The following is a 127,859-nucleotide window of genomic DNA, read 5'->3' as shown; positions in this document are numbered from 1 at the left end:
ACCCAAGTCCGTTTTTTCCCTGTGGATGAAAAAAATCCTACGTACAAGTCTTTTCTGTCCGTTAGAAAAAAACAGACAGCAAATGTCCGTTATTTTTTTAACATTGAAGTCTATGGGCAACGGTCTTATATCTGACAGTAACTGATAGACAAACTGTCCGTTTGTGTCCGTTATGATAGGTGTCCGTTTTTATCTTAAACGGACACCTTCATAACGAAATCCAACAGTAGTGTGAACCCTGCCTTAGCTGTAGGCTGGATTAACACAGTCATAATACATCTGGATTACACAGACCATATTACAGCTGCCGGACTACTGGATGCAACATCATAGGGATCTATGATGCTACATGTTCTGATGGGATTTGTGGCTATAATAAGGTCTTTATAATACAGACGTTTTACAGCCATGTGAATTTAGCCTAGTTTGCCTTCCACACAGCTGAAAATGTGGAATTTGAGAAAGATACCTGAGATCCCTTTTCAGTTTGCATCCCCCGGCTCTCCATGACACAATGGGAGTGGGGAGTCTCTATCCATAGACTTTGTGACTGTATAAACTGTGAAGTCTACTGCAAGATTGAGCTGGATGTTTATTTTTTCCGCGTCCTTGAAAAACCAAAGGGGGCAGAATCATAGTGGAATTTGTTGCTGATTTTGGAGCAGATTCTGCCTCAAAATCTGTAGCAGATTTTGCCGTGTGAACTGGCCCTAAGTCTCATGTTATGGGTTGACTATTTTTGGTCAGTTGCAAGATCACTGTGGAACTTCGCTTGCATGCTGCAGTTCTGTGTTCTTCAAGTTACCAAACCTTTTCTATAAGACTGGGGCTACGTGGCAACTTTATCCGTGACACATGACACGCATGCGAAAATCACTGTGTCGCCCTGCAATGTCACTAGTAATGCAACACTCAATTGCAAAAAAAATAATCTGTGCTTGACTTCTTTTCCCACTAAAAGCCACGTTGCAGCAACCTCAGAGTCACCATATGATCCATTTCACTTCCATTACTTGCAGTGTTGCAAGGCCCACTTCAATCCCTGATCTTGCAGTGACAGTGGCTCAAGCCTTAGGCCGGTTGCAGACTGTCGGCCCAGGCCCGCACACTGGTCCGTGAAAATCACAGTCGTGTGCAGCGGCCCATAGAAAAGAATGGGGCTGTGTTCTCTGCATGAAATAAACATATAGCACACTGATCCACAACATGGTCATCTGCAGCTGGCCTTAAGCAGAAATGTTTCATATGGTATATGTATTGCAGTCAATTTAAATTGTTGTAAATTTAATTGACAGATTATCAGTCATTTTATGTGACTTAATACCTATCGAATGTGAAATGACTTTGGCTAGCGCTTGTAAACCCCTGATTTATGCCCTGTTCCAGTACTTAAGAGACAGTGATTGATATTTACACCTGTAAATGACACTTGAATTGAAACTATCAGCTTCCATCTATATCAACTAACGCTGTATGACCTGTAGAATACATCGTATTACGTTTTTTCACTATTTGACCAAGGTATTGATGACAGACAAGCCTATTTATCTGTAAGTCAGTATTTTAGTTGTATGCCTGTTCCTTGACATAAGGATGAATGTGGATGAGTCAGCTTAGTGGGATTTGTTTACTGGAATTGGTGCTTTATTATTCTGGTTTTATGCTGCAACCCTCTTTCACTGCCAGAGTGTGTCACCAGTGAGCCAAGCAATAGTATGTCTGACCTTACCCACTGTGAATGGCATTGTATAGTCACTCTCCTACCTCACCAGACTATCCTATCGTTCCATGTAAAGTTTCTGTCTGAGCACTATACAAGTAGCTGTATGCAGGGTCCAGTGTCTGTGCTATATGTTACACTCATCTGTATATGTTACAGTATTTCTTCTACCAAACCACTATGGAACTCAAACTGGAAAATAAATGCCTCTTTACCCCCTTATCTATGTGGCCTGATTTTTGGTTTAACTATGTGTTGTTTCCCTATAATTCTATTGCATTGTATTGCAGAAAGATACAGTATGCAACCAGCTGGTATTAACCCTAGTCCACTCATTTATGAGAAATAGAAATATCATTGGTATCCATCTGGTCAGGCCCTACTACTTTTATTGAATCCTGTTACAGGGTGACCCATGAAAATCAGAACCTTGTTTCCCTTGTACAGATAGTCCAGGATAGAGTAGTAAGACTGACTTACAGATGTAGCAGTGCTAACCTGAACTTGAACCTGAGCTAACCTGAACTTCTGCAATTGGAAAAAAACAAAACAATGGAAAGTCGTTGGAAAAACATTTTTGATGGCTTATCATTGTTTTTTGTTGTCTTATAAGATAAGATCTCACATTGCAGAATTTACGGTTAAATTTGTGACATCTGTACTACAGGGGTCGGCAATCTTCAGCATTCTAGCTATTGTGGAGCTACAACTTCCAGGATGCCTAATTGCTTTGCTCTTCTTAGAACTCACATAGAAGTGAATGGAGCATGCTGGCAGTTTCACAGCAGTGTAATGGCGAAAGTGCCTAACTTTCTTAAAAGGGTCTTTATTGGATGGTTTCTTTGCTCCCATGGTGGACAATGCTGCCGGTTCATTGGTCATCATTGGAAATCAGCACTAGTCCCTACATGATGACCAATGGTGCGCTTTAGCTTTTTCAACTGTAAAAGAATCCACTCACGGGGGTTCACATTTGTGTTCGGGTTTTCATTTGGGAGCTCCCCAAACAGAAACCTTATCCACATAAAAAAGCAGTTACCTTAGGAAACCTGCAGACCCCATAGACTATAATGGGGTCTGTGTGGTTTATGCATAAGAAATGCAGTGCGAAAAGTCCTGCTTTTTTCATGCAGAGAGGGGAACGGAATCCCCAAACGCAGATGTGAACCGAGCCTTAGACTGGGTTTAGACTGCATTTTTCCAGTTTTCTTCCAGGTGTCTGACGTGAGGAGCGCATGCACTGTGCATCTTGACTCACACTTCGATGCCACATAGCATAGGGAGCAGGTAGTGCAGAGTTGGGCAGACATAATAGTAGATCGGAGACACTGAATGATGTATAGTGATGCTCCATCACTATAAGATAAGGTAATCTTTTAATAGTCCCACAGTGGGGAAATTTCAGCATGTTACAGCAGCATAGTAATACAGATACAGGATAATACACAGTAATATATTACAGACATAGACACACATATGCTGAGAAGATTAGATATACCAGGAGTCCATAGCAGCTAAGGAACAGAAGAAGAAAGAAGGAAGACTTCATAGTCATAATCATTAGTTCTCTGTGCGGAGTGATCTTCGCTTGGACTGATGTAGATTATACAGCCTGGTTGCGGTTGGAAGGAAGGACTTGCGATAGTGCTCCTTCTCACACTTGGGGTGAAGCAGACGGTCACTTACAGTGCTGCTAAGTGCCATCAAGGTCTCATACATGGGGTGGGATTTGTTCTCCCGCATGGAGGTCACCACAGACAGTATCCTTCTGTCACCCACCACCTGTACGGGGTCCAAGGGGCTCCCCATGACAGAGCTGGCCCTTTTGATCAGCCTGTCAAGTCTATTTCTGTCCCTGGTTGATATACTGCTCCCCCAGCTGGCGACACCAAAAAAGATGGCTGAAGCAACCACAGAGTTGAAGAAGGCCCTAAGAAGTGGCCCCTGGACTCCAAAGGCCCTCAGCCTCCTGAGCAGGTAGAGCCTGCTGTGGCCCTTTCTGTGCAGCGCACCCAGGTGATCAGCAACATGTACCCAATGCACTTTTCACTAATTTCCATCTGGATAAAAGACAGAATTCCTCCTAAATGAATCAAAGATTCTGCATGCAAAGTAAACCCTTGTGATCTGTGCCTTAAGCCTTCCAAGATACTTTGCTTATTATTGTTTTTCCTGTTGATAGATTCCCTTTAACTTTTACAGGAATAGCTGGAAATGGTTCCATCAGTGGGTATGAAAAGCTGTACCTATATTATTATGATCAAGAACACCTTCTGCATCACCACTTGTTCAATATTACAGACATCAATTTCAATTTGCTTTGTTATTTTGGGTAATGTCTGAGGATTACTTTTATAAACCCTATCCTTCAGGTAATCTCCCTAAGAAAAGCTGTGTACCATTCAGTCTGGTAACTGTGGCCACAACCCTTTGCTCAGCATATATTGTTCTGTGTCTACCACATGGCCCTGAAACACATGAGACATACTGTATAGCCCTAAGGCTATGTCCACATCTACGTCAGGGTCTTTGTAGGAGACTCCACCACAGATTCCGCCAAACATCATCAGAGAGAAAAGTCCTGCAGGTCTGCGGGCGTCGGTGGGTAACCGTTGTTTTAGCTGATGGTCTCTCTGTTGTTCGGTTCGCCCAGCAGATGAAACGACAGAGAGCCCAGCACAAGTGTGAACCTAACTTACCCTACTGTAAGAACAATACTTATACAATACTTATACTGATCAGTTAAAGGCACAGAATTCCGTGAACATATCCATATACATGGCTGTGTCAACATTTTCATGAAGAAATATTGGATCCACAGTGCTCATACCCATAATCATATACCCACCATTGGTTTTTGGATCGTGATGTGCTACTACCTATTGTTCTGTGTATTTAACATAGTTAAATGGAATCATACCTCATTGTTCCATCCAGTCCATATGGCTGAATAAGATCATGTCCAGCTGGCAATACATTGCGGCTTTACCTGCAGCACTTTTCACAGAAAAGGGGAGGGGGGGGGAACGGGCTATCTGCCAGGTAAATTATTTTGATTAAAAGAGCAGATGCTAAAATACCATTACAAAGAAACAAGCAAGTATTTGAAGCTGTTGCTGCCTCAGAAGTCACACAAACCTCAAGGTGTAGGATACTCCAGATACTTGCAGTTGTGTATAAACCTGCTAATTGGCCGTCTGTAAACAGTGCTCACAAGCAGAGATGGTTGAAGTGGCCCAAACGTACAAGAAGACTAATTTTTAGAGATGAGCGAACACTGTTCGGATCAGCCAATCCGAACAGCACGCACCCATAGAAATGAATGGAAGCACCTGTGACGCTGACTTTGCCGGTGGCCGGCCGGCATCAGAGGTGCTTCCATTCATTTGTATGGGTGCGTGCTGTTTGGATCAGCTGATCCGAACAGTGTTCGCTCATCTCTACTAATTTTGAAACAGTGTTGAATGATGAATGCCGTGCAACCCTAGATAGTGTAAATGGATGGTTGGTGGAATGCACCATGTCACAACAAGGCTGTGACGTCAGCAAGGAGGTGGCAGAGTCATATTTTGGGCCCGAAACATAAGAAAGAGCTTTTAGGCCCCTTTAGAGTCCCTGAAGGTGTGAAAATGACCTCTGCAAAGTATATTGAATTTCTGACTTGACCATTTTCTTCCATGGTACAAAATGAAGAACCGTGCCTTCCATAGCAAAATCATCTTCCTACATGATAATGTACCATCTCATGCAGCAAAGAATACCTGTGAGACATTGACTGCTATGGGTACAAAAGAAGAGAAACTCATGGTGTGGACACCATCCTTCTCTTCCCTCAATGTTGAGAACCTTTGGAGTACCCTCAAACAAAAGATCTATGAGAGTGGGAGACAGTTCACATCAAAACAGCAGCAGGCATTCAATAGACCTGCCTTTTTCCTCATCCCCCTCCACCATTACACTCAGATTATTTTGGAGAGTGCCCACATTGTCAGTTTTTATTTTCTTATTATTTACATAATTGAAGAATAATTGTAGCTTATTTTAACTTTCCTTGGCAATTTTTCTCTCAGCCTCGATCTTCGCCTCCTTTCTTTGACTATTAAACAGTTGGGTTTTTTTAGAATTTTATATTGCCGTGTCACTGCTTTCTTGTTTTAGTACTTTAAATGCTTCCTTTTTATCTCTCATTACATTACTTAGTATTTTAACTAATATTGTTTTTCTATGAACTCTTGCCCACTTATTCCCATAAAATGTTTTTTTACTGATCTTATTTAGAATGCAGTTGAAAATGTCCCATTTTTTTGTTCCCTTGACTTTGAGGACATTGTCCCAGTGTTTCACTATTACCTAAATGTCTCCCAACCTCCACTTTTGACAATGCACCAGGTTCATTTATTAAAATTAGGTTCAAAAGTGCCTCAAAAGTTCTCTTATTGGGTCCTGCACTAGTTGTGATAGGTAATTGTCTTTTATTACTGACAATAACCTGTTCCCTTGCAGGCAGGACTTTTCTCTCTGCATTTTTCAGATTTCATTATAGTCTATGGGGTCATCAGGTTTCTGCAGGTAACCACTTTTTTAAGCTGATTTGGTCCCCAAAGAACGGAAATCCTAGTGCAGGTATGAACCTAGCGTAACTGTAAATGAGATAAGGAGTCTCCTAAGTCATTACATTTTCCAGTAACATAGCACGCTTTCAACCATATGTTAAAACGCAGATAATATAAAACTAAATGTCTTAATAACTTCACAACTAGATCTTGTATAGAGGATAATATATTGATTACAGTTACTACTCCTTTGTTATCTGAATGAAGTAAAATTCTCTTATTCCTAAAGTATGAGCCCCAAAAGAACTATTGTGTCCACAACTGAAAATAGCTCAAGTAAAACTATATTAATAACCATGCAATTTTCTATCCAAGAGTCAGGCCATTGCTTGGGCCGACCATTGTCACTGCCAATAGCTTTATAGCCAACACCGCCAGCTGGATCTGTAAAAAAATCATAGCTTCACAAATTCTAACTACGAACAGCTACATCCAATAAACTTTCCCAGAAACTCTATCCACATACCTAGATGCAGAGATTTTAACTCTCTAGTTGAATAATACAAAGAAATTGACAAATCCCTACCCATAGGTATAAGTCTGCTGGCAAAGTTTATTAAGCCCAGCAATGACTGTATTTCCTTTAGGATAACTTAGATTTTGTTAGTATACAAATTTAGAGGCCACACGTTGCAGAAACGCAGCTTTTTTTGTTGCAGATTTTGATTAGGCTAAGGCCCCATGGGGCGTCCCACAGCAAAAGAGCGCTGCAGGAAAAACCGCAGCAGCAATGCATTGCGGATCTTCCCGCAGTGCTTTAGACAGAAAGTTTGCAGAGGTTGCCTCTGCAGGCATTTTGTTTCAGTTATACCAATGGGGAAACTGCCAGCGTTTCCGTAGGTATAACTGACATCCTGTGATTTCCAAAACCGACATGGCGTGTCCACACCAGGGTTCTTACCACAAAGTGGGCGTGGGATTCCCTAGAAACCCATCCACTTTGCCCTTACTGTAAAACGCCGCAATTCTTCCCCTGGTTTTACGTCCCGTAGGCCCCAGCCTAAGCCTGGGTTCACACGGAGTATTCTGGCCCATGATTTGGTACATAGACGCCGTGGGATCTTTTGCAGGCCTTATACGCTCCCATTGTTTTCAATGGGAGCCGGTACCGTATACGCGGCGCTATTTTGCGGCCATGATTTTGCGGCGGCCGCAAAATAGCGCCGCATATACGGTACCAGCTCGTACCAAATCACGAGCCAGAATACTCCATGTGAACCCAGCCTAACATTGCACAAAACAGTCTTCTTATTAGTACTGTTACTAATACCAAACAAGTCACAAATTTCTAAAACTATTAGGGGCCACACGGTGGCTCAGTAGTTAGCACTGCAGCCTTGCAGCGCTGGAGCCCTGGGTTCAAATCCCGCCATGGGCAAAAAACCATCTGTAAGGAGTTTGTATGTTCTCCCAGTGTTTGCATGGATTTCCATTCCATACTCCAAAGACATCCTGATAGGGAAAAATGTACATTGTGAGCCTCTACATAAAAAAAAAAAAAAAAAATCTCTTAAACTTTTGTAACAATAAACCACAATCTACTGAATCCGGATGACCAGACTTGAACCATGTCCAACTTTTGATTCAACAACCCATTGTAAAAAACTGGAAAAAGTAATGGCATGACTTACTAAAACCCATGGGGAGACATTTATCGAAATAATATTCACCATTAAATTGAAAACTGAGAGGATTAAAGGCCTTAAGGTTTACATGCAATAATCTAAAAACAGATTTTATATCTGCTTTTGTGAGATATGCTCTGTAACCAAACGGTCTTAACCCCTTCCCGCCGATGGCATTTTTTGATTTTCGTTTTTCGTTTTTGACTCCCCTCCTTCTAAACCCCATAACTTTTTTATTTCTCCGCTCCCAGAGCCATATGAGGTCTTAATTTTTGCGGGACAAATTTTTCTTAATGATGCTACCATTAATTATTCTATATAATGTACTGGGAAGCAGGAAAAAAATTCAGAATGGGGTGGATTTGAAGAAAAAATGCATTTCTGCAACTTTCTTACGGGTTTTGGTTTTACGGCGTTCACTGTGCAGCCAAAATGACATGTCCCCTATATTCTGTGTTTCGGTATGGTTCCAGGGATACCAAATTTATGTGGTTTTATTTACCGTATTTTTCGGACTATAAGACGCACTTTTTTCCCCCCAAATTTCGGAGGAAAATGAGGGTGCGTCTTATAGTCCGAATGTGGGGGGAGGAGCGGATTTACAGCATGGCCGCGCTACTGCCACCGCTGGTTTTCTTCAGCGGCAGGAGCGTGACAATACTGCAGGCCCCGGCAGCTAAGACACTCCCCGGCATCCGCCGGTCTATTACAGCAGATGCCGGGGACTGTCTTAGCTGACGGGGCCTGCAGATTGCCACGCTCCTGCCGCTGAAGAAAACCAGCGGTGGCAGTAGCGCGGCCATGCTGCAAATCCACTCCTCCTCCGCAGGTCCCGGCAGTCAGTTAGCCCCGGTGCCGGTCCCCACCGGCCCCATACCTTTAGTGATGCAGGCCGGCTCCTGCACGGCGAGGCCGCAGGAGCCGACCTGTTCCGATGACAGCTGGGAGCCTAATGAAGGCTCCCCGGCCTGTCATATATATACATTACTATCGCGGCTGGTCTATGACACTCCGCGATAGTAATGTATAGAATCTCCCACAGACGGCAATACACTTGTATTGCCGTCTATGGGACTTGCAATCAAATGATTGCAGGTTCAAGCCCCCTAGGCGGGGGATAATAAAATAGTAAAAAAAAAAAAAAAAAACACTTAAAAAAAATATAATAAAAAATAAAATAAATAAAAGTTCACCTCCTTTCCCTAGAATACATATAAAAGTATAACATTACTGTGAAACATACACATTAGGTATCCCTGTGTCTGAAAATGCCCGGTCTACTAATATTTTTATGTACAGTGAACGTCAAAATCAAAAGTGCTAAACCGCCGGGTTTTTCTCACCGTTTTGCCTCTGAATTAAATAAAAGGTGATCTAAGCAATAAACATTTCCCAAAATGGTATATCTAAAAAGTACACCTGGCCCCACAAAAAAAAACGCCCTATACATCCCCGTACAGCTGCAGGGTCACCTGTCAATGTGGTCTTGCAGCTGTTCCAAAACTACCACTCCCATATATTAAATATTTTACCATTTTTTGCCTGAAAATTTTTTTTTCCCTATTTTTCTCCTCTAAAACCTGGGTGCGTCTTATAGTCCGAAAAAAACGGTACATTTTGACCCCTAAAAAAAATTCCAAAACTGTGTTAAAATTTTTTTTTTCTAAAAGTCGCCATATTCCGACGGCCGTAACTTTTTTATACATAGGTGCATGCATAGGGCGTCTTTTTTTGCGGGACCGGGTGTACTTTTTAGTTCTACCATTTTCGGGAAATGTTATTGCTTTGATCACTTTTTATTCAAATTTTTATCAGAATCAAAACAGTGAAAAAACGGCGGTTTGGCACTTTTGACTATTTTTTCCGCTACAGCGTTTACCGAACAGGAAAAATATTTTTATAGATTTGTAGAGTGGGCGATTTCGGAGGCGGGGATACCTAACATGTATATGTTTCACAGTTTTTAACTACTTTTATATTTGTTCTAGGGAAACGGGGGGTGATTTGAACTTTTAATACTTTTTATATTTTTTTATATTTTTTTTTTTTACATTTATTAGACCCCCTAGGGGTGTTGAACCCCAGGGGGTCTGATCACTAATGCAATGCATTACAATGCTAATGCATTGCAATGCATTGCAAAAAAATCATCATCTCTTTTGCAGGCTGCATAGACCAGCCTGCAAAAGAGAGAATTTGCAGACCGGCTGAGAGCCTTTAACAAGGCCTTTGACCGCAGCACCGGAGGGGTTAATGCCTCCGATCGGTCCGGAGACCGATCGGAGGCATTAGAGCCGGTTGTCTACTGCTTAAAGCAGTAGACACCCCGCGGCTATGGCGGCCGCCCAGCTCCCGGGCGGTCGCCATAGTTACAGACCCGACATGCGCCGTACTATTACGGCGCATGTCGGGAAGGGGTTAAAATAGTCACTCTTCCATCAAATGATGCATATTCTACAGTACATTCAGATTTATCCAATTTCTCATTAACGAATGACACTTTGGATAAGAAAGATGGTGTATGAGCCTGAATTCGCCTGGTTCCTTTTTATGAACAATCCCCAACAGTGATAACCTAAAATTACTGAAAGTTGGGGATTTAGATGGACCAGCAATTCTGTCAAGCAACAACTCTTTTGACAGCTTAATTGCAGCAATATTCTTATGCAGATCAATTGATTTCAGATTATCAACCCATAAGCAGCCAGTGCCAAGAAACTCACAGTACTTCGAAAACCAAATTGAAAACCAATAAAAATGAGCTAAGCTGTCACCTTGTTTGGGTAATGATCTAATCAGTGAAGCATGTTTAGCAATTTCACTGGCGTCAATGCTTTTTAATGATTGCTCTTTGTCATTGGGCTGCTGATGACTTGATTGTGTGTTCTTTTTAACACAATGTGACATTGGGTGTGTGCCCACACAAAATGACTACTTGTGTTTGTATGTACAGTTTTGAAACCACTTACATGTGGATTCGTAGTAAGCAAAACAAACCCTCTTTCTCAACGTACCTTGAGAGGGGTAGGAACTGCACACTGCAGCAAAATGAGGTCTAACGTCTTTTACTCTCCATTTAATTGTGGTATATACCGTTAATTTTAGACAGAATTTCTCATCATAACTATACCAAGCCATGTCGCCAAAGTTACAGTAAGCTTCTAAAATTACTAATGTATCTCAATAAATTACAATACTGTGCAAGCAGCCATTTTCTTGTGGCCTGTGGGCATGCACAGTCTGCTCTGCCCAAGGCCTAGAAGTTACAAGCCATCGCCGGAAGAAGAGGCTGAAGAGGACGCTCCTGACGAAGATGGAGGCAGTGCTGGAGAGTTCTCTTGCAGCATTGGGGACGCCCCCAGTGCTGTTTGAGCACTGGGGCCTGACCCCAGTTCTGAGAGAGAGCTAATTTGCATACCAACAAGAATCGGGATTGTATGCGAACGGTGGCACAGAGAAGACAACGAAAGGTAGAAGACGAATAGCCTTTCTTAAGGCTATTCCGACGTGGTACCTAGAAAAAATAGTGTGTGAATGATAGGATCCCTTTAAGTACAGAACTATCAACATTAACTGGCAAAAAAAGAACTACTAACAGAAGTACCAACATAACTACTAGGAGGCATTAACATAATTACTGGGAGGCTTAACCTATATCTTAGCTACTAAAGGAGGCACAGCAGACCTAGCATTCAAACTATGTTTGGGGTTTCCGTCCTTGAATCTGCTTGAAAAATGTGTAGAGAAAAGTCCTGCATTATTCAGGTGGAAACTGGGCAGAAACCCGGAGGACCCCATATTATAGGTTCCATGGATAACCACTTTTTATGCGGATTAAGTTTCCATTCTTCGGGTCTCCAAGCGTGAATGTATCGTAAATTATACATAAAAACATTTTCATTGACAGACTTGTGAGTCAACATCATGATAAGCATCCTGAGAAGGACACCAAGAAGAGCATGAGCTTAAGTGCTGATGGCGTTGGTCCCGCTGCCTCGGCTAACCCATTACTGTCTGATCCTCTGTCGCCACTCCCCGTTGTTCTGCCATTGCTCCACCTCTGCCAATGCTGCTGGTCCTTTGTTGGCCTTCCTATCCAGGGGCCATGCTCTCTTATTGGCCCAGAGGAGATATTGCTGCTTCTGCCATGACTACATCGGGTCTTGATAGGCCCTGCCTCCTAGAGATGTCAGGAGGCAGAATGACAAAGGGCCCCCCCAGAGCTATTAGCCTGGGGGACTCATGGTGTCATGGCACATAAGGATAGTTTAAAATTTTATTTTAGGGTTGTTATGTTAGGTGATGTGTTTTTTTCGGATACTTTCTGCTGTGCTTCTCCTCCTTCTTTTCCCTCAGGTATTATTGTGGTACTTACCAAGGGTTTCCCCTGTGGTCAACGTTGCAGTGGTATCAACTGCCTTCCAGAGGTTTCCAGAGGTTTCTATCGTCAGCTGATTGGTGGTCCTGATGTTTCTCCATCTCCGGGCAGATTAGAGGGAACCAGATGATTGGTCCTTGACAGCTGGATGGCAACATACTTGGACATAAAAGGAGGAAATTCACAGTGGGGAAGCTGTTACCTCAGAAGAAGTTATTGAACCTTTTGCAGCTCCCGCCCACCCACCCGTTTTTTTTATATGTACTCTATAGGGCTGTCGCGATAGTTTATTAGTGGGTAATGGTCACCCAGCTAATGCTGGGTGGACTAGTTTCTTTGGTCTTTATGGTTATGTTGAATTATTGGTTTATAGTTTATTTGATTTTGGTTATTTCATTATTTATATTGGTTATTACATTTATTTGTGTTTAATTGATTGATCCAATTAATTGATTGATTGAATCATTAAAAATTTAACCCTTAATAAAGATCGCGGCCTTTATTCATTCATATTTTGGTGTAATGTCTTTTATTTAGGGTTATTCAAGGTTAGGTATAGTTTAGTCATATAATTGGGCCTATGACACCATGTATGCTGAGCGGCTCTGCCTGCTTCGTACATTAGTTGTCAAGGAAATGACAGCCATTTTGTGAGTATCAGTTAGAGGAAGTCAGCAAACAACAAATAGACCCATATGTAGACAAAATGCTGATGACAATGTTAAGGTCCAGAATATGGAAAAATGAAGAGTTTATTCTAGTGATTATATAAAGCATACCTCTCAACCATCCTGGATATAGTGTGCTGTCTGGTTGTCCTGGGTGATGCGTGTTGTATCCTGGCTCAGCATTCAGTCTCTACTGAGACTGGTAAGGACCTCAGGGAATGAGAGGGGGTTGACATTATAATGTGGGGTCACAATTAGAGCGACATGGTACCATAGAAGCTACAAGGAGACATTATACTATGTGTGTAGCACAAGGAGGCATGTAAAGTGGTACTGCACTGCGTGGCAGCACACTAATAGGCAAAAGAAAACCACTAGTACTGTCTCAACAGTCCAGATTATTTTCTTATTATGCACATAGACTCAGCAATAGTAACCATAGGAACCCAAACTGTTCAGACTAATACAGTCTATTCCAGCCACTTACATTCCAGGTAGTGGCACTCACCGATGGTTCCAAAGATTCTTTATTCAGCTGGTGTAGGTATATAATGCATACTGGTGATGTCCCTTGATATGGAGCTCCACGCAAGATCTCACCCTGTGGGGTCAAAATAATTACAAGAACAATGAGCAAAATTCCTAGAACCACATGGGGGGACCTGGTGAATGACCTGCAGAGAGCTGAGACCAACGTAACAAAGCCTACCATCAGTAACACACTACGCCGCCAGGGACTCAGATCCTGCAGTGCCAGACGTGTCCCCTGCTTAAACCAGTACATGTCCAGGCCTGTCTGAAGTTTGCTAGAGAGCATTTGGATGATCCAGAAGAGTATTGGGAGAATTTTATATAGTCAGATGAAACCAAAGTACAACTGTTTGGTAGAAACACAACTCGTCGTGTTTGGAGGAGTAATGGGTCAACATAACAGCAACAGTGTGTGCCAACCTTGTTAAGACTTTCAGAAAATGTTTGACCTCTGTGTGAAGGATCTCGCCTTGCCAAAGCCACTTTGACCCAGCCTATGGCCTACCTGGCCTTGCCACGGGCAAAACTGCGATCACCTTCTTACCTTTACCATCCGCCCTCACCCTGAGAGAGGGACCAGATCTTATAGGATAATATGAGATGAGCTTTCTAAAGTTTTATATTTATTAACCCAAGAGGGTCGATACTAGACAACCAACATACATAGAGATATATGCTAGCGGATACAAGTTTATATGGTTACAGAAAGGTATGTTACAGTGCAGTAAGATAAAAAGAATAAAAGATTAGAAACAGAATTGTAATACCCAGTTGGGTCTCCGGAGATCACCTCATGAAATCCTGGGAACAGTCCTTTAGAGTCCATAAGTAGTTAGAGTCATAAGTAATCCTTAGGTGGTACGGGTTTGACTCCCCATTAGCAGAATAGTCCAGGGTGCATGGTATCTCCATAGGCAATAGAGACCTTAGTCCAAGGGATTAGCTTCCACAGCATCACAGCACTTTGTGACACATCCCAGCAGTCCAGGAAGAACAACAAGCCCGGGGTCTTGTCACGTGTGAAAATATATCTCCACTCAGCCCCCTCCCATGATGAGGTCAGCAAGGTGGGCAGCTCTCCCCCTCACCTTGTACCAGTATGACTATGTATGGTTATAACTCTTTGCAGATGTCCTGTGGAGTCAGGTTTTCTGCTAAAAGGTGATAGCAAGGCTCTCAGTCCACTGATCCCAGACACCCCCTGCTAAAATTAATGAAGTTGGCACAATCCTGATAATGCTGTGCCCAGGTTGAGACAAAGGGATGAGCCAAACTACCTCCAGGGAGGAATTAGGCTTGGACAATTGGACACTATCTCTGGCATCTTGCTAATCAGGTCAAGTAAATTAACAGGGCAAAAGGGAAATATATCTGAGAAGGCAGTGAAAAAACCCCATAACTCTGGGCCACTCATCATACTCTGACATTGCCAATAAAGAATATATAACAAAGCATTGAGATGAATTTTTGTTATTGACCAAATACTTATTTTCCACCCTAGTTTGCAAATAAATTCTTTCCAAATCAGACAATATAATTTTCTGGATTTGTTTTCTCATTTTGTCTCTCATAGTTTCATAGTTGAGGTCTACCTATAATGTCAATTACAGGCCGACCTCATCTTTTTAAGTGGGAGAACTTGCACAATTGGTGGTTGACTAAATACTTCTTTTTCCCCACTGTATGTATAGATAAGGGTTCAGTACTGAAGACATATCACAATGGGGTAGGGGGCAACCCTGTCTGGTACCATTTAATAAAGGAAAAGGTGAAGAGAAGATATGGAGGAGGCACCCAAATTTAGTGCTTTGGGTATAGAGAAGAGGCCCTTCAGTGACTGGAGAAAAGGGCCTTCAAAACTAAAATAATATAGAGTACGAAACCTAAACAGCCAGCCAAGGCAATCAAAGGTGGTTAACCAACTCCACCAAGTCGGCTGCCTGTCGGCAATGAACAAAACCCACTTGATTTGTATGGATGAGATAGGGTACCCAATAGCTAAGGTGATCAGCCAGTATCTTGGAAAATATTTTAAGATCAGAATTTGAGAGGGCAATGAGGCAGTAGTTAGAGCAGTCCTGGGGCGTCCAAGTATAGTGCATTGGATCTCCATGCCACACATAAAGCTCCCAGTTTAATCATGTGTGGAGACAGTATATCTGCATATATTCTGTAATAATCGTACCTCAGCTCATCTGGGCCAGGTACTTTACCTCCAGGAAGAGCCACAAGCACATCACCTAGCTTCTCCACCGTTACCTCCCAATTTGGGTGACCTGTGGCACGGTAGGGGGTGCATATAAGTTAAAATAAGCATCTGATTTTGAAGAGTCTCATTATGCGGTAAAGTGTGCGTGTGTGTGTGTGGGGGGGGGAGTAAAGGGTCTAATAATTGTGGAACAATTGAGCTATGATTTTTGGGTCACATTGGGGAGTCCCTGAGAAATCCTTAATTGCTTGTGGGATAAAGCCTAAGGTTTGATCATGCATTTGACGGACTAAAGAGGTATGTGGTTTGTTACCATATTAACAATAATGCTGAGGATTCAACCTTTGTCAGAGCGAGGGCTCAGATTCAAGAACAAAGGTCAATGAACTTTTTTTAGCAGATTTTTTTAGGACTGACAACAAGGTCAGCTTCCAACTAGCGAAGTTTTCTTTTGCAAAGTTGATCCTGCAGGCAGGAGTTTTTCTTTTTTTTTTTCCTAGAGTCATCCTAATACATTCCCCTTAGAAAACAGCTTTATGTGCTTCCCAAAGAAGAGAGAGGGAAAGGGCCGTTGGAGCATTTTCAGCAAAATGGTTTAATAAAACTGAATCTAATTTGTCCCTGAATGTAGGATTGGATAGTAAGGATTCTTTAATGTATCATTGGCAGGGGTGTGATATTGGGGCCTGAAGTGCAAGATTTGCTATTACCGCAACGTAGTCCGGTAATAGAACGTAGTGATAAGGCCTATCTCAGCTGAGATTAGAGTCTGCAGGGTAGGGATGTTGTCAAATATATAGACATATGTACCATCCATGTGCTTAACTCTGACTATCAAGTTCCTATGAAAGGTCTTGAGCTATCTTTATTGTTGAGAATTGCTTTGGCTCGTTGGGGGAGACTTCAATATGCCATTTTCAGACCTGAGAGACAGAGAGTCTCTCTCCTCCACCTCTTTTCCAAGCTTTGATCTCGTGCTGGTCCCAACATTTTTGCCAACTAATACATCTTCAAAGCCTCTACGACCACTGTCAGATAGATAACCCCATGCCCCATCATTACTCTTTTTACTCCCACCTCTATCAAATGCATAGACTACATACAGTCCTATGAAAAAGTTTGGGCACCCCTATTAATCTTAATCATTTTTAGTTCTAAATATTTTGGTGTTTGCAACAGCCATTTCAGTTTGATATATCTAATAACTGATGGACACAGTAATATTTCAGGATTGAAATGAGGTTTATTGTACTAACAGAAAATGCGCAATATGCATTAAACCAAAATTTGACCGGTGCAAAAGTATGGGCACCTCAACAGAAAAGTGACATTAATATTTAGTACATCCTCCTTTTGCAAAGATAACAGCCTCTAGTCGCTTCCTGTAGCTTTTAATCAGTTCCTGGATCCTGGATGAAGGTATTTTGGACCATTTCTTTCTACAAAACAATTCAAGTTCAGTTAAGTTAGATGGTTGCCGAACATGGACAGCCCACTCTCAAATGATCTGAAAACAAAGATTGTTCAACATAGTTGTTCAGGGGAAGGATACAAAACGTTGTCTCAGAGATTTAACCTGTCAGTTTCCACTGTGAGGAACATAGTAAGGAAATGGAAGACCACAGGGACAGTTCTTGTTAAGCCCAGAAGTGGCAAGCCAAGAAAAATATCAGAAAGGCAGAGAAGAAGAATGGTGAGAACAGTCAAGGACAATCCACAGACCACCTCCAAAGAGCTGCAGCATCATCTTGCTGCAGATGGTGTCACTGTGCATCAGTCAGCAATACAGCGCACTTTGCACAAGGAGAAGCTGTATGGGAGAGTGATGAGAAAGAAGCCGTTTCTGCACGTACACCACAAATACAGTTGCCTGAGGTATGCAAAAGCACATTTGGAGAGGCCAACTTCATTTTGGAAACAAAGATTGAGTTGTTTGGTTATAAAAAAAAAGGCGTTATGCATGGCGTCCAAAAAGAAACAGCATTCCAAGAAAAACACTTGCTACCCACTGTAAAATTTGGTGGAGGTTCCATCATGCTTTGGGGCTGTGTGGCCAATGCCGGCACCGGGAATCTTGTTAAAGTTGAGGGTCTCATGGATTCCACTCAGTATCAGCAGATTCTTGAGAATAATGTTCAAGAATCAGTGACGAAGTTGAAGTTACGCCGGGGATGGATATTTCAGCAAGACAATGATCCAAAACACTGCTCCAAATCAACTCAGGCATTCATGCAGAGGAACAATTACAATGTTCTGGAATGGCCATCCCAGTCCCCAGACCTGAATATCATTGAACATCTGTGGGATGATTTGAAGCGGGCTGTCCATGCTCGGCGACCATCTAACTTAACTGAACTTGAATTGTTTTTCCAAAATACCTTTATCCAGGATCCAGGAACTGATTAAAAGCTACAGGAAGCGACTAGAGGCTGTTATCTTTGCAAAAGGAGGATCTACTAAATATTAATGTCACTTTTCTGTTGAGGTGCCCATACTTTTGCACCGGTCAAATTTTGGTTTAATGCATATTGCACATTTTCTGTTAGTACAATAAACCTCATTTCAATCCTGAAATATTACTGTGTCCATCAGTTATTAGATATATCAAACTGAAATGGCTGCTGCAAACACCAAAATATTTAGAACTAAAAATGATTAAGATTAATAGGGGTGCCCAAACTTTTTCATAGGACTGTATATATGTGTGCAATCCACCATTCCAGAAAATTAGAAGGCTCAGTAATTCAGCACTCATCCTATCAAAACGTGAATATGCTGGTTGAGTCATAGTTGTCCTGGGTGTTCATATGGATATTCTCAGCACAGTAATGTCACATCAGGAATGGATATATTCACCAACTGCTGATAAGCCTATGTTCACACATATCCGACCCTTCATTCCAGGAACAGAAAAACAAAAAAAATGTCATGGTCAGATCCTTTTATGAGATGTATAACAACAGCAAATGATGGATTCTATTTGCTATAAGGGGTCCATTTGATTTCCATTGTAGTATCCATCATATGCACTAGAAGTTCCTCTGATGCAGATGTGACTGTAGCAAGCTCTGTTGTGATTTCCATTGAAGGTTCAGTTTCAGAGCCTTCATAATTGTGGGAGAAATAGCAGAGTACATGCGCTATTCTCATCATAATAATGGACACAGGATAGAAACCCAGTGGACACAGTGGAACAATAGGGTCATGTGCATTAACTGATGTTAGATGTTGAACCAGGCATTCTGTTTTTTTTTGTACATCTTATGGAATTGAGAAACAGAATATTTTTTTTACAGAAATATGAACAGAGCCTAAGGCCTTATTCACACAAATGGGCCTAATTCTTATCTACTTCTTATCCATATGTGTGTCTGTATAGTATCTGTATGCGTTTTGTGCATCCATTTATTTTTTACCTCTTATGTCATCGTGTTCTTTCAACTGTATTTCTTTGTTCCACCTTCTTTTGGTATCACTTGCAGACAGTACATGTATATCATCTGCTGTTCTCATAACTCGCCCGTGTGGGCAGATTTAGTATGGCTCTTATGCCAGATTTCTGGTGTAAAAAAGTTGTACACCTCAGGTTTAAATACCAGTTACAAAAATAAATGTCACAACTGGTGTTTCTGCACCTCCCATATCACCTTCATGATATGGACTGGTAGTGGAGGCCGTGGCTAGACATAAATATGGCAGCTCTTCCACCAGTGACCAATAGACTTAAATGGGCAGGTCTTGTCCTGAAAAATAAACCACAGTAGGATATGATAAGATGCACTGATCTGTTAACCCCCCAAAAATGATTGATTTGCCCCATTGACTTGCATATATATTAACTTGATCAGAGACATCATTAACTTGAAGAGATCAGACTCCTTCCCACTGCAGACACTTATGGCGTCCTTGTGCCTAACAAAGGTAAACCCCAGCATCAGTGCCCTCCTTCGCTGGCCCAGAGCAGTACCTCAGGGTGGCACTGTTCCCTGTGCTGCAATACTCTGCATAGCCACTGGTTGAGGGTAGTGCTGTGGCAGATAAACAGATGAAGTGACCTTCACCCCCTTTACTTTCGGCATTGGAGGGGCCCCACACTGTTCAGACACGGCCATATTAATTGGATGACACCATATGGCGACACAGAATAAAGCTGAAGTCATCTTCATGTGGTTTATACCAAAGTTTTCTTGTGTCCTGCTCCAGTCTGTGGGGATAGATAAGCCGTGCGCCCTTACACCCCAGCACTACACGTTTAGTCGCGTTACTGTACCCGACTACAGAGGTGTCGGACCTCCCCAGCGGAGGGGCAATGCCGTGTAGTGGCCGCCCAGTACAGTGTGGGGATGACATGTCGTCCCGACTTTACAAAGAGTCCTGAGTGGGTTTCCCTCCAAGTCCGTAGCCCCGGCTGCGCTGAGTAGTCGGTGAGGCAGTGTGCGCTGCCATAGTCCCTCCTCCTCCTCCTGTGACACACTCAGTGTGTATCTCCATTCTGTGTCATCCCCTCCTCCCTGCCTCTCACACACACACTCTCTGTGTTGTCACCGCTGCCACCCCCACTCTCCAGCGGCAGCAGCAGCTCCGTGCCCCGGGACCTCATTCCGTGCAAGGTAAGGGGGAGCCCTACCCGGTCATCGAGTGCGGCGCGGCGCCCTATTTCTGCTCCCTCGTACACGCCTGTGTGATGTAGACACGGGGGAAGCCAGCAGGCAGCGGACATGATGGCAGCTCCCGTCAGCGGTGAACTCCGGGTGCGAGGCTGAGGCTTCTGCCCCTGTGCGGGTCACCTCTCCACCCTGCTTACCCTGTGGGCTTTGTTGCCCTTTAGCCCCGCCGGTGCTCGTCTACTCCCGGCCTCACGTTAAGGGTTAACAGGCCGGGGTCTCTCTCCCTCCACTGCAGACCCTCGCTGCCTGCCATCCTGTGCACTGGGAGAGGAGTCCTGGCTGATGGGGGTGGGTAGCTTTGCTTGGTGTCATTGGGGCCTACATGTTTGTTGTGAAACCTAGTCCAGTGTGCATGGGAGGAGAGAGCCTGGGAGAGTTGCAGCAATCCCTCCCCGTGTAACGTGCTCCCCGGTGGTACGTTGCTTGGCACTCGGTGCCCCCGGTGTGGCTGGCAGGATGTGTGCTGCTGATAAGGCCGGACCCTGCACTGCACCTCACCTATCATGTGACAGCACGGACCCTGAAGTTTGCTGTCACTTCTGCTTCTCACTTGTTTTTAGCCCTGCATCTACTTTCGCTTTTTACATGCACGCCCTGACATGTCTTGTGGGTGCTGGATAGACAAGATAGACAAGGACCCACAGTAGTAGGAACGGTGCCAGGCAGATGGGGCAGTGCCAGGCTGCTGTTTACCTGCCCTTCTGCCCCATACCTTTACACATACTGACAGATTCCTTGTTACTGCAGGATGTCATAATATACCGTACAACATGGCCCATCAGAAGTGGGTCAAAAGAATGTGACCATTGCTGGTGGTCCGATGAATCGCAGAGGTTTCAGCTGATGTTTATTCCGTGTCAGTGACTCTCTTAAATATTTGTAAATGGAAATGCATTGTATAACCAAATACTTCCACCCAGTGGTGAATGCACAGAACCAGGCCCTCATTGACTTCATGAAGCTCATTGGTTTGCTGTCACATGAGGTGCTATTTGTACAACAGCACCAGTTTTGGTTTACATACAGTTTAGGCAAATCAAGTTGACTAATGGGGCAATGGTGCTGCTGTGACTACTGGATGCATTTTGGGGCTTTGATATAACTGGGGGGAGGGCTGATGTGACTAAAGGAGAAAAGCTGGACAGGCACTGCTCTGGTTACTAGAGAGGACAGGACAGATACATTTTGGGGACCATTTCCATTAAGGGATGCTAATATCAACACCTTAAAGAGCAAATCCATACACTTTTACCCTCCTTACCTCTAGTACGGCATTATGAGGAGCATTGTCATAAAGCATCCTTGCATAAAGGTTGCATAAACCTTAGATGGCTGGTTCTTGGCCCTCCTGCACATCAACATGTTTGCGTGTTTACTGCTGTACAACAGTTGGGGTTCTTAGTGGGTACTATGGCAATTATAGTGGTACCTAATCCGAAACCAAAGCTTAATTTTCAGTACATTCCTAGAGCTGTATTTAAAATAAGAGGGCATACATTAGTGTATAGGATACTATGTATCTCACACACACAGTTCACTCTTCTCTGTGATGAAGCACAGTGGGCACATTTAGATTTTTTTCTAAAACCTCGTTCAGATGTCGATTTGTTTTGGGTTTTCAGGATGGGTTCTGCCTGTACAGTCTGAAACAAAGTGCAATGAAAGGCTAGTAAATGGGTTTTACAAAATGCCATTTATACCCTGGGTTGGCAACCTCTATTGTGCCTATTAATAAAAATATTATTATTATTATTATTATTATGGTGCTATATAAAACATTTGGAGGTTTACATACGGTACACAAAATATACATACAAATATAATACTAAAAGTGACCAACTAGCACAGTGGGGTAGAGGGACCTGACTACAAGGGCTTACAGTCTGAGGGAAGAGGGATAGAGACAGAAGGTGAGGGGAGAGGCTGTACAGATGGTGATGTGGTGGCAGTAGTGTTAGTGGAGGTTGTAGGCCTTCCTGAATAGGTGAGTCTTCAGGGCCTTCTTGAAGCCTGTGATTGTGGGGGTCAGATTTATGTGTCTTGGTTCTGAATTTCAGAGTATGGGGGATGAGCAGGAGGAATCTTGGAGATGTACAATGGTGGCACATGAGGCATATTGCCTTGGCACAGCCAGAGCCAGTCTTAGGGGTGCGCCATTAAATTTTTATCAAATTTAATATGCAACAAACTATGCATCTAATTAGTTACATAGGACCATTACATGCAAAATATGATATAAATGAACCATTTTGTTTTGAAGCTGGAGTTGGTAGCTTTCTTTTATACTCTGACTCTACCCAGTATTGGCCCCAACCATAACTCTGATTCCACAGAACTGGCTGTTGGCCTCAGCATTTTGGTGATTTTTTAAAATAAAGATATGTGCCTCTGTTATTTATTTTTTTTTGTTGCAAAATTGGTCTGTAACTCAATGAGGTGGTAACATTGTGGTTTCCTTTTAGCAGCGTGCTATAATTCATAATTCATTGTGTGTTACCGCCCACTTGTCTAAGAGACCCAGCTTAATATATACAATAACTGTGCTTATTTCCAATAGCGGTGTCACCATATCTCCAGCCATATACATCTTCTTCTTTTTTTTCCTTGGCAATCTGAGCATCTGATGAAGGTCTGTTCCAGACTGAAATGTTACATTTTTGTTATGGATTACACTTCAATAAAGTATGAATTGTTTGCATTAGTACAACCTCAATTCTGGACCTTTGTCCATTCTAAAGAAATAAGGCATATTATTTTTAATGCAAATTGGGATCTGTTAGCCAAGTGTGGGCAGTAACAATGTGGTATCTCTGGGAGGGGGTCTTTGTGTGCTGTGCCATGCAGTGTTATCCTTCGTTTACATCTGTGTTCGGTAATCCGTTTGGGGAGTCCGTATGGGGACCCCCGAACGGAATACCAAATGCAACTGCAAGCGCTGTGCAGTAAAAGCACGCAGACCCCATAGACTATAATGAGGTCTGTGTGCTTGCTACATGCTGCCCACACAAATCATGCGGGCAGGAAAGTAGATTGTGACCTGCTTTCCTGTCCGCATGATCCCTGCAGAGATCTGGTGGCAAGCACATGGACCCCATTATAGTCTATGGAGTCCGTGTGCTTTTACTGGCACACCGCTTGCAGCTGCGTTCGGTGTTCCGTCCGGGGGGTTCTCATGCGGAATCCCCAGGATGGAATCCAAATGCAGATGTGAACGAGGGCTTACTGCCCACTTGACAAGTAGACCCTAATTTGTATCAACACTGAGAGAGCCTATATTGTTAGAATGTCTGAACGGACAACAGAACACCAAAATGCTCAGGGTGACAGTGCCTGTAAGAGGATGTATGCAATTGGATTTTTTCAGAGCTAGTGACAAGTCCACTTTAACTATATGGCAGTGGCTTTCTGGTGCCAAAACGTAGAATTTTTAATAAAGACAGATAGATAAGTTGATTCTTTCTTCACGTGTTGGATGCATGGACTCTTGCTCTGGTCTAGCTACCACAGTTGTATACTGTACTTTTATTGCTCCCCCCCCCCCTATTTCCACTTTCTTCACCATCTACCTTATCTGATATCTCCATAGCCTTGTAAAATGTTATGTGTAATTTTTCCATCAAGGTTTTTCATCTTCACCCTTGTGGATTGTTGAAACAGATAAAGGTGAAGAAACCCTATGTAAGGCAGCTTATTGGGGGATAAGGTCTGTCTGCTGAGGTTGCTGGAATTTCCGATTATCTCATGCCTTAAAGCTGCTCCATGAACATGTATTATTCACTGCAGAATAAAAATGGATTCTAATTTGTTTCAGGTAGTTGCATCATGTTTTAGCTTGTGATATTGGTCGTCTTAGCCCCTATGATTATAATGTTATTCATCTACATATGGAGAGTATTTTAGTGGTGGTAGGTTTTTTTTTTTTAATGTATGGCTCTATATTGGTCAACTTTGGTTTGGTTTTGTTGTTGTAGTTTTTTTAAGCCAAAACCAGAAGAGGATTGAAAGAGAGGAAGTCTCATCTGTCATTTATAGGTTCTCATCCTATCCTATTAATATTATAAATGTGAAAGTTTGTGGGTTTGTGAGTTTGGATGTTCGGATGTTTGTTCCTCAATCACGGAAAAACCGCTCCACCGATTTGGCTGAAATTTTCCACAAACATAGTTAATACACCCGATTGCGCAATAGGCTACTTTTCGTCACAATAGCGCACATACGTTTGTGCCAGGACCCCCACAAAACCCAAACTCACACCACCATCTCTGCAATCTCACACACTTTGGACCATAGCAAGCCACAAAATTCATATTGCCCTCTACAGCCTCGCCCCTAACCCCACACAATTACATATACATATACTTTACCACTTTGCCCCTCACCTTAACGATACTCCAGGAGGCTCTTTTTAACACTCTGGAGCAGCCATGTTTGCCGACCCCCACCGCTCTGACAATCTGCGACACCGCCCACCCATGTCAATACCCCTAGGCAGTCTAATAAATGCAAAAAAAAAGTTTAAAAAAGTAAAAAAATATATAAAAAAAAATAATACAAAGGATTAAAAATTCAAATCACCCCCCTTTCCCTAGAACACATATAAAAGTAGTTAAAAACTGAAACACATACATGTTAGGTATCCCCACGTCTGAAATCGCCCGCTCTACAAAGCTATACAAATATTTTTCCTGTTTGGTAAACGCTGTAGCGGGAAAAATGGTCAAAAGTGCCAAACCGCCATTTTTTCACTGTTTTGATTCTGATAAAAATTTGAATAAAAAGTGATCAAAGCAATAACATTTCCCGAAAATGGTAGAACTACAACGTACACCTGGTCCCGCAAAAAAAAAAGACGCCCTACACATCCCCGTACATGCACGTATAAAAAAGTTACGGCTGTTGGAATATGGCGACTTTTCAAAAAATAATTTTTTTTTTTTTTTAATGTAGATTGTGAGCCCCACATAGAGCTCACAATGTACATTTTTCCCTATCAGTATGTCTTTGGAATATGGGATGGAAATCCATGCAAACACGGGGAGAACATACAAACTCCTTGCAGATGGTTTTGTGCCCTTGGTGGGATTTGAACACCAGGGCTCCAGCGCTGCAAGGCTGCAGTGCTAACCACTGAGCCACCGTGTGGCCCCTCAAAAAATAATTTTTAAACACAGTTTTGGATTTTTTTTAAGGGGTCAAAATGTGAATAAAACCATATAAATTTGGTATCCCCGGAATTGTAACGAAACACAGAATACAGGGGACATGTCTTTTTGGTTGCACAGTGAACGCCGTAAAACCAAAGCCCATAAGAAAGTCGCAGAAATGCATTTTTTCTTCAAATCCACCCCATTCTGAATTTTTTCCCTGCTTCCCAGTACATTATATACAATAAATAATGGTAGCATCATGAAGAAAAATTTGTCCCAGGAAAAATTAAGACCTCATATGGCTCTGGGAGCGGAGAAATAAAAAAGTTATGGGGTTTAGAAGGAGGGGAGTCAAAAACGAAAATCAAAAAATGCCATCGGCCGGAAAGGGTTAACTTCAAATACTTCTGTCCCAAAGTCACTATGTAAAGTTTCTCACAACACCGTATAGCAGCTCAAATACAAATTAGCTTCAACACAAAAGTCTCACGTATTTTCTGAATTACAGCAAAAACAAGATACAAAGTTACATTTCATATCCCATACCTTATACACACTACAAAAACCTTACCCGCGCCTGTATATACCCACTTCTACAATCACCGCAGACCAAGTCGCAGGTACCAGCTAGTCCTTTATAAAGAGTACACACGATACAGCACTGGTTACATCCATGCTGTATCCAAAGTCCCACCCATCAGTGGTGCCCAAAACAATGTGTGGCCATTGGCCACTGTAGGTGGGCAGATCTATAGAAATGGCGTTATTTCTACACACTCTCAGGGCATATGGGGCATATATGAGTAAAGATAATTGATAACAATACAGACTGTAAAGATGAGAAGTAATGGACTGTCTCATGATATCAACCCCTTACATAATAGAAGTGGCCTCACAACCAGCTATTGTCATTGGTTTGGCTTTTCTAACCCCCAGCGGTGATAGTCGAATAAGTGGTCGACTATTCATGGCCAAGCTTGGCCTAAAAGAGTGATCGGCATTCTAAGGGTATGTTCGCACAATCTTCATGATTTGTACTATGAGATATTGCACGTAAACTGTATGAACTAAAAAATCTCTAGTTCTGAATACGCCCATATTAAAGGCCTATTTACTGGCAATTATTGTTATGAGTCCTTCATTTCTGAGGAGATACAATGATACAGTCTTCTGGTCAGTAAAAATGGCAGGGATTGATATTCGTGTGTCATCCATGGTTTTTAGTGACCCATACATTGAAAATGAATTGACAGCTCCACCAGTACGGACAGGTATAAGACCTGTTCCATAAATTGTGGCTCTTCAATTCGGCCTGGACATACAGCCACAAAAACTATGGCTGTGTGTTTGGGCCCATTGCAATGTATGGGTCTGTACATTTATTTGCAATTGCGGATAAAATTACGGTCGCATGCATGAAGGTCTTATTTAGTGAACATGTTTTGTTGATGTGAATATTGCAGAAAGCCTTAGGCCCAGTTCACACGGGGCACGGGATGGCGTATTTTGGTTCTGATTCTGACGCGGGAAGCCGCGTCAGAATAGGGCCAAAATGCACCTGCCACGACTGTTGCGGCTTCCGACATTCGCGGGTCTCCGCTCCGGAGAAGGCCCAAATGAATGGGCTTAGTCTGGAGGATGCTGCCGCAAGGCGGACGCTGGGGCTGAATCAACCGCGGAAACCGCCTGAAGAAAGGGCAGCTTGCTTCTTTTTTCCATGAGCAGCAGCTTGCCGCTCACGCAAAAAAGTAAGCTAGCGGTCTACATAGGCCTGTATTGTGAGGGGCAGATTATGACCTGGATTCAGCGCCAAAATCCGCCCCCTCTTGCCCCGTGTGAACGAGCCCGTATATTAAATAAAGATGTGCCTGCTGATTTTCTTCAGCAAGGAGAAAATAATTCAGCATACCCAGAATAAAAGTTTTTGTAAACCCAAGCAATCCATAAAACATGGAAGCCGAAGACAATACACCTTTCTTCACTGCATGTGTATTGTTGTGGTGTTGAAGCAATTGAAGATGATTAAAGATGATTCTGGGAGATTGCCATGTGATGCCTGCTCAGTGGTCATATGGCCTGTTTGCAGCTCATTCCCATTCAAATGAAATGCCATACAATGTACGGCACTGGGTATCGGGCCTCTGCCAAATCTTGGAAACCGCTTTAAAAGTGATTAAAACTTGCTAAGTGAACCATGGATGGAACTGAGATTACCAGGTGTGGTATAAGGACATACTACTAGTTTAATGACCCCTAACCTGTTGACAGGTTCCCTTTGAAGACACAAGCCCTTATAAACTGCAGACTTATTAAAGATACAAAGTATAAATGATAATACATAATTATTCTAAATTTGCTACAATTTACTAAACATATGTCATGTATTTACAAACAATACAAGGATAAATATTTCAGTTAGACTAAGGCCTGGTACACATCTGCATTCGGTATTCCGTTCGGGGGTATGCTTGCAGACCCCCCGAACGGAATACCGAACACATTGACAAGCGGTGAGCTTATGAAAGCACACAGACCCCCTAGACTATAATGGGGTCCATGTGTTTTCCATGTGATGTCCACATGAGTCATGCAGAGAAAAAAGTACTTCATGAACTACTTCCTCTTCGTGTGATTCGTGCGGTCACCACGCGGAAAACACATTACAGTCTATGAGGTCCGTGTGGTCAATGCGTTTGGTATTCCTTTCAGGGGGTCCCCAAGTGGACCCCCTGAACGGAATACCGAACGCAGATGTGACCCAGGCCTAAGTTCAAATCAGTGCCAGAGCTGCCCGGACCAGTGGGACTGTGCTGAAAATGCAGGACAGTCCTGCTCACTCCTGTTAAGCAGAGGGGGCCCTTGGCACCATAGGGCTCACTGCGTATGCACTTTTGCTCTATGGTTAAAGTGACTTTACCTTCAAGAGAAATATTTTACCCTGTATGAATGAGAATTCGTGTCACTTATTTGCTCAATAAACAAGGATACATTCAAGTAGCCCTGATGTATTCTTCTGTTAAAAGGGCTTTGATGACATGAGCTCAATGGCAGCAACCAAAAGTGTATTACAAGCCTTTGATTTCCTATACATGGTCTAAATATTACAACAATATAGTGAATAAATGATACCACCATACCATAATTGAATAATACAGCTCTGCCTTCCACAAACTAAATATTACCATCATACAGTGAATAAATGATACCACCATAGCATACTTGAATAATACAGCTGTCCCTTCTGCGTCATGACTTCACTCTTTTGGTTTTGAGATATTGCGGATATAATTTTTCAATATTTGAGGCCATCTCATTTATGCTAATTTTTCAGACGTGGAAGGGATGCTAGTACCATCATACTATGACCGGATATCCAAACCATACCATTGCTGGTCAACACCATCTTACTATAATTTGATGATACTACCTTACTTTAACTGAACGCCCACCACAAAAAATATAATGAGGGCCTATGTGTGACATATACCACTATATGTGATACTTCAGGCTATTACTATTGATGCATAAGTTGGGAAATTAACCTGGTTTATGCAGTGAACATGAAGAGAAAATGTGAGGGGAACAGAGCATTACATTTGTGTCTCATAGAGGGGATCCAGGGGGTAGGACTCTCTTCTTTGACGTCAATTTGTTGCATTAGATAAAAGACAATCCCTTGAATTATTACTATTCTGTATGGCCACTTCCATTGGTCAGAACAGCTGTAAGCTTTAGCACTAACAGCATATAGCCATATAGCACTTTTGCAATTATCTTGCAATGTATGCGCTTTTTCACAAATCAGACTCCTGGCCTATCCTGGAACACTTTATGAGCTCAGCATGCATACCTAGCTTTAGCAAGAGGATTCTTGCATTGGGCATTTTCGTGTATCCTGATGATTTAGCGTTTTTATTATAGTACAGAAATCTATAAATGACAGGCTCTCGTCTTTTATTAGGTATCCTTTTATGGACTTTTTGGAACGTATCATTAGTGTCAGCCTGAAGACTCACCAAGAACACTCAAACACAGCCCTGGTAAGCTGAAAAGCAACAGTTTATTTTGTCTTTCATCCCTTGTCGATAACATCTGTGTATGAATCAAGGACTTCAATGTCAAGGAAACTCACAACTAAAATGAGTCAGTGCCAGCTTTTCAGTGTGTATTCTCCTGCCGACATTGATTGTCATCATGTATTCCATTCTGTGCATAGAATGCTAGAACTTGGGTTACTGAGTGGTTTTATGCCTTAGTGTTGTGGTGTTTTTCTGTTTTATCATTAAGTAATTTATTGAAGTTTTATATAAGAACAAAAATAAAACAAAGCAAACAGAGTTTCAACTAAGGTGGTACATGGGAAAGGAGGGGAGGAGTGGGGAGAACAAGGAACATCAGGGGGACAACAGGGAACGGCTTGGGGCGGAGTAATGAAGGCTCTGTCATAGCAGAATCAAACAATAAAAACAACAACAAAAATAAAGGTAAATGTAAATCGTACTAGTAAAATAGAAAGTAAGAAAGGGTAGGGGGGAGGTTAAGGAGACACAGAGGAGAAGGCAGACTTGTTTCAATTCTGCAAGCAAGTTTTTCATGCTGCAAATAAACAAGACCTCCTGAAGTCAAGACAACAGAGAGGGGGTATCTGGGATTTCCACAATCTAGGGATAATGGACCTCACCGTCACTAATAGGAGGCTTATGGGTATGTTTCCTAAATTTGTATGGAAAGGAGGAGAGGAGCAGCGTCATCGACCAGAGCGATGCCAGGGACCGTCCAAATAATGCGACGGACCTCTGACCAAAAGGGGCAGTAGAGTGTACATCCCCACCAGATGTGCGTCTTTGTGCCCTGGTCAATTTTACATCTCCAGCATTGATCTGAGGTGAAGGGGTAGATTCGTTTCCTGTGCCTTACAAGATATAGAGAACATGTGGCACACCTGGAAAGCTGCGGACCACACATCTGGTGAGAACGAGACCTCCAGTTTCCTCTCCCAGCCATGTTTTATGATTATTAGCACTCTTCTATGTTGCATTAAAAAAAAATTAAAGGTGAAAGAAAATGTGTCACCGGAAAATGACTGTTTTTCAAGTTTTATGTTAAACATAGTTTTAAAGAATTGTTGGCTGTTTTTTTTTTTAAATTTTTTTCATGTTATCTATCATTTGAAAAAATCCTGCAGTTTTGACAGTGCCCACTAGGTCATATAACATGCTAACACCTCCTGTTTGAATTTCTTTGTAGCAGTCACATAATAATAATACATTTTATTTATATAGCGCCAACATCTTCTGTAGCACTTTAACCTAACTTCTAAGCACACCAGTGATGACAGCTATCATGTATGGATAAGACCCAGAATCCATCAGTCACAATTGGTGATTTCCCGTCTTATCTACTCCCCTCTCTAGTCAATCACCTCTGCTCAGGTCACAGAGCATGCCTAGAAAACTCTCCCAATCAAGTCCATAGGGTTTACTCCAGACCATTGTGTCTATGGCCCACGGTCTACACTAGTAGTTATGCTGTGTAACATGGTGGAGCCCGGAGAGAACAAGAATCTATGGTAAGGATCAGATAGAAGAAAGAAGGATGGCAGTTTTGTACTACTGACAAAGTGAGGGCTTCAATGTAACTACTTGCAGCCAAGAACTACCTGAGCATCAGGCTAAAGCAATGTCTGCAACTGTTGTACAAAGCCAGTACAGCTGTTTTATGCCAAGAGGAAACTAAAACCACAATGCCCCCTCCTAAAAAAGCAGGAATATAAATGGATTGGCAATTGTTGCATATATCATGTGGAAATAATTTTCTGTTTAACTCTTTAATAGAAGGTGTAAAAAATAGATTGCAAAAACAATCTCACGGAATTGCATGTAAATAGTATAGACTCCTATTCTATTGGGCTTTCAGTCTGTGATGCCAGTCAGTACTTTCTACCAGCAGAGCTTGTATCTGTTGTGAATGATGCTTTGTGCTTTCTATTTACATTGTGTTTCATGCTTATGTAATGTGTTTAGTGGAGGGAGCCATTGCTTGGTTACTTTCTCAGATTAACATGGATTAGAGTACAATGAGCAGTAACATGTAAGCTGATGTGCAGGGGTATTTCTGTAATTCTAGAACAGCCGCCTATGGCTGCGGCCATTGCAGCTGTAGTTCTGGGAGCAGCGGAGAAGAGCTCTGTGCTTTGTTGAAGTTGCTGCCTTTCCTGTTGGCTTTGTGTCAGTTGCTGTTGTTCCAGATACATGTTGTTATATTTTCCAGATACACATTATAAAGGAGCTTTCTGCAGAACGCTGGATATATATATACATATATATATATATATATATATATATATATATACTGTTATTGCTGCTGATTTTAAGAGCTTCATTTTGTACACTGCTAATCTGGCGACTCTGGCATTTGTCACAAGGGCTTGTCTGTTTGAGAATAATGGTTTGGTGGTGTGAGTGCTCATGTATTTTATAAGAATGGATTTTAGAGTGCTAGTAATCCTCTTAAGAGAAATAGTATGAAATGTAATGATATAATGTTCTCGCTGGTAGTGACTGTGCTCAGATAAAACATGCAGCTGTACTTATACAGTGACTGTCCTTTCAATCTCATTTTGCAAATGGTTCAGGTGAATGTAAGAAACATTGTTATGTCTTATCAAATGAAAAAGTGTTCCTATTTGCTGTTTATAAACCCCTGGTAATTTCTCATTTTACTGAGAGATCTGTCCTCACTGTGATGAGGGGTATAACTCACTCACAGATCAGGTTATATAGGAGTCTATGGAGAGGGGAGGAGAAAGAAGAGCTCAGTGAGTAAGAAGCAAGAACAGAAAAACAAGCTGCTGGAGGGCATGGTGAAATTTGTTTCTTTTATAAAACTTTTTATAACTTTTTTTCAGTGGGTCTTATCAGGAGTGAACAATATAGACTTGAATAAAGCTCTGGTGAGAGATCTGAGTGTTATCCTGTTTCTCTCTGCTTCTCACTCCTTTTCCCACTTCCCTCTACATAGAGGTCTATGAACTGTAACTTCTAGTCAGTGTAGGCCGATCTCTCTGTGAATTGAGCTGTGCACTAGGCAGTAGCGAAGCTGGTAACAGCAGAAAGGAGCAGCCGATAAGATATGTTACAAAGTTTCTTTTATTCACCTGACTTATTCATTTACAAAAAATACATGAATCAACAGTTTCTTTTCAAAGGGAGTCCGTAACCATGAAACTAAGGTTATGTTCACACCTGCACATATATTCTGTTCGGGGTTTCTGTCACCAAATGTGCTTAAAAAATGTGGAGAGAAAAGTCCTGCCCAGGTGGACCCCATTATAATCAATGGGGTGCTCAGGTTTCCGTGGGTAACCACTTTTTAAGCGGATTCATTTTCTGTTCTTCACGTTTCTAAGGCTCCGTTCCCACGGAGTAACGCGCTGCTCAATTAGACACATATACACATGTCAGAGCGAGGCGCTTCAAAACAGATCCCATTGATTTCAATGGGTGCTGGCTAATGCACGTAACACATTGAAATCAATTGGTTACAAAGCCTCCCATTGATTTCAATGTGTAGTGCGCGTAAGCCGGCACCCATTGAAATCAATGGGATCTGTTTTGACGTGCGAACAGAGCCTTAGAAGCCTGAAGAATGGAAACTCGAACACAAGTGTGAGCCTAGCGTAAGCATCAAACCTGACACAGCGCATGTTAGAAGACATTATGTTGAGCACCATCATAACTTAGTCAAAAAGATTAACCATTTGCTTGAAATAGAAATATGCAAATGAGGCTCAAGTGCAGTGTGGGTGTGTCAGAGCTTCAGATTTGCTCACCATTGCACTTGAGCATCATTTGCATATTTCTTATAACAGCCATTTCAAGGAGATGTGCATCTATTGGACTATTATAGGTAAGATGGTGCTCAGTACAATGTCCCCTACGTTGTACAGTGACTGGTTTGATATAAAGTTTCCTGGTGACTGACTTCCTTTAATTCATTAATTTTGTGTAGCAAAGGCCCTTAAGATCATTGTACCCATGACCAGTGTTTTTTGTTGCTTATAATCTGTGCACCCATTGTTTTCAATAAGGCTTCTGGAAGGATATACTGTAGGTATATTAGCTTATAGAGCTACTTTACATATAACCTACTAGGCGCCATATCTTTTGAAGAGGTGGATGGATTAAAAAAAAATCCCACCACATTTATTAGGAGCATAGTGACAGTGAAATACAGAATGTCATTTAGCATTTGATGACATGTCCTCTTTAAAATCACTTTGTGCGGTACATTGGCGAACAACCATGAGAGATGCCGAGCGATTGCATGTATCTGTGTGTGCATCTATCTATATACAGTCTGTAATACAGAGGTAATGTAAACCTATAAATCGATTCACATGGGAGTATAAACACCAGTGCATTTTAATAATGCAGAATGGACTTTGTGGATCGAAAACACTCAATAAAATCTATGAAGACTGATTAAAGGGGTTGTCCGAAAAAGTTTAATTGTATAATAGGGCTCCTGAAAGGGATATAAGCATAAAAAATAAATAAATAAATAAAAAAAAACTTTACTCACCTCCCCTGGAGCCCACATTTGAAGCGGCGGCAGGTCTGGTCTTCAGTTTATACAGTCCTATGAAAAAGTTTGGGCACCCCTATTACTCTTAATCATTTTTAGTTCTAAATATTTTGGTGTTTGCAACAGCCATTTCAGTTTGATATATCTAATAACTGATGGACACAGTAATATTTCAGGATTGAAATGAGGTTTATTGTACTAACAGAAAATATGCAATATGCATTAAACCAAAATTTGACCGGTGCAAAAGTATGGGCACCTCAACAGAAAAGTGATATTAATATTTAGTAGATCCTCCTTTTGCAAAGATAACAGCCTCTAGTCGCTTCCTGTAGCTTTTAATCAGTTCCTGGATCCTGGATAAAGGTATTTTGGACAAACAATTCAAGTTCAGTTAAGTTAGATGGTCGCCGAGCATGGACAGCCCACTTCAAATCATCCCACAGATGTTCAATGATATTCAGGTCTGGGGACTGGGATGGCCATTCCAGAACATTGTAATTGTTCCTCTGCATGAATGCCTGAGGATTTGGAGCGGTGTTTTGGATCATTGTCTTGCTGAAATATCCATCCCCGGCGTAACTTCAACTTCGTCACTGATTCTTGAACATTATTCTCAAGAATCTGCTGATACTGAGTGGAATCCATGCGACTCTCAACTTTAACAAGATTCCCGATGCCGGCATTGGCCACACAGCCCCAAAGCATGATGGAACCTCCACCAAATTTTACAGTGGGTAGCATGTGTTTTTCTTGGAATGCTGTTTCTTTTTGGACGCCATGCATAACGCCTTTTTTTATAACCAAACAAACTCAATTTTTGTTTCCAAAATGAAGCTGCCTTGTCCAAATGTGCTTTTTTATACCTCAGGCAACTCTATTTGTGGCGTACGTGCAGAAACGGCTTCTTTCTCATCACTCTCCCATACAGCTTCTCCTTGTGCAAAGTGCGCTGTATTGCTGACTGATGCACAGTGACACCATCTGCAGCAAGATGATGCTGCAGCTCTTTGGAGGTGGTCTGTGGATTGTCCTTGACTGTTCTCACCATTCTTCTTCTCTGCCTTTCTGATATTTTTCTTGGCCTGCCACTTCTGGGCTTAACAAGAACTGTCCCTGTGGTCTTCCATTTCCTTACTATGTTCCTCACAGTGGAAACTGACAGGTTAAATCTCTGAGACAACGTTTTGTATCCTTCCCCTGAACAACTATGTTGAACAATCTTTGTTTTCAGATCATTTGAGAGCGGGCTGTCCATGTTCGGCGACCATCTAACTTAACTGAACTTGAATTGTTTTGTAGAAAGAAATGGTCCAAAATACCTTCATCCAGGATCCAGGAACTGATTAAAAGCTACAGGAAGCGACTAGAGGCTGTTATCTTTGCAAAAGGAGGATGTACTAAATATTAATGTCACTTTTCTGTTGAGGTGCCCATATTTTTGCACCGGTCAAATTTTGGTTTAATGCATATTGCGCATTTTCTGTTAGTACAATAAACCTCATTTCAATCCTGAAATATTACTGTGTCCATCAGTTATTAGATATATCAAACTGAAATGGCTGCTGCAAACACCAAAATATTTAGAACTAAAAATGATTAAGATTAATAGGGGTGCCCAAACTTTTTCATAGGACTGTAGGTTCCAGGGCCGTTTGTGTCAGATGATCGCTTCAGCCATATGTAATTGGTTGCTGACGTCATCCAGGGGACCTGTGTACAGAAGACTGGAGCTGCCATTTTTCTATGTTGATGGCCCTTTAACAGTCCTAGTAAACAATTAAAACAAACCCTTTAAAAAACAGATTTAGACATATTTGATTTTGTGTTAGTATGTCAAGTGTTTTGTCTGCATTTCATCTATTTTTCAATGTGCTTGTATCATGTAGTTCAGTTTTCTGCATTGATGAATTTTTGATTAGTAAGATTCTATTCATGTGAATAATGTTTACGACCAAGTCACAGCCATCACATGGCTGAATTAAAATCAATTCCTCTCAGTTGATCTATTCATGCAACCTATTTTTACTAGTTTTCACAGATTAAAATTATGTGGGATGTGTGGAAATGCGTGTCACATATTATATACTTATCCTCCATGCTTCTTCCGGCGAGTCGGCTCCTCTTCTACTGCTCCTGTTCTCTGCAGCGATGATCCACCTCTACTGCGCATGCGTGGAGTGCCAGTAGAGGGGAATTAGTGGCGACGGCACGCACTTTGGAGAAGAGTGCGCACCCTGTTGCATCATTACATAAAGAGGAGCTGTGTCGCCGGAAGAAGCCTGGATGGTAAGTATAATGGGGTGGATGGGGGTGGGGGGTGGAGTAGCAGTGATGATCAGTTTCCAGGAATGGGGATGTAGGGATTTCTAGTTATCCCAGACAACCCCTTAAATGACTTGGGCAAGCAGCATTATAGAAATCTGCTCTACTTTGGTTAGACCTTTAACCATAATTTTTTATGCATTTTTTTGCATAATGTTACGTATGCTGCAAAATTGCATAAATGCAGTCATGTGTGTAAAATTTAGTGATCATTATTTTTCCTACCAAAGTATGAATTCTGTGGTACCAGTGTATTACAACATGCACTTCCCGCTCAATAATATAGCTTCCAGTAGCCAGATTCTACTAGAACAGCGGATTTGTGTTGTCCTAAATCAATTTTTCATATCTATGGGGGTTTGACAACTTTTTATCCATCTATCTTTTAAAGGGGTGTTCCCATCTCAAGGATGCTATCTATACTGGTAGCTTATGTAAATTAAAGACTTTTCCTAAATATATTGCTTTAGAAATGCTGCTTTGTTTTCCTGCTAAGTGACCTTATTCCTTCCATTGTTTACACAGCGTTACCATAACCATGGACCTGTGAGATAGGACAAGTGACATTGTTCTGCCAGCAGGACAATCATTTCAGATAATTGCAGTTTTCTGATAAAGCCAAGTCTTTGAGGGGCCACACGGTGGATCAGTGGTTAGCAATGCAGCGCTGGAGTCCTGGTGTTCAAATCCCGCCAAGGGCATAAAACCATCTGCAAGGAGTTTGTATGTTCTCCCCGTGTTTGCATGGATTTCCATCCCATATTCCAAAAAAGACATAATGATAGGGAAAAATGTACATTGTGAGGTCTATGTGGGGCTCACAATCTACATAAAAAAAAAAAAAAAGAAAAAGCCAAGTCTGTCAATGTAAACACATACATAACACTGAGTCCATTCTGTACAAGTATGTGCATATTATCTGATCTGCATAAGTATATCCCGTTCAGCAAGTGTGGAGGGAGAGAAATACAGGAAGTGAGAAGAAGAAACATCAGGCAAAGCTGGGGAAAAACCCTTTAAGCTTTAATATAGCTCTGTCAATGGAACCATAAAAAAAGTTATCGTTCTCAGAATATGGTGATACAAACAGAATTATTTTTTTACAAGTATTTTTATTGTACAAATGTAGTAAAACATAAAAGAGCTGTATATTTGGTATCACCATAATTACGTTTCGTGTAATTTATATTGCACAGTGAATGCCGAAAAAAAATATAAAACAAAAATTTTAGGAAATGCTTAAAAGAAGGAAATAAAAGGGATTGTCCAGGAATTTCAGAAATCTCATAGAAGGCAGGGAAAAAAAGAAGAAAAAGAACAATCATACTTGTCTGTCCCCAGTGCGCTGTTGTCCGCTGAAAATCCTGCCGGAAGTCCTGCCTCACACATTACCCCTGAAGCCAATCAGTGGCCACAGGAAAGGAACAGGTGACGCATATAAGTGACCCCACTGGTTCCTCTCCTGTGGCCGCTGATTCGCCCCAGTGGTGTGCGGTTCAGGTCTTCTGGCCTCCTGGATTTATGAAATTTATCCAAGGTTTTTTTTTTGTTTTTTTTTTAACATTACATAGATCTGAACAGTGCCATTAAAAGTACCACTTGATGCACCAACAACAAGCCCTCATATGGCTGCAGAAACAGAAGAAAAGTAAAAAAAAAGGTTATGCAGGGATGAAAAACCTTTTACTTCATAAAGGTCAAACTGCATGTGGAGGCAAAGGGTTAAAGACACAGATACCATAGCTCCAACAATAGAGACATTTATTTGGGCACCATTTTGAATACTTTGTTGCAGACGACCTTCATATTATTGGCAGAACTTGTCCCTGCAGCGTTGGCGATAAGCTGGCATTGTGGCAGTATGTTGTGTGTCCAGCGTATTAGACGCCTTTATCCTGTGTATACTTGCTGCTGCAATGTGATGGCTGAATGTAGGAAGTGTGGAGCCAAACAGGAAGATTACGGGTTGCCTGGTAACAGCATAGGTAGGGTGTGGAGGCATATGTAGTTGTGATGCCGGAGCTCCCTCCATGCAGCCTTTCCATTACTCATCCCTCACTCCCAAGTTAACACATTCATTCTGCACATCTGTCCTCCCGAGGGCTGGATCTAGGCCAGCCTCTAACAATGGCTCATATTGTGGCTACAAAGAATCCAAGCAGTGTTTAAGAATGCAGATTTATTCTTTCTATTAAGGCGATATTAGAACAGAGTATAATAACTCCATAGTAAGAAGAGGTCAGGAATGACATACAGCTTTTATTTAGGGTTATATAGTAAAAAAAAAAATCCATAAACTTAAATGATTATGTGAAAGCAGGCCCCTTGCTATTTTTATGTCTAAGGTACGGAAACCAAGCTGTGAGAAATGAGTCCATGGGCACGGCACGGCACGGTATGGCTTAAAACAATAAACCGAGCTTTAAACCTTTTGAATTCCCCGCTGGTGTTGGTTGATGTCACTGCGGTGGTGATGTCATATAGCGTGTAACATTACTGCTGAGACTTCTGATTGGCTGCACTGATCACATACTGTGGATATGATGTCAACTTTGAAACCTTGTCAAACACTGTAGTGATGGGGGCAACATGGTGGCTCAGTGGTTAGCCTTGCAGCGCTGTAGTCCTGGGTTATAATCCGCCAGGAACAACATCTGCAAGGAGTTTGTATGTTCTCCCCGTGTTTGTGTGGATTTCCTCCCATTGTACAAAAACATACTGATAGGAAAATAAATGTACATTGTGAGTCCTATATGGGGCTCACAATCTACTTAAAAAACAAACAAACAAACAAAAAAAACACTGTAGTGATGTAGCAGGTACAGGGACACTGCTTGCTGTATAGCTGTAACCCAGCAACGATATTATGCAGCTTGGAACCAACACTTTCTGCAAGAGTCATAGAAAACTCTCGATTTTGCCAAATTAACCCCTTAGATGCCACAATTAATAGTGATTATAGTGGCTAAGGGAGAACCCTTACTCTCACCCCTTCACAAGGAGGGTTGTAGGGTTCTGAGGGGTTACCGTGGAAGCTGGAAGGCCTGTCAAAGACCACCTAGTGTTAGGCCCTTCCTTTAACCAATTTATGATTGCCTATGGGCAAATAAACGTGCTACAAGTATACAGTACATCATGCTACAAGTATGCATCAACGATAAAACTTAACATTTAATGGAATCAAAATTAGAAAAAGGAACCAGTTAAAAGGTATTGTCGCTGTCCCACTAGAAATAGTAGCTGTGCCATAACATAGTCATATATAGATACCTACAACACCACAAATATGTTGTTGTCATTCTATCAATATGTAGGGCTATTTGTAACTTTGCTTAATTGCAAACCGCCAGTGTTAATAATACTATATATCTAACCCTAGTCTTAAAAAATACAAATAGCACTCCACAATAGCAAAAAACAGCAGTTACTGTGGGTTTATTCCATGCAACGTTTTGGTCCTAACAGCAGAGGCCCTTTCTCAACCCTAGTCTTAGAGACCAGTGGACTAGCTAGAGCTATCGTCAGTCACCATGGCTAACCAAGAAAACCTCTGTATAATATGTATCTTCCTTCCGTAATGAAGCCCAAAAGAATGTATTATAAAGAAAGTCTGCATAATACTGATATACATATTGGGCATATACTTAGAGGGATTAGTGCTGAATAAAAATGAGGAACTCCCCCTCCCCCTCCTATATTTTTTATATTTGTAAAATGATCAAAAAGTTATGCATATCATTAAAAGTATTAATAAAAATGACAGCTCTCACTGCAGAAAGAGTCCTCACATAGCTCCATAAAAAAATAAAAGCAGTTATGGGTGTCATTGGTTTATCTGGTGCTGGCGAAATTGTTCATTTGACTAAAAAGACATTTAATTTAGTAAATGTGGAAAAACATAACAAACCGTGTATAAATATTCTATCCTATATTTTACCTGAAACCTATATAAACACACTACAATAGTAAAAAATATGAAATTTGGAATACAGGGATGGGAAAAAAAGTTTTCAGACCTTAAAACTCCAAAATAGGCATCAACCTTAAATAGTCAATAACTTAGTCTTATATAATAGAGCATGTAATTCTGGACAAAAATATAATGCACTTTAATTAAAAATGTTGGTGTTTTCTGCCTGAAAGTTCCTGCCACTTGATGTCTCTCTTCTAGCTAACTCTCTGTTACAATGGAAGGTCTGTCCATAGATACCATTATAAAATTACAGATTCAAAGTGAGCATCTTCACACATTGAGTAGAGATGAGAGTATTGCACACAGCTTTCCCAGCTTCTACACTGCACAGAAGTTTCTCACAGGTCAAAGTGAGTATATGATGTTTGTGTTTTACTGATGACACGTTAGTTATAGACAATAAGTAGCATTGCTTGCTGTGCTGAGATTTATTTTTTTCTGTGTCAGGAAGGTTTTTCACTGCATCATAACCTGGATTTGCAGTTCATTGTCCCTGGATCTCCTATGTTATGGTCACTTGGTCTTCTCTCAACTATTTGTTTGCTATTTTACATATACTTCTGGATTACATGTAAAGAAACCAGTTATTAATAGTAGTAGTTATAATGGATAGATGAGGGGTCCAGACTCTACAAGCCGCCTGCCTTTGACGTAAATGCAAAAAGTTCTGTAGTCATAATGGGGCTATTGTGGCTCTATAGATGAAGGCTTATACAGCCAGAGAACAAGACCCTGCACATATTTCAACTTCTGTAGAAAACTCAGTTACTCTTTAAATTATTCACATATGAAGCAGTGTTGTAGGAGGAACTTGGTAAGAAGGTTGTTGAGATACCAAGTAGCTGAACCTCCATCTATCTGATAATGATGGCTTATCCTAAAGTTAGACCATTACGTTTAACCTTTGACTAGCAGTTGGCAATTAAAGGGGTTGCCTTGGATATTTTATTATTGGTCAGTAGGCCAGGGTAGCTGAAAAATTTAAAAAACAAAACAAAACTTACTCATCTGTCCCTGGTGTCCCAGGCTGCTGTCTGGTTCCCAGGGCTTTTTTGGCAGAAGTCTCTGCCATATGTGATTGGCCTCAGCAGCCTAAGGAAAGAACACGTAATGTTACTCTCGAATGTCACAGGTGACGTCCTGGTTCCTTTACCTAGGCCAATGACTGGCCTCAGTGGTCAGGTGCGGCGGGGACAACCCATTTAACTCTGCAAAAACTACTGGTATGCCCTTCCCAAGATGGTAGCCACAAGATATTGTGAAGCTGCAGGAGGGGGAAAATAACTGTTAGTGACAGCCGGACTTCCCAAAGGGAAGACAGAGACTGGTTATTACCTTCCTTGCCTTCCAGATCACTGTATACAAAGCTCTTAATGGGAGAAGTTTATTATTTGTGTCTTTTTTGCTAACATATTAGCTTTGTACATCTGTTTTATGAGGTGTATTTCCATGCACCTAGTTTACTAAAAAGACACAAGGTACATAATAAGATTGCATAATAATTTTGTAACAAATCATAAGAGCACATCTGTATTGGGGATTTTGTGTTTTTATTTTCTTACGCTACCTGTGTACTGGATCTGCAAATTATCAGATTTTTAAAACTTTAGCTTTCATTCTGTGTCATGTGGGAGGGGCATAAAATTGAAAAGGAAGATTGAAACAGATTGAATTAGAATTAGCCACATGACGTTAGTTTACCCCTCTGGCAGATCGCAATATGCCTAGGCCAAGGTGTCAGCACTGTTCCACTTTGTATGTCCCTGTAGTTGAGAAAGCAACATCGAACTGGAATGACAGCAAGAGCTATGTGGAGGTGAACCTCTGTATGGAAGGATCTTCTGGTTCGAAGAATATCATAAGTGAAATCGGATGTCGCATCCTAAGCCTAGGGCGTAAAACATTGTTTACACAAACCATTGGATTGGGATCCAGAGTTCCAGCTACAGGTGTTTTATTCACCTCTGCTTTGAAAGGCTATCCTGCTGCACAGCAAGAGGGCGAAGGAGGCTGGAGTGGAGGAATATCCTCTTTCACAATTAATCTTTTTGTTTTGGACACAATGATAGCTGAAGGTTGGTGTGATACCAAATGAACAACACCATGGAGAGGCCTGTTGCTGAGATTTTGGTGTGGGGTGCCATAATGTACAGTAGCTGGACCTTTCTAGCCTTCCTTTGAGTTACACTAACAGCTTAGAACCAGGAGTATGAAAATTTCTCTGAAGTGTCCAAGGAGCCAACAATACCAGGTTGCACATTGCTTGTGTTCAGCCTGCGTGGCCCAAACATGTTACCATGGTCTGTAGTATCTCTGGACTTGTCTCCCATCGAGCACCTCTGGGACATCATTGGTTGCGAATTGTAAATAGAGCTGTCAGCAGTGACTCTTGATGATCTGTGTGCCCAAGTGCATTTATTATGACATAACATTCCTTAGACATCCATCATTAACCACATTGATAGCATGCTAAGGTGTGTAAGTGCATGTACGTCTGTGTGTGACACTCATGCTTGATACTAAATAAATTGAGATGTTTTAATTTTTTTTTATTACCATTTTTTATCTGTGTTGTAGTTTCAGTGTTGAAGAGTGTATAATGAAGCCATTGCATCTGGCAATTCTTATTTACCATATGGCTGTGTTAAGTTTGTTTGGCTTACGGTATGAATCAGAGCCTTCTGTGGTAGGATTTATTTATAGAGCCTTGTGATGTCTGTAGAAGTAGGCGCAAGGACACTTATGAGATATACTGTAGCTTTTATTTACTGTTGAGTTTTCTTCTCACAGAATGGTCTAGTTCACAGACACTTGACCATTAAGAACTGCAACAATATTGCAAGAAAGACACAAATATCTAAAATATCATCACTGTAAGTCACATCATAATAACCAGGCAATTGTGGTTTCAGTGTGACATCTGTTATTTCTTATGGGTCACCGACAGAAAATGAGAGGGAGATAACAAATGGGAAAAACGAAACGGGAGAGGGAAACATTCAGCAGTGTGTAGCGCTGCAAAATCACTGCTGCAAAAGAACTGGTCCGTGGGGTCAGTAGGCATAAATGGCTGACTGCCATTGTGTAAGCAGTAAAAGTGCTCTAATTCAGTAAAAAGGTAGTGATTGAATGCCAATGAAAGTAAATATGTAATGCTGGATTCACATCTGCATTGGAGTCTCCGTAAGAGGACTTTTCTCTCCACCAGTTTCAGTATAAAAATCAGTGGAAATTTGGTGGACCCCAATATAGTTTATAGTTTCCATGGGTAACCACTTTTTAACCTGATGGGGTCTCAGTCTTTCAGGTCTCCATACAGACTTGAACAACGATAGTCCTGAACGCTAGTGTAAACCTAATGTAACAAACTACCGTATCTAATTCATTATACACAGATTTAAATTGTATGATACAATTATACAATTTTCGACCTCCAATTCTGCGACTCTCACCTACAAAAAAAAACAACCAAAATTGGGTAGATTTTGCCCATGGCTCACAAGCAGATTTTTCTGCATATGTACAGATAGATGGCATATAATATCTTAACCAACCTTGCATCTCAATGTATGATAAACAGACTATCGCCAGCACTTCCATTTACTTCAATGGGAATGTCGCAGAAAGCTTATGTACAAAATTTGTCTATCTCTGGAGTTCCCAATGAGGTGAAAGGGAGCGCAGTCCACAACCAGTCACATCCACATTCAGCCTGGCTGCGGTCAACGGGAGAAAGGTCCTGCTGTTTTCACTTTTTGGGACAACCCTCCCTAAAGTATATGCTGTAAGGTGTAGAAAATACCTAAGTAGATCTAACTCCTTTCCCATTAAAGGTGTTGTGCAGGATTAAAAAAAAATGCCCACTGTCTTTTTCTTTGGAAACTTTTATGGATGCAGAATTTTCCTTTTCTATTATTTGTTGTTCTAGTATTTCCTACACTTCTGTACATATATATCAGGTGATATGGACTGCTTGCATAACTTGGCGTATAGGACAGACTGATTTTTTTCCATACCCCCTGACCTCCTCAGGCTGCCACTTTTTAATTTCAGCCATGGATAGGGGAGTACTCCTTTAAGTATATTACATTTATCTTTTAATTTTTCTACAGGTTTTGTTACAGGTTTCTGACATTTGTAGGAAAATTTATTTTAAAGATCTGAACAGGAATACCGTCTAAAGAGAGGACAGGCATAAATAAAAGTTTTTTTTGGGCCTCCCCTTTTGTGGGCCCACTGTGTTCAGGATGACTCACGATTACTTACTGAATTACTTGCTTGGATCACACAAAATGTATTAATGTTGAACAGAGTTCTGTACTTTGCTCTTATTTACTTGAGTGGTTAACAAATGTTATAATACCTGAGAATAGAGCATTGTAGGGTGACCACTGATTGCGACACTGTTGGATTTTTATATATAGGATCAGCATCCAATATACTAATTCATCTTTATTGTCAGATGGCCGCTCCTGGGCTGGAGCAGACAGCCAAGGGCCACCCACATGACAGTAGAAAACCTAATTAGCATATTGAGTGCTAAAGACAGCAGAAATTATTGCTTGAGATTCGTATTTCAGGATGGAAAGCGTACCGTAGTAATTGGTGGAGGTGGTAAAAGTTCCTAAAGGTTATCTGTTTATCTGTCTGTCTTCCTAAGCACACTATCTCTCTGTATTATAAAAATGAATTTCTGTCTGTCTGTTCTCTATTGCAAACCAAACGACTGTAGATACGCGCATCTGCACACAGTACCACACGCCAGAGGATTAGATACGCGCATCTGCACACAGTTCTACACGCCAGAGGATTAGATACATGCGTCTTCACACAATACCACACACCAGAGGATTAGATACACGCCACTGCATACAGTACCACACGGGGGAGGATTAGATATGTGCCTCTGCACACAGTACCACATGCCAGAGGATTAGATACGCGCCTCTCCACACAATACCACATGTTGGAGGATTAGATATGCGCCACTGCACACAATACCACATAGGTGAGGATTAGATACCTGCCTCTGCACACAGTACAACATGGGGGCAGGATTAGATACATGCCACTGCACACAATACCACACGCCAGAAAATTACATCTCAGCACACAGTACCACACACCAGAGGATTAGATACGCGTGTCTGCACACAGTACCACATGCTGTAAGATTAGATATGCACGCCTGCACACAGTTTCACTTGCCAGAGCATTAGATACGCGCCTCTTCACACAATACCACACTGGGGAGGATTAGATACGCGCATCTGCACACAGTACCACACGCCGAAGGATTAGATATGTGCATCTGCATACAGTACCACACCAACAAGGATTAGATATTTGCGTCTAAACACAGTACTACACGAGGAAGGATTAGATACAGCTTTACTCCAGGTATCAATAACAACTGATCACAGGTTTTTCACTGATATACAAAATGAGGTACACATAATCACATGATGCTTATGAACATACACACAAACAACATACAAAATACACCAGTGCAAAATTGGACAATTCTTATGGGGCCACTACACAAACATAAAATGTAATATACCCGTGTGAAGCCGGGTTCTCCCTCTAGTGCTGTATATATATTCTGTGTATTATGTTTGGCATAAGACTGATGTAGCATGACATGGAAATGGCAAACATTTAGCTGCTATACCGGTAATTATCTGTTATAATCGTATCTGACTAATGATCATTTCTTTGCTATTACATACCTGCTTCAAACTGTCAATACTGATAAAGCACCAGAAAAACTAAGTTAAAATTATTTTTAAAAACATAAAAGGATTCCCCATGAAAAGGGGATCCATCAGAAAGGGACTGCAGTCTAATGAGCCCAAAGAAAATTGGTGTACAAGCAGATCAGTTTTGTGCATAGTTATGATACACGCCAAAGAAGAACCACTACGCCCTTTTCACCACTTTTTGGTGGGGATCGAGGTGTGCTGGGGATGCCATGGCCCCTTTCAGATGGTGGATCAGTCCCTGACTGGTATAGATTTCAGTTCTGGTGCAGGGACCTCCCTAGATGTGTTAGAATTATTAAGAGGCCAGGGAATTAATTAAAACCAGCATAGAAAATGGTCATCTTAATATATTCCCTCCAATGTGTTTTTATTACATTTTAATGTGTTTTTTATGTTGGTTGAAAGCCAGCCAAACAAAGGTGTGTATCTCTTATATATCAGCCAGCAGAAAAACCACATAAAATATAAAAAAGCATACAGTATGATCTCAGACTATTAGTATTGCTGCATAAAGGTGGGTTGTAGATCATTTGAGGTCCTGTAGGGTAAGTTCACACGGGGAGCGGAAGGGCGCATTTTGGTTCCACGCGTCACTCTCGGGCCAAAATCCGTTCGCCACGACTGTCGTGGCTTCCCCCTCCGGAGTAGGCTCAAATGAATGGGCTGACTCTGGAGGTTGCTGCCATGAGGCAGATGCTGCGGCTCAACGAGCTGTGGAATCCGCCTAAAGAAAGGGCAGCTCGCTTCTTCCATAGACTACCATTGTGAGGGGGCAGATTATGACATGTATTCCGCGCCATAATCCACCCCCTCTGTGCCCATGTGAACTAGCCCTTACTCATGCATATGCTATCTAGTTCAACATATGTTTTTTTTTGTTTTTGTTTTTACAAAATCCAATTTAAAAATATCAATAACTGCTTCTCCTTTTGTTAGGATCAGTGTGAAAATCTGAGGAACGTGATTCTGGGGGCAACTGGTTAAACAATTCTTTTGCATCTGGAGTCAGGGGATGCAACATGACCTCTGCTGTGGTGGATGGTGGCGGTTCAGTGGGGAGCTATGTCAGCAATGGAGTGGAAAACCAAGAACAGGTGAGGAAAGAAATGAAAATATACTCTCATAGAAGTAAAGTAGTCACATGACTTTCTATATTTGCACTTCATATGAAATATCTGCAATCACTAATCTTCAAAGATAAACGTTGACACTGAAACAAAAAGTCAGATGAACAACATGGCTTTCATTAGTTCTTGAGTCATGACCATCGTAGTGGATCCAATATGTATCTACTCTAATAATAAAAGCAGCATGTTTGGCTCCTATAGCCAGAGATCTTTCTGCTTTCACAACAGAATGGACTTTGAATTGATAAAGGTATATAATTTTTTTCTGTGAAATTGTTTTGGTTTTGACAGGAAGAAGTTCAGGAAACTGAATACCCTGCTGTCATTGTGGAGCCAGTGCCCAGTGCCAGGCTAGAAGAAGGCTATGCTGCTCAGGTTCTGGTGTACGATGATGAGACCTTCATGATGCAAGATGTAGCAGAAGAACAGGAGGTAGAGACTGAAACAGTGGAAATAGGTTGGTGTCACCTACTTTACAAGTCTATTATAGTTATTCAAGCCACATAATAGTAACACACAAATAAAAAAAAACAAAAAAGGGAAATATTTCTATTTGCTTTCCAGATGTTGTGAAGGAGTTAATGTAGGCTTCCCTGGTGGACTAGGATAGTAGAGGGGAATAATTGTGGAATTCCTGGTGGTTTAATGCAGTAGAGGGGGTATTTTCTGGTGGTTTAGGATAAGGGTGGTTCTGGTGATCTAAATTAGTGGAAGGGTTAATGCAGGGTTTGCTAGGGCAGCGAAGCAGTATAAAGCCACTAACCTTGGTATTCCTGGGTAAAGGACAGGCTAATAATATCATCCTGGTAGTCTAGGGTAGTGAAAAGCTTGAAGGGGTTTTACAGCCCAAAGTAGATTTTTCATACTGATGATCTATGATGGACCTCACACAGATCAAATGTTCCAGCACTCTCCAGCCTAGAAGCTGTTGTAGTGGATGAGGATCATGTGAAAAATACTCCTGTTAAAGTAATATAAGTGCCACTGCAGCCCCATCCGCTGTATAGTGTTTACTCCGGAAAATGGTCATCAATATAAAAACTCCTTTTAGGGCCAGGAAAACCCCCTTAGGCTAAGGCCCCACATAGTAGGCTGCAGTGAAAACGTGCTGTGGGAAGAACCGCATCACAGTTTTTCCTGCATCGCTTTTCACAGAAAGTCCACAGAGTTTTCCTTTGCAGACAATCAGCTTAATTTGTACCTATAGGGAAACCGCCAGTGTTTCCGTAGGTATAATTGACATGCTGCAATTTCCAAAACTGCATCGTGCACATATTTCCAAAACTTCACGTATTTTTCTGCAATGTGTGCAAAAATCCACTTTGCAGTGATTTCTTCACTAGTAATGTAGGGTAATCTGAAGTTCATGCTCCCTGCCCTGGTTATCTAGGCTAGTGGAAAGGGTTAATAGCTGAGACTAGTGGTTTATTCTGCTCCCCAGACTCCAGGGATGTCTCCTCTGTTCTGTCTCTTACTGGAAGCTAATTGTGGTGCAGTCATCGTGTTTAGCTTTTCCCCTTTTGCGCTGAACAGATGACACTGATCACAGCAGAGACAAAAGACTCAGCTTTACTATATATATATATATATATATATATATATATATATATTTTTATTTTTATTTTTATTTATTTTTCAGCCCAAATGAAGGTAGAATATTTGTAGAGCTATTACTGGTTGAATAGTTTTAAAGGGATTCAATCATTAAAATGGAATTTCTCCTCCCTAACACATAGGATTAGCTGTAAGAAAGGCTATTCTTCTCCTACCTTTAGAAGTCTTCTCTGCGTCACCATTCTGTAGGTATCGCGGTTTTCTTCGGTATGCTAATGAGTTGTCGCAGCACTAGGGGTGTCCACAGTGCTGCGAGAAAACTCTTCAGCAATGGCCTCTGTCTTCTTCTGGCGTGCCCTCTCCGTAATGTCTTTTTCTGTTGGCTTCTTCTGGCTTTAAATGGCACACATGTGCAGTCGGCTCTGCCATCGGGCAGAGCAGACTGCATGTCTCCAGCCATTTTCTTGTGGCCGCTTACACAAGTGTACTGTGCAAGCGGCCACATGAAAATGGCTGCAGACATGCACAGTCGGCTCTGCCCAACTGACTCTCCATTTAAAGCCAGAAGAAGCCATCGGAAGAAGACATTACGGAGAAGGTGTGCCAGAAGAAGATAGAGGCCGGCGCTGAAGACTTTTGTCGCAGCACTGGGGCCGCCCCCAGTGCTGCGACAAAACTCATTAGCATACGAAAGAAAACCGGTATATTTATAGAACGGCAGTGCGGAGAAGACATCTAAAAGTAGGAGAGGAGTGTTAGGAAGAAAAAAAAATTCTATTTTTAATCATTGAATCCCTTTAAGCTATGTTAACACAGTTGTTGGCTTTCCATTGTTTTCAACTGTCATAGGAAAAAAGGTGTTTATTTAAAAAGTCAACTGATTTCATGAGTTTTTGGCCAGCAATTCTCCTCCGTTTGTGTCCACCGCTTTGGGTATCTCTTTTAATGGAAAAATAATGCATACTACAGTGCTTTTTTTTTCCCATCCAGAAAAAGGAAACATGCTGGAGACAACCATACTGGATTTTTTTTTTCACACGAAAGTTTATCTGTTTTGAGAGGAATTTTTCTTTCTGTTTTTCTGACCCTTTGACAAATTAGAACAACGGATGGACAATAGTAATGTAAACACACACTTGTAAGGTTATTGTTATTACAGTCCGTTGCTGTAATAATTTATTTTTTATTTATTTTTTTTGACCTTCAAGATAAATTGAATTTTTAGGTAGAGACTCTTTCAGAAAATTACAACTGTGTAATTTTAAAGGGGTTGTCTGGGACTAAACGATCTCCCTAATCTAAGCTACCCACCTCAGCCCTGCCTACTTTCGAAATTACACACTGTACCAAAAAGCTATATTTAGCTCGTCACCAATACTAACCCAACCCTCCATCCCATCATACTTACCTGTCTTTTTGTCCGGATCTTCTGGGCACAAGGTGTCACTTCTGGGCAGCCGGCACTACTACTTCTTAATGTCTGCCGGCCACCCACGCCTGTGCAATAGAGTTGGAGTGCCAGCTACTGCGTATGCCCAGAACAAGTGAAGTCTTGTGCCCAGAAGGTCCTGCCCTGAAGATAATTTAAGTATGATGGGGTTGGGGGTCTTAGTTAGTTAGGAAGGACAAGCATTGAGAGGGCTAGTTAGGGAGGGGGTGTGAGAGAGGGAGGGGTAGGGAGTCAGCTCTGAGTGAAGTGCCAGGCATCACGGTAGTTGTAGGAAAACCAAACAGGACGTTACACATGTAAACAAATGCAGAAGATGCTGTGAGCTCCCAAACAAACACAGAAATTACTCAAAACACTGCTAAATGTATTTGTTTGAACTTATTAACCTATTAATCTCCTTAACTGACTCTTTTTTTTTTTTTTTTTTTTTTTTTTTAATTTCATGTGTTCTATCCGATATAAGAGTATGCTTACATGGCTGAATTTGGCGCTGAATTTGAGGTGGATTCTGCCAATTGAATTAAATGGGAGGCAAAAAAATTCCACCTGACTAATACAGATATAGAAAATTCTTCAGTGAAATTTTGTCAAGCCGAAAAATTCAGCTTCAAATTCCTGAAGCTGAATTTTTCTAGCTAGGAAAAATTCTTAAAACTGTTTTTTTAAGCTAGGAAAAAATCCGGCTGTGTGAACATAACTTGGTTCTGTAACAGAGAACAGCATACACATCCATTCATTTCTATGGCACAGTACGCACACCGTAGTTTTTGTGGATCTGTGTGGGGACCATAGGACCAAGCTGCAAAAATGGAGCAAGTCCTATTCCTGTCTGTATTTGCAGACCCTACAGTTGGGAATGGGAGCAGCTGTAGCTGCATACAAGTATGCCAATGTCGACTGTATTTTTAACTGAAATTATTAAGGTAGAACTTCAGCCTATGTTTCTCAACTTTAATATGACACCAGATCCATTGTTCTAAGTTTTCTAATCCCCTAGATATTACTGACTCGCTGCAACCTCTGCTTCCCTGTATTATACAATCACTGGCTTATGTACTGTGGAAGCAGCTGTAGAAAATGCCATGGGGCCCCAAAATGCCAATGGGACCCCATTATAATCTATGGGTTCTGCGGGCTTCCTAGGTAACAGTTTTTTTTTAATGTGTATAGGTTTCAGTTTGGGGGGTCCACAAGCGGACTACCTGAATGGAAACCCAAACCCAGATGTGAACGGGGCCTTAATCTGCCCCATTAAATATTGCCACATCCATAATGACCACATCAATGCAACTATATTGTTGTTTTTCCTGCAAAAGTTAACGTTATAAAAAAAAAAAAAAATCTTAAGAACCATGCCAGAACTGCCATTTTGTTTGTTTACAACTGAAAAAAAGGTTCTAATAAGCAATCAAAAAGTGTTATGTTCCCTAAAATGGCAGGAATTAGCGCATCAAGTTTTCCTGCAAAAATGAAGTCCCTATAGCGTTCTGACAGAAGAATAATGTCGTTATTGGTTCTTGAAAGTGGTGATGTGATAACAAAATTTTTTGTAGAGAAAAGGATTTTTCTATTTAAAAAAGTAAAACAATAAAAAAAATATATCAAAAATTGTATCACTACCTCCTCCAGTCCAGTATTAGTAAATAGGCATTGCTACATTGATTCCAGCACATTTGGAATTTTCTCTCTAGCGTCCACCAGTTAGTTTTGGTTCCTGGTGTGCTATTTAAGCTCTGTAATGTCAGAAGGTCAGTGTTAGGCCGGGGGTGTGATTCAGAGCTCCAGAGACAGCCAGTGTTAGAGCTCCTCCCTGACACCGCCCTTCTGTCAGCACAGATCCAAAACTAACAGCATTGTTTGCTTGGGAACGGTGGGGGCTAGAGAAAAAACTCATACTGTGCCAGAATCACTGGAGCAGAGACTATTAAAGTGTAACTAAACTTTCAGACAATGTTTGATTTCCTGCCAGTATTTGTGTCGTTAACAGATTTTGTAATATACTTTATTAACAGATTTTGGCTCCTTTCTGTGAAATCCTTCATCTCTTTATTCTTTCCCTGGCTTCTGTACTTAGAGCTGTTCCTGCTTCTCACTGAATAATTGTATATAGAGTATCGGGCCATGTAAAATGTACAGTAAGGGAGGGTCACTTCAATTTGTTTTTGTTGTCATATGAAAGAGGAGATTCTCCAGAGGTTTCCAGAGATATCACTGGCTGAAAACACCGTTGGGATTAGGATATATAATTGCAGCTACATAATTATATATATATATATATATATATATATATATATATATATATATATAATATAAATATCCCAATCCCGACTGTGTTTACAATCAGAGATATCGCTAGAAATAATAATAATTATTTTCTCGGCATTTATACAGCCCCGTACTCCAAGCCTATACTCCATGCACAGTTACTCAGTGAGAGGCAGAAACAATTCTCAATACAGAAGCCAGGGAGAGAGTAAAGACATGTACGATTTCACAGTAAGAAGACAATTTATTAATAAAGTATATTACAAAATTTATTAATGACAAAAATACTGCGATGAAATCAAAATTGTCCATGAGTTTAGTTATGTTTTAAGAGATGATAAGAACTTGAATTGGTTGAGGTGGTGAAAGATCCTCTTCAAACAACTTGATAAAGTTATTTGCTGAGTTCATAACTTAATTCATGCTTTATTAACCCTTTCTGACATCCGCCGTAATAGTACAGCAGATGTCGAATATTTAAATATGGCGGCCGCTAAGTACCCGATTAATCGCGGGCATTAAGGCTCTGGTGCCTTGATCAAAGCTGACCGAGGAGCCTTTTTCTCAGCAGCGCATGAGCGCGCCATTTTGGGGAGGATCGCTGGCACCCAAAATGAGATCCAGGAGCGGCGATCCATTAGCATGACAGCCAGCAGCCTATTGAAGCCTCCCAGGCTTGTCTAACGTTTTTTTATTGCAGGCTGCTCTATGCAGCGTTTAATTGAAGTGCCGATATTTTGCAATGCATTAGCATTGTAATGCATTGCATTAGTGATCAGACCCCCTGGGGTTCAAGACCCCCTAGGAGGTCTAATACAGTATGAAAAAAAAGTATTAACTTCAAATGACCCCCCTTTCCATAAAAAAATGGATGGAAACTTTATTTCAATTTTTATACTACTGTATTTTTTTATACAATACATTTTTTTTGCCCAACTTGCATTCTTTTGATTACATTTATAATGTGTTGCACTACCTATGTAGTGTACTTTCTGGCAAGCAGATTATTTGGCTGTGTCTTTGGAAGTAGTGAGAAAACCCAACTGAGTATTCCAAAAGTTATGTAATGGCCTCCTCAGTGCTCCCAGATGTAGTACAATGTTCCATCCATTGCTCCCACATGTAGTAGCCCCAGTTCACCACTGACTCCCTTTGGTATCTGGAGTCACTCAATGCACTTCTGAAGTAAGGATGGCACCTGCGGCAGTGTATGGCATCCATCCTGGGTGAGGGGGTTGTAGTTCTCAGCCATGGTGCGTACGCACACCACAGGTTGAGAGCCACTGATGTAAAGGCATAAGACCCCTGCGATCTTGTTCACAGGGGTTTCGATGCCTTCAAGAGGGGCACCCCTCCCACCAAAACCACTTAGATGCTTCATTCAATCCAGGGTGTTAAGAGTAGATGCCCAAAGCAGTACACCCATGTCTGAGTGTGTGGGAGACCCTGTATTGTTCCACTTCAACTGACAGAAAGCAAATTGTAGCAGAATAAGGCCCATTAGTGACTGATGTAGAAAGTATACTTGACATTTACTAATTGTTTAATGTTACAAAATATAATAATATATAGGCTATAACAAGCCATACAGTACAGTGAACACGGTAATTATAGTGATCGCCCAAATGGTGTATATAAAAATGGCACTATTGCTATTTCAATATCAGGACTGGCTCCATACTAAAGTATTGTTTCAAATACCATAGATATTGGTATAAAACTCAAAAGGCTGGTATCAGTCTATGGGGGTGGGGGATAAACCGTCCATGTTACTCTGGATTTTAACTACAATATCAGAGGGTTTTGGAAGGGAAACCATTTCAGTATTTACAAACAACATTTGTATAGGAAGTCCATGAGGTATAAAAATTAACTCAACTCATCTTTTATAATAAGGTACAATGATCATCCCAGAACTAATTTTATAAATTGTACTGTATAACTTGAAGAAGCAATTTAGAGATCATCGGCTTTGTGTCATGTAACCTCCATACCTATGTCCATACTTCCCAGAATCTGAGTCCCCATTTTTGGTAGTTTTAAAGAGGACTTATCACTACTGTCGCCAACTCCATTTTTTTCATCCTTTTTTTCATCCTTTAGTAGGGAACTCTCCACTGATTCTGGCATTGTTGGAATTTTTTCTCTATCCTCCCCACCATTCCTGAGCTTAGTTCACACGTGAAAAAAGCCTAGCTGATTTTGTCACTGATTTTTCAGCGTCGCTTTTTTTGGACACTGTTTTTTGCATTGGACGCTGTTTTTGACGCTTTTTCGGTCACTGTTTTTTTGAAGCTTTTTTTTTTGCACTACAAAAAAGTACATGATAAAAAAAAGCTAGCAGTTTCAGTCGCTGTTTTTGCCAAAACAGCTGCAAAAATAAGCGACCAAAAACCGCTAGCGTTTTTTCCAGCGCCCCATAGACTCCAATTCATTTTTTCAGGCGTTAAACGCCTGAAGAAAGGTCATGTTGCTTCTTTTTCTGCTAGCAAGCTAGCAGAAAAAAAAAGCTAGCAATTCACATAGGGCTACATTTTATGGAGCTGATTTGGCCGCGAAATCAGCTGTCAAAATCAGCGTCCATGTCCCCGTAGCTTTTGTCTTTAATATACCGTACTGTCAGGTGGGTGGTCTTGTGCCAGGATAGACATTGGGGCATGATTTTGAGTTCTGACACCGTCTTTGGTTGATCAGTGTTAGGGTAAGTTCACACAGAGTTTTTTTTAAATCAATGGGAGCCGCTTGGGTCTTTTTTTCCGGGAGCCGTTTCTTCTGGCTCCCGGAAAAAAGAAGAGAGATGCTCATTCTTCAGGTCGTTTTGCCTCGTGATCATTTTGCCTAATCCGGAGCAGAGTGTGCGGCTGGATGCTGATGCAGTGCAACGGCTTTCAGTTGTGGCTACCTGGCTTTTGGTCCGGAGCCTGAGGCGGCCTCCGCCTCAGGTTCCGGACCAAAAAACTCCGTCTGAACTTACCCTTAGAGAGCTCATAATCCACCCCCTTGCCTGCTTCTACCTAAAACCACTGAATTGACAGTACAAAGCTTAATATCAGGCACCAAACCTGTTTGCACTGCTTGCTTGGAAACAATTGGGGCTATAGAAAAAACTGTGCCAGGATCATTGTAGCGGCACTTATTGTTTGAGTAATTTTTTTGGGCGGAATAATAACCATTATGGCATTCACTGCATGAGATAAATACTTTTATATTTTATTACTTCAGGCATTTCAGATATGCTTATAGAAAAGTTTTTTCTTTATTTTTTGTACATAAAATAGTTAATGGAGTTGTTTTGAATTTTTAGTCCTGCTTCTAGGAATGAACCTACGATCACCAAATATACTGCAGACAGTATTGCAGAAAATTGTCAGTTCACTGATCTATATTAAACAGTAGCTGAGAGGTTAAGTTGCCAAAAGCAGTGCAAACACTAATCAGGTCTGCTAGCCATATATGTCTACTGTGCAAGACAGCCACCCACCCACCAGCTATAACCGCAGTATATTTTGATGGCTTCTCTTAGCCAAACAACACAGTGGGGCAGATTTACCAATACAAATGCAGTAGTCTGTAGTGTAAGACCAGCATATATGCCTTTACACTTTTATTAATGGTTGTATGTGCCTTGTCTGACAAGCAGTGTGACCTAGCAGTAAAGGGGAGTGGCTTATGATGCAACAATGTGAGTCAATGTTTTTCCACAGTTCTGTTACTCTACTCCCTTACCATAGGGAGACTGCAACAATTTTAGCACTTTATTTTTATCCCCTACCTGCGCCGGAACATGTGTGTTCACAGGTGCGTCATGTGTATCCTGGTGCATGTGGCTAAGTATGGCATCCGCACTGAAGCAGAGCGGATGCACTAGCTGCCGGGTCTCTGCTGTACCATGTAGCAGAGACCTGATTAGCATTATCTGTGATCAGAAATTATTCTGATCACGGCCATTATTTAACCACTCACATGCCATGGTTCTCTCGGTCCCTGTGCGACTTGTTCTCTTTAATAAGACTGGTGCACCATTCTTGAAAAATAAAAGTTGTGCTGTGGTTGCTATGGGCATTGAAAACAGTTTTTCTTTGAGATCATTTCATAAATCTCCTTAATATCCTGAGGCTGAAGTGGACGATTTGGCCGACTATCAGACCATGAGATACTACAAACGGCTGTTTAATGTTAGAACTGTGTTGTATCTATACACCACTACTACAGCCCCCTGTGCATGTTGCTATAATTATACTGACATAGATCACACTGGTCTATTGAAAACACCACACCATAAGGGCTTGTTCACACGCGGCAAAAGGGGTCGGATTTTGGCACTGAATCCACGTCCGAATCTGCCCCTCACAATAGCGGTCTATGTAGACTGCTAGCTTCCTTTTTTCCCTTGAGCGGTATGTTCCTGCTCATGAAAAAAAATTAAGCGAGCTGCCCTTTCTTCAGGCAGATTCCACGGCTGATTCAGCCCCGGCGTCCACTTCGCGGCAGCACCCTCTGGACTAAGCCCATTCGTTTGGGCCTACTCCGGAGCGGGAAGTCGCGACTGTCGGAAGTCGCAGCAGGCGCATTTTTTTTTTTTTTTAAATGTAGATTGTGAGCCCCACATAGAGCTCACAACGTACATTTTTTCCTATCAGTATGTCTTTTTTGGAATATGGGATGGAAATCCATGCAAACACGGGGAGAACATACAAACTCCTTGCAGATGGTTTTATGCCCTTGGCGGGATTTGAACACCAGGACTCCAGCGCTGCAAGGCTGCAGTGCTAACCACTGAGCCACCGTGTGGCCCCCCAAGGAGAAAGCAGCAGGCGCATTTTAGTACTATTCTTCCCGTGTCAAAATCAGGACCAAAATACGCGGCGCTAATCCCCGTGTGAACTAGCCCTATAAGTGTTTTCAGTAGACCAGTGAGACCTGTGTTAGCATGATCATACCGGTAGATAGATACAACGCACCTCTACTATTAAGACTATATACTAACTGGAGAACTCCATAAAGTACAAGCAGGGTAGTGATATCCGCATGATCACTGATGGAACCTACAATTGAGGGAGTTGTGAGCAATTCATTTGAGAACTTGCATACCCCTTCTTACATATGATATGCTGGTGATATATCCTAGTCACTGATATAAACTGAAGTGATGTGGCGCTTATAATATAGTGTCCAGTGCACGCTTGTTCAGCCCTACATAGCAGGTGCCTAAAATAAATAATAGTCTGAAGGGAAAAGAAATATACACACCTCTATCCTTCTCATTAAGACAGATGGCACTGATAATTATTGAATAAACAGTGTTTTTATGAGGTCTAGTCGGGCTGTTTTTTCTTGCTTTTTTTTTTTACTTAGACAAATAGCTTTTTCTACCTTCACTCCCCAGGGGGGTCTTACTGTACTGATAGCAGAAGTGACAGCGGATCAGATTACAGCTGGCATTTTTCTAACACTGGCTAAAAATTAAAAGCCGTAAGTGACTGCTTGCTCTGGACAACTGTTTCACCTACTACTTGACTAAATATATCCTCTACCTAGACTGACTGTGCTGAAACACCTTTATTAGTGTATGTGTGACAATGAGAGCCTTGATTCGTGCACTTCTCTTAGATGAATGAGTAAGAGATTACAGTACATTTATTGTGTCTACTCCTGGCTTACTAAACATGCTTATCTCCCTGTTTCCCCATCACGCCTGTGACGTGTACGGCAGTATTTTGCACTAAGTATATGCAGATTTGTGGTGTTTTGGATAAAAAGCGATCAAAGCAATCTGATATCCCCAAAATCGTACTGACCTATAGAATACAGCTGACATGTCAATTTTGGTTACACAGTGAACACCATAAAAACAAAGCCTATAAAAAAAAAAGTTGCACAACTGCAGTTTATCTCCAATTCCAATTTTTTTTCTAGCTTCCCAGTACATCATACGGACTAAATGGTACTAAAATAAGGTACAATTTCTGCCGCAAACATTAAGTCCTCATATGAACGAAAAAACAAAAAATTGCCCCTGGCGGAATGGGGATAAATAAAAAGTGTGTTAGAATATAAGAAACTTTGTAATATACCTTATGACAGTGAACTGTTTTTTTCTGTACTTATTAAGCTGTTTCCTCTTCCTTATCTTCAATCTGACTCCTTATTTAGCCTGCCACACAGAACTATATGGAGAAGGGAGGGGGGAGTAGGAGGTTCCTGCCAGCTGGTTAATTGTTGTCTCATTCTGTGCACTGGTTGTAAAATACTCTATACTCAGGTGAATTCTTACTCACTTGTTGACCCATAAGGTAATATTATTGGAGAACTCAGCTTCTCATAAAAACATGGACATTTATTAAAGTCTTCATGCAAAAATAGATACAGTAAAAAATTTCCAGAATAACAGAAATATCCTACAATGTCTCATTAGCTTCCATCATGGGAGAAGCTCATTTGAATGGGCTTGAAAAGTCTTCAGCCGTGTGCGCAAGAGATCCACCTGACGCTGGGTTCACACCAGCGCCTGAACTCCGTTTTCAGGTTTCCGTCTTCTGCATGCAGAAGACGGAAACCTGTCATGCCGAGTCCGGCCATAAGCACCGGTTATGCTCTCCGCGGCAAAACCGTTTTGTTTTTTTTTTAAACCGAACACAGAGTCGAACATGCAGTACTCTGTGTCCAGTTTAAAAAAAACGGTTTCGCCGCGGAGCGCATAAAACGCTCACCGGCGCTCACAGCCGGACTCGGCATGACAGGTTTCCGTCTTCTGCATGCAGAAGACGGTAACCTGAAAACTGAGTTCAGGCGCTGGTGTGAACCCAGCGTCAGGTGGATCTCTTGCAGTTCCATCTTAGCTCATGTTTGATCATCTGTGTCTTGGCCTCTGTGGGATGGTCCTGATGTCTCTTAAGGTGTCATAGAAAGACAGGCAGACCCAGACGTGTGTCTGAATCATTTAAATTCATGAGAAGGGGCGTTACCCGTCATCCTTAAACTCAATACAACTGTATTTGGGAAATACTAAAATAAGTGTACCCTTACCACACCTATGTATAGAACTGTGCTGTCAGCAGAATAGACTTTACAATATTTATGGCCTATAAAGGTTATCTAATAATATTTGACACTGGTAGCCTGTTATCTACGAGCCTAGCAGTGCTAAAAGAGCACAGATTGTAGCAACAACAATTATTTGAGTATCTTTTCTAGCAGCATCTTCCTCCCCCTTCCCCTCTTCATAGATTTATATGTAGAAAGTAACTCAGCCTGAAAAGTGCAGAAGAAAACCTGTTTCTTTAATAAGATATATTACAAAGTTTCTTATACCTGTCACCTGCACTTACTTGCACCTGCAATTCTAATGTGTCACTTTATGTGGTAACAACTTTGGAATGCTTTAATGTGGCTAAAAGGTGCAAAATCTAATTTACAGAGCCCCTAATGTACCGGTATAATGGAATCCCCCCTCTCAAAAAAGTAACCCCATTTAGGAAACTAGGAATTTATCAAAGGTTACAGTGAGAATTTTGATCCAATAGCTGTTCCACAGATTTTATTAAAGGGATCCTATCATTCAATCACATTTTTTTCTCATTAACACGTCGGAATAGCCTTAAGAAAGGCTAGTCTTCTCCTACCCTTCGTTGTCTTCTCCGCACCACCGTTCGCTTGAAAATCCGTTTTCTGTCGGTATGTAAATGAGTTCTCTCGCAGCACTGGGGGCGGGCCCCAGCGCTCAAACAGTACTGGGGGCGTCCCCAATGCTGCCAAAGAACTCTCCAGCACCACCTCCATCTTCTTCTGGAACGAGGTCTTCACCGCGTCTTCTTCTGGCGGTGGCTTGTAACTTCTAGGCCTCGGGACTAGGGAAAGCTGACTGCGCATGCCCGCTGGCCACGAGAAAGTGGCCGCTAACAATACTGTGGAAGCGGCCATTTTTCTTGTGGCCGCGGGCATGCTCAGTGGGCTTTGCCCTAGGCACGAGGCGTAGAAGTTACAAGCCACCGCCGGAAGAAGAGACGGTGAAGACCTCGTTCCAGAAGAAGATGGAGGCGGTGCTGGAAAGTTCTCTGGTAGCATTGGGGACGCCCCATTGCTGTTTGAGCACTGGGGCCCGCCCCCAGAGCTGCGAGAGAACTCATTTACATACAAAAAAAAACGGATTTTCAAGAGAACGGCGGCGCGGAGAATACAAAGAAGGGTAGGAGAAGACTAGCCTTTCTTAAGGCTATTCTGACATGTTAATTAGAAGAAATTGTGATTGAATGATAGGATCCCTTTAACTATGGGGCACGGAATTGACCTTTTTTTTCCCCCCATGAACCTGTTGCTTTAGAACCAAATTTTTCATTTTCACAACGGGTTAAAGGAGAAAAAACACTCCAGTTTTTTTCATATATGGAAATAGATATTAAGGCACAGAAGACGAGGAGCGCAGTTAGGGTTTTGGAGGGTATAATCATTATGGGTTGTCATGATGATGTCAGTGCAGTGGAAAGTACCAAGAAGGGACCTTCTTTTGGAAATTGTACCCCTTAAAAAATTATCAAGGAGTACAGTTATTTCAACTCCATAAATGCTTATCAAGAAAAAATGCACAGTGGATGTAAATTGAAATTTTGCCAGACATTTGCTATTTTAGTGTCTGATATGTCATGCCTGCCCAGCTTGTGGCTCTATGAAAAATCAGCTCTCCAGTTCTTATACTGTTTCCTGAACATCCTATGCAGTTCTAATCTTTTACCTGCAGATACATCAAGGCTCAGAAGTGAAAGAGCACCAAGCGCACCTGAGGACTGATTTGTTTAGTTACAACGTAATTGGTAGAGGCTCTGAGGGGGGTAAAAAAAGACCCCCAAAGATACACCATTTCAGTGCCCAATATGTGGTTCCACACACTTCAAAGACTTTTAAGCAGGTTATCCTGGGCACAAAAGCTTTTAGAATATTCATCTCTGACACAAGACAGACACCCACATATTGCACACTGAGTTAACATACAGTGGCATGCAAAAGTATTCACACCCCTTGAACTTTTTCACATTTTGTCAAGTTACAACCACAAACTTAAATGTATTTTATTGAGATTTTAAGTGATAGCCCAACACAAAGTATCAGATAATTGTAGAGTGGAAGAAAAATGATACGTTTTTCAAAATTCTGATCAAACAAAAATCTTTAAAAAGTGACGTGCAAAAGTCTTCAGCACCCTGTACACTCATGCCTCTAAATAAAATCCAGGGCAATCTATTGCCTTAAGAAGTCACTTAAAGGGATTCTACCATTAAAAAACTTTTTTTTCTAGGTAACATGTCGGAATAGCCTTTAGAAAGGCTATTCGTCTCCTACCTTTGGAAGTGATCTCCGCCGCGCTGTTTGTTCGAAATACCGGTTTGTACCGGTATGCTAATTAGTTCCCTCGCAGCGATGGGGGCGTCCCCCAGTGCAGGAGATGCGATGGGGGTGTCCCCATTGCTGCTCGAAAACCGACTCCAGCGCCGCCTCTGTCTTCTTCTGCATCCTCCCTTCCTTCTTTGGCTTGACGTCGGACGCTTGCGTAGTACGCTCTGTTCAGCGAAGTTTGCCGAACAGAGCGTAAATAGTTAATATATTCCAGCTGTATGTAATTTAGTCTCAGTATAAATACACCTGTTCTGCGAAGGCCTCCGTGGTTTGTTAGAGGACACTAGTGAACAAACAGCATCATGAAGACCAAGGAACTCACCAGACAGGTCAGAGATAAAGTTGTGGAGAAGTTTGAGGCAAGGTTAGGTTATAAAAACCTATCCCAAGCTTTGAGCATCCCAAAAAGAACTGTTCATCCAAAGTCCAGACCGAAATCCCATTGAGCTTCTGTGGCAAGACATTAAAATTGCTGATCACAGACGCTGTCCATCCAATCTGGCTGAGCTTGAGCTATTTTGCAAAAATCTCAGTCTCTAGATGTGCAAAGCTAATAGAGACATACCCCAGCTAAAATTGCAGGGAAAGGTGGCTCTACACAGTATTGATATACGGGGACTGAATACTTGTGCACATCACACTTTCCAGATTTTTATTTGATTAAAATTTTTAAATCCATGTATCATTTTCCTTCCACTTCACAATTATCTGCTACTTTGTGTTGGTCTATTACTTAAAGGGGCTCTATCACTGGGAAAAGTCCTTTTTAACTAATCACATCCTTGCGTAGCCTTTAGAAAGTCTATTTCACACCTACCTTTAGTATGTAGATCGCCTCAGTGGTTTCTGAATAAGTCCGTTTTTATTCATATGCTAATTAGACTGTTGCAGGATACATTGTGCGCTCCTCTCCTGTTGTTTCCTATGGGAGGCTGCTGCTGCTGATGACAACTCAGCTTCCTGTTTGCCTCACACACATAGGAGATAATAGAAGAGAGGAGGCTGCTGGGAACTTCCTGTACTGGCTGGAGGCTCATTAGCATATTAATAAAAATGGACTTATTCAGAAACCACTGAGGCAATCTACATACTAAAGGTAAGTGTGAAGTACAATTTTTAAAGCCTATGCAAGCATGTATTTAAAATCTTAATGTGCCGTCACTCGGTCAAGGAGTTTGGTGCCAGGAAAAGGCTTCTCATAGCCATAGCAAAATAGAAATAAATTTCCTGCACTCAAATTAATGCTTCCAAAATATTGTGAACTTTTATTAACATCCGACAAAAACGTTTCGGTCTTATATAGACCTTCTTCAGTTTGTCGGTGGGGTATAGTGGAAACTATATTTCCACTATACCCCACCGACAAACTGAAGAAGGTCTATATAAGACCGAAACGTTTTTGTCGGATGTTAATAAAAGTTCACAATATTTTGGAAGCATTAATTTGAGTGCAGGAAATTTATTTCTATCAAGCATGTATTTAGATAAAAATGACTTTTCCCAGTGATAGAGCCCCTTTAAGATTTCAATAAAATACATTTAAATTTGTTGTTGTAAGGTGACAAAATGTGAAAAAGTTCAAGGGGTATGAATACTTTTAAAAGTCACTACATGTCTAGGAAACTTGCCATTTTCACCATCAGCTGTGCATTTATTTCTGGGGAAAAAAATTATCCAACACTTGGGGTAAAAATGATAACTATGTGTCTGGATACATTGCTCAAGGGGTGGAGTTTCCAAAATGGGGTCATGTATCAGAAGATTCCATCTTACTGGCATATCAAGGGCTCTACAAAAGTTGCATGGTGTCCAAAAGCCAAACCGTCAAAATCTGTGGTCCAAAACCAAACAGCACTGCTTACCTTCTGCTTGATGCCCCAATAGTAGTTTATAGCGATTGTTAAGTGGGGTATATCAGGAACAACAATGTCACATATGAGGGCATAAACTACTGTTTTGGTACACAGCAGGACGTAGAAGTAGCACAGATTTTAGATCTTTGGTTTTTGGACACCATGTCACATTTACTTAAAAGGTGTCAGTAAAATGGAAACATTTAGAAAACTGAACCCCTCAAATAATGTATCAAGGGCAAATGAGCATTTTATTTTCCATATGTGAATTGTGAAAGGGGAATATGTGAGCATCCAGTTTTGCCAAATATATTGCGATATTTTTTTTTTTGTTGTTGCATTGTACAAGCTGTAGTTTTTTTGTTTTTTTTTACATTTTTCTCAAGATGTTGTCATATAAGGACTTGTTTGTTTGTGGGATGATATTCATTTTCAACCCTTACACACTACAAGACGAATATATTCATCATGAGCAAGCGGGCGGTTGATTCTCCATGTCTGATATATTCGGTACTACCAGTATACCTGGCAATCACCGGCAGAAGCCCAGTTGATACATATAGCTGGGTCCCTGGCGCAACTGCCAGGGATGGAAAACTCTAAGTTCTGACTGTTTAACCCTTTACATGCCACGTTCCGTTCAATATAGCCACTGTGACATATTCAAAAGTTAGACAGAGTGAAGAGGTTCCTGCTGCCAGTCCATTGGCACTCCCACAGTGCAGTCTCTGGGTTCAGGAGGGTGCCATGATAGCCTGACCATGGCCTCCAGCTTTAATAAGTGGAGAAGTCTATTAGCCCCAAACAAAAGGCTGGATTTCGTTGGCTGAATATCAGTATTAGGCTGGGGTCCCACGTGGCTTAAATGCTGCAGTTTGGCTGTTGCAGAAACGCTGTGGATAAAAAACATGGCATTTTATAGTCTCTACAAAGGTAATTCTAGTGAAACCTACCCATACATTGTGGAAAAATACTGTTGCAGTTTTGGAAATCACATGTGAATTCCACCTATGGAAAAGCCAGCGGTTTTTCTATAGGTATAATGGAAGCAGAAAGTCTGCAGAATAAAGCTCTGTGGACTTTCTGTGAAAAGCGCTGCAGGAAAAAAAACATGATGCGTTGCAGCTGCAGTTTTTCCCACTGTGTGTTTTTGCCGTGCTCTTCAATGTGAGGCCCAAGCTAGATCGTTTTTTTTTTTTTGTTTGTTTTTAAATTACATCCGATAAAAAAAAAAAAACAGACCCAAACAGATGTCTATCAGTGTACATTGACATCAATGTTTAAAAATAAAAAAAATCTAAGTATCTGTTAAATGGATGTTAAAAAGGTGATCTGAATAGAGCCTATAAAAGTATTGCAGAGTATTATACAAGAGATCACAGATCTCCTAGAGGGACTAAAACTATGTTTAAAAAAAAAAAAAAAAAAGTTTGATAAAATGTTAAAAATATATTTCAAATAAAAAAAACCACAGAAAAATCACAATTTTTCCAAGCACATAGCTTTATTATATTAATTATTTATTTAACCCACACAGTAAATACTGTAAGAAAAATTTAAAAAACACAAAACTTTGTATATTTTTGTTAAAGCATATCAAAACTTTTTGACAACTTTTGATTTTCTGGCAGTATTTGCATCATTTAATAAATTTTGTAATATACTTTATTAACAAATTTTGTCTGCTTTCTGTGAAATCTGGCATCGCTTTATTCTTTCCCAGGCTATTGTATTGAGAGCTGATCCTTTGTCTTAGACCTCGTTCACATCTGCGTTGGTAATCCGTTAGGGGGAGTTTGCATTTGCTTATTGTATGCAGTGAAAGCACACGGACCCCATAGACTATAATGGGGTCCGTGTGCTTGCCATGAGATCTCCGCAGGGAACGTGCAGACAGGAAAGTACTTCACAATCTACTTTCCTGTCCGTATGACTTGTGCGGAGATCTCGTGACAAGCACACAGAACCCATTATAATCTATGAGGTCCATGTGCTTTCCCTGCACACTGCTTGCAAATGCATTTGGTAGTCCGTTTGGGGGTTCCCCATGCAGATTCCCCCTAACGGATTACCAAACGCAGATGTAAACCAACGGTCACTGAGTAACTTTGTATGGAGTACAGGCTTGAGTAAGATGTGGAGAGAATAAGGGTAGGGGAAGGTCACATAAAAGAGTTATATTGCTGGTTATCTCTTAGTGTATATAACACTAAGGCTGCAGTGCTATCTATATTATCTCCAGAGATATCACTGATTGAAAACACAATTTGGATATTTAAGAGAATCTCCTCTTTCTTTTAACACTAAAAAAAAGTGTTTATGGCTCTTAGAAGACGGATAAAAAAAAAGCAAAAAAAGCAAAAAAAAAGCATCCTCCTTATGGGTTAATGATACTATTTTTGGGGAGCCTAGAACCTTTTGACTAAATTTTAACTCTTTTGGGGGGATAAAAACAAAACATTTTATTTTTTTGTTGTTCACCATACGGCATGTTATTGTTCCTGTAGTATTATGTGGGACAATACGTTAGGATGAGCCAAGATGTTAAGTTTTATAGATTTTACTAGTTTTTCAAAATAAACACTCGTTTAAGTAAAAAATAAAAAATCTCTTTTTGCCCTGTCCTCTTCTGAGAGATGTAACATTTTTCTGTCTGCTTTTTACAGAGCGAGTTGTACTTTATATTGGTACAATTTGGGGGTACATATGACCTTTTGATCCATTTTAGCACGTTTTTTTGCAAGTTGAGATGGTGAAAAATCATTATTTCTGGTGGGTTTTTATGGTGTTCACCATGTGGGTAAATAATGCTATATTATTTTGTCCTAATAGAAACACTATGCCCCACTTTATCCGCAAGAGGGGCAATGATGATAGCAATATCCCTGAAAACCTCTAAGGGGTTAACCCTTGCAATCGGACACTGGCTTTGACCATGGTCACATCTGACTCCCACTATTCATGACACCTGTTCAGTTTCTGAGTAGGGGGCCATATCCATTCTGTACTTCTATGGCATGGAGCACCAAGGGGTTAAAAATGGATCTATGGTCAAAAATCAAAGATCAATAAAATGCATTTTTTTTTAAACTGCCCATTAAAAACAGATGCAAAATACAGGACACTTGGCTATGACAAATGGAGCACATAACCTGTCAGAAATGGATGTTAGATCCATGAAAAAGGCAGTGGTGTGAATACGGCCTTAATACGTCTTCCCCAGACACTCAGCCATTGGATTTAGGCTGAGTGCAGGGACAAGCTGTAGTCTGTAACCATGGAGACACATGGCTCTGCACAAGAGATGTAGACTTTAACTCTTCAGTAGGAGACCTAAATGAAAGAGTTGGATGTGTAAAGACTAATTCTTTAGCTGCAAGGATAAAGAAGCCGAGTGTATAGTAGGCGCTATCTTGTGCATGAGCTGTACTAGGCTGATACCACAGTATACGGGCTGTGGATGAGGAGGACTAGCGGCCCGGCAGCACTTCCTGTGTGGATGTGTGTGAGGCGGAAGGATCGGGCACAGAGCACACAGTCCGTGTAGTGAGCGGTCCAGCTCTTGTAGTCTTCCTGTAGGCTGCGGAAGGATCTGGCCGTGTCTCCTCCCCCCGCACACACGCACTGTGTGTCTGTATCCCCGCTTCCTCCTCTATGCTGCTGCTGTGACTCAATGTGAAGCACAAGCTCCGGGATAAACATGGCGACGTCGCTGCATGAAGGACCGACCAACCAGCTGGATCTGCTGATCAGAGCCGGTAAGGCCAATCTTTGGCATGCATGCGTTGCAGGGGAGGGATGCCCGGATCGCGGGCAGCGCTAGTGAGCATGCACCGCCTGCCCCGGCCCAGTGTGCTGGGCACTGGCTGGGATGGAAGGGGGTGGGATGCAGCTGCGCACGTTGCAGGGAGTGATGGAGGACGGGGTAGGAAGTGATCACCTTGGCTGGGCACACCGGAGGCGAGGGATTGTGCAGGCGATGCAGCGCCGGGAACCAGGAAGTGTGCGCTGGCTATATGTGCTGCCACGCTGTCTGCTTGTCACTGTACACATGAGCCGCTGTGAGCTCGGCACCTAGACACATGTCACACATAGTCCCGGCTGCACCTCATTACTAGCAGGTAGTCGTGTGCAGCAGCTCCTGTCTGCTGTGTGCTCTGTACCCTGCTCCCCTAGCCCTCAGAAAGTCCCACATTGTGGAGCGTACAAGTGTCCGCTACTACTGGCCTGCTGCGATATAGATGCGGCTGGCAGACGGAGCTCTGCGGCTGTTCACATTGATTACGGCATTATTTTTGCAATTTTATTTAATTTTTTTATGTAACCTTAAAAAAACCCCGTTCATAGCGGAAGCGCAGAGATCAAACGGGCAGGAGGGTCGGGTGATAGACAGCGGCGGCCAGCCAATCCGCGCCCGGGGATGGTTCGAAATCTGAGCGCTAACCAATGGGCGCGCGCTGGAGAGGACGGGCCGCCGGCCAATGGGCGCCCAGGACGGCTTTGATTGGCAGCGGAGTGTGAGCTCACAATGCGGATGGAATTGGAGGGAAGAGAAGAGATGTAAACACGGAAGTGAGGGGCGGGGCTTCAGCACCTGGGACACTGCAGCTTGTAGACACGTGAAGGCTGCACAGGAGCGCAGTGTGGACGCCTTGTTATTGTATGGCGGTTATTAGTGTCGGGTTCTATGAGCAGAGCTGTGAGGAGACAAGTGTTCTGCTCAGTGTGCAGCATGCTGGCTGATACTTCTCTCTGTGAAGCTGCTCAGTAGGCCGGTCCTGCTTATCAGGCACTTCACTTACCCCCATGAGGGATCTTCCTGTCATAAATGTCACCAGCAGACATATCAGGACTGGCAGGGAAGATACTACTATTGTAAAGCAGGTGTAGAAAGTCTACCCCAATCTATTTCCAGGAATATTCAGCTGTTTTTAGGAAATAAATGCACACCGCTTCCTACAACAGCGATGTATTCTGCAACTATAATAAAATGCACTGTCACAAATGTGGGGGCTTTTTTTTGTTCAGTTTTGTGATGAGACAGGCTGAGGACACAAGGACGTACTAGTAGTACTGGCACCGGGGACATGGTGCCAGTTAATTCATGATGATGTAAAGCATTTGCCCTGCAATTTACTAGCCACGGGATACCTGCAGAAAAAAAATGCCCCATAAAATCCACTGCTGATCAGTGATGGAAAGTCATGGGCACTGGCTGGGGTGGATGCAGCTGGGCCTGTCCTCATTGAAATGAAAAAAGTTGTAAGGCCAGCATGGTGGAGTCCCGGGGTCAAATCCAGTAATTATACATTAAAACTTAATTGTATAATTAATAATAATGAATTACTTTACTTTGAGACCATAGTGAGTATATTGTTTTCCAACTCTAAAGCCCTGGTCACAATCTGAAGAAGGGGAATTAAGCTTGTGAGCCCTACTTGGGACAACGGTCACCATATTTGTAAAGCCCTACAAAATATATTGGCGCTGTATAAATAAGCAAAATAAGTTATCCACCATTTGTATATTAAGTGATGATTGTATGGAGATAGGAAGTGAATAGGTTATTTCAGGGCAATGTATTCTATAAAGTTGCTTTTAGTAGTTATTTCTGAGTTATTAGTAGAACTACAGAATAGACCAGTGAGCTCTCCCTTGTTACTGTCCAGTTGTCACAGTACTACATCTCCCAGCTTCTGGCTGTCAGGTCAAGCTATGAGTTGACGTTTTGCAACAGCTGGAGAGCCACATGTTGGAAGATCTCTTGTGTAAAGAGTGGTCTAGTATGTTCTTCTCCAGGAGCAATGCAGTAACGTATGTGTGTGTGTGTGTATGTATATATATATATATATATATATATATATATATATATATATATATATATCTCAATTGCTTAAAGTTCTGCAATGTGAACAAAGTATAGTTTAAGCTCCAGAGTGCAGTGGCTATCATCTAAGCTGCTATTATTTTAGTGTATCAGAAACTCCGGTTGTTCAACCTTCTTGAATTCTTTCCAGCCTTTATCATGGCACATCCATCAAGATAAGTGGGATGTTAAACAGTCCATTTCATTGCTACAGCAAAGTTGTAGCTCAAGGCTATTATAAATGCAAGAGCTCAGACTGTCTACCATAGCCCTGAGTTTTACAGTGCCAGTGTTCACATACCATTTCCTATTGTTTGTGGTAGATGCAATTGTTAGGTGATTGATATTGATGTGAAGTTAATTGGTTCTTTGTGTTGTCAGTACATGAATATACCTGTTGTGTTTTTGTGGAAAAATGAAGCACTAGCCTCATAGTAAGTATATTTCATACGTGCAGCTTAGAAATATTGTACCTGCTGTTAATGTATAGTAAACAGTCCGAGGGGTCGCTTGAGTTTAACCTTCCTGAAGTTTTTTTTGGTCACTGGTAGGCAGTCCTATGGTTTAGAAATATAAATATATTGCTTTGAGAATCCTGCGATCATTGAATATATACAGTAGTGTGTGTGTTCTAAAATCTGCTCAATGATAAAAAAAAAAATTGCAAGTGCTCAGATATGTTTAGGATATGTTCATACATACACAAAATATATACAAACATCTATACGTGCAGTGAACGTCTGCAGTGTACTACAGTAGCAGCAAAGTCGGTGCGGTTTTACACATTGCAGATTTATGGTGCAGATTCCAAACCCCAGTTACATGCTATGGACTCAGTGTGACTGTTATTGTTTATGGATTACTGACTTATTTTTTATTATCCTAGTGGTTTTCCCAATAAGGCTGGATTCACACAAGCATTGCAGTCTCTGTAGCAGAATCCGCCTAAAATTGGCGGAGAGAAAAGTCCTGCGAATGCTAGTGAACCTAGCGTAAAGTGGGAATGTCTGATAGATGCAGGTCCTATCTTTGGGGTCTACACCTCTTTCTATTCCCTTGTAGCCTCCATAAGTATCTGCGATCCCTGTAAGCTGTCTTTTATGTTAGGGTCACTCATTCTAGGTAAGAATGTTTGAAGAAAATCCTTAAACTGGTAACAGTGTGCTTCGATCCTGAAAAAAATGTAAAAAGTACAATATCTGCTTAGGTCATTTTCACATGAATGTCAATATGGCTGTGTGACGCAGTGGTGACAATGTAACTATTCACATGTCATATTTCTGGCTGTTTTTCATGGATCTGTCTTAGACTCAATAGGTGCTTCAGGAATGAAAAATTCTCATTTTTAGGACTGCCATATGAATATAGACCAATTGAGACTGCAGTAATGCAGCTGGTGTATATGAGCAGTCTATGGGCGAGCCATGCTTTTCAGTCTGGAGCATTGCCTACTTCTGAAGTTCCTGGATTAGGTGACGGAGCATAAGACATTTTGTAGGGTCCTGATAATACAAGAAGCTACTGGATTTTTTTTCTTTGAGTTCTAATACTTTTCCTATAGGACCTAAGTAGGGGCACTGAGCATGTGACAGTCTAGCCACTCGCTCCATTGTCACTAATCGTGTTTGAGGATTATCACTTCATATTGCCTGTTTCCAGAAATAAACCTCCAGTTCCTGCGTCTGCCTTGAGCTGTGAACTTGTGGTTATCCTAAAGGCTTATAGTAGCTTTCAGCTTTTCAGTAGGCACAGTTGACATGTCCGTCAAACTCCCATTCCCCAGCAAACTGCAAATTTCTAGAAGTGTAGCCCATACAATGTGCACAGTGAGTCTTGTCCTGATTTTTGGCCTTCCAGGTTAGAGATGGAAACTCTTATCTTATCTTGTGTTTCCTTAGAGGTCTGTGGTAGTTTTGTGGAATCTGTCACTCTTATCACTAGTTGATAAATGGAAGCTGATCTATTAACAGGTGCTTGTGTGCAAGGCAGAACATGATTACTGGCTGCATTCAGAGGAAGAGGACAGCAGACCAGGTTTCTGCTGTCAGTGCAGGTAGCCATATTTTCTGCCTCTAGCCGCAGTTTAGACATACGGGTCACGTTTACTACATAAATGAGTGCTGTGTAAGGGCCTGGATTGGCACATCCCTGACTCCTCCTTCAGCCTGTTTTTGGCATTGTGATATCCATAGAAACACCCACTAGTGACTGACTACCAGGAGCAGACTTGACTATTCTTGGCTGCCTGCCAAATGTGGCTGTGAAGACTTTAACTGCTTATTATCCTATTGGTTGTCAGTGAGCTCAGCTTCACTAGAACTTGTTCAGTCTTTTTTGCTTTTATTATTTGGATCTAACAAGTTTGTTGGTTTAGTTTAAAAGATTTTGTTAGGCTCTGTTCACATACAACAGAGTGTCTTCTGTATTTTCGTTTCGTCCTGTATGTTATTTTTTTGTCAGAAAGACACTCCTATCCTTGTCCTTATAAACGAAGCTTGAGCATAGACCTAGATTAGGTTCTGTTCATGTCACATTATCTCATACATGTTTGGTGCATGTATGTGACAAGCTGTTAGGTGAAGCACCAGATGTAGACATAGGGACTTTATTTTCCTCAAAAGAGGGTCCAGTTGGCCTCCTTTATAAGTGTATAGGAAAGGGCAACATACTGGACTGTGAATGGCTAGTTCTGAATATATTAGTGTATTAAACTGTAAATAGAGAAGGGATTCCCGCTGCTCACCATTGGCAAGATCAATAAGGACTATGGGGTAGCACCAAACTAGAATTCAGTGCTATTTGGAAGGGTGCCGACATCCTCCATACACTACGCAAACCCAGAAAATAACTATCCAATTAAAATATCGTCAAGTATTTTATGTTGTCGGTTATGAGGTTTTTTTTTCTTTGTAGTTTAGTCATTAGCATTCGTGACTTTACAGCTGGTTTTCAGCAGTCACCTTAGTCTTTTTTTTTTTTTCTTGTTAATGACATTGTGAACTGGTCTGTATTTTTCTAGGATTGAATCTTGTTAAGTCCGAGCCCCATGTACCATGCGTTTCCACGTCCCTTGGTCAGCTTTTATGATCTGTAAAGTCGCCTGCCTTTAAATTGTTGTGCAGGAGGCAGAAGAAAGGGTCACCTAAAGATAGGCTCAGGCAGCGCTTGCTGCTAGCTGGGAAGGGATCAGCTGTGTGCACATAGCCATAAATGGCCAGAGGAATTGGAGATGGCACCTTGCATCGGATCTGAACGGGGGGCAGCAGGTGCTGGGCTGCTTGCTTGCTTTACACACTTTTTAGAGTCTTTGTCACAAAGTGAATGTTCTTCCTGACTCTACAGGCAGTTACATAGTCATTCTTTTGTTTCTAGTGTTTTAATATATCTCTCCCCCTGACATGCCACACTGCGTAGTTTGAGCAATGATTAATTTTCAGTTTATCCCTGTTTCCTGGAGTGTGTCTGTCTGATATGTTACCTGTTGATTCAGTGTTAGATTCTGCCTAGCCATTCACTTCTGGCACCTTGTTACCTTGTTTCAGTGACTGTTTTGTTTTTGTCCTTAGATGCTCCCATGGTTTGCTTTGTCTGTCTGGTCTTTTAAATGCCATGGGTGCCTAACCTCCTGCAGACTCTTATTACAGGTCTATATACTAAGAAGTACAAGTATACAATGTGTTATTTTTCTGCCAAATTTGTGCCCATGCACGTATGTAATCCACAATATATCCCTGTAAAACCTCCTAAATGTTTTGTACAGCAGTGACATACAGAGTACAGAAAGCGTTCTGGACTATTTCGTTTACACATACCTGTCAGCGCAAGACAAGAAAACCGTACATATAACTTGTACACTTTAAATGAAGAGTTTCAGGTTATCACTGGAAAAACCCTTAACCAGTGCCCATAGATGCTGCACGATGGATGACTGTTGTTGTATTTGACACTGTTATTATTTGTAAAATGAACACTCATACAATTTTCCAATATACTTTCTGTATTAGTTCCTCATAATTTTCTAGATCTGTGCTGGCAGTCATTGATTCTTCTTACTACTAGTGTATAGAAATGAATCCATGGTTATGGCTTAGACAGTCCATGGTCATGTGATGGACACACAGGTGCACAGTAATCAGACATCTCCCTGGTAACGAGCTGTGCACCTGTGTGCTCATCACATGACCGTGGACTGTACATCACATGACCATGGACTGATTTTTATCCTCATAGAGTAAACAGAATGAATGACAGCAAGCAGAGATCTAGAAAACCACGAGGAAGTGATACAGAAACCTATTGTAGAACTTTTCACTGTGCAGACAATAACATTTGTCTCTCGATATTTGTCTGAAAATGGGCAACACATTTAAGGGAATTATCCAGTTTCTAACATTGATGGCCTATCCTTAGGTCCCTTGCAGAACACCGGTACCCAGACAGCCATCAATGTTAGAAATCGGATAACCCCCTTTAAGAATTGGATGGGTGCATTGTGCTTGAAGGGGTTTTCTGGGTTTGTAAAATGAATGACCTTTCCTTGCTATTGACATATCCTGCCATCAGTTTATATAGTACTACCTTTTCAACAAACTTCGTATAAATAATTAAGAAACGGAAATTATATGAAGCTTTGATATGCCGTATCAGAGGAAAATGCTCCTATCAGGCGATTTACCTACTTCTTCTTCACTCTGAAAATCCCTGCTTTATGCCTCTTGAGATGGACTGCATTTTACTTGATATTACATGTCTATAGAGAGGAAAAGCTGGAAGTGCAGGAGATAAGAGAAGACAGGCATAGCCTGATGCTGGAGGAGGGGAGAGGCTGATTTCCACTGTAACTTGGGCTGCTGTCCTAGCTACTGGAGGATTGCAGCCTCCTGGCCATTCTATAGAGCTGATCTGGCTTCTGTAGGACATGGTGTTTTATTGGCATATTTTTTATGTTATTATTTTTTTTATTTTTTATTGTGTCTCCATGAGGTCATAATAGACCTTTGGGGACATCTGATCACTTTTCTTTTTGGTTAGGGAGGCTGATTTTCCTTTGTAACTGGGGCTGGTACATTTAGCCCCAGTTTTAGGAGGAATACAGCTTCCTGCCCACAAATATAGAGTTATCTGGATCCTGTAGGACCCAGCAGTTCTTTCAGCCTATGATCCGGACGGGTCACGTGAGTGCTGGGGTCAAGGGGAGCCGCATCATAGCTGTGTATACTGTGTATATTGAGAGCTGTGTACACAATTATCAGGCAAGGTAATAAACAGTCCCTGTCTTCTCTAGGGGAGCGCTGGCTGTAGTTATAGCCGGCTCCCTGTTTCAGCAGATGAGAGGAACTGCCCGGATGTATATAGTCTATGGGCGGCTCGGAGGAGGTTAAAGCGGACATGCTGTATGCAGCAAAGAAGAAACCTTGTTCCAGGAGATTATGTATCATTTATCTTTTCAGGTACTTGCACCACAAGGCTGGTGTAGAAATAAAGTGAGAGGTGGTTCCATTATGAAACCTTATTATTCTCGATTAGTAGTTTAGGTGTTGGCAGGGGTCACCGATAACATTGCCTGTGATGGTTTATTTGCATTTTGAAGACTGCTGGAAAACTTTGCACTATGAAGTTCTCCGCAGCAAATGCTCCATTTCCTAAACCTGTATTTTGTTGCTGAGATGCTAGATTTCAAGAACATACACTTCTGGCTGTATAAGAAAATGCAAATGATTTCTTTCAAACCACCTCCAGAATTAAATTAAAAACTCAAACCAAGCAAGATGTAAGATTCCTAATGACACAATTTGTTTAATTTCCAGTTGAAGCGTCGGTACACAGCAGCAATGTTCACTGCACAGACAAGACCATTGAGGCGGCTGAGGCTCTGCTACACATGGAGTCTCCCACCATCCTTCGAGATTCTAGGAGTCCGGGTATGTATACATTTATATTCTATTTTTCTTATATATATATATCACCTAATGCTGTACCATATATATATATATATATATATATATATATATATATATATATATATATATATCCTACTAATATTCCTTCCTACTAATATTATAAATGTGAAAGTTTGTGGGTTTGGATGTTTGTTCCTCAATTACGCAAAAACAGCTGAACGGATTTGCATGAAATTTGCCACATACATAGATAGGAATCCCGATTAAAACATAGGCTACTTTTTATCCCGGTAATTGACATCCCTACACGACCGCAGTGAAGGAATTGGCAAAGCTAGTTAGGCTCTCCATATGCAAACGTGCATACAGCTGGGTATCCTACACATATGCAGCAATGTAGCAGAGCCGAGACGCGGGAGCAGGCTGATCGAACTCTGGCATATTTCAGCAACGGAAAAAAGGAAAGGGAAAATACTCAGCCAATTCCAGGTGATACACCATGTCAGTAAGACTCTCCACACGTATATATACTCCTCGGCTCTGCCCAGATCTCTTCTCCCCCAGCTTTGGGACCTTTGGAAGATATCTAACTTGTGAATAAAACCGGATCCAGCACAACCAGGTATGAGAAAATGCAAAAGTCTTCGTTATTTAAAGCATAACTTTAAAAGCACTGAAGACGTACTGAAATCAAATTTCTGAGCGTTATATATATATATATATATATATATATATATATATATATATATATATATATATATATACACACACACTCACCGGCCACTTTATTAGGTACACCATGCTAGTAACGGGTTGGACCCCCTTTTGCCTTCAGAACTGCCTCAATTCTTTGTGGCATAGATTCAACAAGGTGCTGGAAGCATTCCTCAGAGATTTTGGTCCATATTGACATGATGGCATCACACAGTTGCCGCAGATTTGTCGGCTGCACATCCATGATGCGAATCTCCCGTTCCACCACATCCCAAAGATGCTCTATTGGATTGAGATCTGGTGACTGTGGAGGCCATTGGAGTACAGTGAACTCATTGTCATGTTCAAGAAACCAGTCTAAGATGATTCCAGCTTTATGACATGGTGCATTATCCTGCTGAAAGTAGCCATCAGATGTTGGGTACATTGTGGTCATAAAGGGATGGACATGGTCAGCAACAATACTCAGGTAGGCTTTAGCGTTGCAACGATGCTCAATTGGTACCAAGGGGCCCAAAGAGTGCCAAGAAAATATTCCCCACACCATGACACCACCACCACCAGCCTGAACCGTTGATACAAGGCAGGATGGATCCATGCTTTCATGTTGTTGACGCCAAATTCTGACCCTACCATCCGAATGTCGCAGCAGAAATCGAGACGCAGCAGAAATCGAGACTCATCAGACCAGGCAACGTTTTTCCAATCTTCAATTGTCCAATTTCGATGAGCTTGTGCAAATTGTAGCCTCAGTTTCCTGTTCTTAGCTGAAAGGAGTGGCACCCGGTGTGGTCTTCTGCTGCTGTAGCCCATCTGCCTCAAAGTTCGACGTACTGTGCGTTCAGAGATGCTCTTCTGGCTACCTTGGTTGTAACGGGTGGCTATTTGAGTCACTGTTGCCTTTCTATCAGCTCGAACCAGTCTGGCCATTCTCCTCTGACCTCTGGCATCAACAACGCATTTCCGCCCACAGAACTGCCGCTCACTGGATGTTTTTTCTTTTTCGGACCATTCTCTGTAAACCCTAGAGATGGTTGTGCGTGAAAATCCCAGTAGATCAGCAGTTTCTGAAATACTCAGACAAGCCCTTCTGGCACCAACAACCATGCCACGTTCAAAGGCACTCAAATCACCTTTCTTCCCCATACTGATGCTCGGTTTGAACTGCAGGAGATTGTCTTGACCATGTCTACATGCCTAAATGCACTGAGTTGCCGCCATGTGATTGGCTGATTAGAAGTTAGGTGTTAACGAGCAGTCGGACAGGTGTACCTAATAAAGTGGCCAGTGAGTGTGTGTGTGTATATATATATATATATATATATATATATATATATATATTTAAGATCCGCTTCTTGCACATATAATATGATAGATGAAGTGTGAATGGGCTGCCTATATAATACAAGAATGGCTTTGTTTTGCTAGAGCCACCCAAATATCACTATACTATACCTCTCCTTTTCATATTGATTTAATAAAAGGCCATTTTACTCACCGAGTGATGAATCTGATGTGCTCCAGGACCATGTACAGTTCTGTAAGGCTGGTAGCACACATCAGCTTCTCTGCGTATGTGCCAGACGTCTGGGGAATGCACAGGGAAGCCGAGGAAAGAAAATAAAACCCAGAAAGCAATGTGAAGTTGGGGGTTAGTACTTACGACTTTGAGGTTTGTCCCCCAAAGTAACTTGACAAAGGGACTGTGCTTGGTCATTGCAGAGCTAGTGAAGTAGTATGGCATTTTATTTAATATCTGAGTTTTCTGTATTCATAAGGGTAGCATTCCCCTCTCAGTTATTGACAGGCTTTTGTGTATTAATGTATATTCAGCAGCCTATCGGTCAATGATAAGAGGAGGTTTGGGGTTGTGATCCCCTCTTGAATTCCCCTCTTGAATACAATAGACTTGTAACTTAGCCAGACAGACTGCAAAATGTGCAGTTTCTGCTAATAAAAGAGCAGACCTGGGATTGTAATAGGCTGCCCTTACAAAAGGTAGCACATTCAGGTCACAAATCTACTTTAAATTCTCTCTGATAGTGTTACAAAAGTATATATCATCTTTAATACAACTAACATTTCTTATTGCTCCAGTCCATCTAAAAATGCAACTTTGCTAATGGATTTGAGTAAATGTGCCCTCCTATGTTTGTTTCTACAGCTCCTGTGCCTCTCCTTGGTTACTAACTGCAAACAAACCTTGTGGAGTCTGATCCTGCAGCTGCGTGTCATTCACATCCATCTGTTCCCGAAGTGGCAGATGGAAAGGAGTAGTGTATGACTGTATGTTCATAGGATTTCTTTGTGGTCTGTAACCATGGAGACACATAGATCTGCACACAAGCTTCAGACACAAAATTGTAGGTTTCTGGTAAAAACTAAAATTAATTTTTATTTTTTTTTTTTTTTTTTTTTTTAATTTTAGAGGCATTGGTGTAATAAAAATGATGCATAACACATAAAAGAGGCAAAAATGTAAACTTATGTGTGGGTATACAATCATGTCCAACAGTACAAAACTACCACACAATTGATTAATAAAACATAATACATTTTATTAATACCTACTAAAACAGTAGAATCACATGACATATATGAAAGACAATTACATAATACAATTCTGTTGCTATAAGCAAGTGGGGGTAGACGAAACTACATAGTACCAACTAGCCAGTAATAGGTAGAAAACAGATGACCAATAACAGTTACATGAAGTAGGAATGGTCCTGGATAAGAACAACAATATATAATAATGTATGGTGCAAGATGCACCTAACCATTAACAGCAGTGTGACAAAGCCAGGAACCCAGTATCTCTCCTAGGTGGTATAACAATACAATGTTGCCATCTTACCTACCAACAAGAAAGGAAACGCCCGACGTGCGTTTCACCTGCACACATGCAGGCTTCGTCAGGGGACAACTACCCAGCACAGACTATTGCCTTATATACCCTTAGCAATTATCTTAACTCACCATAAGTAAGTGACACCACCAAATGAGTGTTGTGTGCAGAAAGCAAACTGACATAAAAAAATGGCCGCTAAATGCATCACTGCACATGTGCAACCAAAAGGCTACGGAAGCCCTGAAAGTTCAAACTTAGCAGGCAACATCGGCATAATGAAAAACAAACAAGCCGCGGTCATTGCGCATGTGTAATGAACATGAGAACGATTACAAAGATGTGATGCAATATTATGTACTCTGCACAGGTAGTGTATTCAAGTTGGGATTATCACTAAATATAGTACAAGTGTGTACATGAACTATTATATATATATATATATATATATATATATATATATATATATATATATATATATATATATATATATATATATAGTAGTCCCGTCAAATTCAACTTATATTATTATGTGATGTATCATATCCCATTAATATACCTATAAAAATACAAACAAATACTAAATATAACAACAATGCTGTTACTAAAGGTATCAGAAACTCACATTCCATTAAAATCTATAGATATAAGCCGCAGAAAAACCTTAGTAAGCGTAATATACATCCTCAATGGAAAAAGCTGCACCTAAAAGCTCAGTGTCTGAACATGACCCAAGAAATGTGAAACTTATAAAAACGCTACACCTAAAAACTCCATGTATGAACATGGCCCAAAAGATGTAGAGCCTATAAAAAGACAATATTATATCTACAGTACCTACAGAAAATATAGTGTACATGAAAACATATTAATACAAATAATATCCCTATTTTATTATGAAAAGTGCATGAAAGAGCATATACATATCCACATATAGAAAAAGGACTTGCAGTGCACAATATCAATAAATTATTGCTAAATACAAAAAAAAAAATTTTAATTTTTTTTTTTGCAAAATACAAAATTTTTTCTTCCTTTTATACAAGAAAAGAAGGTGCAAAAAATAAAAAGTGCAAGGTGCGCAGTGCGAAAAAAGTGAACGTGCAAAAGGTAATAAGAGAGACACATTTTGTCTCATAATGTGAAAATCCTCATAGATGGTGTATTCTTTTAATTTTCTTGTCGAAAAGTGAATTTTTCCAAATCTTTAGGAAATGTCCTTTCATAACCCCGTAGCTAATTCCCAACACCTCAATATAGCGGTAATAAACCTAATGAGAGAAAAGGCAAAAATAAAGAGTCAAATAACCAATCACTATGCCAGGTAGTAACAAATAAAACAAAACATCCGACAGACACAATAACCATAAACACTAAACATCAATAAAAATAATAAAAAAATATAAACAAAAGATCATAATATCCAAATCGTGAAGAGACATACCATATATTTAACTGAAAAAAGAGCAAAAGCGTGGTTACAGGAAAGGGTCAAAGCTGATATTGTCATTAAGACCAAGTGGTTGGACTGTTTTCAACCTATAAATCCACTTACTTTCCATTTGCTCTAGGCGTTTTTTCCAATCGCCTGCTCTAGGGCCAGTGTTTACTTGATCTATGGCCCAAATACGGAACGATGTAGGATCAGAATTATGATGGAGAAAAAAGTGTTTCGGGATGGTCTTAAGTGTGTTTATGTCCGTTGTATCCTTTGCGTTTATTATTCCAAGGACATGCTCACGTACTCTTCTCCGAAATTCTCTTGTTGTGAGACCTACATAGATAAGCCCACATGAACAAGTTGCAAAGTATATTACCCCAATGGAATGGCAACTAAGATGTTTTCTAATATTTCTAATGTATATTCAGCAGCCTATCGGTCAATGCTAAGAGGAGGTTTGGGGTCGTGATCCCCTCTTGAATACAATAGACTTGTAACATAGCCAGACAGACTGCAAAATATTTTGTGTGCAGTTTCTGCTAATAAAAGAGCAGACCTGGGATTGTAATAGGCTGCCCTTACAAAAGGTAGCACATTCAGGTCACAAATCTACTTTAAAATCTCTCTGATAGTGTTACAAAAGTATATATCATCTTTAATACAACTAACATTTCTTATTGCTCCAGTTAATTTTTTTTTTAATTTTAGAGGCATTGGTGTAATAAAAATGATGGTAAAGCTGTACATGTTCTAAAATATCACACCAGTAAAATGCCTTTTAAAGGGATCCTATCATTCAATCACTTTTTTTTCTAACATGTAGGAATAGCCTTTCGCCTAAAATCCCGGTTTTTCTCAGTATGCAAATGAGTTATTTCGCAGCACTGGGGCGGGTCCCAGCAGCACTGGCCGCGAAATTACAATTATATGTAAGCGGCCGCGAGCATGCGCAGTCGGCTTGCCCGAGGCCTAGAAGTTACAAGCCGCCACCGGAAGAAGACTCGGTGAAGACCTCGCTGCAGAAGAAGAGGAGGCGGTTCTGGAGAGAGTTCTCTTGCAGCATTGGGGCTGCCCCAGTGCTGCGAAAAAAACTCATTTACATACAAAGAAAAAACGGTATTTTAGGCAAACCGCGGCACAGAGAAGACAACGTAAGGTAGGAGATGAATAGCCTGTCGAAAAAAAAAGTGATTGAATGATGGGATCCCTTTAAGTCACGCAACTTCTTTAACCTCTTCAGGACTAGCCATAGAATATTTATGTCCGGGCGGTCACTCTCTTGTTCTGCAAGGACATACTGGTACATCAATGTGTACCTGGTTTGTACCTGGTGCTCAATGAGCGCTGTATATGAAGCTATGGGCGCTGCCACAATGCGACTCACCTTTGATCTTCCAAGATCAGCGTGTGTTAGAGCTGCTAGGTCCTACAGGACCCAGATCAGCTCTATAGTAATGGGCAGAAGGCTATATTCCTCCTGCAACTGGGTGCTAAATCTGCCAGCCCCAGTTACAGGGGAAATCAGTCTCCCTACCAAAAAAAGAATCATGAGATGTCCCCAAAGGTCTATTATGACCCTATGGGGACAAAATGTAAAAATAAAATATATAAAAATTCAAGGAAAAGAAAATAAATAAATTAATAATAATAAAAAAGTCAAATAATATGCCAATAAAACGCCCTTATTACAGGTTCTAGCTCCCCCCCCTGACGACACCACATAAAATAAAAATTACCGTAATGGAGAGAAAAACTATTTTAGGCTAAGGCCCCACCTTGCGGAAACGCTGCTTTTTTGCAGATTTTGTTGTGGTTTTTAAAGCCAATGCCAAGAATGGCTACAAAAGGAATGGGAAATATATAGGATGTTCTTACACTTTTCCTTTCTGTTCAATCCTATCCTGGCTTTGGCTCAGAAATCCTGAACAAAGTCTGCAACAAAGAAAGCTATGATTCCACAAAGTGGGGCCTTAGCCTTAAAAAGTTTTTTTAGTAGCACTTTGTGCTATTGAATAAAACAAAAGTGAAGTCTGAAAAAACAGACACGTTTTCCCTCCTCTTTTGTTTATATTTTCCCGGATATTAAAAAAAAAAAATTAATACACATGCAAAATTAAAAACATCATAAAATTAGAGCCCCGCAAATGATAAAAAGGTTATAGCTCTCAAAACAGGACATAGAAAAAGCCTGAAAATGTGCCTGGTCCTGAGGATTGCTGCCTCCTGATCGTTCTATAGAGCTGTCCTGGCTTCTGTAGGACATGGTGTTTTATTGGCATATTATTTTATGTATTTTTATTTATTTATTTTTTAACTTTTCTATGATTTTTTTTTTTTTTTTTTTTTACATTCTGTCCCTATGAGGTCATAATAGACCTTTGGGGTCATCGGATCCCTTTTTTTTGTTGTGTGTAGCAGAGGCTGATTTCCCCTGTTACTGGGGCTGGTACATTTAGCCCCAGTTGCAGGAGGAATACAGCCTCCTGCACCTTAGTATAGGATTAATAGAGCTGATCTGGGTCATGGCCGCCGGGTCAGAGAGGAGCCACAACATGGCGGCGCCCATAGCGCTCATTGAGCACTGTATACACAGCCATCGGTAAGGCAGGGAGCTCTGGCTGAAATTACACCCAGCTCCCCGTTTCAGCAGCTGCATAATTTCATGCAGCTGCAGAGTTCTGCTTGGATGTACCAGTACGTCGTTGCAAAACTAGATAACCACATCCGGATGTGTATATAGTCTAGGTCTGGAAGTGGTTAAACAAAATAAATATATAAAAATAATAGCACTTCATCCAGGCAATGGGCAATTTATGCCGTACAGAAGAAAAGCCCCCTCTGGGTCAACTAAGATATCTGATAATTGTACAGGTTTCCTAAGAAACCTTTCAGTTGTATCCAAAAGAATACTTGGTACTGATAACAAACTCTAACATCTTGCCTCATGGCTGAAAGGCAGCTTTCACAGTTTTGTCATATGATTCCCTCCCCCATTTTGCAGATTTTGTTGCATTTTTTTGAGTCAAAGTGAAGAGGGTTTCAAAGGGAATGTAAAATATAAATGAAGCACTTCTTTTGGCTCAAAAAATTGCTGCAGAATGTGCAACAAAATCAGCTTTTCTGCAATGTTCTGCCTCCGAGTGCTAAAACTCCTGCTTGAGTTATTTGTTTTTCTTTAGTAAATACATTTATAGTGTTGTCAGTCAAGGAATGAATCGTAGTAGTTTGCAACTTATCTTTATTATGTGGCCCAGAGCACTGAATATTGCTTTAGTAGCTGTAGTGACATAATTTACTGTATTACATAAATCGTTGGATGCGTGCTTATCCAAAGATGAAAGAAAATCCTAGATTTATATATGTTTATATTAAAGAAAGTGTATGATATGCCAAATCATATCTTTCCTGTGTTTTGTATTGCAGTAGAAGTGTATGTACCACCATGTGTGTCCACCCCAGAGTTTATCCATGCTGCCATGAGGCCAGACGTCATCACAGAGACTGTGGTGGAAGTGTCCACTGAGGACTCAGAACCGATGGATTCCTCCCCCATCCCCATATCTCTTGAGCTTGGAGAGCCAATGAAAAAGAAAAAAGGTATTGTAATATACTTGTATAATCTAGAACTAAATTTAGTAAAAATTTTCCAGTAGCGAAAGTAATTTGTGTAAATGTAATATTCTTTTATGTGTACATGATGTTTAAGAGTTCTGATGGACTTTCCTATATTCCAATACACAGCTGGTCGTAAACCAAAGATGCAGCAGCCTACATTTGCCAATGGTTCTCCAGATTTGGGGATAAAGAAGAAACCGCGGGAAGGAAAAGGTAAAAAATTATATATAGCCACCTCAAACCGTACCTCCAGTTATAAACCACTTGTCATAGATGAATAGTGCTATTAACAGTCTCCCAGTATACACTGTAATAGTATGGCAGAAGGTACAGAGGAGACACAGTGGTAGTGTCCACATTGTATCAGTGATCAGGCTCCCTGGGGTTCTAAAATATAAAGTTAGAACAGGTACGGTATATAAACAAATTCATTCAAATCCTGCGTGCACAACTTTTTCTTAAAAAAAAAAAAAAAAAAAAAAAAAATAGCAACCAACATGATGGAAGACTGCATCTGTCATGATGTTTAAATTAGTTTCAAGTCTGTCCATTCTTTGCCACAGTTAATGTCCATTGCTGTCTTCCCATGACATAAGACAGCTATAGATATTAACAACAGCAGTGTGAACCGACCCTTGTTCTGGTTGCCAGATGTCAAGGTAAATGAGAGAGACTTTTTTTTTCCCCTTACATAGTTTGAGTTAAAATACCTGCTAAAAAATGTCTGTATACAGGTGAGTATGTGACTGCTGCTTATGTTTCAAGACTTATTTCTGTTTGTTTCTCTCTAGGAAACACAACTTACCTTTGGGAGTTCCTCTTAGACTTGCTTCAGGATAAGAATACATGCCCCAGATACATCAAATGGACGCAAAGGGAGAAAGGCATCTTTAAGCTGGTAGATTCTAAAGCGGTTTCAAAACTGTGGGGCAAGCACAAGAACAAGCCAGACATGAACTACGAGACCATGGGAAGAGCTTTAAGGTAACCAGGAAACCATGCAGAGATATTACAGACCTCTAGTTTCAAGGGAACTTGTGAGTTAGCTAGCACACAAGATGCAATGGAAAATCTTGCGGTATTTTAGTTAGCGAGCGGAAACAAGGTATCTATTCTGTCCTATCTTGAGTATTGCTGCATGATTGTTGTACAAAGCTTAGGAAATCCTGTCTAGATGTGGAGTGATCCTGTTTCTCAGACTGCCACAACCCACATGATGATAATGACAGGTTTCTTTGTATAAGTGTATATGCAGGAAGAGCTTTCAATGGCTCTATTAAGCTATAGCTTAGTGTCTTTATAATATGTCCGAAAATAAGTGGATAATCCCTTTAACATACACAGGCACTATTTGCTTTCTGCAGTGTATGCTGTTCATAAATGTTGGCAGCCATGCTATTTATTTATTTTTTTACACTTAATCATTTGTTTTTATACATCAGATATTACTACCAGAGAGGAATTCTAGCAAAAGTGGAGGGTCAGCGGCTTGTGTACCAGTTCAAAGAGATGCCCAAGAACATTGTGGTCATAGAGGATGACAAAGCCGAGCCCTGCACAGAAGAGATGGGATCTCCAATTGATGACAAGTCTCTGGAGCGTGTATCTATCCCTGCAGAGGGTATACTTAAAATGTCCATGCCAGCTCGAATAGATAAAAGCCCTACGCAACAAACCTCACCCAGAAAGCCTAGACTAGTAAGTTTGGCTTCTCCTGTCAGTGAGGCACCTCCTCAGTCGCCCACCAGCACCACACCAAACCCAGCACAGAGGTCAGTATCTCATGATAGCGTTACTGTTAAAGGGGTCATATTAAAACTTGTGCTTAAGCAAACCAAAGTGTTTTACCCAATACATTGCTTTAGTTCTCTCTCTTCATTTGCCTGCATTTTCTTCTTTTTATGTCTGATTGATAAGTGCTTGTACAGTGCTTCTGTTATCTCTATGTACTTCTAGAGTTAACCGTGCAGTTTACAACACACTATTTGCCTTACACTGCTGGCCTGGGCTGTCCATCACTGAGACTGGGATGGGAGAGAGGAGAGCAGGTGAAAGAAACCCTCAGATGGGAAAACTTCAATTATGTAGCGATTGCTTTTCTTATGTATTTCCCCCAATGTTGGAGTATTGTTAAGATTGACCACACACTTATACCCTACTCTGTGGTCCTATTGATCAGAAGAATTGCGGGTCCTGTGTACTCCTGCTTCATACACTGATGCTCCATTCAGCTCTATGGAACTGCCAAAGCTGCACAAGTTCAGTACTCTTTCAATCTCATTTAGTCTCAGAGAGTTGAATGCAGCTTCAGCAGACATTTGTGACCACTGTACCATTCAAGATATTTGGGGGAATGGGGGCTACTTATCCACACTAGTTGGTATGCCAGTACCTTGTTTTCATCTTGGCATGTCTATACTGCCACTACTAAAACAGTACATCAGTGGTGGGAAAGCACAAATTTTTGTACTAAGTTCTCTAAAGAGGATTCAAGATACAACTTGGTGTGTACAATAAGAGCCTAGTACAGAAAAAAGTAATTTCCCTAATCTTCCAGTTTAGGATCATTGTTATACAGCAGGGGTAGGCAACCTTTTTTGTTCGGCGTGCCGATTTAAATTAAAAAATCAAAGATGAGGTCCTCGAAGTGCCGGGCAATAATTGTAAAGCTGACGACACCTACACTAAAGTCATATAGCACAAACCACAACATAGGGGTGCTGTCATACTGCGCTCCCAGCCACATGCGCTTACCACTATTTGCCTCGATACACATGTTCTTTTCCTTTAGAAGCAATGTAAGTATATGCATAACCCACAATTAGTGGTAATGTATGAGGGACATGATGGGGTTAACTGCTATTAATATGAGGCACATGGAGTTACTAAAACTAAATTAATAACCCCAAATGCCTGATATTAATAAGAATAGTTAGTAACACACATGTACCTGGTGTTGTTTACTTTCACTTTGCTCCCTGGAGCTTCCTCTCCTCCTCAGGGCTGCAGACGGCAGGAGCTCCTCACATGTAGCAGCAGGTCCAGGGAGCCCTTATCCTGTGCAGTGAGAGGCTCACCTCTGATTGGTGGGCAGTGAGAGAAGGGGGCGTGTCCTACACCGCAGCTCTAGCAGAGCACTGAAAGGATGCTCTCTCTCTAAATTTAGTGCATGAAGGTTACGGGCTGGCTGCCGTGCCAGCAAAATATGCCTCGCGTGCCAGTCCTGGCACGCGTGCCAGGGGTTGCCGACCCGTTATACAGCCTAGTGTGTAACATTGCAGTACTTATTTCCCATACAGCTCCCCCTGCTGGTCACCATTATAAACTATTTCAGAGGCTGTGTTGTTAAGCAGTTGCATCCCAGGCTGTGTGCCTATACATTCTCAGACTTCTGTTTCACCATAGGAACAATAAAATGGGATTGAATCTCGGTGGACAGATCTGTCACATGAGGGGCCTCAATGATTGTCTCTTTATTTAAAAAAAAAAAAAAAAAATAGCACAGGATAGTTACATTGTAATCTCACAGTGCTGCTACTGTTGATGGCAGCAGGTTAGCAGATGGCAAGTTGGCATAATAGTTACATGCTGTACTATAATATATATATATATATTTTGCAGCATTTGTCACAGAATATGAGATGAAGTGTAATGTGAACTCATCCTAACTTGCATTCTTCAGTCAACCCAAAAAGGTTACTAACCTTTTAGGTTTTTTCTCAAAAATGTGTATTGTTAGGCTACATTTACATCTACATGACGTCTTCATTAGCAGACTCCTTCACAGCACTTGCCTAAAGTCCTGCACGCTCAACTTTTTTATCCGCCACTTTGAGTTTAAAAATGTGGGATACCCCACTGACCTCATTATAGTCAGTGGGTGGGGTCTGATGTGCTCAGTTTGTAACCGCTATTTTAGCAGTCCGCTTGTCCATTATTCTGGTCCTCCGATGGACAGCCAACCTAATGTAAGAAACTCCGGTTTATCATTGTTATGAGCAATTCTTGATTTATGTATTATTTATTTACTAGCATTACCCGTGACTTCGTCCGCTGCCCCCTCATTTCCTGCGCGGCCCCACCCTCCCCCGCACCCCCCCGCATGCGCGGCAGCGCCGAGGCCGTTCTTCCGCCATGGCGCACCCACGGCCACCTCTCCCGCCCACACACAGCAGCCGGCCACTTCCGTGGCACGCGACAACGGCACCCACCAGTGCAACACACACAAACCCCCTTGAGGGCCCCCCCACCACACTCCCCCCATGGGCCTACCCTTGAACCCCGACCCCCTGTGGGTCTACCCTTGAACCCCCCCCACCTCCCCTCACATTTCCCCTTTCCCCCCCTTCCCTGCACCCACCAAACTTACCATAAAGATGTGTGGCGCGGCCGCAACATCAGCCGGCATGTGCGCTCCTGTCCCAGATGTCTGCTTCTCTGGCCGCACAGTACGTGGGGACGTGCGGCTCTCCGCCGCACGGCTGTTAGCGCAGCTGCCTAGTAAGCCGGCAGCAAGCAATGTTCAGCCGGCCGGCATGGCAGCGGCACTCTGGAGATGCGGGCAGCTGCCATGTTCCTCAGCGTGCACTTGCTCACGCGGCCCACCCACACATCAACGTATGGGGCCGCTTTGCTGTCCCTGCGGCCTGCCCACACACTGCCGCACACCAATAGGAGGCCCGTTGAAAGACGCTGATGTTATGTCAGGTCCTGCAGCGGAGTGATTTCGGATGAGTGAGCAACATCTCAAGTAGCCTATGTTTCCTTCCTGGGCAATGTGTATCCATTCAGCCATTAGGCTGTGATTGAGGAACAAACATCCAAACTCACAAACTTTCACATTTATAATATACATTTATTTATTTAGAATATTAGTAAGGATTTATTTATTTATACTAATGATTTTTATTTTATACATTACTTTGTTTTTTGTAATGTCATTTATAGTCTTCTTGCTAAGAGTAATATCTTAATAATTTCCTTCCAGGACTGTTCGTGTTGCAATGCAAGTGCCTGTTGTGATGACTTCCCTGGGCCAGAAAATTTCCACTCTAGCCGTCCAGTCCATGAACCCAGGATCCCCATTGTTAGCAAATACCAGCCCCACAACTGCATCAGCTCCAAAGGTTGTAATCCAGACAATACCAACTATGATGCCAGCTTCTTCAGAAAGTGACAAATTCACAGTGCAGCCTGCCAAAATAATAACCATCCCAACCTCTCAGCTCACCCAGTGTCAGCTGCAGACCAAGCCCAACTTAAGTGGTGCTGGGAGCTTAAACCTGGTGGGCACCCCACTGACTGTGAGAGCACTTACACCTGTATCCATCGCCCACGGGACCCCTGTTATGAGACTAGCTATGCCTGCACAACAAGCACGTTGCCAGACACCTCCCCGGGTCATTAGCACCCTTATTAAAGGACCTGAAATGAAATCGGACATAGTGGTTAGCCGGCAGGATGGAGAAATGAAAACATTTCAGCTGGTTAAAGATGAAAAACCAGCAGACGGGGGCAAAACAGTAACTCATGTTGTGGTTGTCAGCGCTCCTGCTGGGATTACTTTACCTGTGACTGTGAAACAAGAAGGGACGGTGGTGTGTGAAAAGTGAGGAGACATTCCACCAGCACCTTGTGAGGTCAAACTGACAATAAACTTATTCTGGGGAAGAAAGGGAGCTGGTTCTAGTCCGGGGAGACTATAAAGCAAGTGACAGAGACTATGTGTATGTGTGGAGTGTCAAGGAAAAAGACCTTTTTACTGGAAAAGAATTTCTCCCAGTGGGATGTCGCTTCACATGCTGATGGGAATATTGCCTAAGATCACGAATAAAAGTGACCACAAAGGAAAACAAAATGAAAACTGAAAGGGACCAAAGTGTTCATTCATACATAGATCTATTTTTAGGTTACACTAAGAAAGGTGGAACACTAAAATTACTTTTCCGAGTGGCTGTTTGTTGTCCCAAAAGCAAAGATTAGGTCAAAGTGGAATTGTAAATGATGTTTTTTTTATTTCTTTATATACAGTATATATGAGTTTTTTTGTTTTGATTTTTTTTTTTTTTTTTTAATACCAGCAATTTATACCACTGTGTACAAATAGCCCTCATGTAACCGGTGCTATGTGACAAGTCTGCTAAACGAGTATGTGAGCGGCGCGTGTAGAAGAGACTCTAGAAGCGCCACGTGCAGATGAGATTTGGGTTAGGAAGCAGATTTCATATGGAAGCCTTAGACTGATTCAATTTTATTTTTCCTTGGAATAAGCTAACGGCTTGTTTGTGTAAAGCAATCTTTTTATATATAAATATATTATAGAAAATATGGAGAAAAAAACTTGTACCTAGCACAGTATTGGCATAGAATTACTTGTAACATATTTTATATGGTAGATAAAAGTCTGAATTTTTTTTTTTTTTTTTAAATACCTTTAAATGGCTGGACATGTCTGTAAAGCGTACTGAGCAGCCAGCCTTTCAGTCGCTGAAGGGTTAAACTGCGGGCACGGACAGGCGAATCGGCCAAACTGCTGCAACTTGCTTTTGTCACCCGGAATCCATGCATACATTTCAGTTCCTGCTATCCATTTGACAGGTCACCGCACGCATGAGCCCTTTTTTTTTGGAGTGCAAGCATTTTGAAGCCTGCTATTTTTTTAGTTGAAGTTATGACGGGGGGGGGGGGGGGGGGGGGCGGTCGAGGGGAGGAGCCGGGGATAAAGTACCAGTGTTCAGAATGAACTACAATAGTTTGTATATTCAACATTTGAAGTATATTCTATTTTGTTGTACTCTTGTTTCAAAGTGTATTCAAGTAGATTTTACTGCAATATAGAAAATGAATTTCATGCCTTGCGTCTTCTCATTCATTTTCTGGACATCTGTACAGTGAAATTCTGTATGAAATGTTGCACCTGGAGCATCTTTCATTAGGCTCTGTTCACATCAGTGTTTCCTTGTTCTGTTCCATCATCAGGCAGAACAACAAAAATAAGTGCCAAATCAGTCTTATGACTAGAGATGAGCGAACAGCGTTCAACCGAGTACATGTTCGATCGGATATCAGGCTGTTCAAGATGTTCGATTCGAGTCGAACAAAAGGTGGCAAACTCGCTAAAAATTCGATTCCCCTCCCTGGCGCTTTTTTTGCACCAATAACGGCGCAGGGGAGGTGGAACAGGAACTACGACAAGGTAGGCATCGAAAAAAAAATTGTTAAAAGCCATTGGCTACTGAAATCAGGTGACCTCCACTTTAGATGAATAGTGGATTTAATATCCGGTTGATATGAGACTGTGAACTATGTGATTGTGAGACAGGGATAGATGTACTGGCAGGGTTAGCTAGGGATAACCTTTATTTAGGTGGGAATGTCACTCAGACAGCTCTTTGGGGCTCTATCTTGTGGCAGCCCATTATATGCTAGTCGGAATCCCTGTCAGCTTGCTTTAAGCGGGAGCTGACTTTTCCCCATAGGAAAGCATTGGCCAGCGTTGATTGGCCGAATGCCGTACAGTGTACAGCATTCGGCCAATCAACGCTGGTTCTGCCGGAGGAGGCGGAGTCTAAGATCGGTCCACAGCATTCTCCATTGTGGTCCGATCTCAGATGTAGCAGGGTTGACAGAGCTCTGCTATATCTCAGATGTAGCAGCTACATCTGAGATTGGACCACAATGGAGACTGCTGTGGACCGATCTTAGACTCCGCCTCCTCCAGTAGAACTAGCGTTGATCGGCCGAATGCTGTACACCAGGCATGTCAAACATGCGGCCCTTTACAGGCATATCTGCGGCAAAGAGACAAAGTTTGAGACTTTTGTGCGGGCCGCAGATGTACAAAACTCACGATCAACACTTCCGGCTCTTCATTCATTGGCCCATATCCCTGCATATGACCTGCTTACGTGATCAGCAGCCAACTAACTAGCTCCGTGTCAATCCATGACGTGTGTACTTTGGTTGGCTGCTGATCACGTAAGCAGGTCATATGCAGGTATATGCAGCGCCGCATCTCTCATGAGGCGACCTGAAGCGACCGCTTCATGCGGCGCTATGTCGGGGCCCTGGACTGGCTTAGTGTCATCGTCTTGACAGGGAAAGTGAGCGGTGGATTGGGGCGGCCCTGCTGGACGCAGAGCTGCTCCAGTGGCCGCCCCTCACCCTTCGCAGAGAGCAGGTCTCCCTGCCTGCTCCACTCCGCCCCCTCCTCCCTGCCCCCTCCCCACACGCCGGGTGACGGGGCCACGTAATCAGGCCCGCACCCGACGTGTGCCTGCGTCCTACGCGGTCTCACAAGAACGCTGCACAGGCTGAAGGGCAGAAGCAGGTAAGCTTCTGCAGAAGAAATTGTGATTTTTCAAGTATTTAACCCCTATCCTACGGATAGGGGATAAATACTAGATTTATGATGATGGGGGAGGGGGGCTTTTTGATGTCTGTCTGGCCCTTCCTTGGGCTTGAGGACTGTTTTTTTCCCCAACCACCTTGTAATTCTTTCACTTGGGGGTTAATTGGAGCATTACAGTCTGTAGTGCTCCTATTAAACCCCAAGTGCAAGAATTGCAAGTGGGTGGGAAAAAAACAGTCCTCAGGCCCAAGGTAGGGCCAGACATCCAGAAGCCTCCCTTCCCCAGTACCCCCCCCCCCCCCCAGCACTCCAACCCTTCCCCAGCACTCCAACACAATAATGGTGTCTGCCAACTTTAACTGAGGTGCCATTTTACCAGCAATCGCAGGCACCCAGAGCAAGATTCGGGGCCTGCGTGCATTTTTATGGCAGCCGGGAGCCTTGTGAGGCTCCAGCCTGTCATTCTATACTTTCTATTGTAGGCTACTCTATGTAGCTTGCAATAGAAATGCTGGATTTTTGCGATGCATGGTATTAGTGATCAGTCCCCTAGGCCCTAGCCATTAGCTGCTGTGTGCGGCCCTCGCAACAACCTCTTGTTACTCATGTGGCCCTCGGGGTACCCTGAGTTTGACATGCCTGCTGTACACTGTACAGCATTCAGCCAATCAATGCTGGCCAATGCTTTCCTATGGGGAAAAGTCAGCTCCCGCATTATTAGTGGTGTGTAATACAGTGACTTGGGCATGTTAGATGCCCCCAGACATGCTTCCCCTGCTGTCCCTGTTGCATTCCTGAGGTGTTGTCATAATTTGCTGAGGTGTCATAGTGGACTTGGTGACTCTCCTGAGTCGAATATTGGTTTCCCCCTAAACTATAATGGGGTTCCATATTCGTTCGAACACTTGAGTATTGAGCGGCTACTTGAATCGAATATCGAACTTTCGCTCATCTCTACATATGACTTGTACCAACGGTGCCCAGTAGACCCCCAGTGAACAGAGCCCAAGATCTCATTATTGTTCCCTTCCTCAGCCAACAAATGGATGTTTGAGGTCCCTACACAGCCCGAGACTCTCCAGTCCGTGCTGACAGTATCAGACAAAGTGTACAGGCACAGGAGGAATAACAGGAACAGCAGAACACAGACCTGTAAGAATACTATTCAGATTTTCTTCATAGTGAATTGATGAATTTACTGACCCTGACATGCCAGAAGAACTTATGCAGCATCTTTAAGGTTACAGAACACCCAGGATAATAGCAAAAATAAAATATGCCGCCATCAACGTATGAACCAGAGCAGTCTTATTGGGGCTCTCCAGTTATGTCTGGCATAGAGGTAAAGTCATTAAAAGTCCTGACCTTTTAACTGTTTTGTGTGAGGTAAGATGATCCATATATAGGCTAGGGACACAAGGGACAGATTTTCTGCACATCTTAAATATCCCAAAACGGACTCCATGATTTTTAGGTAGTCTGCAGGTGGTTTCCCTTTCCCACCACAGCCATTTTGTTTCCGACCCACTGTCATCCAAATGCCATAACTTTATTTTTCCATTCACAGAGCCGTATAAGGGCTTGATTTTTGCAGGACAATTTGTACCTTGCAATGGTACCATTTACTATTCTGTTCTACATGCTGGGAAGCTGCAGCCCCTCCCCCAAATTCGGATCGCTAATGAGGCTGCATAGCAACAGAGTACCAGCCCAAGGTCTTGTTCATGTCCACTCCAAAATGGCAGCACCCACACACTGCCAGTAAAATAGCTTTTCAGTCAGCCTTTGTCCAAGATGTCAGGTGATGATACCCATGATCATGGCTGCCATATTAATTCCTGACATTTGCCATACTGTTATGGCAGATGTCAGGGAAAGGGTTGAAAAGGGACTTTCATTATCTCTGCCAAGGCTAGCACATTACTAGAATCTGTGGAGCAGACCCTATTAAATAATACACAGTTGAATTTTTTTTTCTTCTCTAGCCCCCACCATTCCTGAGCAGCAAGTGCTGTTAGTTTTGATGCCTCATGCTATTTAGGTTTGGTGGTGTCCAGCAGGAGCAAGCAAGGGGAGATATGATTCTTAGCTCTGCCCACCTGACAGTATAAAGCATCATATCAGCCACCAAAACTATTAGCACTTATTGCTCTGGAATCATTGTTGTAGTGTTTGACTGATACTAAGAACTGGAGTTGTTTGAGGTGACAAAACAATCACAGTAGGTCAGCACTTTGTGTGCGCAGCCTTATGGCATCTGACAACACCATCAGCCAAGTCCAGGCTGTCAGCAGTGGTTGTGTTTACAGAAACCGCAAAGCTCGCTGAACGATACCGTATTACCCAAAAAAGTGAATGTCAGTATGGAAACTTTATAGCTCAGGGCTCGTTCACATCTGCGGCCCGGCACTCCGTACTTAGGTTTCCGTTTCCTGCCTAAAACACAGGCAGGATACGGAAACCTGCAGGAGTCTCTCTCACCCATTCATTTGAATGGGTGAGAGAGATGTCCGGCCGTGCGCGGCGGTGAGCGTTTTAGGCTCTCCGCCGCGAAACCGGGTTTTATAATCCAGACACAGAGTCGGACATGCAGTACTCTGTGTCCGGATAAAAAAAATCCGGTTTCGCGGCGGAGAGCCTAAAACGCTCACCGCCGCGCACGGCCGGACCCGGTCTATGGTTTCCGTCTTCTGGCATGCAGAAGACGGAAACCATAGAACGGAGACCCCGAACGCAGGTGTGAACCCAGCGTCAGTGACTTTTTTTTTTTTCTCTCTAAACCTGACCACGGCTGACTTTCTGGATTTGGTTGTAAGAAGCACTGGGTTAGCAGGGACTTGGTCTGTGTTGGGGGAGGGGGTGCAGTCAGTTCTAGAGATGGAGGAGCAAGTTCCTTGTAAATATTCCAAAATTTGTTGTTTTACAACCTATTTAACCCGCCACAGCCATTTTTCAATTTTTATTATTTTACTGCATTTTTTAGTTATTTTGTAGACTGGGGGGATACCTAAAAAATATACAAGAGATAAGGGTTTTTTACTTCATAACTGATCTAGGGAAAGGGGATGATTAAATAGACACTAACTTTTCAGACAACTTTAAAGATTATCTTTCATGTGGTCAGCAACATGCGGTCTTATATACTGCTAGAAAGCCAACCGTGCGCTGAATTCAGCACGCGGTCGGCTTTCCCATTATGTGCCCCAGGGCCAGAGATATCTGAGCCGTTATAACTGCACTGTCCACTGTCAGAAGAGCGTTCCTGACAGTTTAGCACAGTCTGCTTTATATATAAAACTGCATGTGCCTAAGGACTTGAAAGGTCCTCCTTAAATAACATGGCTGCTTTCTGCCTGGAAAAAGAAAAACCCCTTAAGTTCCTGCCACTAGGTGTCTAAACTTTTAGATACTTTGCTAGTAAGGAGTGAACTGCAAAGTTTTGTCCATAGATGCATTAGATGATGAAGATGTCTTCATAGTGAACAGTGTGGTGGACTCTCCACAGCCTCCAAGCGCACACATACATCTGCAAACCTCACAGCTTATACTAAGAAAAAGGAAGGGGGGGGGCGATGTTTACTTCTGGCTGCTTGTGTGGCTACAGATGGGAGATTGTTCTATGTCAGTTTTGCTGACTGCTATTGTTTCTCCCCCCCCCCCCCTCTCCCCTCTCTTCAGCTGCTTGTATGTATGTATGTATGTATGCATGCATGCATGCATGCATTTGCAGGCCAGTGGTCCTGGATATTATGGCCACTTGGACTTTTCTCCGTTATTCCTTTGCTACAGTTACTCCTGGCAATACATATGAAGAAACCATTAAAGGACAGGAGCAGACAAATGCAACATGGGCTGCATAAAAACTTAAAAGGGAAAATTCTTTTTATTAAGCACATACTTGCATAGCTTTTAGAAAGGCTATTGCACACATACCTTTTGTATGTTAATCGCCTCAGTCGTTTTTGAATGGGCCCACTTTTATTCATATAATAATTAGCCAGCACCAAGCACCAGAAGTCTGTGAGTACTGTCTACTGTCTATAATGCTGTACTGTCAGAGGGGGCGTTCCTTACCACTCAGTGATGACGCCGAGTAGCACGCCCTCCCAAACCTCCTGACAGTACTCACCCATAGACTAGTACTGGAGGGGCATTCCTCACAGCTCAGCATCATCACTGGATGGTAAGGAACACCCCCTCTCACAGTACAGCGCTATGGACTCTGTCAGGAGGGGTGTTCCTCACAGACTGCCAGAAACACCCTTCTGATAGTGAAGAGCTACGGTAATGGCACGATAGCTTTTCACCAGGTGCACATAACGGGAAAGCCGACAGTGCGGTGAATTCTGTGCTTTCTAGTGGTATATAAAACCGCAGGTGCCTGAGGACATGAAAGGTCTAGAGTTGAGCGAGTAGGTATTTGATCGAATACTACGGTTTTCAAAATATTCATACTCGATCGAATACTACTAGCTATTCGCAGTAAATATTTGATTCAGAGCCAGCGTTGATTGGCCGAATGCTATACAGTGTATAGCATTCAGCCAATCAACGCTGGTTCTGCAGCAGGCTCGTCCTTGCTAGTCATGAGAGCTGGCAGCTTGCTGCTATGAGCAAGCTTACTTTTTCTCATAGGAATGAATTGACCAGCGTTGATTGGCCAGTGTACTTTTTTTTTCCCCTTACATAGTTTGAGTTAAAATACCTGCTAAAAAATGTCTGTACAGCCAGTGTACAGCATTCAGCCAATCAATGCTGGTTCTGCCAGAGGCTCATCTGTGAGGAGGGGGGAGTCTAAGATCGGACCACAGCAGTCTCCATTGTGGTCCAATTGTAGACTCCGCCTCCTCAGCCAAGCTTCTGGCAGAACCAGCGTTGATTGGCCAAATGTTGTACACTGGCCAGTCAATGCTTATCAATTCATTCCTATGAGAAAAAGTCAGCTCCCTCGTGACCGCAAGCTGCCAGCTCTCCTGACTAGCAAGGAACGAGCCTGCGGCAAATCAACGCTGGTTCTGCAGCAGGCTCGCCCTTGCTAGTCAGGAGAGCTGGCAGCTTGCTGTTACGAGGGTGCTAACTTTTTATCAGCGCAACTGCAAGCGCTGTGCAGTTAAAGCACACGGACCCCATTATAGTGTATGGGGTCCGTCCGCTTTCACTGCACAGCGCTCCTCCTAAACACTCTCAGCAATTTCCATTAGTAAATCAGCACAGACATCTCCAATAAATAAACCTTTATAGACTCCATAATAAGACCGTTCTGTACTCTGCATTTTATCAAATGTTAGTCAGGTTAAGACAAGTTACAGTAATAGAAATTACAAGACCATAAAGCAGAATTCCACGTTACAGTGAAACAGTCAAGTGTCCAATTTCTTTCTTCTAAATACTAAATTTTGGGGTGAATAATGCACCCCATTCTATGCAGGTGAGGCGACCATTAGGCCAACAGTATTACACGTTAAAATATTCCATAAAGATTTAGTAAATTATACATTTACATGTTAGTTCCTTAAAAAAAAAAAAAAAAATTACATTCATCATGAACCATTTGTAGGGTTAGATATTCTTCGTGTGTTGACGTCTCAACCTATGGCTGGCAATTTTGATTTTGGTTGCTCCACAATGACATCGACGGAAACAGGATTTCTCTCTGAAAAAATAATTATATACAGTCCTCAGACTGGAAAATCCCTTTTATATTGCACTTAATTGCATCGAAGAGAAAAAAAAATAAATAAATGACAGTTAGCGACCTTCATCTAAACAAGAATAAATAGAGATTTCAGCTGCTTGTTTCAAGTAGAAAAATAAATAATTTGGAAAAAGTGACATTTACACAAATTAAATACATGTGCACACTATTACAAAAAGGCATTTGGTTTGGTTAATGCTACAATTCATTATGGGAAAAAAAAAAAAAAGTGTAAAAATCATACAAACCCCCCCCCCCAACAAGTCATACACATGTCTAGAAGATCAGCTATAGTGTACCATGTCACGGTACCCATGGTGGCGGTGTATCCGCTCTAGTAAGGAAGCCGTTACAGAACACATTTAACCGAGTCCATTAAAATAAATAGTCTTGTTATTTAATGTCTTGCATTTCCATCACAGCCACGAGTGTGGACAGAATTATAACAACCTATTGGGGTCTACATTAAAGCTGAAGTCACAGACCAGGGACAAATGATCTGAAGGGTAATTGAAAGACGGAAGCCTGGCAGGTCCAATTTGCTCTTCAGTAAGCAAACCCAAAGCGGAGTTCACTTTCAGGGCATGCTGGGAATACCATATATAATCCAGAGTGTTGCAGGATTCGCCAGTAGGACGGATTTTCCATGTCGTGTAAGGAGGTTCAGTTTCTCCATCGTCGCTCAGCACCTTATAGGCACTATTGAGATTCAGGCTAGAGGAGGCAAATCGCTTGTATACTTCCTCAGTGGGCTCTGCATTAAAGTCTCCACAAACAACCAGTGGAATCGTGGCACCTTGGGTGACAGACTCAAGATTTCGCAGGAGATCTGTGCCCTGTGCAAGTCGGAACCTCTCCCATCCACTGCGGGCCTTCAGGTGAGTGACAGCAAAGCACAACAACCTGCCAGTTTCATTACACTGCAGAACCTCGGCAATGGCCACTTGGTTGGTTTTTAAAGTCCGAGCCGAGAGCCTGAATTTGGCACTGCTAACAAGTCGAAAGCGGTCCTGAAGAAAAAAGAAGGCACAGCCATCTGGCCCGTTGTTATGTTCCACGTCTAGGCAGGGAGACCATGGCTTGGCCAAAAAGGTACAATGATAGCCCATCCTACTAAGGATTGGTTGGAAAGTATCAAAATAGTGATCTACTTCTTGCAGGCACAAGACATCAGGGCGGTACATGAGGATCTCTTCCAGGATCAAATATTTCCTTTCTTCCCACTTCAGCGCCTCCAGGGGACATTTAACGAAGTTATCCTTCCCTTCTCCCAGAGCTGTGAACAAAAACACACACATACATTATAATCCAGTAAGACTTTAAGGGCCACTGCTAACACACTGAGAAGATCCAGAGGAGTAATGAGTTGGAAAAGCAATGCTTCCTAGTCAAAGAGGATGGAAATTTGGTTGGCCAAAAGGACCTTTTAAGGGAATTATCAAAACCATTACCTATTTCCAGCACTATGATGACTGAGGAGCGGGACTGAGCTCTGAATAGAGCAGTGGTCATGAACAGACACTACCACACTATTCAATGTGTACAGGATGACAGATTGCAGAGTACAGCAGTCAGCCATCTTCATTCATCAGCCCTGCAGACTTTGTAGGGGCAACACACATGATTGTAGGAATTAACCAGATGACCATCAACACTTTTTTTCATAAACTTTTGGTAAAGACAGCTTTCATGTCCTCCCGGTTTTCCTGGTATGTGCCCCGGTGGTGGAGCCATCAGTGCTGTTAGTTTCAGCACCGACATCTCTCCACTGACAGAAGGGCAATGCTGCTGAACTATGAGGAACACCCTTCTGACAGTGGGGAGATATCGGCACCGATAGCTTCACCACCAGAGCACATACCACACTTTCATAAGGACAGGAAAAGTCCACCTTAAGTAATAAGAAATATATTATTTAAGATACTAGTAAGTGAGCAAAACAAAGAGGTAGTAGAAATAAGTGTTATTATTGTTACCTTGAGCCAAGATATTCCATTGCATCACTCGAAAGGTGTGTGGACCACTGAGGTCATCTGCACGACTAACAAACTCCCTATGAAGTCTAGCAGGCCGGTTTCGCAGAGCCACGTGGCATTCTTCCAGAAGATCTTTGGGGTCGAGCGGATCCAGCTGTTCATGCTCTGATTCTTCAAGGTAATCCTGGTGTTGGGAAATGGCGGCTGTGCTGCTGAGTGTCTTGGCAAGAGCACTGTACAAGCGGCTGGTGCTGTTTCCCATGGAACACACTGGAAGGCATAAGCACACAAGTTAGACCATTTCAATGTATAAAATTCGTTTTTGGAGATTAAGGTAGGGGGGAATAAATTATGCTGTCTTAACAGACATTGCCCTAAAGGTATAATCCATCAGCAGTAAGTTGGTAAATTTATCAAACTGGTTAAATAAGTAAACGTAATCCCAAGAACACTGTAGGAGATTTTCCAAGAGTTTCCAAACATGCCTGTTATTCAGCTCTGGATAAAAAGTCATTTTATTCATATGCAAGCAAGAGAAAAAGCCCAGGCAAGCCAAGACCCGGACACACTAGCCACCTAATATCAATAAAAGAATGATTTGCATGAAACCTCTACAAGGTACACTGATATGGGTTTATAAACCAATTTACTGCTGACAGACTCCCTATTATAGAGGAGGATACCAGGCAAAACACATAAGCAGTGTGTTATTTGGGATACTATTTTTTTTCAGTTTTTTTTTTAGTATGCATTAATAAAAGGTTGAATGTTTTAATATGGGAATATTCAATTATACAGAAGGTGGACATAGCAAGTCCAAGTCTTGCACTCACTAGAACAGTGCTTAGGTCTTCCCTAGAGATACAGACTACACAACCTGCTTTATACTGTATGTAGCAGGTAGGTCAGTCAAACCTGTAGACAATCCATAATGTAGTAATATTCTGAACACAGCAGAATAGACACGTGAGAGACGTATACAACACTTGTATACATAGATTTAGATCTGTACTGTTACGATGAGAGTCCCAGTATCTGCATTTTCTGACACGTCTATGTTTTAGATACAATCTGCCCCTGAATATTTCTTAAAATTAGAAAAGTCACCATTAAGCATGTGCCTACCTTGCACGGACAGACCATGGTATCCCTGTGTGGTGGGCATAGCTACTGAGAAGTGTACATCCATCCTGGTCGTCTTCCCTGCACTGTCTGATCCACGTAAAGCAGGGTTTATATCACCTAGCTGGCTAAGTCTGTCTAAACCCATCAGTAGATAAGGGAGGTTAGACACGTCAGACCATAAGCCACATCACTGACATTCAAGGGCAGCCATGACACAGACACAACCTCCAGACCTCCTACATACTGGGAGGGGGTAGAGGAATGCTTCTGTCTCTATGAAATCCTCTAACAAGAACATAGTGCCCTCCTATACAGTAACTACACACTGACCATGATCTATGTACATCCTATATCACTGCCACCCTATAAGGCCAGTACTAGAAGAACAGAGAAAAAAAAAACAAAAAAAAACCAAAACACACCTTTAACATATTTAAGAAATTATGGGGATTTTCACTTCAATTGTCCATGTTTATTTAAAGCTATTCCTAAAATCCTGCAGTTTTCACACTAACCACTGAGCCTAATAATATGCACACACTGGGGCGGGGAAGAAAAAAAAAAAAAAACCCATCAGGAAATATTTTACTAAGAGCAGTTAAAGTTTGGAACAAAATACCAGCATCTGGAATAAACACATGTCTACCCAAGATGAAATGGAAATAATGGCACACAAGACATGGGGTCTTCTTTTATCCTCCATTCACAATAGATGTTTGTTATAACTCCTCTACTCCCCTTCCCAGCACAATAATCTCCACAGAGGTTACACAGCAGATCTACAACAATCCTATAGAAGTCAGTGAGCAGACTACAGCTTCCTAGGGTCCATGTGACTGGGGGAAATGCTGTAAGACAATAGCTAAGGAAAGACGACTGCTCACATGTATCCCACACAGAATATGTATCCTAAGTCTGTAAAAGAATTTATTAAGGTAATACATTGCCTTTTAAGATGGACCCTGTGGCAGACAAGCTAGTTAGGCATTAACCAGACATTTACAATGGACAATTGGATTGGTGACATTACGGACACATCATCACCTGATGGACCTGATGTCTTACGTTTACCATACGGGAAAAATATTTTTTGGCGTTTGTAGAGCGGGCATTTTCAGATATTCTACTTTTATATGTATCCTAGGGAAAGGGGGGAGATTAAGAACTTATTTTTCTATTTACTTAAAACTTTTTTTTAAAATTACTTTATTAGCCACCGCCTAGGGGACTTGAACCTCCAATCATTTGGCTGCAAGACCCACAGACTGTAATACAACGGTATGGGAGACACTATACATTACTATTGAGACTGGTCATCGATCAGTTGGAATAGTAATATTGCTATGACAGGCTTCATAAGGCTCCTGGCTGTCAGAGGAACAGGTCGGCTCCTGTGACCTCACCATGCAGAAGCCAGCATGCAACGAACAAGGTACCACCAGCCCGGGGGCATTTTCTTAACTCTGGGGGGAGGGGGAAGGATCACAGGTACATTACAGTAGAGACCCGATAGCTATGGCAACTGCACTGCAGCAGAGCGGCCGCCATCATATTTACAGACGTGGCATCTGCCATAATAGCACGCCCGAGACACCCCCTTAACCTAGGGCCCGCAGCATCACCCCACTCCTTCCACTGTAGGAAGCCAGCAGGAGTATGGCAATGCTGCGACCCTGCTCCCCCCCCCCTTCCCTGCCAAAACACCCCACATTCAAACTACAAAACTCACTCCCATTTTCCTTCCAAATTCAGGGGGAAAAAAATACGGTATACCACCAGTCTTCTGCACTATTGCACACAGCTAATATTAAAGGGGTTTTCTGGGGCCCAATTTTTTTTTTTTTTTTAAAGGTCTGTTAGTGTTATTAATGGGTTTCAAGTGCACCCGCATACTTTTAACAGTGTTTTGAGTAATTTCTTGGTGTCTGTGGCATGTTCTGCATTTGTTTATATGTGTAGCTTCCTATGTAACTGATGGAAGGCAAAATTAGTTAGATTAAAGTGAATAGGTAACTAGTTATAGCAGTATACAATAGCCAAATGATAAGAAGCATAGAATTATTAGGGTGAGAGGGTGCACCCAACAAATATTAGATTTTACAGGGGCAGTGACTTTTCCCCACACAGGTGTCCATTTCAGTAATGATCTGGATTATATTCTGTACAAGGTTTGCAAACTGTACACAGTGCTGAAAGCTGAAAGGGCCCCTTGTAAGCAAGAGGACATTTACTATATGTGAAAGGTACTGGCAGCTCATTTTGCAAGTATCCCATGTTAGGGTTACTGGATCTTCAAAGATGTGAAGTCACGTCTTGTACACAATGTATGGAACATGACGCTTGGAGATTGTTTTGGTACGTTACAGAACACACTGTACAGGCTTCACTACACTACCAAATACATGAAAAAACACTCAGAATAAGTCACACGATATGCTGAAATATCCGGGGGAACATCCAAGTGTCCAACGTGACTCACAATAGGTAGCTGGTATGACAGTCACACCTTAGGTACCAGAAGGGGGTAATGATCACCAGGCAGGGGACATAGATATTAGGTTTCCTTTATTTAGCATGAATATCTTCTCTCAATGTATATGTTCTATACTTTCCATCTACAACATATTTATTAATGGAGAGCTTTTATTTTCTGGTAAATCTGATTAACACTGGAATTTATCCCTGGCTACACATGGCTGACAACAGGGAACAACATCTGGATAGAACTGCATACCAAGTGGAAGGGAGACTTAAAGGGGTTGTCCAGTCAATTAAAGTATTCTCAAAACAGAGGAGAATGCTATAAACTAATAAACCAGACACACGTACCTTACAGATCTTAGGTGTCTGTGCTGCAACATTACTGGAGCAGAGACCGGTGGAGAAGGCAGGAGGTAAATAAAGGGGAGTATACAACCATTCTGCTATAAGGTGTCCTAGGACCATATAGCCTTCCAGAAAATAATTCTATCCCCCCCCCCCCATGTATCCAGGGCTTTTGGTTTAGTGCAAGTCAAAATATGACCAACAGGGGCAGCCATGTACGGTAAGCCTGTCAGCCAGATACAGTAGGGGGGTTACATTACACAAGACTTTGCTTATGTCGCCAGAGTCAACATGGAGAAGAGCCGCCCCTCCTACATTCTGCTCAGCGTGACCTCTCTGACCTTGGGATCACTGGTAAAGGGAAACATTTCCATTACACAAAGACAATGTGGCTATATCTCTAGTAAAGGGAACGCAGTCATTACCCTGTGTCACCGAAAGAGAAAAGGAATACACAGCACTCACTGTTCAGTCAGACAGCTGCCGTCATCTGTGCTGCAAGCGTGCCAAGTGGAGCTAGTCATGACAGGAAGGAAGAGGCTGCAATACGCACCTAAGAAAGCCACACAAGGCTGGCAGCTCCCACCAGGGACATCGATGACATTCTAACTTACAGTCACATGGGCAGGACAAAGAATGGGAAGGACACAGCGACATCTAGTGGATGGAACTGGAAACTACAGGCAGCATGCTCCGTCACTTACCAATGTGTTAGCAGATCCTTGTACAAGAGTAGGTTGTATCTTGTGTCATATAGAGCATGTAGCCCTCATTAATCACTACAATAACCTGGATATTGAAAATCCAAGCTGTGCCTATATAGATAGATAGATAGATAGATAGATAGATAGATAGAGCATTTCTGGTACTGCCACTAGAAGAAAGATGAAGCATCACCACAAACATCACCTGGATCACCTATACAGCAGAAGCAGCTCACAGCACCCCCAAACACTGACCCGAGAGGGGGTTCTGTGCCTACGATTTATGACACGACAGAAATGAGGCCTCAAGTGTCACAAAAGAATTCTGAGTTATGGAGACGGTCATTAGATTGTGACCCATTTATTGGTCAGAGTGGTATAAGCATCTACCAACTGGTACCAGATGTTGGGTCAATGCCACAGTCAAATTTGTTAAAACTATGTTTCATGCGATGAGGTCCTGTTAAAGTTGCAGAGCAATCTACAGATAGCATGTTACAGAGCAGGAGAAGCAGAGTAGATTCGTGAAAAGACTCAGTATATTAAACTATATCATTTGCATTTTATTCAGTTATATCTTTGCGCTATGTAGAGGAAGGGTCCTCTAGTCCTGGGGGCTCCTCTACCAGTGATGGACAGTGACATACAAATCACCCGAGCCTGGTGAAGAAGAACTGGAGCCTAGCTTGTGAAGCTCCAATACAGGAGGACCTTTTACCACCTCCACCGATTCCAATGCAGTTAAAGTCTGTTCAATCCCACCCCATTCCTGAGCAACTGTTTGTTAGGGCTGTGCCACACAATGTACCTGGATGTGGCTATAGCTGCATCTGCTCCTTGGGCCACCAGTGCTTGCACTTTATAGTTTCAGCTGTATTACTGGCTGCACAATGCGTCCATGTTATATGGACCATATTATGGCTACAAATGCAAAGTTATACACCAGGAAACAGTCAAGCAAACCAAAAGAAGCCAATCCTAACTGGTCGTGTCTGCATGTGACAGCGCTGGGTCTCACATAGTGACAGTCTGCGGTCTTGTCCTTTAGTACTGGGTGTTACCTCACAAGTCAGGCAAAGCAAAGCTGTGTGTGAAAAAGATATGTTGCAAGTCTGCTTTGGAAAGTACAATGCAAGATGGACACATGTTTCTCCGCAAGGGAATGCCATGGTCAACCAACAATTCTAGTATGACTTGTGCATTGCCAAACATCCCCTTGTAGACAGTCACCGACACGTCACCAATACAACAAGCACCTGTCCTCAGACCTTATAAGTGGAATAGGTCCTATTGTCACAGGCAGGTTCTCTAACAACTAGTCAGTCACACTAGGATGCCCCCGTAAAATCTATCACCAGGAAGAAACTTGTTTATAGGCTGGGGACACACACGGCCAACCCCCTGTGAAAGACATCATCAGTGCAGCGGATGGGGATCTACAGAAATCTCACCCACACCCTACAGAAAAAAACTTGGAGTCTACCGTTTCCTGGTTACAGTTTTACCGTAATTTTCATCCTTTGCAGCTCAAAGGTTGAAAGAAGGGCTAGCCATATGGGAATCGCGGCATTTTTGGCTGCAGCGGCCCAGACACGTGCGGCCTTTACTTAAACGTCATTTTGTTTTCAGGAACTTGTCACCCTTTACTAAACCCAATGAGCTGGCGGGGGGCCATTATTTTCATGATTACATTATATGGAAAGGGATTGCTCACAGTGAGTAAAAAAACTTTCAGGGCATGTTCACACTGTGTTTGAAGCAGATTTTGAGGCATTTACCTCCTCAAAATCTGCTTTAGTTGTTTTCAATGGAGGAAATTGAGATTCTTTTTTCAGTGATCTGAGAAAAAAAACAAAAAAAACATTGTGCAGCATAAAAATACTTCTCTTAGCATTTTGAGCCAGGTATTTTTAGCCAACGGGGCGTACGAAATGTGCAGTAACACAAATAGTAAACATGTAAGCATACACAATGTTAGGAGGTCGTCACCTGAGCTACACAACAGAAGGCAGAGACCAGGAAGCAGCAGCAGATCAGATTGCAGGGCCTGGAACAGGCGAGAATATACCGGTTTTTATTTAACCCTATAGAGACACAGCTCAAAAGTGACTTGAGGACCAGGCCTCTTTTTTCAAAACTGACATGTGTCACTTTAAATGGCAATAACTTTGAGACGCTTTAACTTACACAAGTGATTCTGAGATTGTTTTTTCGTAACACATTGTACTTCATGTCAGTAGTAAATTTTTGTCAATATGTTTTGTCTTTCATTATGAAAAAATAGGAAATTTGGTGAAAATTTTGAAAAAAAATGCAGTTTTCAAACTTTGAAATTGCAAGCCTTTCAAATAGAAATCCATACTACCCAAATTTTTTCATAAATATAATTAACCATGTCTCTGATTTATGTAGCAATCAAATTTTAATCACCCTTTCATTTTTTTCAGATATTATAAGGCTTACAAGTCAAGCAGTAATTTTCCAAATTTTCAAGAAAATTTCCAAAACACATTTTTCAAGGGACCAGTTCAGTTCTGAAGGGTACTTGAAAGGCCTCTCTAATAAAACCCCCCGAAAATCACTCCATTCTAAAAACTGCACTCTTGAAAGAATCCAAAACAGCAGTTAGAAAGTTTCTTAACCCTTTCAGCATTTCACAACAATTACAACAAAATGGAGGTCAAATTTACATTTTTCAATTTCTGTCACTAATATATTCATTTAGCCCTAGAATTTACACATTTACTAAGGGTTAAAGGAGAAACTGCACCCCACATTTTGTTACACAATTTCTCCCGAACACGATAATACCCCATATGTGCTGGTACCCTAATGTACGGGCACACGATCGCTCTCAGAACGGATGGAGCGCTAATTGGATTTTGTAGGCCAGATTTTGCTACAATACTTTTCAGGCGCCATGTCCCGTTTGCAAAGCCCCCAAGGTGCCAAAACAGTGGAAACCCCCAAAATGTCACCCCATTTTGGAAACTAGACCCCTCAAGGAATTTATCAAGGGGTATAGTGAGCCCTTGGACCCTACAGGTGTTTCACAGATTTTTTTACCATTGAGATGTGAAAATGAAAAATTACTTTTTTTTATAATAAAATGTCACTGTAGCCCCAAATTTTTCATCTTCACAAGGGGTTAAAGGAAAAATTGCACCCCACATTTTGTTACAAAATTTCTCCCGAACACGACAATACCCAATATGTGCTGGTACCCTAATGTACGGGCACACGGTCGCTCTCAGAGCGGATGGAGCGCTAATTGGATTTCGTAGGCCAGATTTTGCTAGAATACTTTTCAGGCACCATGTCCCGTTTGCAGAGCTCCCAAGGTGCCAAAACAGTGGAAACCCCCAAATGTGACCCCATTTTGGAAACTATACCCCTCAAAGAATTTACTAAGGGGTATAGTGAGCACTTTGACCCTACAGGAGTGTAACAGAATTGGCCCAACAAAAGGAAAAGTGACATTTTTTGCTATAAAATGTTGCTTTAACCCCAAATTTTGCATTTCCACAAGGGGTTAAAAGAGAAAATGCACCCCAAAAATTGTCAAGCATTTTCTCCCAACTACAGAAATGCCCCTTATGTGGATGTAAAGTGATGTATGGGCACACTGTAAGGTCCAGAGCTGAAGGATCGCTATTGGGATTTTAGAGGGCAAATTTAGCTGAAATCTGTTTCAGGCACCATGTTGCATTTGGAGAGCCCCTGAAGTGCTAGAACAGTGGAAACTCCCCTCCCCAAATGACCCCATTTTGAAAACTAGACCCCTCAAGGAATTTATCAAGGGGTTTAGTGAGCACTTGGACCCTACAGGTGTTTCACAGATTTTTTTTTACCATTGAGATGTGAAAATGAAAAATTACTTTTTTCCAATAAATCATCCATTTAGCGCCATATTTTTAATTTTTACAAGTAGTTAGAGAATTAAAAGCCCCCCAGTTTGTCACACAATGTCTCCTGAACACGGCAATACCCCATATGTGGCCATAATCTGCTGTATGGGAACATGGCGGGGCTCAGAATGGAAAGAGGGCTATTTGGCTTTTGAGGGCAGTTTTCTGGTGCCATGTCGCATTTGCAGAGCCCCTAAAGTACCAATACAATGGAAACCCCTCAAAAGTGACCCCATTTTAGAAACTACACCTGTCAAGGAATGAATAAAGGGGTATTATCATTTTGAGCCTAAAAATGCTTCCCAAAAATTAATGTACAAAATGAAAATTTTAATTTTTAAAGAAATCTGCCATTTCGGCGCCCAATACGTTGCACCCACTTCGTGTTGTCAGAGACCTGCACTCCTAAAACTATTAAGTGGGCCATCCTGAGGGGCAAAAAATTATATATGTAGGTATAAACTGCTGCTTGGGCACATAGCAGGGCTCAGAAGGGAAGGAGCACTGCGCTTTTTAGCTTTTGGGGTACAGATTTAGAGGGACTTTCTGGGTGCCATGATGTTTTTGCAGAGCCCTGGAGGTGATAGTGAACTGGAATTCCCCAAGAAGTGACCCCATTCTGTAAGGGCAATTTTAGGGTCTCTGCAAAAGTGTCATGGCATCCAAAAAAAAAAAAAAACAAACCGTCTAAGTCTGTGCTACAAAAACCCAATAACCCTTCTTCCCTTCTGTGTCTGGCTGTGCCCTAATATCAATTTATACCCACATATGACATTACGTGCATTATCCGGGGTACACCAGTATCATACATGTGTCATATATGTGGCATAAAATGCAGTTTGGGTGCACAGCAGGGCGCAGAAGGGAAGGAGCGCGATGCGGCTTTTGGAGCGCAGATTCAGATGTTTGGTATCTGGACGCCATGTCATGTTTGTAGAGCCTGTAGGGTACCAGAAAAGTGGATTCCCCAAAGGTGTGACCCCAGTTTGAAAACTGCACCCCTCAAAGAATTTATCAGGGGGTGTAGTGAGTATTAGTATCCCAGACGTGACTGCACAGCGGATGGCGAAGAGTGAATATATAAGCTGTGCGGAGGACATTGCAAACACCGAATTTCCTGCTATGTCCCAGTAGCTCCTATAATTGGGGGAGTCACTCTGGGGGTCACTTTGGGGTCACTTCTGGTATATTTTCCCTCGTAAGCTCTAAATCTGGGGTGTCCCCTGATATTCGCTCGCACAGCTTATATATTCCCTTCCTGACGCCGCCAGTTGTATTCTAATGATTTGGCGATGTTTGCGGGTTTTTATTCTTGCATTACTAGATGCTATATTTTCTTTACTTTTCTGGTGACGCAGCCATATAAGGGCTTGTTGTTTGCGGGATGAGATGTATTTTGTAATGACACCATTTTTGGGTGCCTACAACTTACTGAATACATTTTATTAACTCTTTTTTTGCTGGATTTAAATAAAAAAAAAATCAATTCCGGTATTGCGTTTTACCTTGTAAATTTTTCGCCATGCAGCGTACAGTATAAGTAACATATTATCTTTATTCTGTGGGTCGGTACGGTTACGGCGATACCTCATTTATATTATTTTTTTATGCGTAACTAATTCTTCAAAACAAAAACACATTTGGAGACATAAATCAATGTTTTTTGCATCGCCATCTTCTGAGAGGCGTAACATTTTTATTTTTTGGTTGACAGTGTTGGTTGGGGGCTTATTTTTTGCGGGACAATGTGTGCTTTTTATTGGTACTGTTGTGAGGTGCATTTGACTTTTTGATCACTTTTTATAGCACATTCTGTAAGGTGAGATGGCGAAAAATCACTACTTCCGGCGGGTTTTTTCCGTTTTTTTTTTCCGTCATTCACCGTGTACATTAAATATTGTTTCAGTTTTATTGTACAGATTGTTACGGACACGGCGATACCAAATATGTATTGTTTTTATTAATTTTTAGTTTTTTTTTTTATATAATTCATTTTCTATAGAAAAAAAGGGTTTTTGGGGCTTGATAACTTTATTAATTGTTTCAAAACACTTTTTTTTTTTCCACTTTTTTTTTTTAACTTTTTCATGTGTCCCTATGGGACACTTGCATGAGTGAAGCTTGCATCACTGATCCTGTTTACAGAGTGAGTCACAGGCTTCAGTAAGAGCCTGCACGTTATCACTCTGTAAACAGGAAGTGAGGCTCGGCTCGTGCAGACGGACGGGACAGCTTATCTTCAGGAGATCCCGCACAGGATAAGAAAGGTAAGTGGGACTCAGGACTGCCAGGGGTGACTAATCAGACCCCTGGCTACATGGTAGGGATACCAGCACCCCCCGATCTCGCAGCGGGGGGTGCCGGGGATCCCTACAAGATCGGGCAACCCGTTGTTTGCCGTGATCATGTTTGATCACGGCAATCAACGGGTTAAAACCCAAAATCAGCACTCATGTCTGATGGAGGGGGATGGAGCAGGCTGTTAGGTGTCAGATACAACTAACACCTGCTCCAAGAACGCCCGCACTGCGCTGCAGGGATTGTTTACATCCATGTGGTACTATTACCACATCGGTCGTGAAGCACTAGACATCCATGTGGTAATAGTACCACATGGGTCGGGAAGGGGTTAAAGAGGTTCTATCATTAGAAACTTTTTTTCCAGGCCTGCCATGTCCTCTAACTTTAAATGTCTTCTCCGCGACCGCCTCTTCTCCGTGTTTTCAACCTTAAGCGCTAACTGCGCATGTGCGTTGGCCATTTTACAGTGGCCTCTTAAAGGGATTCTACCATTAAAAAACTTTTTTTCTCTAGGTTAAACGTCGGAATAGCCTTTAGTAAGGCTATTCGTCTCCTACCTTTGGGAGTGATCTCCGCCGCGCCGTTCGAAATACCAGTTTGTATTGGTATGTTAATTAGTTCTCTCGCAGCGATGGGGGCGGGCCCCAGCGCAGGAAATGCGATGGGGGCGTCCCCATTGCTGCTCGAAAACAGACTCCAGCGCCGCCTGTCTTCTTCTGCATTCTCCCCTTCCTTCTTCGGCTTGACGTCGGACGCCTGCGCAGTACACTCTGTTCGGCGAACCTCGCCGAACGTACTGCGCATGCGCGAAATTGCGGTGTCGGCACTGTGGCCGCGGGCATGCGCAGTACATTCGGCGAGGTTCGCCGAACAGAGTGTACTGCGCAGGCGTCCGACGTCAAGCCGAAGAAGGAAGGGGAGAATGCAGAAGAAGACAGGCGGCGCTGGAGTCTGTTTTCGAGCAGCAATGGGGACGCCCCCATCGCTGCGAGAGAACTAAATAGCATAGCGGTACAAACCAGTATTTCGAACGAACGGCACGGCGGAGATCACTTCCAAAGGTAGGAGACGAATAGCCTTCCTAAAGGCTATTCCAATGTGTTACCTAGAAAAAAAAAAAAGTTTTTTAATGGTAGAATCCCTTTAAGTGATTCTCCGTTCTCCGTTCAACCACAGGAAATTGGCCGCCCCACATGTGCAGTAAGTGGTTTCGGTTGAAGACACGGAGAACAGGCAGTCGCGAGAAGAAGATGGAGGGCGTTGCTGGAGAATCTCTAGGAAGCACAGGGGACACCCACAGTGCTGCCTTGAGATTCATTTACATACGGCGAAAACCGTGAATATCACCGGAATGGCGGCGCAAAGATGACATCTAAAGGTAGGGGAAGAATAGCTTTTCTTAAAGAGGACCTTTCATCAGATCGGGCACATGCAGTTTTATATACTGCTGGAAAGCTGACAGTGCGCTGAATTCAGCGCACTGTCGGCTTTCCCGATCTGTGCCCGGTGTAAAGCGCTATCGGTCCCGGTACCGTAGTGCTCTATGGTCAGAAGGGCGTTTCTGACAGTTAGCCAGGGACGCCCTTCTGCCCAGCAGCGCCTATCGCGCTGTACTGTGGAGCGGGGAGGAACTCCCCCCTCCCACTCCTGATAATACTCGTCTATGGACGAGCACTGTGAGCCGAGGGAGGGGGGCGTTCCTCCCCGCTCACACACTACAGCACAATAGGCGCTGCTGGGCAGAAGGGAGTCCCTGGCTAACTGTCAGAAACGCCCTTCTGACTGTAAAGCCCTACGGTACCGGGACCGATAGCGCTTTACACCGGGCACAGATTGGGAAAGCCGACAGTGCACTGAATTCAGCTCACTGTCGGCTTTCCAGCAGTATATAGAACTACCTGTGCCCGATCTGATGAAAGGTCCTCTTTAAGGCTATTTTGACATGGTAGGCCTGAAAAAAAAAAAAAGATTCTAATGATAGAATCCCTTTAAACCCCCTTTCCTGCTGGCCATTTATTTTCACTTGGGGTTGCTTTGAAACATTGATGTTATGATGTATTCAATTCACGGTGATGGTGCAGATGTGTACAGACAGTTAAAGTTGCATTAAAAAAAAAAACCCTGTACAGACATGGACATGACCTATGTCACTACTCCGGCTAGTACCTAGCTCCCCTGCATTTCCCCTCTCAGTCAAGCCTAAGGGCCCGTGCACAAGGAGTAAATGCGCGCTCATTTTTGCAGAATACACGTGTAAAAATCAGACTGTTTGCAGTGCACTCTGCATTTTTCAAGCAGAATGGGAGTCCAGACCTCCATGGGACAATCATTTACACTGTCATTTTTATGTTTTATTATTGTCAATGCATCATACTATGCAATGAATAAAGATCTGCAACGGGATGGAGGCAACTGCTTCAAATGAACCCACAGCCAACAAGCCAAACTGGGCAGAGATGCCATGGGCTCCTTTGAGACATTGTATGCGTACAAGATTAAGTAGTGGTATATGTATGGAAAAGCAAATATTCACTTAAAAGCAGTGATTTTTGGTATCATGTGCCACAATAAAATACACTTTAAGCAGACTGTTGCCCTGTTCACATCTGCTTTTGTACTCTGTCCGGGGAGAGTCCACATGGAGACCCCCGAACGGAATACAAACGCAATTGCAAATGCGACTTCGTGCGGGCATGATTCGTGCGGGCATGATTTGTGCGGGCAGTGCACAGCAAGCACACGGACCCCATTATAATCTATGGGGTCCGTGTGCTTTTACAGCACAGCGCTTGCAATTGTGTTTGTATTCTGTTCGGGGGTCTCCTTGTGGACTCTCCCCGGATAGAATACAAAAGCAGACGTAAACAGGGCATGTGTTGGAGAGCTGTTCTACATTATTTTCTACAGCTATTTATCCACTGGCTATAGACAATGAGCAACAATGGCAAGCAGAGGTATAAAAACTATGAAGCGTTAATACAGATACTGGAAAGTGATACAACTGTGTCCATTAGAAAATGGTGTCGTCACCTGCCACAAAGTTCCCATAACCATGTTCTCACCCATAGGAGCATCATGAAGGGAAAAAATAATAAGAGGGTTGCCTGTTAGAAAGGTTTAGGATGTAAACTGTAGTAAAGGTAATATTATTCATGGCTGTATTTGAGTAATCCACTTTGTTCTGGTCCTCAGCTATGTCACATGACTGGCAAACTGACAGCATGGCAAAGCCTGTTTTCTATTCCTTCCTCAATGTCAGTCTGTCTCTCTACTCTTTCCTATGTGGCTGTCTGACCACGAGATGTCTAAGAGCAGGTCACATAATACAGGTGAGGACCAGAAGGGAGCAGATACCTCAGTCACAGCCACCAGTAAGATTACCCCCACCTCAATTTACATCATGTACATTTCTAACAGGCCAGTGGATAAAATATTTCCTAGGAGCGCAGTTTAAGGCCCGTAATTACACAGAGGATACAGAATGTGGCCATGTGCTTGGGAAGTACAAGCTGAGGTGAAGCCAGACCTGTGACCCATGTGGTGTGAGGAGACAGTCACGCTTTTATGATGCACTTCATTAGACGTAAACTGGAAAACCTGTCTCACCACTTTTCACTCCACTCCAGTGCTGTAAGCTCCTTGGTAGGAGAGCCCTGTACTGCCACACCTGGAAGAGCCATCTATACACAATTCATCACAATAGTGAGAGTTATAGGGTGTAAAAGCTAGTGCTGGCAGAAGAATGGACATAGAAGCAGCTCTCCCATCACACTGCTGTGTCCTGTACCGTGGCTCTCCCATCACACTGCTGTGTCCTGTACCGTGGCTCTCCCATCACACTGCTGTGCCCTGTACCGTGGCTCTCCCATCACACTGCTGTGCCCTGTACCGTGGCTCTCCCATCACACTGCTGTGCCCTGTACCGTGGCTCTCCCATCACACTGCTGTGCCCTGTACCGTGGCTCTCCCATCACACTGCTGTGCCCTGTACCGTGGCTCTCCCATCACACTGCTGTGCCCTGTACCGTGGCTCTCCCATCACACTGCTGTGCCCTGTACCGTGGCTCTCCCATCACACTGCTGTGCCCTGTACCGTGGCTCTCCCATCACACTGCTGTGCCCTGTACCGTGGCTCTCCCATCACACTGCTGTGCCCTGTACCGTGGCTCTCCCATCACACTGCTGTGCCCTGTACCGTGGCTCTCCCATCACACTGCTGTGCCCTGTACCGTGGCTCTCCCATCACACTGCTGTGCCCTGTACCGTGGCTCTCCCATCACACTGCTGTGCCCTGTACCGTGGCTCTCCCATCACACTGCTGTGCCCTGTACCGTGGCTCTCCCATCACACTGCTGTGCCCTGTACCGTGGCTCTCCCATCACACTGCTGTGCCCTGTACCGTGGCTCTCCCATCACACTGCTGTGCCCTGTACCGTGGCTCTCCCATCACACTGCTGTGCCCTGTACCGTGGCTCTCCCATCACACTGCTGTGCCCTGTACCGTGGCTCTCCCATCACACTGCTGTGCCCTGTACCGTGGCTCTCCCATCACACTGCTGTGCCCTGTACCGTGGCTCTCCCATCACACTGCTGTGCCCTGTACCGTGGCTCTCCCATCACACTGCTGTGCCCTGTACCGTGGCTCTCCCATCACACTGCTGTGCCCTGTACCGTGGCTCTCCCATCACACTGCTGTGCCCTGTACCGTGGCTCTCCCATCACACTGCTGTGCCCTGTACCGTGGCTCTCCCATCACACTGCTGTGCCCTGTACCGTGGCTCTCCCATCACACTGCTGTGCCCTGTACCGTGGCTCTCCCATCACACTGCTGTGCCCTGTACCGTGGCTCTCCCATCACACTGCTGTGCCCTGTACCGTGGCTCTCCCATCACACTGCTGTGCCCTGTACCGTGGCTCTCCCATCACACTGCTGTGCCCTGTACCGTGGCTCTCCCATCACACTGCTGTGCCCTGTACCGTGGCTCTCCCATCACACTGCTGTGCCCTGTACCGTGGCTCTCCCATCACACTGCTGTGCCCTGTACCGTGGCTCTCCCATCACACTGCTGTGCCCTGTACCGTGGCTCTCCCATCACACTGCTGTGCCCTGTACCGTGGCTCTCCCATCACACTGCTGTGCCCTGTACCGTGGCTCTCCCATCACACTGCTGTGCCCTGTACCGTGGCTCTCCCATCACACTGCTGTGCCCTGTACCGTGGCTCTCCCATCACACTGCTGTGCCCTGTACCGTGGCTCTCCCATCACACTGCTGTGCCCTGTACCGTGGCTCTCCCATCACACTGCTGTGCCCTGTACCGTGGCTCTCCCATCACACTGCTGTGCCCTGTACCGTGGCTCTCCCATCACACTGCTGTGCCCTGTACCGTGGCTCTCCCATCACACTGCTGTGCCCTGTACCGTGGCTCTCCCATCACACTGCTGTGCCCTGTACCGTGGCTCTCCCATCACACTGCTGTGCCCTGTACCGTGGCTCTCCCATCACACTGCTGTGCCCTGTACCGTGGCTCTCCCATCACACTGCTGTGCCCTGTACCGTGGCTCTCCCATCACACTGCTGTGCCCTGTACCGTGGCTCTCCCATCACACTGCTGTGCCCTGTACCGTGGCTCTCCCATCACACTACTGTGCCCTGTACCGTGGCTCTCCCATCACACTACTGTGTCCTGTACCGTGGCTCTCCCATCACACTACTGTGTCCTGTACCGTGGCTCTCCCATCACACTGCTGTGTCCTGTACCGTGGCTCTCCCATCACACTGCTGTGCCCTGTACCGTGGCTCTCCCATCACACTGCTGTGCCCTGTACCGTGGCTCTCCCATCACACTACTGTGCCCTGTACCGTGGCTCTCCCATCACACTACTGTGTCCTGTACCATGGTTTCCCCCCCACACTGCAGTGTCCTGTGCTCCCTTCCCCCATGTATTACATAACACAGTATCGCCCACGTTACAATGACATTATAGCACACACTCACCTGAACGAGAGGCTGCCCGGGCTGGGCTCCCGGTCGCTCCGCCTGCTGGCACCTGGGGTGATGATGTGCCCGGGTTGGATGCCACTTTAGCCGGCCCGTCTCCGATCCAACCAGCCAGACTATGACAGCAACCAAGGCCAACCAGGGAGCCCCGGACCGGCGGAGAGAGCGCTCTCTTGACTGGGGAGTGGTGTGGCTGCTGCTGCCGCAGAGAGGAGGCGCACAGTGCGGGCACGTCTCTTAGCGCCGAGCACAGCCTGCCTGCCGGACTCTGATACATCCCGCGCTGCTCAGCTCGGAGGATGGCGGCGGATGGTGTAGAGCTCAGTGTAGCCGCGTCTCTATGTCACGGAGGGAAGCCTGGTAGTCCCCGTCACTAGCAGATACCGGCTCCTCAGCATCTGCACCGCTCCCTGCCCTCCTCCACTCTCTGTTACATCAGCAGCACGTCACGTGCTGGGATACTCCACACTCCGGCAGGGGGGTGTATACTGGAGAATTGCCTCTCACTACGGTTACCGTTCTTAGTAATGGACAGGTCCTGTGCTGATTTACATTAGATTAGATAATTTATAAGTCTCTCTCAGGGTTGTAATAACCTCAGAGAACAGACGCAAGGCGGAACTGTGATTTGCCTGGTTTTAGACGTCCCTTTCATCCAGTGGTACGGTCCATAAGCAGGGTTTCCCTGAAGTGAGGGAGGATCGTACGAGGCTATTAGACTGATGGGAAGTGGGTGAAAGGTTACACAAGCAAATAAAGGGCCTGAAGTGCTGAGCGCCGCACATTGTATAAATAGCCCCAAAATACTAACAACCCTGTGAGGGCAAAGGTATAAGTCATGGTCAGACCAGGCCTGACCACAGCTCACAAATACAGTCTAGCAACTTGCTGCAGCCTAAATCCGTATACAGTGGATGGCCATGTCTGCAGCAGGCTTGTCACAGTACAGCAGTGGTGGGTCCAAATTCCATCGCTGGGAGGTTTATTTTTGTAGAGGAACCCATAGGGTAGACCGTATATTTCACCTACAGTAAGTCCTGTGTACAGCCCTGAGCTGCAGGCAGAAATGGTACATTCCAACGCTCAGGCCATTTTAAGCTGCATGTCAGGACCATATGTAGATTTTTCCAGAGGGGGTTTCACAGTATATTCTCCCATAGGTGCCTTCATAGTATAATACCTCAGTGGCTCAACACACTATAATGCCCTTCATAGGGCATGTCCCCTCTAATGCCACCACACACTATAATGCCCCTTTATCTTTATTCCCCACAACATAGTTCCCTCAATACACACTACAGTGCTCAAGATAAAATAATCCTTGAATAGTCCCACCATGGGGAAATTCAGTGTGTTACAGCAGCATATACTGTATAATACAATAATAATACTAATACAAAAGCTCCATGGTAGAGGCATTACACAGGCATGTCAAACTCAGGGTTCCCTGAGGGCCACATGAGTAACAAGAGGTTGTTGCGAGGGCCGCACACAGCAGCTAATGGCTAGGGCCTAGGGGACTGATCACTAATACCATGCATCGCAAAAATCCGGCATTTCTATTGCAAGCTACATAGAGTAGCCTACAATAGAAAGTATAGAATGACAGGCTGGAGCCTCACAAGGCTCTCGGCTGCCATAAAAATGCATGCAGGTCCCGAATCTTGCTCTGGGTGCCTGCGATTGCTGGTAAAATGGCACCTCAGTTAAAGCTGGCAGATACCATTATTGTGTTGGAGTGCTGGGGAAGGGTTGGAGTGCTGTGGGGAAGGGGGGGGGGGGGGGGTTCTGGATGTCTGGCCCTTCCTTGGGCCTGAGGACTGTTTTTTCCCACCCACTTGCAATTCTTGCACTTTGGGGTTAATAGGAGCACTACAGACTGTAATGCTCCAATTAACCCCAAAGTGAAAGAATTACAAGGTGGGTGGGAAAAAACAGTCCTCAGGCCCAAGGAAGGGCCAGACATCCAGAAGCCCCCCCCCCCCCTTCCCCACAGCACTCCAACACAATAATGGTGTCTGCCAGCTTTAACTGAGGTGCCATTTTACCGGCAATCGCAGGCACCCAGAGCAAGATCACGTAAGCAGGTCATATGCAGGGATATGGCCCAATCCGGAAGTGCTGATCGTGAGTTTTGTACATCTGCGGCCCGCACAAAAGTCTCAAACTTTGTCTCTAAAGTTTAGAGACAAAGTTTGAGACTTTTGTGCAGGCCGCAGATATGCCTGTAAAGAGCCGCATGCTTGACATGCCTGCATTACAGTAACAGAAGGTACGGAAAAAAAAGAGAAGGTAGTAGGAGGGATATCACAACTTAAGTATCTTCTCTGTATTGAATGATCTCCGCTTAGCTCGATGTTGGTTGTACAGCCTAACTTCAATGGGGAGGAAAACTTCTGATAGCGCTCATTGGGTGAAGCAGTCGGTCACTGACAGTACTGCCCAGTCTCAATACATGGCATGGGAGTTATTCTCCAGCATGGAGCTCACCATGGACAGTGTCCTTCTGTGACCTACCACCTGTACTGAGTCCATGGGGCTTCCCAAGACAGAGCTGGCCTTTCTAATCAGCTTGTCGAGTCTATACCTATCCCTGGTTGATATGCTACTCCTCCTACAGTCCTCTTTGAAGAAGATGGCTGATGCCACTACAGAGTTGAAATAGATCCTAATACGTGCCCCCTGGACCCCAAAGGCCCTCAGCCTCCTGAGTAGGTAGAAGAGCCTGCCGTGACCCTTTCTGTGCAGCGCAGGTGATCAGCCCAGTCCAGCTTATTATTGAGGAACACACCCAGGTAGTTATACATCTTTACTATCTCAATGCCCGTCCCCTGGATGTCCACTGTTTTTGGAGCTCTTCTCCGCTTGCGAAAGTCCACCACCATCTCCTTGGTCTTTCCAGCATTAATCCTGAGGTGGTTCCGCTGCCACCAATCCACAAAATCCCAGTTTAATTCTCTGTACAACAGAAATAGTGAAAAATCACAGCCCAACATGAGCAAAAAATATGAAAAAATAACATGTATACCAAAAATGATGCACGAGAACAACTTCCCGATCAGAAGCCTGATGAAACAACTCACAAGTAATAAAAGTTCCAGCACCAAAAAATTTTCTTGTCAGAAGATATATATTAAAACATAACTTTTAATTAGAAAACACATAAATAAATTATGAAAAGCATTAAAAAAATGCCAAACGGAAAAAAAAATAATTTAAAAAAAAACACAAAAATTGAAAAAAAATATGCACAAAAGCACTACACTACACTACACTGGATCTAGATAGGTTTACGCATTTCAGGACAGGTAGTCCCTTAGTCATAGCACTAGTCCTAGTGCTATGTGGCCCTAACCAAAGGATGGATTCACACAACTACCGTGTTTCCCCAAAAGTAGGACACCCCCGAAATTAAGGCATGTGGGGGTTTCTGTTGAATTGTCTAATATAAGGCACCCCCCGAAAATAAGGCATGCCCGGCAGTGGTGGGTGGGGCTTTGGGGGCAGGGATTAGTGGAGCTTTCATGGGCGGGGCTTAGCGAGCCCCACGTCACTGACACAGCAGCCTGTGTGCACAGGAAAGCCGGCTGCTGCCTCTGCTGTTGTGTCCACTGTCCCTGCTACTGTAGGATATGTTCTCCCTGCTCATCCCAGAGGCAGCATACAGCAGAGGCAGCAGCCGGCTTTCCTGTGCACACAGAGCACAGCACGGCTGCTGTGTCAGTGACGTGGAGCTCGCTAAGCCCCGCCCACGAAAGCTCCGCTAAGTCCCGCCCCCAAATGTTCGCTACACCCCGCCCACCACTGCCGGGATGAACAGCAGCACCAGCACTGCTACCGTAGAAAGATGGGAAAGGTAAGTATGATACCTTCCCCCCTCCCCTACACTACCTACAACCGGCAGTTATGCTGACGCTCCGCTAAGGAAGTGCCGGCATGACTGCCGGTTGTAATAAGACGTCCCCCGAAAATAAGACAGGTCCTATATTTAGGATGACAATTTAATATAAGACACTGTCTTATTTTCGGGGAAACACGGTATAATACACCTCTATTATACGTCCCATATTACAGCCACAAATTCCATTTGGGCCTCAGCGGTCACATGGGTTATGATGGCGTCATTATGTCATGACACTGGCCTGATCCACAAATTATCATTATACTCTGGGGTCCAAATGAAACCACTGGGCGGACCTCATCAGACGACTCTCGCGAGATTCATTTAAAAAATACTGTAAGTACTGCAGCCCTGCTTACCATCCCCACTCCCGCCCATAGCTGCCTACACTTCTCCCTTCAGCCTCCAGGATATCCCATGTGCCGCACTGAATAGCATCGCTGACCCTGATCAATGTCAGCAATGTGATGTAGGATGAATGGTACCCCCGAGGGCAGGAGCAAGTATCGGTAAGTAAATATCTGCCATCACCAAATGGAGCAAATCATCAAGTAATGGCCTATAAAATAAAAATAAAAAAAACATTTAGCATGGGATCACATAGGTGCCGGTAGTTCCACTACTGTGGTCTACCATTAAGATGAGACAATAATTTTAGTTTGGTGGGGGCCTGACTGTTGTCTGCTTGGGTACCCAGCTCCCAGAATTGCTTATATACCTCTATGTGCCAGTCATTGGTCATATCATTAATAGCAGTGGTTGTGGATACTGAAATGGTGTCCCAATCTCCTGACAAGCTGAACCACAACCATCTAAAACTGATGGCCTTTATTAAGGATAGGCCATCAGTCCTGAAATCTCCTTAATAAAAATGAGCCAATTAAAGAAATACTAATTGCTAAACAGTAAAGTTCACATGGTCATATGATGAAAGCTTCTTTCTGCCAAAACCTACATTGTATAAGCACATGGCTATTCATATCAACATAGTCCTGCCATGTATTGGTTTTCCAGTTCTTCTAGATTCTTCATGTTGTTGTTCTATATACAAATAAGTAAGTATGACATCAACGTAATGACTAAAACAAAGGTGCTGACTCAGGCCACTGTCTTTCTATGGTAGTGGAAGGCAGTTACATTTTAGTAAGGCTATTATAGTAATATTTCCAGTGTAACTGAATGTAAATTACAGACCAGGAAAGTGGTAATATTTACTATGTATAAACTAGAAATAAACCTGGAGTAGTCACTGAGATGACAGATCCCCAAGACATACATTATTTTCTGCTTGTCTATACATGATTTACTAGTGAATGGTTCATTGATGTATTAGTACAAAGCACACCTTAAAGGCCTCATGCCTGGCCCTTCTCTGCATTCTATTGGACGTGTCCTGACATTTTTGTACCTCGCTATCTGATTTTTTCAACTGAATGCAATACTTAAGAACAAATATTTCTGTAGTGTTAATATATAAGCACTATTATGCTTCCAGACAGAGAAAAGTTAACTATTAGAGATGAGCGAACAGTGTTCTATCGAACTGATGTTCGATCGGATATTAGGCTGTTCGGCATGTTCGAATCGAATCGAACACCGCGTGGTAAAGTGCGCCATTACTCGATTCCCCTCCCACCTTCCCTGGCGCCTTTTTTGCTCCAATAACAGCGCAGGGTAGGTGGGACAGGAACTACGACACCGGTGACGTTGAAAAAAGTAGGCAAAACCCATTGGCTGCCGAATACATGTGACCTCTAATTTAAAAGAACAGCGCCGCCCAGGTTCGCGTCATTCTGAGCTTGCAATTCACCGAGGACGGAGGTTTCCGTCCAGCTAGCTAGGGCTTAGATTCTGGGTAGGCAGGGACAGGCTAGGATAGGAAGGAGAAGACAACCAACAGCTCTTGTAAGAGCTAAATTCCAGGGAGAAGCTTGTCAGTGTAACGTGGCACTGACGGGCTCAATCGCCGCAACCCAGCTTTCCCAGGATCCTGAATGGAATACACTGTCAGTGTATTCCCGTATACCCGATATATACCCCGATACCCGTTCCAACGGTGTGCCCCCCCACCTTCACCCCAGAAATACCCTGCAAGTCCCCTAGCAATAGAATTGGGGCTATATACACCCACAATTTTTACTACTGGTATACAGTGCCATTGTCTGACTGGGAATTCAAAGAATATATTGGGAATACAAATACCCTCATTTCTTGCTACTGCCATATAGTGCCAGTGTCTGACTGGGAATTCAAAGAATATATTGGGGTTACGTGCACCCACAATTTTTACTACTGGTATACAGTGCCATTGTCTGACTGGGAATTCAAAGAATATATTGGGAATACAAATACCCTCATTTCTTGCTACTGCCATATAGTGCCAGTTTCTGACTGGTAATTCAAAGAATATATTGGGGTTACGTGCACCCACAATTTTTACTACTGGTATACAGTGCCATTGTCTGACTGGGAATTCAAAGAGTATATTGGGAATACAAATACCCTCATTTCTTGCTACTGCCATATAGTGCCAGTTTCTGACTGGGAATTCAAAGAATATATTGGGGTTACGTGCACCCACAATTTTTACTACTGGTATACAGTGCCATTGTCTGACTGGGAATTCAAAGAATATATTGGGGTTATAAATACCCTCATTTCTTGCTACTGCCATATAGTGCCAGTTTCTGACTGGTAATTCAAAGAATATATTGGGGTTACGTGCACCCACAATTTTTACTACTGGTATACAGTGCCATTGTCTGACTGGGAATTCAAAGAGTATATTGGGAATACAAATACCCTCATTTCTTGCTACTGCCATATAGTGCCAGTTTCTGACTGGGAATTCAAAGAATATATTGGGGTTACGTGCACCCACAATTTTTACTACTGGTATACAGTGCCATTGTCTGACTGGGAATTCAAAGAATATATTGGGGTTATAAATACCCTCATTTCTTGCTACTGCCATATAGTGCCAGTTTCTGACTGGTAATTCAAAGAATATATTGGGGTTACGTGCACCCACAATTTTTACTACTGGTATACAGTGCCATTGTCTGACTGGGAATTCAAAGAGTATATTGGGAATACAAATACCCTCATTTCTTGCTACTGCCATATAGTGCCAGTTTCTGACTGGGAATTCAAAGAATATATTGGGGTTACGTGCACCCACAATTTTTACTACTGGTATACAGTGCCATTGTCTGACTGGGAATTCAAAGAATATATTGGGGTTATAAATACCCTCATTTCTTGCTACTGCCATATAGTGCCAGTTTCTGACTGGTAATTCAAAGAATATATTGGGGTTACGTGCACCCACAATTTTTACTACTGGTATACAGTGCCATTGTCTGACTGGGAATTCAAAGAGTATATTGGGAATACAAATACCCTCATTTCTTGCTACTGCCATATAGTGCCAGTTTCTGACTGGGAATTCAAAGAATATATTGGGGTTACGTGCACCCACAATTTTTACTACTGGTATACAGTGCCATTGTCTGACTGGGAATTCAAAGAATATATTGGGGTTATAAATACCCTCATTTCTTGCTACTGCCATATAGTGCCAGTTTCTGACTGGTAATTCAAAGAATATATTGGGGTTACGTGCACCCACAATTTTTACTACTGGTATACAGTGCCATTGTCTGACTGGGAATTCAAAGAGTATATTGGGAATACAAATACCCTCATTTCTTGCTACTGCCATATAGTGCCAGTTTCTGACTGGGAATTCAAAGAATATATTGGGGTTACGTGCACCCACAATTTTTACTACTGGTATACAGTGCCATTGTCTGACTGGGAATTCAAAGAATATATTGGGAATACAAATACCCTCATTTCTTGCTACTGCCATATAGTGCCAGTTTCTGACTGGTAATTCAAAGAATATATTGGGGTTACGTGCACCCACAATTTTTACTACTGGTATACAGTGCCATTGTCTGACTGGGAATTCAAAGAATATATTGGGAATACAAATACCCTCATTTCTTGCTACTGCCATATAGTGTCAGTTTCTGACTGGTAATTCAAAGAATATATTGTGGTTACGTGCACCCACAATTTTTACTACTGGTATACAGTGCCATTGTCTGACTGGGAATTCAAAGAATATATTGGGAATACAAATACCCTCATTTCTTGCTACTGCCATATAGTGCCAGTTTCTGACTGGTAATTCAAAGAATATATTGGGGTTACGTGCACCCACAATTTTTACTACTGGTATACAGTGCCATTGTCTGACTGGGAATTCAAAGAATATATTGGGAATACAAATACCCTCATTTCTTGCTACTGCCATATAGTGCCAGTGTCTGACTGGGAATTCAAAGAATATATTGGGGTTACGTGCACCCACAATTTTTACTACTGGTATACAGTGCCATTGTCTGACTGGGAATTCAAAGAATATATTGGGAATACAAATACCCTCATTTCTTGCTACTGCCATATAGTGCCAGTGTCTGACTGGGAATTCAAAGAATATATTGGGGTTACGTGCACCCACAATTTTTACTACTGGTATACAGTGCCATTGTCTGACTGGGAATTCAAAGAATATATTGGGAATACAAATACCCTCATTTCTTGCTACTGCCATATAGTGCCAGTTTCTGACTGGTAATTCAAAGAATATATTGGGGTTACGTGCACCCACAATTTTTACTACTGGTATACAGTGCCATTGTCTGACTGGGAATTCAAAGAATATATTGGGAATACAAATACCCTCATTTCTTGCTACTGCCATATAGTGCCAGTTTCTGACTGGTAATTCAAAGAATATATTGGGGTTACGTGCACCCACAATTTTTACTACTGGTATACAGTGCCATTGTCTGACTGGGAATTCAAAGAATATATTGGGAATACAAATACCCTCATTTCTTGCTACTGCCATATAGTGCCAGTTTCTGACTGGTAATTCAAAGAATATATTGGGGTTACGTGCACCCACAATTTTTACTACTGGTATACAGTGCCATTGTCTGACTGGGAATTCAAAGAATATATTGGGAATACAAATACCCTCATTTCTTGCTACTGCCATATAGTGCCAGTTTCTGACTGGTAATTCAAAGAATATATTGGGGTTACGTGCACCCACAATTTTTACTACTGGTATACAGTGCCAATTTCTAACTAGGAATTCAAAATGCGCAAGGCTCCCGGAAAGGGACGTGGACGAGGCCGTGGGCGAGGTCGGGGGAATGGTTCTGGGGAGCAAGGTAGCAGTGAAGCCACAGGGCGTCCCGTGCCTACTCCTGTGGGGCAGCAAGCATTGCGCCACTCCACAGTGCCAGGGTTGCTTGCCACATTAACTAAACTGCAGGGTACAAACCTTAGTAGGCCCGAGAACCAGGAACAGGTCTTGCAATGGCTGTCAGAGAACGCTTACAGCACATTGTCCAGCAGCCAGTCAGACTCTGCCTCCTCTCCTCCTATTACCCAACAGTCTTGTCTTCCTTCCTCCCAAAATTCCGAAGCTTTACAGAACAATAACCCAAACTGTCCCTGCTCCCCAGAGCTGTTCTCCGCTCCTTTCATTGTCCCTCAACCTGCCTCTCCACGTCACGATTCCACGAACCTAACAGAGGAGCATCTGTGTCCAGATGCTCAAACACTAGAGTCTCCTCCATCTCCGTTCGATTTGGTGGTGGATGACCAGCAACCCACCCTCATCGACGATGATGTGACGCAGTTGCCGTCAGGGCATCCAGTTGACCGGCGCATTGTGCGGGAGGAGGAGATGAGACAGGAGTTGGAAGAGGAAGTGGTGGATGATGAGGACACTGACCCGACCTGGACAGGGGGGATGTCAAGCGGGGAAAGTAGTGTGGATGTTGAGGCAGGTGCAGCACCAAAAAGGGTAGCTAGAGGCAGAGGCAGAGGTCAGCAGCTTAGGCGAAGCCAGGCCACACCCGGAATCTCCCAAGATGTTCCAGTTCGTACCCAGCCCCGAAAAACTCCCACCTCGAGGGCACGTTTCTTGAAGGTGTGGAGTTTTTTCAAGGAATGCGCTGAGGACAGATATAGTGTTGTCTGCACAATTTGCCTCTCGAAATTGATTAGGGGCTCTGAGAAGAGCAACCTGTCCACCACTTCAATGCGCCGTCATTTGGAATCCAAGCACTGGAATCAGTGGCAGGCAGCAACGGCAGGACAAAGGCCGCCTGCCGTTCACGCCACTGCCACTGCCTCTGCCACTGCCTCTGCCTCTGCCACTGCCACTGCTGACTGTGCTGGCGATGCACTCCAGAGGACGAGCCAGGACACCACTTCATCTGCCTCCGCCACTTTGTTGACTTCTACCTCATCCTCCCCTGGTCCTGTCTTATCTCCTTCTCCTGCACCATCAAAGGCACCATCAGGCGTTTCTTTACAACAACCCACCATCTCTCAGACATTGGAGCGGCGGCAGAAATACACTGCTAACCACCCACATGCGCAAGCCTTGAACGCCAACATCGCTAAACTGCTGGCCCAGGAGATGTTGGCGTTCTGGCTTGTTGAAACTCCCGCCTTCCTGGACCTGATGGCAACTGCGGCACCTCGCTATGCCGTCCCTAGCCGTCACTACTTCTCCCGGTGTGCCGTCCCCGCCTTGCACCAGCACGTGTCACTCAACATCAGGCGGGCCCTTAGTTCCGCGCTTTGCACAAAGGTCCACTTGACCACCGACGCGTGGACAAGTGCATGCGGACAGGGACGCTACATTAAATAGCCAATTAGATTCCTACAGGTCTGGAAGCCCTGGGATTACTATTGTATATAAAGTGGACTGTAATATATGGGGGAAGGCACAACCATTCATATACACCA

General features: G+C 42.7%; 2 protein-coding genes across 4 annotated transcripts; one reads left to right on the top strand and one right to left on the bottom strand.

The window, feature by feature from the left end:
• The first annotated feature begins 20,087 nt into the window (after positions 1-20,087).
• On the top strand, positions 20,088-90,900 carry ELF2 (E74 like ETS transcription factor 2). 2 transcript variants are annotated; one of them, XM_075257488.1, is made up of 10 exons: positions 20,088-20,354; positions 29,520-29,598; positions 47,144-47,301; positions 47,626-47,791; positions 75,517-75,630; positions 84,036-84,209; positions 84,354-84,440; positions 85,019-85,211; positions 85,670-85,999; positions 89,215-90,900. In XM_075257488.1, exons 3-10 carry the CDS (start codon positions 47,227-47,229, stop codon positions 89,837-89,839), a joined length of 1,764 nt encoding a protein of 587 aa, XP_075113589.1. In that variant the 5' UTR covers positions 20,088-20,354; positions 29,520-29,598; positions 47,144-47,226; the 3' UTR covers positions 89,840-90,900. The 2 variants fall into 2 exon arrangements, with proteins under 2 accessions (XP_075113589.1, XP_075113599.1); XM_075257498.1 differs by lacking the exons at positions 20,088-20,354; positions 29,520-29,598; positions 47,144-47,301; positions 47,626-47,791 and adding an exon at positions 67,264-67,601.
• Positions 90,901-98,534: 7,634 nt separating this feature from the next.
• Positions 98,535-117,527, bottom strand: NOCT (nocturnin). Of its 2 annotated transcripts, none has more exons than XM_075287595.1 (3): positions 117,110-117,527; positions 100,249-100,518; positions 98,535-99,548 (listed from the first exon to the last, which is right to left on the bottom strand). In XM_075287595.1, the coding sequence occupies exons 1-3, from the start codon at positions 117,387-117,389 to the stop codon at positions 98,713-98,715; spliced, it is 1,386 nt and encodes a 461-aa protein (XP_075143696.1). In that variant the 5' UTR covers positions 117,390-117,527; the 3' UTR covers positions 98,535-98,712. The 2 variants fall into 2 exon arrangements, with proteins under 2 accessions (XP_075143696.1, XP_075143704.1); XM_075287603.1 differs by lacking the exon at positions 117,110-117,527 and adding an exon at positions 101,374-101,478.
• Between the last annotated feature and the right edge of the window lie 10,332 nt (positions 117,528-127,859).

Source organism: Leptodactylus fuscus, chromosome 1 (genome assembly GCF_031893055.1).
Source record: "Leptodactylus fuscus isolate aLepFus1 chromosome 1, aLepFus1.hap2, whole genome shotgun sequence".
Lineage (NCBI taxonomy): Eukaryota > Metazoa > Chordata > Amphibia > Anura > Leptodactylidae > Leptodactylus > Leptodactylus fuscus.
Note: the sequence above shows the minus strand (reverse complement) of the source record. Positions and strands in the feature narration are given on the sequence as shown.

Excerpts from the sequence above, each read along its gene's own strand:
- ELF2 (XM_075257488.1), top strand. The coding sequence starts at position 47,227 with ATGACCTCTGCTGTGGTGGATGGTGGCGGTTCAGTGGGGAGCTATGTC. Across the intron at positions 84,210-84,353 it reads GCCAATGAAAAAGAAAAAAG|CTGGTCGTAAACCAAAGATG; the intron begins GTATTGTAATAT and ends TCCAATACACAG. Across the intron at positions 86,000-89,214 it reads ACACCAAACCCAGCACAGAG|GACTGTTCGTGTTGCAATGC; the intron begins GTCAGTATCTCA and ends ATTTCCTTCCAG.
- NOCT (XM_075287595.1), bottom strand. The coding sequence starts at position 117,389 with ATGTATCAGAGTCCGGCAGGCAGGCTGTGCTCGGCGCTAAGAGACGTG. Across the intron at positions 100,519-117,109 it reads CCGGGCAGCCTCTCGTTCAG|TGTGTTCCATGGGAAACAGC; the intron begins GTGAGTGTGTGC and ends TATGCCTTCCAG. Across the intron at positions 99,549-100,248 it reads ATGGAATATCTTGGCTCAAG|CTCTGGGAGAAGGGAAGGAT; the intron begins GTAACAATAATA and ends TTTTGTTCACAG.